This window comes from Zalophus californianus, chromosome 6 (assembly GCF_009762305.2).
Source record: "Zalophus californianus isolate mZalCal1 chromosome 6, mZalCal1.pri.v2, whole genome shotgun sequence".
In the NCBI taxonomy this organism is placed as follows: Eukaryota; Metazoa; Chordata; class Mammalia; order Carnivora; family Otariidae; genus Zalophus; species Zalophus californianus.
This window is the reverse complement of record NC_045600.1, coordinates 133,880,147-134,024,325: the sequence shown is the minus strand read 5'-3', so window position 1 is coordinate 134,024,325 and position 144,179 is coordinate 133,880,147.

Below are 144,179 nucleotides of genomic sequence, written 5' to 3'. Positions count from 1 at the left end.
CACGCAGAACGTGCCCTCTTTAATACCCATCACCGGGCTAACCCATCCCCCCACCTCCCTCCCCTCTAGAACCCTCAGTTTGTTTCTCAGAGTCCATAGTCTCTCCTGGTTCGTCTCCCCCTCCGATTTTCCCCCTTTCATTTCTCCCTTCCTACTATCTTCTCCTTTTTTTTTTTTTTTAACATATAATGTATTATTTGTTTCAGAGGTACCCACTAAATTCTAAATGATCTTGAAAATGCTGGCCATCGGCTGTGACTGTGGCAGCAACCTGGCTGAAGATTCCCTGAACCTTCTGCCCTTGGGGAAGAAATAACATTGGGTGGTTAGCAGTCGCGAAAGCAGTTGCTGGACCAGATGAAGGAATCCTCGGAGTTACTGCTCTAATTCCACACTGTGGGTTCAAACCATTGTTCTCTCCCCCACCCCCTTCCAGCTATTTGCTGAGGAATTTTCAAGTAAGAAAACAATTAATTTAGACCCCAAAGCTAATTGGAATCAATAGTTAATGTTTCTTCCCAACTATCGAAATTAATTACAAAATGATGTATGTTCACTTGGATGCCAGACTATAGATTTCTATCAGAAATATCCCTCCAGGGGCACCTTTTCAACAAGAAGTCAGCTGCGTGTAGTTCATCATGTCATCCCCCGTCCACCCACCCTCTTCAGTTTCTCCCCTTGAAATTTTGTGTCCAGAGCACTATTAGTATTGAAGCCATGGATTAGCTGTACTTGAGATAAAAAAAATGTGCCTCCAGACACATTCAAGCAAACAAAGGAGTATTGATAAAGGTGAAGACAAGGAGCTCAAAGTGGCGACCCTCTGCAAGGTCCTGCAGGTCCAAGCTGACTCCTTCACCTGCCACACTGGCTGGAGACCCACTCTCCAACCAGCACAAGGCAAACTCATCTTAAAAGGTGGACTGCAGTCCAGCCAGTGGCCTTGGTTCTGACTTCACAGGGAGGAATCTGGGTTTTAAGAGGTAGATGGCCTCTGCTTGTCATCTGGCTGCCTTAAGACATGGTGTTCAAGAACGTTCAGGTGGAGAGCACAAACTACCTTTAGATAGTATCATTAGCAAGACAAATGGTACACACTGGGCGCCTGGGTGGCTCAGTTGGTTAAACGTCTGCCTTTGGCCCAGGGCATGATCCCAGGGTCCTGGATCAAAGCCCCACATCCGGCTCCCTGCTCAGTGGGGAGCCGACTTCTCCCTCTCCTCCCAGCTCACTATCTCTGTCACTATCTCTGTCTCTCTCTCAAATAAATAAATAAAATCTTTAAAAATTAAAGAAAAGACAAGTGGTACACACAGGATGCTCAATACACATGTATTTGATATGCCTTTTACTTGGTTTTCCAATACAGAAATCCTACAATACATTTGGTTGTCTGTAAGCCTCTTCTAATTCTAGCCCACTTGTCCTGCATGTCACCGAGCAGAGAAGAGATAAGAAAAAATATGTCATGGTGGCCTTTCCTTGTGGGAGAAAAGGAATTTGAAATTGAGATAAGGTCTTGTATATTTCGATATTGCTCAGAAGTTGGGAGGAAGCTATTGAACTGTGACATGTAAGGGGTTGAAGATGGTGGGGTGCATAAGAGAAGGTGCAGAGAATGGGCTCTGTTTGCCCCATGTGAATCATTCCTCACTGCCCTCCTTCAATGTCACAGGAACATCATCTGTCAGGTGCGTATTCTTTCAGCCAATGGAAGATATTGCACAGTTACATATGCCAGACCCCAGAAAAGAAAACATGAATCGGACACCATGCCTACCCTCAAGGAGCTCCTGGTGTAGGGAGGAGCAGAAACAAAAGCCCCCTCACATTTTCAGAAGAGAGAAGAACCCTACCAGGCTTGAATGTTGGACCAGAATGTTAGAACAGAGGCATAGCAGTTAGAGAGCAATGGTGCTGGCCATGGCTGGCCCAGTGAGAACAGCCAGAACATTCCAGTAGTTGCAGAAGGATGGGACACGCAGTGGGGTGGGTGGTGTCCCGGGAAAGCCAAGAATACAAGTGACACCAGTGGCCTGGGGGCCTCTTGGTGAACAGTAGGGTTGTTGAGCATAAGTGAAGGGCAGCCTGGGCTTTGGCTTCCATGAAATCTGTGTAGGAATCCTAGTTCTGCTCCTGACCACCTTCTTGACTTCTATCCATCACTCAGCCACTCTGGGCTTGTGTTTCTACTTAATTAGTGAGAATAATATCCCTTTTAAATGATTGGGGAAAATATTGTTTTAAGATTCCTTTAGTTGTGTGTTAAAGCAACCACATTTGAACTAGATTATGTAAGGATTTGTCGGGGGGGTGGCTGTGAGGTATTGGAATTTTCCAGAAAGTGAGAAAAGGCAAGAGGCAGCTGGCTTCAGAGACTCTCTCTGCCAGTCTGTCTCTGCATCGTCTTTCAGACCCACTTTCTCCACTTGGGGGAGAGGGTGGTACAGCAGCCTCAGATCCTTCCCTCCCATACTCCAGCTTTGCCACCAGCAACAGTCTGAGATTTGCTCCTTCTGATCCCAAGTTCCAAATTTCAGAAAAATACTCTGATTCGAGCAAATGCCTCTCCTTGGCCCAAACAACAAGAACATCCCATTCAAATCACAAGGCTAGAGCAAAGGAAGAAACATTCCCCAGAAGAGTTTTTTGGGCAGACAGAACAATAGTGTTGATGGACAGTAATGGCTGATGTAAGATCATGGTCTAGGGTCTTGGATCTGAAACATCTTCCGGATTCTAGGCAAGTCACAGGTGCAATAAATTAAAAATGTTGAGTGACCGCTTTCTGCCGGAACATTTTACATATTATTTCACTTAATGCTCATATCAATCCTTAGACTAGGTAAGCAGTATTACTCACATTTTATGCATGAAGTAACTGGGAAACTCAGACGTGTTCTAATTTATAGTAATCACACATAGGGAGGGGGTTCATCTGGCACCAAATCTTAACTTCTTTCTGCCTTTCTGGGTTTCCAGAGGCCAAGGGCCCTTCCTGTGTGGTACAGCATCTTCCCCTCATTTGATTTTATTGAGGTAGTGTTTGCTTGTAAGCCCAGCACAATAGTAAAAGACACATGAGTCTAGGGCTCTACCCCTCCCTATTTTTCTGTGAAGAAGTCAGTCTTTCTTTTTTGGGGGGGGGGGTTTCATGCTAACAAGCATTGAGAAGATGTGATTTATTTTTCCGTTTTTTTCCCTTTCGTGCCCACCTTTGTCCTGCACCCAGCAGTTAGCATGGTCTGAAGCCTTGGTCCAGGTGGCTTCTTCCTTTTTTTTTTTTTTGTAAACTGTATTTTTTTTATTATGTTATGTTAATCCCCATATATTATATCATTAGTTTTTGATGTAGTGTTCCATGATTCATTGTTTGCATATAACACCCAGTGCTCCATGCAGAACGTGCCCTCTTTAATACCCATCACCAGGCTAACCCATCCCCCCACCCCCTCCCCTCTAGAACCCTCAGTTTGTTTTTCAGAGTCCATAGTCTCTCATGGTTCGTTTCCCCTTCTGATTTCCCCCCCTTCATTCTTCCCCTCCTGCTATCTTCTTCTTCTTCTTCTTCTTCTTCTTCTTCTTCTTTTCCTAACATATAATGTATTATTTGCTTCAGAGGTACAGATCTGTGATTCAACAGTCTTGCACACTTCACAGCGCTCACCATAGCACATACCCTCCCCAATGTCTATCACCCAGTCACCCCATCCCTCCCACCCCCCACCACTCCAACAACCCTCCGTTTGTTTCCTGAGATTAAGAATTCCTCATATCAGTGAGGTCATATGATACATGTCTTTCTCTGATTGACTTGTTTCGCTCAGCATAATACCCTCCAGTTCCATCCACGTTGTTGTAAATGGCAAGATTTCATTCTTTTTGATGGTTGCATAATATTCCATGGTATATATATATATATATATATATATATATATATATATATATACCACACCTTCTTTATCCATTCATCTGTCAATGGACATCTTGGCTATTTCCACAGTTTGGCTATTGTGGACATTGTTGCTATAAACATCAGGGTGCACGTACCCCTTCGGATCCCTACATTTGTATCTTTGTGGTAAATACCCAGTAGTGCAATTGCTGGATCTTATGGTAGCCCTATTTTCAACTGTTTGAGGAACCTCCATACTGTTTTCCAGAGTGGTTGCACCAGCTTGCATTCCCACCAACAGTGTAGGAGTGTTCCCCTTTCTCCTCATCCCCGCCAACATCTGTCATTTCCTGACTTGTTAATTTTAGCCATTCTGACTGGTATGAGGTGATATCTCACTGAGGTTTTGATTTGGATTTCCCGGATGCCAAGTGATGTTGAGCACTTTTTCATGTGTCTGTTGGCCGTTCGGATGTCTTCTTTGGAAAAATGTCTGTTCATGTCTTCTGCCCATTTCTCAATTGGATCATTTGTTCTTTGGGTGTTGAGTTTAAGAAGTTCTTTATAGATTTTGGATACTAGCCCTTTATCGGATATGTCATTTGCAGATATCTTCTCCCATTCTCTCGGTTGTCTTTTGGTTTTGTGGACTGTTTCTTTGGCTGTGCAAAAGCTTTTTATCTTGATGAAATCCCAATAGTTCATTTTTGCCCTCGCTTCCCTTGCCTTTGGTGATGTCTCTAGGAAGAAGTTGCTGCGGCTGAGGTCGAAGAGGTTGCTGTCTGTGTTCTCCTTTAGGATGTTGATGGACTCCTGTCTCACATTTAAGTCTTTAAACCATTTTGAGTCTATTTTTGTGTGTGGTGTAAGGAAATGGTCCAGTTTCCTTCTTCTGCATGTGGCTGTCCAATTTTCCCAACACCATTTGTTGAAGAGACTGTCTTTTTTCCATTGGACATTCTTTCCTGCTTTGTCAAAGATGAGTTGACCATAGAGTTGAGGGTCCATTTCTGAGCTCTCTATTCTGTTCCATTGGTCTATGTGTCTGTTTCTGTGCCAGTACCATACTGTCTTGATGATGACAGCTTTGTAATAGAGCTGGAAGTCCGGAATTGTGATGCCGCCAGCTTTGCTTTTCTTTGTCAACATTCCTCTGGCTATTCGGGGTCTTTTCTGGTTCCATACAAATTTGAGGATTATTTGTTCCATTTCTTTGAAAAAGGTGGATGGTATTTTGATGGGGATTGCATTGAATGTGTAGATTGCTCTAGGTAGCATTGACATCTTCACAATATTTGTTTTTCCAACCCATGAGCATGGAACGTTTTTCCATTCCTTTGTGTCTTCCTCAATTTCTTTCATGAGTATTTTATAGTTTTCTGAGTACAGATCCTTTGCCTCTTTGGTTAGATTTATTCCTAGGTATCTTGTGGTTTTGGGTGCAATTGTAAATGGGATCGACTCCTTAATTTCACTTTCTTCTGTCTTGTTGTTGGTGTATAGGAATGGCCACTGTGTTCCGTGCTTTGATTTTATATCCTGCCACTTTACTGAATTCCTGTATGAGTTCTAGCAGTTTTGGGGTGGAGTCTTTTGGGTTTTCCACATAAAGTATCATATCATCTGCAAAGAGTGAGAGTTTGACTTCTTCTTTGCCGATTTGGATGCCTTTTATTTCTTTTTGTTGTCTGATTGCTGTGGCTAGGACAAGAAGTCAGTCTTTCTTACCCCTGACAAATAAAAGAAAGCAGCCCCTCCTTCCCTCCATTCCCTCCAAGTTGTGGAATTCTTACTTTGCATATTCATGAAATGAAAAAGCGGGTCACATTCTAAGATGATAGAAACCATGTTAAACCCATGTCATGTTCTAAAATGATAGAAGCCATGTTAAACCCATGACCTTAGTGAGTAATTCTCTCATGAAGAGAGAAAATAGAAGTAGAGCCAGACAAACTGGGGATCCCTCTGCCACACGCGGTAGCTGTGGGTAATTGGTAACACCCTAAGTGTCTCCAAGCCCCAGGTTTCTAATTAACAGAATGGGAATAAACTAAATATCATAATCCTACAATTGATGTGAATTTTCATTCTGAGAGTCTTGTGAAATAATTTTTTTTGTATAAAGTATTTCTGATTGATTCTATTTACGTAGCATTAAATAGCCTGGGCAGTGTTGCATGCCCATATGAAGCTCAGGGTTGTTCATTTAAAGTGAAATCCCTCTGGAGGGAGCAATAGTGGGTGTCTGTGTGGGTTTCCAGCAGACATCCTGTACACAAAATCTCCATGCACGGGTGGCTAGAAAGTCGAGGCATAAATAGGAAGCAAGTGACATAGGATTGGGACTTCAAAGGTCATTGCTTGTGGTTAGGGCAAGAGAAGTTGAAGATTAGAAATGGTCACCCAGAGAAACTAATGCCCAATCAATGCCTAGTAATAGTGCCAGGAAGGATGAATTGAACCATTACACTAGGCTGGTGTCCCTTTGAAATGGCACCTGTGATATCCAGGTGGAATAATGAACAATGTGGCCAGGCAGATGCTTTAATTTTACCAGGATTGACTTGCTTTGGAAAGGCATGGGCATATGTTATCCAAACACACAAAATACTATTTAACTTGCCAAGACACTAGAAGAATAAGTACACACCTATCCCAACGAGACAGATGTTGCAGTGTGAAAATTATATTCTGAATACATCTTGTTTTGTTGTTGCTTCCCTTGCCAACTTGGAAATAATACAGGATTCCAAGGTTAATTTACAGGAGGTGAAGTCAGAGAGAAAGGTGGTATAGACTAGCATGAAGTCTACAGGATCTGAATTCAAACAGAATGTCTATGAATTTTGCTGAGCTCCTGGTTTAAGACATGGACGGAAGCCAAGATGCAGTGTTTTTATAGCTGAAAATAAAGATATAAGTGGCAATTTTCATTGCTGACTAGCTAGGGTAAAATAGCAATAGAGAACATTGGGTAAATATTTACTATTGCCAGGCACCGCTTTAAACACTTCGCATGTATTCTTTGACCCTGGTAACAATGCTTGCAACTCTTATGTTACAGATGAGGAAAAAACAAACAGATAGGTTAGGCTAGCCTCCTGAGGTCACACAGCTCGAGAACACTGGGGCAGCAATCAAACCTACACAGGCTTCCCCAAAGCCCCGGATCCTTCCCCAAGTACATTGGCTACAGGGATGGACAAGATGCAGAACAGCACTGAGGAAGCATTTGACCTGCCCCAACTATTACATGTCAATGACACAGGTCAGGTGCTTAGCTGAGCTGGCACATGGTAAGCACACAAAAAAAGAGATGGGAGAAATCCAGTTCCTTCCCTCCTTTCTCTCCCAGTGCAAATCAACAGCAATCCTGAAAACTTCAGAAGGTCCTTCCCAATCTTGGACATGGCCTTCCAAGGGGCGAACAAGAGGAAACCATAAAACCTCCACATTAAACAAGAAACGTTTTGCTTTATAAAGGTAAATTCAATTTAAGCTTTGAAGTATGAAAAGTCAGTGGAAACCAAGGAGCAGAAGATCTCAGACAGCAATACGCGGAGGGGAGGGGAGCCGGGCAAGTGGGGCCAGGGTGGGAGGAGGGCAGGCTGTGTAGCCTGCGGGACGAGGCTGCGAGGGAGGCCGGGGTGCCGGAGTCAGATCCGGCTGCATGGACTACTGCGTCTCCAAGAAGCAGACATGGGAATCCGCTAGTGGCTGCACATCTGGAAAACGAAGCCCCGGGATGAATTATGCACGGATTATCTTGCACTTGCACAGGAATTTCTGTTTATTCACAGTTGAGGAGCATAAAGAAGAAAACCTGTTTCACACCTGGCATTTAATTTAGAAGGGATTGCCTCTTGAGCTGAAGGGAAAGCCATCTGAACTACGCTCTGCTTTAGGGCTCCAGCAGCCAAGCAAGGCATGTCAGGAGCACCTGGAGTGTCATTTTGCAGTGCGCCCCTCTAAGGGTCTGTGTTTGGGTGCGGGTAGGGGAGGTGAGGGGACGGGGGATGTGTGTGCACAAAGCCACTCCTAGGTGTGGAGACACCAGACACAGCCCAAGGGGAGGGACCCAAAGCACATCCGGCCCAATCCCTAAGCCTCTCTCTTTTCCCAGATAGCTTCATAAATGTCACCAGGAACTCAGGCACCCCTCTGAGCTGCACATCCCAAGGAACTCCCCCAGTGCGCCTTTAATTTCGTTTGGAATTCATCTCACTCTTTGGGTTTGCTTGGTGTAAAAAGTCCAAGGAGAAACCAATCCATTGTATTAGCCCCCAATCATTGAGTACTGCTCTGGGGATTTTTAAATTAACTTCTTCCTGCTACAGAAGCTTCTTTTTCTCCAGTGGAGTCCTGGTTCTTTGTAAGCAAAATGGAAATGTCCTTTGGCATTTGTAGCATGCGGATGTTCACATTTAAAGACACTTCTTAATCAAACAGGGCGGTTGTTGGCTACACCCATGGTCTCTGGGAGGGACAGGACACAGGACACTTTTATGTCACCTGGGAAGGAGATATGCGGAGCAAGCGGTGTGGAAATTATGTTATTGATTAGGGAACTGGTTCTACCTTGCAGAAGATTTATTGAAATACTGGTTTCAAATCAGCGTTTTATCATATCTACAGGGAATGTGTGGAACAAAGTAAAATAAAACAAAAATTCTTTTTTTTGTTGTTTGTTAATGGGACATGCACAGGTTCTGGTTCATACTTGCTCTTCTTCATAATGACTCTCCCTCTAGGAGTCCAACAACAGCTAATACATTTAATAAATATTCTAGTCTATGATATTCTTACATATTCACTCACTATCTCATTGGTACTCGCTACCTTACACTTGTAGCATAATCAGGGTATGTAATAGTAGTTAAGAATTTATTACTTATAGATATAATAGACTTAAAGGGTAAGGAATGGTATCAGTTTTATTAATAAGACACTGTTCTTTTTAAAAAATCACTCTTCCATGGACAGAGACTGGGGAGGGCAGGAAAAATTAAGAGAAGATGGCATTTTCAAATCTTGGCTTCTCCTGTATGGCTCGCTGACAGGACCCAGCAGAAATACTTCTTTTGCTAAATGTTGTGAGTTTAGCGAAATTTATAATTGAGCCTCTGATAATGCAAAGTTGTCCATGAGGTGTACAGAAAAGAACTTGCCTATAACTTTTCTGGCTCTTGCTCTATATCTTGCCCACAATAAAATGTGGTTCAGAAAATTAAACCTGAAATGGTCTTGGGCACTCATTTGATTATAGTCCCCCTTCTACACATGAGGAAATGGAGAACGAACAGTACAGATCTTCCCAAAAGAAGAAAGGATATTTATATAAACTTGTTATTTTCACATTTCCTTCCTCTGAGCTTGGTCAGAAAGAATGGATTTATTAAAAGGAACTCATCACCAATGTCCAAACCAAAATGAAAGAAAATATTAAAGAAGACTTTTGTTTTGACAGAATCCTTAAATACCATCTGGTTGTGATTTGGTGCAGTGGGTCAGATAGGAGCTTCAATCCACCACTACTTGACCTTGGAATCACGGGTCATGAGCCGATCAGCTATGGCCAGAGACTAAGCTTGGCTCTTTCATAGATTCCATCCAGTAGTAATCTCTCAGCATCCTTATGAAATAGGAATTATAATCCCATTTTTTTTTCAAATGAGGAAGAGGAGGGTTAGTGGTTTTTTGGTATGTTTTTGTTTTACAAGACTCTCCCAAAGGCAAATCAGCCAGTTAGCAATAAGGATGGACCATGGGGCACCTGGGTGGCACAGTCGATTGAGTGTCTGACTCTTGGTTTCAGCTCAGGTCATGATCTCAGGGTCATGAGATTGAGCCTCACGTGGGGCTCCGTGCTCAGCAGGGAGTCTGCTTGCGGATTCTCTCTCTCCCTCTGCCCCTCCCCCACTCATTTTCTCTCTCTCTCTCTCTCTAAAATAAATAAATAAATCTTAAAAAAAAAGATGGACCGAGACTGCTGAAATGGGACTAACATCAAGTCTAAGCCCAAGAGAATAAATTACTAAACACTTTGTTCTGGGTCTGGATCTGTGCTAGTTCAGTACTTATTCTGTGCCATACTGTTTTATCAAATATCCCTAAAAGTAGCTAGTTTTGTGAAAAAGAACAGCCTTGAGATGAAATGATGATCATTGCTAGAATTTGTCAGCTCCTAAGCTCATGAGCAGGTGACCTGAAAAATGGTCACTTGTCTTGCTGCAGAATAGACTTGCTCAACCCTAAATAATGGTTCTCCATGTTCTTAGACAAATAGAAATCTCCAAATATAAATACTCATAGCATAAAAAAATGACTTGGAATATTCCATACATTGTTAGGATGTAAAAAATATTCATCATCATAATACACAGTTTGATTAAATATGGCTTTATGACAAGAGACATTTTCTTTACCAATCGTCTCCTGCCTGTTTTGCCAGAGATGTTTCCCATCATATTTTCTACATGCATTTGACCATGTGATACTTACTGCTGGTCTCTGCTTACTTATTTGAATCTGCTTATTCTTGTCTCGGCATGGAATTTCTTTCATCTCCAACTTATCCACCTATGCAAACCCTCCTTTTTTGTGAGCTTCCACTAAAATTCTTTTTTCTCCCAAAAGTTCTCCTCAATTTAATGATAAAGAACGAGGAAGGGAAAGGCAACATCAATTAATCTCCAACTCTGTACCAGGAACTGTGCTAGGAATAGGCATGTCTTAATCTCCTCGAATTCTCCCCCAGTACTAAGTGGTATATATGAGAAGGATGGAAGGAAGAGGAAGGAATGTCTTAGCAAGTTCAGAACCAAAATTATTCAAATCACAAAGGTTCTAAATTAGAAAATATTCAAATGACAAAAGTGACTATTCAGAACTAAAAGTATTCTAATTACAAAGATTCCAAGTTGATAACATAAAGATGTATTCTTTTTATGGGTGATGAGGCATCTGGTTTAAACAGATTTGTTCATTCTCCTTGTTCCATGTTGCACTGCCAATGGACAAACATCTGGCCAACTAGATGCTCAGACACAATCAAGACTCAAGCTGAGCTGTATATATCTTGGGGATGAATATATCTTCTTTTGGAATATAAAACTTTCCTAATATTATATTCATATCCTAACTCAAGGTCATTAATTCTTACACAATCCAAAGAAATAATATCATTTTGGCACGTAGGTCATTCTACAGCTAACAAGGAGATGCTTTGAAAGCATTTGGGAGCTATTAAAGATTATCATGTGATGGGGCAGGGGGAGGTGGTTTAGGAAATGCTGGATGCAGAAGGCATGGTTCTGATTTCTCTCACAGAATGGGTTTTAAAGAGTGGGCAGGGCAGAGTAGATTGGTTGGTTAACTTGTTAAGCTTAGAAATGTATGCTTCTTAATAGGGCTGTCTGTGCTGGAGAAGATTATCTAAAGAAACCAAGACCATAACATGAAAAAGGGGAAAATACTTCTGGGCTTATCACTTAGCCCTACCTCACCCTCATTGGTCTTTCTCTTGAATTCACAACAGCGTTCTCTCTTTACTCATTTTAGAGCGGAAGGGACTCAGCCACTGTCTAAATGGAGGTATGGGCCATGCTCAGTCCCATCCATCCATGCTAGACTGTTCTACAACATAACACAGTGTGTGTGAAAGTTAAGTGTATCCACCTGTTTTGCTTAGTGGCCATGGGAAATATTTTGTACATATGCTGTGAGAGGGGAAAAAAAGGAAAGACATTTATCTTAGCTTTCTGCTTCCTATGATGACCTGAGGCTCTCATTTTAATAAAGAATTCCTCTCTTGGCAGAGAAGGAAAACAGATGGTATATCTTTAAGTACATAATGTATGCTTCCTCCACATTATTTTTGGAGAGCATAAAGTATGATTAAGGGAAGTGAACTCATGCTGTGAAGAGCAGGCATTGCAGTTGGGTGCCTGGGATAGCTTCCATATGCACCAAGGTGATGGGTTTTCCTGATCCCCACTGCCATCCCCATCCTCACAGGATTTGTAAGAACAACTGTTACTCAAAGAGAGACCATATGCTTCCAGTCCGTCAGTGACGAGTTTGTATAACCTACACGGGTTTTCCAAGAACTGTGATTAAAGATAAGATGTCCCTCTGCTTACTCTGAACATACGATTATTGTTGTTAAATCGGTTGGTTTAAAAATGCCTTTCTGCAGACAGACGTGGAAGAGCATCCTTATAGCGTGTTATGTGACAAGGATGAACCTTTCCCAAAAGGTAATTGTGAATTTTCAGGAAAATGCCATATATGATTTCGACAAATATATATTCAGCAGGATATCAGGTAGGGTCCTCTGGCCCCTAGTCAGCGAAAGCCCAACTCAGAACTGCATAAACAGTAGGGACCTGGTTGGCTCACATGACTGGAGACCCAGAAGCGGGGGTCCTTGCGTGATCTTCACCTACGGGTTCTGTCCGATTTCTCTGTACTTCGTTTGGCCGTGCCCTCCTCCATGTATCCACATCACCCTCAAGCTGAGCACAAAGGTTGCAGCGTTTCCAGCTCATATTCGTGCATTTGAATGTTGAGAGCATTGGAGAAAGAGTAACTTCTGGAAAACCTCTCAGACAAGTAAAGAAAAAACATTGGCCAACAAATGTGTCCTCACTTCCCGCCTGACTGCTATTCTCTCCCTTTCAGACCATGTGGAATTCCATAAAGTTTCCTTTTGTTTCGGAGACTGAGAACCAAAGTTCATACTCAACCCCTTGTCACTGGATTAAGAAGAGATTTATAACATTTATGGGCCACTTTTCACAGAGGAAACGGTGGATCTGTCAACCATGGCAAGTCTAGCCTGATTGTTCAGGCAGGCACACGAGGCCCCTGAAGAATTTCTTCCTGCCCTTTCTGTTTGGTGTTCCCAGGTCTCACTTCTAGAAGGCTGTGGCAGAGAGGAATTAGAGCATCGAGTTCCACTGATCAAAAAACATCCAGCCTTCAGGGTTGCACTCAGTTTCATTGTGTGTGTGTGTGTGTGTGTGTGTGTGTTTTGGTGCACATCTCTGGTGAGTTCTTATGACAGGACCATCACAACACTACCTGAGGTATCATGCAGCATATGTTCGTTTAATTAATTTAGAGGATATTGTAAGTCTATCTTTTTGAAATTGAGGTACGATTTACTTTCAGTGAAGTGCGCAAATACGAAGCACATGGTTTGTTATATTTCTGTGTGTTTGTTTTAGCTGAGGCCAAACTGAGGCCAAAGTGACATGTACAGATCTTAAGTACAATTTGATAGATTTCGATAAATTAAGCATGTGTGTCAATGATTTCCCCAAACACAATATTTTAAAATTCTATCAACCCTGAAAGTGCCTCAATCCATCCCCATGGCGTAGAGGCCACCACTTTGGTGAATTCTATCAAGATAAAATTTTGTCTGTTCCTGAATTTCATAAAAACGGAGCGATATACTCCACACTCTTTTATGTTTGATTCTTTCACTCAGAATGGTGATTTTGAGGTTCTTTCATAGTGTCACATGCTTCGGTACTTCATTATTTTATTGCTGAATAATATGCCATTGTATGATTATACTACAATGTGTTTACACGTTCTCCTTCCAAAGGGCAGGTGAGTGGTTTTAGTGTTTGGCCAGGGCACATCGGACAGTTGCCCCCAGTTATGGAAACTGCCATGGATCTCTCTTGCCTGAGAAAGGCTTCTCCTTTGGGTTACTTATAATTTCCTTTGCTCCTCATCTTTGACGGTCCTGTGGGAAACTGTGGTTATTTTTCTCCTCCTAGTTTCTGTTGCTTCCATGGAAATAAAAGCCCTTTGCTTTCTTCACATCCTAACTGTAAGTGGAATTTCTCTTTAAGCACTGGTGTTTGTCCTTGGAAGGGGTATGTGTGTGTACATTGTTACGTACATGTGCATAAGTGTGTGTGTGTGTGTGTGTGTGTGTATTGTCTCCAGGAATTAGCAAGAGGAAACTCTGCATGTGTGTACATAATCGTGCATGGAGGTGTGCCTTTTTTCCAGAAGTTAAAAGGAGGAAACTGAAGGAGTTCCTAAAGACGGCACAAAGGTGATGTATGTCCCTATTACAGTAGTGGAGAAAACGTAACCCTAGACCATGAACATTTTCCTGGAAGGTGCTGCTGGACTTGGAGTGCTAATGCATTTCTCATGGCCAACCCTCTGCACATTTTATTAAAACAAGCTGAATAATTTGCAATTGGGGAAATATATTTTAGGGAATTTTAGAGCCTCAGATTCCCTGATTGGAAGGGTAAATCCCAGAAAAAGTCTCTCTGGATAGGGGCCAGATCTTTGCTAAAGAGGGTAAGAAATCTTACAGTTGGAAATTTGAAAAGCCTGGTTCTCTGCAAGAGCGTGAGTCAGGGTAGATTTGAACACAGAGATGCAACGTTCGTGTTTGAAGGGGGTGAATATAAACAGCCTTCTAATAAAATGCTTAAGTGTCACCCCCTCTTGATCTTTCTAGTTATTCAGTCTTACAATAACTTATGTAAGTTGTATACAGTTTGGTTTAGTGGCACTTGGGAGAAAAGATCCAAAGAACAAGGACCCAAGTGCTTTCCAGGGAAAGATAAGAGATGGTTTATGGGAAGATGGACACGGAAGTATAGAGAACCCCAGTGTGAAGCCAGACCAGCCAAGCAGAGTACGAAGAAGAAATGAGATTCCCCCGTCCCCAGAGGTGTGACAGGGAAAGGGCCCTTGGGGAACAAAAATGCTGATGGGTCGGTTACATATCTGGCGGGGGGCGGGGGAGATCATTTTCAAAACTAGTTAGTGGATATTTTTTCTGGATGAAAAAATGAACTCACCAGAACCACCCATGTTCTTACCTATAGTTATGGTCATATTTTTATTTAATTCCCAACAGCAATGAAATAAGTTTTGCTACATCTCTTTTAAAGTAAAAAAAAAAAAAGTTTTTGAAGTAAGAGAAGGGGTAAGAAAAGTAATATTCATTATAATATGAGAAGTAATATTTGTTGACTACAGGCCTTAGATTTAGAAAGAAAAGGAGGTCGAGAGAGCAGAGATTAGCTGTCCTGCCCGAGGATACTCTTTCTTTGCTTCGTGCCCAGGACGGCACCTGGAACAGGATATTTGTGAGTAAATGCACAAGTGCCTTGCCTGAAGTCACACAGATAATGACAGATGGAGAATTCATTCTCTGCTGCTTCTGTGAACGGTGTACTTTTCATTTCTTATAACTACTCTCACCTTCTTCATCCCTCTCTGAATCTTGGTTGAGATGGGCGTAGGATGGGGTGTGGTATTAGGAGTCAGAAGCACTAACTTGATAATGGACGTATCTTGACATCTTCAAGTTCATCTCCAGTGCCATCCAGATAACTCAGTCTCCCTTCGGATTATTACTCAGCCTTTCAGATTTTGTCCCCTTCCCACTGTTTACCAAAGATAACCTCAGGCTGTGTGGGAGGGTAGGTACACTTGACCTCATGGGAGTGATGGAAAGGATGTCCTTGTTCTATGTGGATGGGCCCATCATGGTCCTCTCATCTTCATCAGCCTGCTCCTTCATCCTTCTGTCACTGTCGCTGTGAACATGCCATATGGAGCAGGGGCAGGACTGCATTGCATTAAACTGTATGTTGGCCCCGCCCTGCATATTCTGGATTTAATGGCTACAGAGACTCATACAGGATATAGGTCTGATGAACCCTTATAATCAACAATGTGGCTTCTATTACACGAAATAACCACTCACATAAGCCAAAAAGTACATAAGCCAAGACTTTTAATAGTTACTTGGAGCTGTACCACTCTCTATCATCCACAATTCACAGGGCTAATTAGGCCCTCGACAATCGCCATGTGATTCTGAAGGGAAGTACTGTGACTTTACCCAGACCCTAACTAGTTTCCACCCCCTCCAGGATTCTGGCCAGAGCAGGCATGAAGACTGGGGACCTCTTGGTCTGTCTCACCTCTGTCTCTCTTCCTTTTCACACATTCGGTGATCAGTGGGTGCAGAGTTTCTACTTATTTCTTCCAGTCTATTAAGAAAGACTCTGAAATGCTGTTTCCTTAGGGCAAGAGACATCATGGTCTCTCTTTCCTAGGTGTATGATCTGAGTACTCCAGACTAGTTGTTCACATGAAACCAAGGGACGACCAGGAATGAGGGACATCTCAGGATTAGATGCAGCGGTTGAATGACTTCAAGATATTATCCCCATTACAAAATAGTCATAGAGGGCAACAAGCACGACTGTTGTTTTTCCACTTAAGACCCATTAGTAAAGAATATTTTAGGAAAAATATTTTTGAATATCCCTTGACTCAGACTTAATCTCACCTCAGATATATTTGTGGCTACAGGGAGCTGAGGTTGCTTCTTCTTTATTTGCTTTAGGCCATCATTAGATAATAAAAAACAAAAATGCCCATAAAAAGGTTAACTTTATGGAAGGTCCTAGAAATAGCCCCTGGGCCTATGGCCAATGGCTACTCAATGCCTTCATAGACGTTCTGAAAGCTGACATTTTTGTGTGAATCTGAACTCAGCTGCAAACCAATTCTTTATTTTATTTCTTTCATATGTTAGCAAGCAGCTCTATGCATGCTAACCATTCAGATGGATGGGTAATCCTTCTAAATGGCAACAGCATCCCTAGGGACACCTTGAGGCACCCCCAGGGCAGGTTATTGATGGGAATGATTTTAGATTACTCATGCCAAATTCGGAGAGGTCTACCAGCTGCTAACAGCAGTGAACCATTAGTTTTGAGTGTTACTGGTTGATTTTAAATCTGAGATCCTCACTGTGTGACAAACTCCCACAAACCGAGACTGCCCTGTTCCATTGGTTCTGACCTGCCAGAAAGGAATCCATGCAGACAAAAACCAGGGGCATACAGATGCTAAAAAGAAAGTATGTCTACATCTCATTTTAGTTCAATTTTAACTCTTGATTTAATGGCTCTAATTTCCAAAATATTGACAGACCCAAGTCCTCATGACCCTTATATGGAGACATATGTGTGAAACCATCAAGGTTAAAAAAAAAACAACCCTATAGTCCCTCCAAATTAGAGCCAACTCAATGTGATTACCTTACTCGAATAGTTTTTCACTGCTGTTGCTCTAAACCAGTGGTTTTCACCTTGTCTATATACTGAAATCATCTGGGACACTTTAAAAAAATATGGATGCCTGGTTCTAATCCAAGAGATTCTGATTTAATTGTTCTAGGGTGTGGCTTATGCAGCAGGAGTTTTAAAAGTTTTCCAGGTGATTATAATATGTAGTCAAGGCTGAGACTGCTGTAAGCAGTAACAGGTGCTTAAATAGTTGGGCGTAGGCTGTGAGGGGAGAGATGCTTAGCTGCCCATTAGCTGTACCTACCTGTTGAAGGTCGAAAACGTATAACCTTGGTCCTAAATAGGGTCATCAACCATTTGGGTTTGCCTGAGACTGTCCTGGTTTTAGCACTGAAAGTCCCATATCCTGTCCAAACCAGGACTAGGGTCTTCCAAGTCATAAAGCCTGCTAGGAGCTCCTGCAGACAGGGCAGAAAGGGAAAGACGTTGGTCCAGAGCAAAGGAGAGTATGAATTACTGGAAATAGAAAGATCAGACCTTTGCTGGGAGTAACCCAAAGCTAACCTGGTCTGGACTGGCCAATATCAATGTCAAAGAGGTCAAAGCCCAGGGGAATACCTTGGCAGCAGGACTTGTTGGCACTGCCAGGTCTTGCTGTTGGTATATGTCTTGACCTTGGATCCAACACAACAGCCCCAGCTCCTCTGAGAGATGCCAAGGTGGAATCAGGCCCATCTGCCTCCCAAGTTCATTGCTCGCTACAGTCTTTGGTATCAGTTCTCCAATGAGATTAATCTGCGTGGAGAATCCCTGCTAGCTCAGAAACACCATTCCCTCTCACCCCTCGAGGTCTTTGCTCATGCTGTTCTTCTGCCTCCTCCTCCCACGTTGTTGGGCCAGGTGGGGGGGGGGAGAGCTTTCTTAAAAAGATTGACCTAGTACAATGTTTTCCAACCATTTTTATTCATTATTGTTCTCCCAAGGAGACTTTTAAGAGATTTTTTCCCCTAATTGCCACCCTATAAAATTTTAATAGCACAAATGTGCTATATATCTGTTTATGTAATGCAGTCCTTTGGAAGGCCACAAGCTATTGTAATATCTAAGAATTTTCTGCTTCTCCCTCCCCAAGAACCAATTTTTGCCACCTTAGGGATTATATAACCCCCACTGAGAGTGCATGAACTATTGTTGTTCTCCCATAGAATTTTCTACTTCCCTTTATCTTGTTCCCACTGTACCCAGTACAGTCTTCTATCATAACATCTGTAATGTTTAATAACTCATTCAAATTATTGCCTCCATTTGTAAGGGCAGAGACCAGTTCTAATTCAGTGCATGGGGTATGCATTTTCCTTTAGCCACTGGCAAATGCCTGTCACATGTTAGGTCTTCAATAAACATCTGGATGAAGGAACGAATATGTGCTCAGACTTTTCCAGTCCTCACCACCCTATAATAACTGCTCTCCCCATGTACCTCCCCCTAATCTGGGTCTTCTGGACATGCTCTATGTCCTTCCCAAATGATTAGGGAAGTCCTCAGGGAATCTCTAACATTTGCTTAGAATCAAGTTTTCTTATTTCTTCAACTAGTGAGGTCCTCCTGCTCATTGTTCTCAGTTACTATGTTCTCTGTGGCACAATTTTTAATTGCAAGAGTGTCATTTAAAACTCCATAGAGGCAGAGACTTTCTCTCTCCAGCAATTCTTTTGTTTCAGAAAAGTAGCAGAATGGGTTCTCTGGTTTCTTAAATGTAAAGCAAATCATTTTGTGCTGGGGCCTGAGTTGGCCAATGGGGTCTTGCCCCTCCCCCTCTCCCCAATCTCCATACCCACTAGTGCAGATGAATTAGAGGTTGCAGAAGGAGATGGAGCAAATTTAAATAGCAACACTATGACCTTCTGATGGAATGAGTTCAAGACCCAGATCCCTTCCTTGAGGCTCAAGGTAACTGAAATGAGGCCTGTGAGGTGAAGCTCACCAAGACAGTGGACATGACTCTCCAGAAGGGATTAAGCTATCAAAATGAGGTGACTGCTTGAGGGGTACACAGTGAGACAATGCTACCATCTTGACCCAGCCCCCGGGACCTGCTTGGGGAACACGGCCCTGGAAAGACTGGACTGGGCAGAATGACCACTCAGAGCTGTTGTAATTGAGACCCAATTCAAATGAGATGCTGAGCATCTATGGCTGGTGGAGAGGGACCGCCACAATTGCCTCTGAGAAGCCAGAGTGGTAACATGGTGCCAATGAGTGGACTCCAATTTTGGACTGTCCATCCTCTTGGATGAAGGATTACATGAGCTTCTTAGAGCTGATGTAACAAATCATCGCAAATTTGGTGACTTAAAATATTTATTCTCTTCCAGTTCTGAAGACCAGGCGTCCAAACTCGAGGTCTGAGCAGGACTACATTCCCTCTGGAGGTTCCATTCTGGAAGAACCCATTCTTTGTCTCTTCCAGCTGTCAGAGGCTGTCAGGCAACTGCATCAACCTGATCACACACAGTCACACTGCCTCTCCTCTTCTCTGTATCTTCTCTTCCAACTGTCTCAAATATCTCTCTGCCTTCCTCTTATAAGAACCCTTGTCATTGGATTCAGGGACCACTGGATAATCCAGGGTCATCCCCTCATCTCAAGATCTTTCATTATGGCTGCAAATACCCTTTTTCAAAAGAAGGTCACATTCACGGGTTCCAGGGATGAGGACTTGGACAAATATTTTTTGGGCCCACCATTCAACCTACCACAGGGATCAAAGCTAAGTTCTGAAGAGCACAAGAAGCTGTATCAGGAAGGCAAACCTCTAACTGTCAGCCTAGCTTCTGCAATACAGTGAGTAATCAGGAAGATGACAAGGACACTGGAAACTATGTAGCTCCCCTGAGATTCTTCGGCTGTTCAGGAGCCTGTAGTGTGTGTGCATGTGTGTTACTGGGTGTGCATATGTGTGTGTGTCTAGGGAGGGACAGGAGAGCATGGTGCGTATACCAGCCAAGGTCTCAGCAGGAAACAAGTGGTGCACTCAAAGGATGATTGGACAGAGTCCAGTGAAGGAAGAGGATTTATATATAGGGTGTCAGCAAGGATAAGGTATCAGCACAGATTTTGCCTAGACTGACAATGAATGAACCACAATTTTAAACATCCTAGTCTCTTGTGGTTTGGGGATCAAAATCACGTCTGGAAAGAACAGAACAAGCTACATCAGTAAGTCCTAACTTGAAATATTTGGATAGCCCAGCTATCAGGGTTGATCAACAGATCAACAAGGGATAGTAAGACACGCTGGTCTAGCAAAAGAAGAAAGCTGGTGCCAAACTAGGGCAGAAGGGCCAAAGGGAGGGTGCTGTTCCCAGAGGGAGTAAGAGCTTTAGCCAGCCCTGAGGCTAAGTGACATAATTGGAGGAAGAGAGGAAGGGTAGACCACTGAGGAAGGCCTAAGGTGATCAAAACCCTTTACCTCTTTCTTCTCCCATTCTTTCAGTCTGTAGGCACCTCCTTCTGGTTGCTGGTAGCTGGAATCCACAGGGTAGGGTGCCTGCCTGGGGCCCAGAGCAGGGTAGAGGAGGGCAGAGGATGATCATGAGGGTACATGATCAATAACCCCAGAAGGCAAAGACCGCCGGTAGGAAGTCTGTTGGAGTGGATGGCTAGATTTATTTCGAACATGAAACATGGCATGATATTTTTAGCAGTCATAGTTGGTAAGATCGGGGGTTAGAAGTTGTATTCTTTTAAAGTATTCCAAGCAGGCTGTGAGGTCCAGAGGACAGGGATCATACGTGTCTTGCTCACTGCTATACCCCCTTCCCAGGACATGGTTCCAAAACATAGAAAGTACGGGAAAAAGTGGAATAAATCAAGTCCATCCTCATGTATCTCTGCTTTGGGGGAAAACGAGGCTCTTTGTGTTTGGCTCCTTTTTCCATTTAGAAGTTTGTACACCCTCTTATCTAAATTTACCTGAGCTACTCCTACGCTATTGATTACCTGACATATAGAGAGATAAGCCTGAACCCTAAGAACAGATGCAGCCCAGGCTCCAGCTGAGATACAATGGATGATTTCATGGACCGTACTGTCAGGAAGAGTCCATGATTAGGGCTATTAGCTGATTGAACTGAATGTCAGGGTTCAGGGTTACTTGAGGTGGGAGCAGGGATCTAGGTCCCTGTGTTCGAAAGGCTGTACCCCAGATGGAGATCAGAAAGGAAACAGAAGTCTTTGTTCACACAAACACCCTTATTCATTTAACATGCCTTCCCTGAGTATTAGCCTTGCACCAGAGACCATGACAGGTGTCTGGGACATATAACCAACTAATATACATTCTCTGTCCTCAATTACTTATACTTGTATTGGGGTGGCAGGGAAAGTATTAATAAACATATATATATTTCCATATATGTATATTTCTCTATCTATATAAAGACATACGTGTCTGTGTGTGTGTGTGTGTGTGTGTGTGTGTGTGTGTGTATGAGGTAAAAGGTGCCTTGGACAGGAGAGAATGCTAATCACCGCCTGGCTGTGGTACAAGAAGGCCAGGAAGTTTTGAGAGATGGAGATGGTGGTTCCTTAAATCAGTCTGGCAAGCTGAGTGCAAACTTTCTAAGACAGGGATGGGGAGGTCAGCTGGGCACATGGAGAGGCACACCGGTGAAGGAGATGATACTGCTTTCCAGAAATTATACATCTTAGTTTGTCCAGGCTGCTATGCCAGAACCCCCTAGACCGGGCGCTTATGTAACAAGTACTTATTTCTCACCATCCTGGAGGCAGAGAAATCTGCAATAAACATACCAGCATGCCAGTTCTAGAGAAGGGAATTGTTGGTTTGCAGACAGTCACGTTCTTGCTGTGCCCTGACATGGTGGGTCGCAGAGAAAGGAAGCAAGTTCTCCCCTGTCTCTTCTTATAAGGGCACCAATGCCATTATAAGGGTTTGCCCTCATGACGTAATTACCTCCAAATACTATCATATTGGAAATTAGGGTTTCAACGTGTGTATTTTGGGGGGAAACAAACATTCATTCCATAGTCCTATAAGAAGTTCCCTATGGCCCAAAGGAGCAGATTAGGGTCCTTGAATGCTAAGCGTAGAAGTGCATGCAGAGATTCACAGAAGCAAGGAGGAGATGAGGTCCCGCATGGTATTCCACAGACTCCGAAACACTCAGGATGGAAGGGTCTAGAGGGTGTAGGTAATGTTGGCCTTATCTCATGTGTGCCTCAGTAGTAGTAGCTAGAGTCCTTATACTGGGCACGTAGCCCAAGGGTCCAGTCTCATGTAGGGACACTAAATATGGACGTAGCTGATCTTTGTATGCCCCCACTTCTCAGTGAGTGGGGAAGTGAAAGTCACACATACGGTAGGCAAGGTGATGAGGGTCTCTCCCATCTTCAGCTGTTGACCCCAGTAAGTAGCAGATTCTGAGAGAGAGAGTTATAGGATAACATGGAGGAGGCTGAAGGGACCTGTGGTCAATTAGGCAGACTGAAGTGCCAGGGGAAATTCTCTTTTTCATTTCAAATGGAAGAGGCTAAATACGAGGGAACAGTAGAAGAAACAGCTCCAGGGAGGGCACAGCGGAAATGATGGCTGATGCACTTACATGTCATGGCAATCCTGCAGGTTCCACCCCCTTGCATGTAACTGGTTCTGGAATGGGTCTCTCATCCAATTCTGACCTAAGAGACTGGAATCTATCAGACCAAGGGGGAGGATAACTCCCAGGTTGCCAGAGCATAGAACCATAAAGAGCTTCATGATACAGACAAGCCCCGATCAACCACCTGCCTTCCTGTTTTGTGAAAAAAACGCCAGTCATCATTGTTTGAGCCGATTTGAGGTGCGCTCTGTTACTCCCTGCCCAGAGTGTTTTCTGTGCACGAATGCCAAAGCAAACTTCCCTTTCCTCACACTTTTGCCTAAGGATGGGTTTCCTTTGCAATGCCATCATACTTGTGCCTATTTCCTTTTGTAAAAATTGGCGTAGTGATTCCTATGTCGTGGTACTTTGTCCTCACCTGTTTTTCTATTTGTTCTTCTTCTTCAAGAAACAGTTCCACGTTCTGATTTTCTTATGTCCGTGCATTGCACATAGCAAAAGCAATGTGATTTATTGCCTTTAGCTGGAGGATTATGTGCATCAACCACATATTAGCATACTAACTTATTTTTGACCAGCTGAGTCCATTGAAACGGGAATTTTTTTTTGTTTGAAGAATCTTGTGTCAATCTTGCTGGGGGCGGGGGGGATACTGGCACGCAATCTGCAATAAGGGGACACACATGCACACGGTTAGTACTTTTTCTCTGTTTTCTTGCCAATTTAAAAATTTTGAATTATCTAATAAAATACAAAAAAAAACCCGCAGAGAAAAATATAAAAATGCCTTGTGTACCCAAATTAACAAGTATTAACATTTTGCCAAGTTCACTTAAAGTGTTGCACATTAAAAAAAAAAGTAAGAGATGAAGTAGAGAGTGAAAGTATTTTCCTCCTCAGACCCATATCTCTATTTCCCTTCCCCGAAGTAACTATAATGAAACATCTCTTACAAACATTTTATTTTATATATATGTCCCTACGAATAAATTATAGTATCACTCTGTTCTTTTTTTACTGATGCATAAAAGTTCTTTAATGTGCATACTAATCTTCAATCTGCTATTTGTGCTGTACATCTATTCTGTCCATTTATAATTATCTTTCAAGTTTTATTACTGCGCCTGACTGCCTTCCCTCTTTCCTTCCTTCTCTATTTCTCTTTCTCTCTCTCTTTCTCTGTCTCTGTTTCTCTGTCTCTCCCTCTCTGTAGGGCAATCTTTCATTTGATTCATTAAACTTGTTTATCTTTTAATTTGTAACTTGGGTTTGTTTTGTCTTGTCTAAGAATGCTTTTCCTATCTCAAAATCAAATAGGCCTTTTTTTTCACATTTTCTTACAAATTTTTAGAATTTTAAGGGGGATTTGTGTGTGTGTGTGTGTGTGTTTATTTCAGGTATCTTTTTACAAGTCTTTTAACTATGATTTTATTGTTTATTTCTAATTAACAGGATTGTGAGCAGAACATATCATGTATATGATATTGATACTTCGGTTTATCAAACTTTTCTTTATGGCCTAATATATAGTCAATTTTTTTAAAAGTTACATATGGACTTGAACAGAATGTGGTTTCTATTTGTTGGTTAGAAAGCATATTTATGTATATACATTATGTGTTTGTGTATAAATATGTATAGTTATATATTACTATGTTTATGTTAATATATAATATTAACATATAACATAACATATTAATATATGTTATATATTATCTATAAAACACAAACAAAATATTGTATAGATACACATATATATGTATGTATATATATTATAAATTGATATTTAGATCTATACACATGCACACAAACTGTTGTTAGAAGTGTTTTTCAATTTTTTTACTGCCCTAATTTTTTGTCTCTCTATCAGTTTCTGAGAGGTGTGAATTGAAATGTACTTTTGGAATTGTGGATCTGTCAATTTTGTCATTTAATTCTGTAGTTTTTTTTCACTACCTCTTTTCAGGCTATGTTTTTAGATGCAAACAATTTCATATTTTCTGTATCTCTGTAATGATCATTACTTTTATCTTACCATAAAAACTTTATCCCTATTTATAACTTTCAATACTCTTTACCTTCAATCAATTTTATTATTCTAATATTTATTAATGTAATTTATCAAATATAATCTAACATTTAATATAATCAAATTTATTAGTCTAATACCATTGCGATAACAGCTTTTTTTGATTAGTGTTTGTTTAGTATGTACTTTCCTACCATGATATTTTCAACTGTCTATGTTATTTTGCTTTAGGTACGCTTCTTGTCAGCAATAAGAGATTCGATTCTGGTCTCCCCCATTTCCCATGCTTTGTTCATTATCGTTGTAGTCTCACCTTGTTTTCCTTTCTCAAAAGTCATTATTCGTTTTTATAACCAAGCAATGCTAACCTATATTTAAGAATATTTGGTCTCCCAATGTTTATAGCAGCAATGTCCACAATAGCCAAACAGTGGAAAGAGCCAAGATGTCCATCGACAGATGAATGGATAAAGAAGAGGTGGTATATATACACAATGGAATATTATGCAGCCATCAAAAGGAATGAGATCTTGCCATTTGCAACGACGTGGATGGAACTGGAGGGTGTTATGCTGAGTGCAATAAGTCAATCAGAGAAAGACATGTATCATATGACCTCACTGATATGAGGAATTCTTAATCTCAGGAACAAACTGAGGGTTGCTGGAGTGGTCGGGGGTGGGAGGGATGGGGTGGCTGGGTGATGGACATTGGGGAAGATATGTGCTACGGTGAGTGCTGTGAATTGTGTAAGACTGTTGAATCACAGATCTGTACTTCTGAAACAAATAACGCAACATATTTTAAGAAAAAAGAAAAAGAAGAAGATAGCAGGAGAGGAAGAATGAAGGGGAGTAAGTCAGAGGGGGAGACGAACCAGGAGAGATGATGGACTCTGAAAAACAAACTGAGGGTTCTGGAGGGGAGGAGGGTGGGGGGATGGGTTAGCCTGGTGATGGGTATTGAGGAGGGCACATTCTGCATGGAGCACTGGGTGTTATGAACAAACAATGAATCATGGAACACTACACCAAAACAAATTATGTAATATATGGTGATTAACATAATAAAAAAATTTAAAAAAAAAGAATATTTGGTCTCTCTCTCTCTCTCTCTTTTTTTTTTTGTATGCCACTCTTTTATGTTGAACTTCCTTCTCTCAGAGATTGTATTTCATTGTCTAAAAAGTAATGATTTTCCTCATCCCGTTGCAGGTTCTGTGCTTCTAAGGTGATAGTTATTGATCTTCAACTTCTGCATCCTGTATTAGCCTATTAAACCTGAATCGGGTTAACATAGCTAGCAGGCCCTTTTGAATGTGTCCCAGCCAGGGGCCCTATACCTTTCATTAAAACAAGAGCTTTTGTTTTAATATTTTTAGCTTGGGTCACTGTACCATATTAGTAGCCTGAATTCAGAATTCACACTTACTTATGGTCCTGGCCAGGCTGCCTCTTGGACTGGGCCTTGGGAGGCAGGCATGTTTCTTTGCCAAGGACAGGAGTCCCCACCCTGGGCAGCAGGGAGCCCACCACCATGCTGTTCAGGCCTGTCCCATTCCCTGGGTACCACCATGAGACCACTGGTTTCCATTTCTACACATCATTGACTCCAAGTTGCCTCTCCAATTCTTGTTCTTCGGGATTGCCTTTTGTAGAGGGTGATGGAGAGAAATAGAGAAGGAAGGAAAGAGGGAAGGCAGTCAGGCGCAGTAATAAAACTTGAAAGATAATTATAAATGGACAGAATAGATGTACAGCACAAATAGCAGATTGAAGATTAGTATGCACATTAAAGAACTTTTATGCATCAGTAAAAAAAGAACAGAGTGATACTATAATTTATTCGTAGGGACATATATATAAAATAAAATGTTTGTAAGAGATGTTTCATTATAGTTACTTCGGGGAAGGGAAATAGAGACATGGGTCTGAGGAGGAAAATACTTTCACTCTCTACTTCATCTCTTACTTTTTTTTAATGTGCAACACTTTAAGTGAACTTGGCAAAATGTTAATACTTGTTAATTTGGGTACACAAGGCATTTTTATATTTTTCTCTGCGGGTTTTTTTTTGTATTTTATTAGATAATTCAAAATTTTTAAATTGGCAAGAAAACAGAGAAAAAGTACTAACCGTGTGCATGTGTGTCCCCTTATTGCAGATTGCGTGCCAGTATCCCCCCCGCCCCCAGCAAGATTGACACAAGATTCTTCAAACAAAAAAAAATTCCCGTTTCAATGGACTCAGCTGGTCAAAAATAAGTTAGTATGCTAATATGTGGTTGATGCACATAATCCTCCAGCTAAAGGCAATAAATCACATTGCTTTTGCTATGTGCAATGCACGGACATAAGAAAATCAGAACGTGGAACTGTTTCTTGAAGAAGAAGAACAAATAGAAAAACAGGTGAGGACAAAGTACCACGACATAGGAATCACTACGCCAATTTTTACAAAAGGAAATAGGCACAAGTATGATGGCATTGCAAAGGAAACCCATCCTTAGGCAAAAGTGTGAGGAAAGGGAAGTTTGCTTTGGCATTCGTGCACAGAAAACACTCTGGGCAGGGAGTAACAGAGCGCACCTCAAATCGGCTCAAACAATGATGACTGGCGTTTTTTTCACAAAACAGGAAGGCAGGTGGTTGATCGGGGCTTGTCTGTATCATGAAGCTCTTTATGGTTCTATGCTCTGGCAACCTGGGAGTTATCCTCCCCCTTGGTCTGATAGATTCCAGTCTCTTAGGTCAGAATTGGATGAGAGACCCATTCCAGAACCAGTTACACGCAAGGGGGTGGAACCTGCAGGATTGCCATGACATGTAAGTGCATCAGCCATCATTTCCGCTGTGCCCTCCCTGGAGCTGTTTCTTCTACTGTTCCCTCGTATTTAGCTTCTTCCATTTGCTGAAGGCCTCGTTTTGCTTCTTGTTATCAAAACTGAAGAGCAAATTCCTACCATTATTTGTTTGTTTATTTATTTATTTAAATTTGGTCTTGTCAACCGATAGGTCCACACTGATGGATGTTGGGCTTTAGCCACCAAGATAGAATTGAGGAGTAGTAGATAGTGAGATTTGAAGCTACCTGATTCTCCTCCCATTGCCTGCCTCCTCTTACACCCTCCTATAAATAGTATCATGGCAGAAAATTTGGCAAACACATAGGCCAAGGAGAAGGATTGCGTGGATAGAGTTGGATAGAAGGATTGCCAAGGATAGAGTTGTCCATGATCCCAGAAAACCCAGAGACAGGTGCCTTACATTTCACCGTGTTTTCTTACAATGGGGATTCCAGTCTTGGAAACACTGCATGATATTTGTTTGGAGAAATATGTTGGACTTCTGTCAATTTTCTATATATTCCTGTACAAATAGGGAAAGGCTTCGAGGTTTTTCATAAGTGCTTGATTCAGTTTTTCCTTTCCTTGCTCAAGGAACATGTTGGTGCCTATCTGTTGAGTCAGCACTAAAATCTCCATGAACAGCCATCCAAACTCTGAGGGATTAGGGTTCACTCCACGGTGTCTGGCTTCATTACAACCCTGACCCAAATTGGGAGAACCACCAGAGCTCATGGGCACAAACTTGCCTTGGTGACTAATGCAGAACTTTCTCTCCTGAAAATGAGAGACAACAAGAGGTGTGGCTGGAAAAGAGCACTTTTCTTGACAAGAGCAGTGATGGAAACTCTTGTGTCAGTGAGCTTCATTCTCTGTGCTAATAGCACCCCATTGGGCCAAAGCTTAACCTTCTTTCAAAGCAGAAGATCCGGGATCTGTGAGCTATCAATGTGACAGCCCTGTGGTGCCAGGTTGAAAAATTACCCCAGCTTTCAGCTGGTCATGGATTTTGTACGTTGCAAACTACCTCTCTGGATCATTTTGCCATTGTTCCCCAAGGAAGGAATGCTTGAAGCCAACATCATTATGCTTCACCTCACAAACATCTCTATTCACAACTATCATTCTGAATATGTGGACTGAAGTCAAAGGCAGTCAGCTCTACCTGCCAGAAACTTCTTGAAAGATTGTCCCCTTCATCGCTCATTCCTTCATTTGTCATCCGTAATATGATTAAAACTGCCTTTCTAATTGCTTTTCACTTTGGGCTATTTTACCAGAAAGCTACCATTTTAACAATGAATGGTCCTTAAATGATCTCTAGTGAGTGAATGGATGAAATATATTATCTTCATAGAATTGGCGATGCTCAGATAGATACAACTTGATTTCCCTGCCTCATTTCAGTCAGATGTCCATGGCACTAAGGTCAGCAAGAGTATCCTAGTGGGTGGAAATAGCAGTTACATAAAGTCACATAGCCCTGAGCTGGAGTCCTTGTTCACTGGCTATGTAGCGGGTGGACGTGTTAGTCTCTTTCAGCATTTATTTTCTTGTCCCTAAAATGGCAGTAAGAACATCTGCTAAATAGACTGTGTGACTTCAAAATAAAATCATGGATATCAAGTACCCACAGTTTCTAGAACCTGCCATGGATGACTTATTTAGTAAATATTAGCTTCCCCCATCATCTCTGTGTGACACCATGATCATAGCCCTTATACAATCCACAAAGAGAGCATGAAATTTTATAAGGCTAATGTGATTCACAAACTAGTGGTTCAGGAGGCCAAAGAGAAACCAAATCTCAAAATTTTCCTTCTTCAAAGACCTAAAAATCAATGCCTTAGACAGGCTTTAAAATTGCAACAACAACAAAAAAAACACCAGTAGCACTCAGAGAAAGGAAAAGTTGGTGGCTGCTGGCTCTGTGGTCATTGAAAGAGAAGCCAAGTCTTCCAGAACACAGTTCCCTGAGGTGTCACACCAGGTAGTTCCCAGCTTTACAACCCATAAAAGCACTAGAAGTGATCAGAACCACCAACAATGTCTGAAAAAATTTTCCTGCTTCTCTACATTGGAGATATGTAGATGATGCAGCCAAAGATATCCATGGTAGTAAACACTTCACTCCACTCAACCTCGGAGACCCCTGAGGTAGAGGCAATCTTCAGTATTGGACATTTTGGTTTCTCCATGTTAAGAAGAAAGCGGTGGCAGAAAGTCACAAATGCTCAGAACTAATTATATCTGACAGTAAATAAGACAATCAGAATATAAAAGTAACATAAATAAGAAGTAATCTAGGGAGGCAGCAGGAGGTAGGAGAGGAGTCTATCACCACTGGAACCACAGCCCACAAAAGCTGGCCAAGACCTATGTGCTAAACCGAAACAGGCAACTGCCAGGTAACATAAATGATTTGAAGGGGACCCCTAGTCTCTTAAAGTAATAGGCAAAATCTCCAGGATACAATAGAAAATTATACCTCTTGTACTCATCATGCAAGAGCCAAGGAAATTGAAACTTGAAAGAGAAAAAGCAATCAACAGGCACCACACAGAGATAAATCAGATGCTGGAATTATTTGACAAGGATTTAAAAACACTCATCATAAAAATGCTTCAATAATCAACTACAAATTCTCTTAAAACAAATTTTAAAAAGAAAATCTCATCAAAGAAGTAGGAGTTATAAAAAAGAACAAAATGGAAATTATGGAACCACAAAATACAATAACATAAAAACTTGCCAGATAGTTCAATAGTTGAGTGGAGATGACAGAAGATAAAAATCATTAAATTTGAGAATTTTTCACTAAAGTTCACTAAATCTGAACAACAGGGAAAGTAAACCGGAAAAAGTGGCAAACACCACTCTGATGTCTGTCTTATGGTCCTCAGGCATTTTCGATGATTTTGAGATTCATTAACTTTCTTGTAGGTGTGGCTCAAAGTTAAAGAGTAGAAACAGAATGACAATCAAGAAACCATCAGCATTTCTTTGCTAAAATACTAAATCATGTTGCCTACATCATTGGTCAGGACCTTCAAAAAGGCAGGGTCACCTGGTGGCTCCCAAGATTAACATTCAGAAAAGACTCTTGTTTCTTAATCCCCAGACACAGGAGCCACCCAGGGTTTACTGTTTTCCCCTTGTTTTGGTGTGAGTATGTGTGTGTCAGGGTGTGAGTATTCAAGCACATGATCTGGACACTAAAACACATGGATGGACTTGGCCTTAAACACTCAGCTCTGTCTGCTCCACACCCTGACATTGAAACAAATGTCTTTTGGAATAAGTTCCTATTCCCTAGATTCCTAGTTGAACAAGATTTTTTAAGCTTGTGAATTCTGCTTACTCTAAACATTGGAAAGGATTAGAAATAATCAAATCAACCAAGTATCGTTCTCAATGTCATGTTAAGCTTTAAAACCTAAACAATGAACCCTGTGGAAGTCAGGATCCTGAGCCAGCCTGCGGATGCTCTAGCTTACAATTGTGAATGGACAATGTTTGCTTGGAGCTCTGTCAAGTGTACTTCATGGAGAGGGAGAATGGGAAGACAAGCCATCAGCAACATGTCCATTTAGGTTAAATGGTGCTTTCAGCAATTTAAGTTATTAATTTTTACAAATATTTTCTCAATTTATCTTCACTATGATTCTGCATATAAGTGAAAAAGCATAGAGGTATTTGGCAGTTTTGTCTAAGGTTGGCTCGTTATTTCACTGATTCCATTTATTTATCCACTTATTCGTACATTCATCATTTACTACAGTCTTATTTTGTGCTGGTCACTATAGCACTTATTTGTGCTGGAATATACTTGTTAGAAGAGCAAGCAAGGCTCTGTCAGGAAATTCATGCACTAGTGGGGAAGATAGGTGTAAATCAAGTATATAAATAATCACACCAATAACTGAATAATAACAGACTGAGATAAATCCCATGAAGAAATGTGATATGTTCTTGGACAACATAGCACATAGAAACGTGATTTAAACTCATCAGGTCATTGAGAAGGTGATGATGGACCTGAGATGTGACAGGGGATGAGAGGCAGGTAGGGAGGGCTGTGTGGGGGAAGGGCATTCCAGATAGAAGGGCTAGCACACGAAAAGACATCATAGCTGCAGGGATTATTGCCCTTCTGAAAAATTAAAACAAGACCAGTGTGGCCAAGGTGAGAGAGCAGCTTGGAGTATAAAGCAAGAGGAGAATGGAGAAACTGGTAGATCATGCAGGACCACCTTCAGAATCTTGTCATGATTCTCAGAACAATGGGAAATTGCTATAACCATCTCTCAGCTGAGGAGCCTCCAACTCTTGATTTCACCTCAGATCATGATCTCAGGTTTGAAGGAAATGAAGGAAATGAAAATAAGAATGGCTGCTAGTTTTCTGTCCTATGAGATTGAATAGATTCAAGTGTCATTCACAGAAATAATACCAGAACATGGCTGGGTTGGGGTACAAAGACATTCAAAGTTTGGTTCTGATTTGGACATGGTAAGATTCATGTGGCAGGTCTCCAAATGGAGATTTTGAATGGCTAGTCAAATATATGGTGAGAAGTTGAGAAGAGGCTCTGGATGAACAACATCTGTGAGTCATCAGCATTTAGATGGTGCCTGAAGCTAGGGATGTGGACATGATTGTCTTGCAGAGTTGTCGTGAGGAAAGATGGGGGACCTCTGTCATAGCTTGGAGGAACTCCATTCGGATAGGCTATGTGCAGGAGGATGTACCTGCCAGGGTTACTGAGAAAGAGAAGCCAGAGGATGAAAAGAAATATGGAGAATGTTGTGCCCTGGAAGCCAGGAAAAGTGTTTCCAGAAGGAGAGTGAACAGTGTTGAAAGCTGTGGACAGGTTCGGTGAGGGCTGAGGAGGTCCCATTAGGTATGGTGGTGAGGTCCTCAGCCCCTCAGTTGGATTCTCCCAACTGCTTTTAAACATTAAGACTCTCCTTTAATTAAAATTTTAAAAAAAGGGTAATAGATGCACTGAACTGTAAACTGAAAGTGGATTCACAATTCTGCCTTGAATTTACAAATTAGTTAATGAAGATTTTAGAATTTGTTTATGGATATAGGAATGAATAGTCAAAAGCCTTTCAGTAAAATGACAATAAGTTTCTATTCCTAGAAAAGAACACTTTTAAAAGAAGACTTCCACATTCCACACCTCCCTCCAAAGACCACTCGAGTTGTACAACCTAACTTCTTGAAAAAATTTTCTGTGCTCTATTTCCCCCTTTCCCTCTGACTTCCACTCTCTCAAACACAGCTTCTTCCCCACCACCCTACCCATATGTCTCTCCGACTTTGTTATACTCTCTGCATTTTACATTATGATGGAGTTTTGCATAGAAAATTCTAATTTACATATCTAAATTCATAAATATTTTTATTTTTATCTGTACTGGATAGCCTTACCTAGATAGACCTTTCACACTTCAGGTGTATAAAAAATTCACTTATTATCTATTTTATTTTATTTTTAAATTTTTTACTAATATCTATTTTAATTATTTTATATTTTATATTATTTTATATTTTATGTTATACATCAGTAATTAAACTTGATGCAAAGTATGAGATAAGGATTTAAACTTATAAGGTTTCTGGTCACCAAGTCCACCCTGGGGGTCAGGAAGGGGTTTTCCCACACCAATAAGCAACTCTCCAATTCTAGCTGAGTGTCCTATAATTTAACTCAATTCTGACACTACCTACCTCAGTCCTGTAGGATGCCACCCCCTTCTTTAGGCACCAGTCATCTGTGCTTCTGACCTGCCAGCTATAGATTGGAATTTCCAATGACCCCCTCCTTGGGTTCTGATTGATTTGCTAGAGAGGCTCACAGAATTTAGAGAAACATTTTACTTACTAGATTACCGGTTTCTTATAAAAAGATAAAATTCAGGAGCAGCCAGAGGGAAAAGATGCATAGGACAAGGTAGAGGGAAAGGGTGAGGAGCTTCCATGTCCTTTCCAAGGGGTACCCCTTTGCCCAAATATCTAGGTGTTCACCAACCCAGAAGCTTTCTTAACCCCATCCTTTTGGGTTTGTACGGGAGCTTCATTTCCAAGGCATGATTGATTAAATCATTGGTCATTGGTGATTAATTCAACCTCCAGCCTCTATCTCCTCCCCAGAGATAAAGGGGTGAATCTGCAAGTTCCAACCCTCCAGTCACAAGGTTGTTTCCCCTGGCAACCAGTTCCCATCCTTAAGTGACCTAGGGGACACTCCAAAAGTCACTTCATTAACATAACAAAAACATCTTCCTCTCTCTCACCACTTAGGGAATTCCAAGTATTTTAGAACCTCTGTGGTAGAAGCTGGAGAAAGACCAAATATGTATTTCCTATTAAAAGTCACAATATCATACTTATTTGGCTCTAAATAGCTAGATGGTTGTCTCAGAAACGTATCCTGAATGTGCTCCTCACTAATTTAAATAGGCTCTCTATTGTACCTCTTTCTTCAGTGTTCTTTAAGTGAATCCTTTTCACCCTCAGGAGGTGACAAATCAATGAGAATTGGAAAGACAAAACTGTAGAATATTGAAAAAATCAACAATCTTGAACACAGTGTCCAGAACAAACAATGCATTACACTCTTGGTATTTAATTGTCCAGACAAAAATGATAATAAAAGAGAGAAATGGCCTAAAAATTAATTGTTTCCAGTAGCATTGACATGAATAAGGTGCTCACACACACACACACACACACACACACACACACACACACACACACACACACACCTCCTTGGAGGTAACGTTTTTTGTTTTTGTTTTTTTGCAGTAGCTTGCCTTTTATCATTTATTTTTTGACTTGTCTGCAACCTAAACATATCATATGGGAGACCCAACACCCTAAAAATGTTTATTAAATTCTTACTTTGAGCTCACCTGAAATAATTTCTAAATCACTGGCTTTAGTGTTTCTAGACCAAAATACTCCACAGTATTAGTAATTCTCTGCCTCTTCTTTATTATACTGCAAGTCACTTAAAGTCAGTGACTTGCCCATCTCCTTGCAGTGTGGCCTCTATAGCACAGAGCTCAATGCCAGGAAAAAAACTGTACTTTGATGATTCGTTCCCTTTTATTGAGTGCATAGTGATAGGCCAAATCCTATACCAGGAAAGTGAAGAAGACAGATGTGCCATTAAGTCATAGTATAGTTTGCAAAGAAAAAAAAAAAGACAAATATATATATGATTAAATAAGATAAAAGTGTGCAATGGACTGAGTGTGTTTCCCCCAAATTCATATGTTGCAACCCTAATCCCCATGTGATGCTATTAGGAGATGGGGCCTTTGGGAGGTAATTAGGTCACAACAGTGGAACCCTTGTGAATGACATTAGTGCCTTTATAATAAGAGGCCAGAGAGCTAACTAGCTATCTTTCCACCATATGAGGATAGGGCAAGAAGGCAGCTGTCTAAAACCAGGGAGAAGGCCCTCATCATGAACCCAACCATGCTGCCACCTTAATCTAGGACTTCCAACTTCCAGAACTATGAGAAATAAATGCTTGTTGCTTACGGGGTGATTTGTTATAGCAGATTTGTTAAAGCTAAGACAGAGTATTTATATATACATTTAGAAAATACTACGAATATGAAAATTACTATGTGAATAGAAGGGAAGGGAAGGAGTACCTTACTAAGCCTGGTTGACCAGTACAAGAGCTGACAGTTGAGGTGTCTCTTGCAGAGAAGTGGGAATTTTGTAGGTGGAGAGGAGAAGAGAGGTGGTGCACAAGGTACAGAAATGCCAGAAGAATGACATGGAGAGACATGGGAGCCCCACAGGCAGTGATTACTTGGGAGTGAGCCTTGGTTTCTTGGGGCTGGAAGAGCCAGGGAGGAGCAGGGCAGCCCCACATGGAGGAGCTCTAGGTCCCAGGCTGAAGTCTGACCTTCATCTCAGAGACCTCCAGAAAAGCTGAGGTAGGGTCAGAGCTGTGGTTTTTCTCTATCACCATATAGCATGGAGAAGGATATGTGGGAGGGAACTAGAGAGAGGAATAAGTTTGGGGGCATTCTGTAATAGCACAGGGGGGAAGGCTTGAATTTAAATGGAAGCCAAACACTTCTGAGCAGCTCTATGTCTGATCCCAGACACCTTGCTGCATTATTAAACCAGCCCCTGAATTTGTGTTCCTGCTTTTGTCTTTGTTTCTTACAGCTCTTAAAAACTTTTTCTAAAATAAGACTTCATATTTTTAGAACAGTTTTGGGTACAAAGCAAAATTGAGGGGAAGATACAGAGAAATACTCCATACCCCCTGTGCCCACACAAGCACAGCTCCTCCCCCATTATTAGCATCCCCACCAGAGTGGTCCATTCGTTACAGTGGATGAACCTACCCTGATACATCAACATCACCCAAAGTCCCTGGTTTATAGTTAATTGTTGTTGTATATTCCATGTATTTGGACAAATGTCTAATGATAAGTACTCATCATTTTGGTACCATACAGAGTATTTTCACTGTGCTAAAAATCCACTGTGCTCTGCTATTCCACTTTCCCCCTACTCCAACCCCCAGCATTCACTCTCTCCCGAGTTTTGCCTTTTCTAGAACATCATAGAGTTGGAATCAGACAGTCTGTAGCCTTTTCAGATATGCTTCTCTCACCAAGGAATACACATTTAAGTGTCCTCCATGTCTTTTCATGGCTTGATAGCTCATGCACACATAGTTTTGGAACTTAATTAAAAAAACAAAACAAACAAACAAATTGCCCTCTTCTCAAAAGTTTCCTTTACCTAAGTCCCCAGAATTTTGTTGTGCCTTTGGAGTAAGAGTTACCAACATTGGGAATATTTTTTAGATGTCATAATGTGGGAGAAGAATCAGTTCACAGTGTACTTGGCATGCACTGAGTTTATCTGATTTCCTCTTGGCCTGGGATGTGCCAAATCTCCAAGAGCCCAGGGAAGGCAGAGGGTGAAGTTTGAGTAGGAAAACAAAGCAAACTTATCCTCATTCATCATTTTGATCACTTTGCCTGTAGCTGAACCTGCTTGAAAGGCTCTGAATAAAAATTGAAATTAAAAATAATTAAGGATTTGGTGCAATTGTAAATGGGATCGACTCCTTAATTTCTCTCTCTTCTGTCTTGTTGTTGGTGTATAGGAATGCCATTGATTTCTGTGCATTGATTTTATATCCTGCCACTTTACTGAATTCCTGTATGAATTCTAGCAGTTTTGGGGTGGAGTCTTTTGGATATTCCACATAAAGTATCATATCATCTGCAAAGAGTGAGAGTTTGACTTCTTTGCCAACTTGGATGCCTTTGATTTCTTTTTGTTGTCTGACTGCTGTGGCTAGGACTTCTAATACTATGCTGAATAGCAGTGGTGATAGTGGACATCCCTGCCACATTCCTGACCTTAGGGGGAAAGCTCTCAGTTTTTCCCCATTGAGAATGATATTCACTGTGGGTTTTTCATAGATGGCTTTTATGATATTGAGGTATGTACCCTCTATCCCTATACTCTGAAGGGTTTTGATCAAGAAAGGATGCTGTACTTTGTCAAATGCTTTTTCTGCATCTATTGAGAGGATCATATGATTCTTGTTCTTTCTTATATTAATGTATTGTATCACGTTGATTGATTTGCAGATGTTGAACCAACCTTGCAGCCCAGGGATAAACCCCACTTGGTCGTGGTGAATAATCCTTTTAATGTACTCTTGGATCCTATTGGCTAGTATTTTGGTGAGAATTTTTGCATCCATGTTCATCAAGGATTTTGGTCTGTAATTCTCCTTTTTGATGGGGTCTTTGTCTGGTTTTGGGATCAAGGTAATGGAGGCCTCATAAAACGAGTTTGGAAGTTTTCCTTCCATTTCTATTTTTTGGAACAGTTTCAGGAGAATAGGTATTAATTGTTCTTTAAATGTCTGATAGAATTCCCCTGGGAAGCCATCTGGCCCTGGGCTTTTGCTTGTTGGGAGATTTTTGATGACTGCTTCAATTTCCTTAGTGGTTATATGTCTGTTCAGGTTTTCTATTTCTTCCTGGTTCAGTTTTGTAGTTGATACATCTCTAGGAATGCATCCATTTCTTCCAGGTTATCTAATTTGCTGGCATAGAGTTGCTCATAATATGTTCTTATAATTGTATGTATTTCTTTGATATTGGTTGTGATCTCTCCTCTTTCATTCATGATTTTGTTGATGTGGGTCATTTCTCTTTTCTTTTTGATAAGTCTGGCCAGGGGTTTATCAATCTTGTTAATTCTTTCAAAGAACCAGCTCCTAGTTTCGTTGATCTGTTCTACTGTTCTTTTGGTTTCTAGTTCATGGATTTCTGCTCTGATCTTTATTAGTTCTCTTCTCCTGCTGGGTTTAGGCTTTATTTGCTTTTTTTTCTCTAGCTCCTTTAGGTGTAGGATTAGGTTGAGTATTTGAGACCTTTCTTGTTTCTTCAGAAAAGCTTGTATTGCTATATACCTTCCTCTTAGGACTGCCTTTGCTGCATCCCAAAGATGTTGAACAGTTGTGTTTTCATTTTCATTGGTTTCCATGAATTTTTAAAAAATTCTTCTTTAATTACCTGGTTGACCCATTCATTCTTTAGTAGGATGCTCTTTAGCCTCCATGTTTTTGAGTTCTTTCTGACTTTCCTCTTGTGATTGAGTTCTAGTTTCAAAGCATTGTGGTCTGAAAATATGCAGGGAATGATCCCAATCTTTGCACCCAAAACCATAAGATACCTAGGAATAAATTTAACCAAAGAAGCAAAGGATCTGTACTCAGAAAACTATAAAATACTCATGAAAGAAATTGAGGAAGACACAAAGAAATGGAAAACGTTCCATGCTCATGGATTGGAAGAACAAATACTGTGAAGATGTCAATGCTAACTAGAGCAATCTACACATTCAATGCAATCCCCACCAAATGCCATCCACTTTTTTCAAAGAAATGGAACAAATAATCCTAAAATTTGTGTGGAACCAGAAAAGACCCCGAGTAGCCAGAGGAATGTTGACAAAGAAAAGCAAACCTGGTGGCATCACAATTCCAGAATTCTAGCTCTATTACAAAGCTGTCATCATCAAGACAGTATGGTACTGGCACAGAAACAGACACATAAACCAAAGGAACAGAATAGAGAGCCCAGAAATGGACCCTCAACTCTATGGTCAACTTATTTTTGACAAAGCAGGAAAGAATGTCCAATGGAAAAAAGACAGTCTCTTCAACAAATGGTGTTGGGAAAATTGGACAGCCACATGCAGAAGAATGAAACTGGACCATTTCCTTACACCACACACAAAAATAGACTCAAAAAGGTTGAAAGACTTAAATGTGAGACAGGAGTCCATCAACATCCTATTTTATCCCTTCATAGTAGTTACCCTTATTTTTGACATATATATATATATATATATATATATATAAGTTGTTCTCTCTCTAAAATTCTGAGATACACTTTCTTCTAACAGATCAAAATATACCCTAAATCACTAGTGTATGGCTTTGTTCTAGTCTCCTGCCTGATCACATTCTCTCCCTTTTTTTTCTTTTTTCTTTTTTTAAATCTTCTTCTTTCTTTTTAAAAACAAATTCTTATCAATCCTTTTATAAAATCTTTTATAATTTTCATCTTTACAGTCATCTTCCATCCCTTCATTGTCTCAACACTTATTTTGTACATATATAAGTCTTTCTTCCTTTAAAATTTTAGCAGGCACTTTCTTCTAACAGACCAAAATACTCCCAAAATCTAGTGTGTGGCACTGATCTATGCACTAGCCTGATCATATTTGATCATATTCTGTTTTTTTTTTGTTTTGTTCTGTTTTTGTTTGTTTTTATATTTTTATTTTTCCTTTTTTTTTTTTCTCTTTCTTCTTTCTTTCCCTATCTTGTCCCCTGGTTTCAGGTCTTTTCTGATTTGTATAGAGTATATTTGCTGGAGACTTTGTTAACCTGTTAGCATTCTGTTCTCTCATTCATCTATTCTCCTCTGGACAAAATGACAAGATGAAAAAAATCACACTCAGCAAAAAGAACAAGAGGTAGTACCGTCTGCCAGGGACCTACTCAATACTGACATTAGTACGATGTCGGACCTAGAGTTCAGAATCATAACTTTAAAGATACTAGCTGGGCTTGAAAAAACTGTGGAAGTTATTAGAGAAACGCTTTCTGGAGAAATAAAAGAACCAAAATCTAACCAAGTCGAAATCAAAAAGGCTATTAATGAGGTGCAATCAAAAATGGGGACACTAACTGCTAGGATAAATGAGGCAGAAGAGAGAATCAGCGACATAGAAGACCAAATTATGGAAAATTAAAGAGGCTAAGAAAAAGAGAGAGAAACAACTACAGGATCACAAGGGCAGAATTCGAGAGAGAAGCGATACGATAAGACGAAACAACATTAGAATAATTGGGATCCCAGAAGAAGAAGAAAGAGAGAGAGGGCCAGAAGGTATATTGGAGCAAATAATAGCAGAGAACTTCCCTAATGTGGGGAAGGAAACAGGCATCAAAACCCAGGAGGCACAGAGAACCCCTCTCAAAATCAATAAAAATAGGTCAACACCCCGACATCTAATAGTCAAACTTACGAGTCTCAGAGACAAAGAGAAAAACCTGAAAGCAGCTCGGGAGAAGAGATATGTAACCTACAAAGGTAGAAACATTAGATTGGCAACAGACCTATCCACAGAGAACTGGCAGGCCAGAAAGGACTGGCATGATATCTTCAGCGCACTAAACGAGAAAAATATGCAGCCAAGAATACTATATCCAGCTAGGCTGTCATTGAAAATAGAAGGAGAGATAAAAAACTTCCAGGACAAACCAAAACTAAAGGAATTTGCAAACACGAAACCAGCCCTAGAAGAAATATTGAAAAGGGTCTTCTAAGCAAAAAGAGAGCCTAAAAGCAGCATAGATCAGAAAGGAACACAGACAATATATAGTAACAGTCACATTACAGGCAATACAATGGCACTAAATTCATACCATTCAATAGTTACCCTGAATGTAAATGGGCTCAATGCCCCAATCAAAAGAAACAGGCTATCAGATTGGATTAGAAAACAAGACCCATCAATATGCTGTCTGCAAGAGACTCATTTTAGACCCAAGGACACCCCCAGATTGAAAGTGAGGGGGTGGAAAACCATTTACCATGCTAATGGACACCAAAAGAAAGCTGGGGTGGCAAGTCCATTTGGTCCAGTGTGTTATTTAATGTCTTTATTTCCGTGTTGATCTTTTGCTTAGATGATCTGTCCATTTCAGTCAGGGGGTGTTAAAGTCCCCCCACTTGTGTTTGTAAATTCCTTTAGTTTTTGTTTGTCCTGGAAGCTTTTTACCTCTCCTTCTATTTTCAATGACAGCCTAGCTGGATATAGTATTCTTGGCTGCATATTTTTCTTGTTTAGTGCTCCGAAGATATCATGCCAGTCCTTTCTGGCCTGCCAGGTCTCTGTGGATAGGTCTGTTGCCAATCTAATGTTTCTACCATTGTAGGTTACATATCTCTTCTCCTGAGCTGCTTTCAGGATTTTCTCTTTGTCTCTGAGACTCGTAAGTTTGACTATTAGATGTCGGGGTGTTGACCTATTTTTATTGATTTTGAGAGGGGTTCTCTGTGCCTCCTGGATTTTGATGCCTGTTTCCTTCCCCACATTAGGGAAGTTCTCTGCTATTATTTGCTCCAATATACCTTCTGGCCCTCTCTCTCTTTCTTCTTCTTCTGGGATCCCAATTATTCTAATGTTGTTTCGTCTTATCATATCGCTTCTCTCTCGAATTCTGCCCTTGTGATCCTGTAGTTGTTTCTCTCTCTTTTTCTCAGCCTCTTTATTTTCCATCATTTGGTCTTCTATGTCACTGATTCTCTCTTCTGCCTCATTTATCCTAGCAGTTAGTGTCCCCATTTTTGATTGCACCTCATTAATAGCCTTTTTGATTTCGACTTGGTTATATTTTAGTTCTTTTATTTCTTCAGAAAGGGTTTCTCTAATAACTTCCACAGTTTTTTCAAGCCCAGCTAGTATCTTTAAAGTCATGATTCTTAACTCTAGGTCCGACATTGTACTAATGTCAGTATTGAGTATGTCCCTGGCAGACGGTACTACCTCTTGTTCTTTTTGCTGAGGTGATTTTTTTTGTCTTGTCATTTTGTCCAGAGGAGAACAGATAAATGAGAGAACAAAATGCTAACAGGTTAACAACATCCCCCACAAATATACTCTATACAACTCAGAAAAGACCTGAAACCAGGGGAAAAGAAAGGGAAAGAAAGAAAAAAGAAAGAGAAAAAAAATAAAAATAAAAATATAAAAACAAACAAAAACAGAACAAAACAAAAAAAACAGAATATGACCAAATATGATCAGGCTAGTGCATAGATCAGTGCCACACACTAGATTTTGGGTGTATTTTGGTCTGTTAGAAGAAAGTGCCTCCTAAAATTTTAAAGGCAGAAAGACTTATATATGTATAAAATAAGGGTTGATACAATGAAGGGATGGAAGATGACTGTAAAGATGAAACTTATAAAAGGTTTCATAAAAGGAATTGATAAGAAGTTGTTTGAAAGAAGAAAGAAGAAGATTTAAAAAAAAGAAAAAAGAAAAGAAAAAAAATGGGAGAGACTGTGATCAGGCAGGAGACTAGAACAAAGCCATACACTAGTGATTTAGGGTATATTTTGATCTGTTAGAAGAAACTGTATCTCAGAATTTTAAAGAAGGAAGAACTTATATATATATATATGCCAAAAATAAGGGTAACTACTATCAAGGGATAAAATATGACTCTAAAAATGAGAAATAAAAAATGTTTTTTTAAAAAAGAGATTGATAAGATGTTGGTTGAAAAAGGGAAAAAGAAAAATTCAAAAAAATACCCGAAAAACAGTTAAAAAATTAACTTTGAAAAACTAATGAATCATGGTAAAAAAGCCATGAATTCTATGTGCAGTATTCCCCTGGCGCTGGAGTTCTCCCGTTCTCCTTGATCGGTAAACTTGGTCTTGGCTGGCTGGCTGTTCGCAACGATCTTCTGGGGGAGGGGCCTGTTGCCGTGGCTCCCAAATGTCTTTGCCGGAGGCGGAATTGCCCTGCCCTTTTTGGTCCGGGCTAAGCAAGCTGCTTGGTTTTGCTCTCACGAGCTTTTGTTCCCTGCAAGCTCTTGGCATAGCTTTGGAGGAACAGGGTGAAAATGGTGGCCTCCCAATCTCTGCCCGGAGGAGCTGAGAACTCGGGGCCCCACTCCTCAGTGGGCCCCCAGAGAAAAGCAGTCACTCCCGTCTCCCCGGTCTCCAGCTGCACTCCGTGCTCACCCGGCCCGTGACCGAGCATTTCTATCTCTGGCACCTGACCCCATGTGGAGTCTCCAAACCCAGCAGATCTCTGCGGTGCACTCCCATGCCGCTCCTCCTGTGGGAGGGAAGGGAGTCTCCTTGGCTCTGCCGCTTGTTGGGTCCCTGCTGGAGGAGCAGTGGCCCGACTGGGCCCCGGATCACAGTCTATGGCAACCCCAAGCTGCAAGCCGGTGCCTCAGCTCCGTCTCTGCAGCCGGCTTCCCCGCTCCAATACCTGGGAGCTCTGCTGCACTCAGGCACCCCCGGTCTTTCTGTGATTCTGAGGGTCCTGAGTCCACACTGTCCTGCGAGGGTTCCACCTCCCACTTAGCCGACGTCCCTCAGTGGAGCCGACTTCTCAAAGTTCCGATTTTGTGCTCCGCGGCTCTAGCACTTGCCAGAAGCGGCCGACGGAGGCCCCCTCCCCCGCCGTCTATCCTCCCGAATATCGCCTTGGATTCACTTCTCCGCACGTCCTACCTTCCAGTAAGTGGTCGCTTTTCTGTTCAGAGTGTTGTTACTATTCTTATCTTCGATCTCCTGTTGAGTTCGTAGGTGTTCAGAATGGTTTGATCCCTCTTCAGCTGAATTCCTGAGACCAGACGAAATCCAGGTCTCCTACTCCTCCGCCATCTTCCTCCGCCCCTTAATTGTCCACATTTTTGTAAGAGTTGGTCTTGAATGGGCAAAGAGACAAAAGGTAATGGGATCAACAGAGGGATGGATGACAGCTGAGAGATAGATGATAGGTAGGTAGATAACCTCCTAGTAGTCCAAACCCTTTGTTGCTACAAGCTGTCCTCCCTCCACATTTGTTCAATCACACTCAAGACTTTTGGCCTTGCCACCAATCTTTGGACTTTTCTGCTCTTGAATTTGAGATTTCAACTTGATCTCCTTCACATTCTCTGAGGACTTTGCTGCTGCCACCTAAGTGACTTTTTCTGTTGTTGGTAGATTGACTAGGCTGTCTTTGCCTGGCTTGGCCTCCACACCCATGTGTGGGTTCTGATCTCAGCCTTCCAAGTGGAGGAGGCTACCTCGACCTCTAGGGTGACAGTTCACATGACAAGAGCACTTGTGGAAATCAGCCATGGCTCCCATAGACAAGAGCACATTATAGATTTCCTTCACCTAAACCAGTCTTTCCAAATAAAACTCTTTGACTTGTCAGGTATAAGAGTTGTATGATATTTGTGAGCATCTCTGGCCTTTACCCACTACATGCCAGTCCCCTCCTCCTTGTGTGACAACCTAAAACATCACCAGACATTGTCCAATATTCCCTGGAGAGGTAGGCAAAATTGTCCTTGGTGGAGAGTCACTGTCTTAGACATTTATCTTTGTGTGCCAGGTTGCTATTACTGTATTTACAATCTTAACCTTGGAAACAATTAAGAAATTCCAAAATCTGACCTGGGGGCTCACATAAAAGAGGCACTTGCCTGTCCCCTTTATACTTCTATTCTGGATTCTTGGGTACATAGCAAAATAAAAACTCAGCAGTGTTGTTTTATTTTACTGCATGCTTTAGGGAAAATGCAAAGTGGTCTGGTGTGCATGAAAGAGATAGAAAGATGTATTTTCAAAACACAATTAGAATAGGGAGAAATTGCATGCAATTGTGTTGAAGAATGCCCTGCTTAACATGTACTTGGCATAACATAGCCAGCAGGTTGCAAATCATGGAATATAGATTTTTCATTATCAGGTCTGTATAACGTATTTCTTATGCTTAAAGATCTGAATTTGAGGGTTGGTGGGAAGTATGTAAATTATTTGGTGCTGTAACTAAGGCTTAACATTTTTTACCTCGAGTTTTTATTGCTGTTTCCTTAATTTAAACACATCTATTACATTTGCATTTTTTTCAGTTGCTCTTTTTTCTAGTATGTTGCTATCATGGTCTCTGCCATGGGCTATCAACAGAGTATGGAAAATGATTTCATGGTTCTTGCAAGGCTGGAGAGAGCAGAGACAAGGGGGTCTGGCAATCTCCAGCTTGGGCACACCCACTGTGATGACTGGGAAAACCATGGAATCTGTTTTCCCATTAGCTGGAAGGAAAGGGGGGGCAAACACTACACATTTTCTAGTTCCTATCTGACCCTTTGACTTTGTCAAAGTCATTCATCACATGACCATTTTAAAGTCCCTTTTAAAAAATTCAGTTCAGTATTTCTATTGCTTTGTAGAACATATTCCATCTGGCTCTTATTTTTGCCAGCAATTTCTGTCTTAGTTCATACCCTAGCTTACCACTTAGTAGCTGGAATATTTAATTTTTAACCAGGATGATCGTCAAAATATATAAAAGTGGTGAGGCACAACCAGATGGCAGCATAAACCAGGAGCAGATACTGAAGATACTTGCTGTACCAGGGCTTTGAGTCACTGGCTCATGGGGAAGCAAGGAGGAGAAAGGGCAAAGGGGAAGTCAATAGTCAAAAGGGAGGTGACCCAGAGGACCTGGAGCAGCCAGAGTGCAGGAGAGGGTCAGGTGTCATTCACCAATGGTATGGGAGTATTCCTCTACCTTAACAGGCATAGACTGTGTGTACCAAGCCTGGTTAGGCTGCACTTGCTCTAATACAAAATGAAAATCAAAACAGTGTTTATTTAATATGGTTATTGTGGCACTTAGCCAAGATTTGCAAGCAAAGCACATAGCACAGGTGTTGACATGGCATAAATGTTCAATAAATATTAGCTAATGTGATCATCATGCTATTGCCTGCTTCTCATCTCTTTGTGCATTCCTGTTGCCTTTTTCTACCTGGCGCATGTCTTGTCTGTCCTTCTGCCTCTATTTCTCCATTCTCTCATTGTTGTTTAGAATTTTCTCGTGTCCCTAATTTTGTTTCTGTACTTTTACATTTCCCTATTACATTTCTCTTTTCCTGTTAGTATGTTGTCATGCATTTCACTCAAATGTACGTGAAGAATGGACATGAGTAAATGAAATGGGGATACAAGGCACAAGGCAATTTTTAAAGTAATGAAGTTCTGCAAGTGAAAATGAGCAGAGCAGGATACTCCATTGGCACAGTAATTGGGATTCAGTCCTTCTGAGTTCTGTGTCCAGGGAAGCCCATGACGCTTATGAGTTCCATGTGGGTGGGGCTGGGGGGAGATGACCCAAAGGAGGATATTTGTGGTGTCATGTGGGGCCAAAAATTGAGCTACTGGCAAATAGCATTTGTGTCCCCAGACTCTAGTCAGATCCCAACAAAGAGAAAGGCTAAGCATGAAAGCTGAGGGAAGTCATTTTTACAAGGAACTCTATGAAACTCAGGGACAAGGAGTGAAAAATTTAATCTTGGGTGAAAATGGACAATTCCAAGCTGGAGACAGGATCCTTCAAGCAGATGCCGGCACTAACCCATGCAGTGTGGTCATGGAAGAAGGGAGTGCAGTGCCCTCTGGAGCACCTGCAGAATGCCTTTTCAGCACGGACCTTATCTTGTTTGTATCTATATGCAGGTTACCTGAAGTTGTGAAGGCAGATCCAAAAGGGAAAATGTATGCTGATTCCTATTTCTAATCTCTCCCCCACACCCCCCCAGAAATCACACTTCTGCATGTTTAAGGAGAAGCCAGGGAATCTGCACTTTAAAAACGCACCCTTCCCACTCCTAGATCCTTGGAATGCATGCACTGGCTGGCTCTATGGACCATACACTTAGAGCCATGTGAAATGTACCCAGCTGAAAAATCACCAGTCTTTTTTTCCTTCCTTTTTAAAAACATTATTTTTCCCACTTTAATGGAGAATTAATTGACATACATCAAAAAATCACTGTTCTGAGGGACCTTGGAAGTGAAAATCTTGAAAGATAGAAAAGATGTGGGGTAGAGGAAGAACTTAAAAGTTGATTGAACTCTAAATACAGGCCGGCCAGTAGTTGTTGGCAGATTTCATCTTCCAAAGTTCTCTGTTTACTTGTAAAATGTGAACTTTCCTTGACTTTGACTGAGTTTGGGGTGGATGATGACATAAACATTGGTGATATCTTTGAGTATAAGTAAAAAATTAAAAATAGATCTACCATATGATCCAGCAATTACCCTTCTGGGTATGTATCTAAAGGAAGCAAAAATGCGAACTTGAAAAGGTCTGTGCACCCCCATATTCACTGAAGCAAGACAAGTGTCCACTGATGGATGAATGGATAAAGATAATGTCACACACACACACACACACACACACACATACACACACACAAACACACAGGAATATTACTTAGTCATAAAAAAGGAAATCCTGTCATTTTTGATAAAATGGATGGACCTAGAGGGAATTATGCTAAATTAAATCAGTCAGAGAAAGACAAAAACTGTATGATCTCACTTATATGTGGAATCTACAACAAACAAACAGAAGCCCAGCTCCTAGATAACAGAGAATAGACTGGTAGATGCCAGAGGCAGTGAGTAGAGAATGGGTAACATGGGTGAAGGGGGTCAAATGGTACAAACTTTCAGTTATAAAATGAATATAGTCTTGGAGATATAATGTACAGCATGGTGACGATAGTTAACAATATTGTATTGTATATTTGAAAGGTGCTAAGAGAGTCGATCTTAAAAGTTCTCATCATACTCATACACAAAAATTGTAAGTATGTGTGGTGATGGATATTAACTACACTTACTGAGGTGATCATTTCACAAATAACAAATCATCATGTTGTTCACTTGAGGCTAATATAATGTTGTATGTCAATTATACCAAACAAATATATACAGACTGCTAAGATTTTGATGTTTTCCTCTTTCCTACAGGAAGAGAAAATGTCACTCATTGTATCTGTTTCTTTAGACACCAGACAACACATGACTATAGGAAAATGAGGCAAGTTCATGGTCCACACCCATTTCTGTGGAATAGTGCAAAAAAGTCCTTCCTTGGGCCAGAAAGTAGTAAGACCTGAATCCAAGACTCAGCTCTGTCTCTAAGCAGCATCTTGAACAAATCAGTTCTCTATACTTAAGTATCCTGCTCACAAAATAAGGGAAGAGTCTTAGATAATATTTCATGTTGTTTCAAGATCTAGCATTTTGTACTCTTAAGTCATTACTTCATTGCATTTAAGGGCTGTTGAAAAATAAACAGTGATCAGAATGCCTCGTGACAATCTTCAGTTATAAAAAGCAAACCAATACTCTACTTCTATAGCAGTGACAATCTTCAGTTATAAAAAATAAACCAATATTCTACTTGTATAGTAGGCTGGAGTGGGGGGGTGGGAAGAAATGGGGGTTGTCCTGGGGAGGGAGGGAGGCTATCCCATCTGCTCTTATGATGAGGAAATAATCACTTAATGGCTGAGCAATTTGTAATGCAGCTGCCGGGGGTGTAGGGACACAGCTGTTCTAAAAAAGAAAAAGAATCGGACTCTTTCTTTTCTATGTCCCATCGCCGATGAATTAACAATGTAGTTTTAAAATAAATGATTAACTCCTGGTGAGGAATGTTCTTTAGAGTCCCTTGATGAGTAAGGGTCTGAAGGGTTGATGAAGTTTCAAAGCCCCCATTTTAGGAATGAGTCATAAAAGTCGGAGAATCTGGCAGAAATAAAAGTCATGGGAAATGTACACCAACCCCCCCTTACTTGATATTGCTATAATTGCCAGTCATTATTTTTACTCCCTGAGGTAATAAAATCGAAGCAATAACACGTCAGAGTAACTCTCTTTTCTCTGGGCCACTGGGTTTCAAAGGAAAAAAAAGTTTCCATTCTTTGATGGCATCTGCTGGGCAAGCACATGTCTGGTATATTTTCATGTGATACTTCGAGTCATTTGAGAACATCTCATGGTCTCCCCTGTGCAAATGACAAAACCGAGTCCAACTTTCTTCCTTGCCTGAGCTCACCCAGTGTTGAAGTCTGCAGTCATGTGGAGAAGTTAGAATACTGGTTAGAGACACAGATTTTGAGCCAGCCTGTTTGAACCTGAAATTTCCACTGTGTGATGTAGGGTAAGTCACTTAACCCTTTGGAGCCTCAGCTTCCATTCAACACCGTGCCTAGCAGACTATGACTATGGCAATGACTATTATTAATTCTGTCTGACTTCGAAGCCCTTGCTCTTTTACTATATATTTCTGTGCTGAAAGTCACACAGGTTTGTGGGAGAATTTTAAATCAGCAAATAAATACATCTAGCTATGAGAAATCGAGCTTATACTGAAACACAGTATGTGTGCTAGCTTCCCTAACATTTCCCTAACATTTCTGTTGTTAAGAAGGAAACATGAATCAAAAGGGATATAATTCTGATTCCTTTCAGAGGATGTTCATCAAAGAGCCTTTACTTATTGTCTCTTTACTCTGATTATTAACTTGTGGGTTGTCAATGGTCCAAGCAGGACCTGTGCAGTATCTTGCATCCTGAGAAGTTGCCAGAGTCTGTCTTTCAATAGATTCCTGCTGGAAGGAAGTAAATTATAACCTAATCTCATCATCTCCAGATTGAGCAAGATCTGCTATATTACAAATCTGCTTAGTCAAGGATCAGCTCTCATGGCCTGCCTTCCTCCAGCTGTCTAAATATTGCTCAGCTCCAAAACCTCTTTCTCCCACTTCCTCTGCGAATCCTGGCCTGAGGCCTTGAGGCCATCTTGACCTTTTTCTCCTTTCCAGCCTTCCAAAGTCCTCTGCATCTGTGCCACACATTTGGGAACTTGTTTTTATTATCTTGTATGGTCTTTTGGTTCATTTTCAACCCACATTTGTTTCTTGGGGTTGGGGACAATAGCAGAAATCATTTGTGGCTCTGGCAGAATTTAGCATTATATAGAAAGAGTAACCGAAGAATGGCTATACACTGAATCATTCAAAGTGTCGATTTCATATGAGATTAGACACAGCCATAAGGGAATTGGTAAACTAGAAAATAAATGAGAAGAAATCACCTAGAATATTACCCAAGGACACAAAGATTCAAAATATGGAAGAGTGTGAAGACATCTGGCAGATCAAGCCTTAACAAAAATAATAATAATAAAAAAAAAATTGAGGTCTCTGAAGAGAAGAAAAGAAACAATGAAGAGATAACGACAGAGTTTTCCTTTATAAAACAAAAGCATTGATACACAGATTCAAGAAACTCAGTGGCATCCAAATAGGGTAACTAAGATGATTGGATTTGGTTATTGTATTTTAGTATTAGAAGGTTAGTTTCATTCATTCACTATAGATGTTACATCATGTTTTATTTCTTGTTTCCTGTTGACATTTTAAGGTTATCTTTTTTTCTCTAAACTTGTAAGAATAAGAATATTTTAAGGGTTATTTGACAATTTAACAACTAAATATTTTGAGCATAAGCTTCTTTTATCATTTGGTTCTTTTTCATGGTGCCTTCATAGTAAAAGAGCAAGGCCTTTGAAGTCAGACAGAATTAATAATAGTCGTTGCCATAGTCATGGTTATCTGGTTATCTTTGACACTGTGCTGGTCATCTCATAAAAATGTATTTGTAGGAATAATTTGAATAAATGTTTTACTTCAGGGAAGATTTGCATTTGCTTCTCCCAGGCTCCTAAGGCAAGTATTAGCTCAACTACATCTTCAAACAAATCCAAGGTTTGAGATTCACTGGGAGATCCATGTGATTTGAACCCTGGCTGCAGTCCCTCCCAAGAATTAGTCCTTCTCCCACTTATTTTCATTCCATGTTGCTGTTATGTTCCTACATTATTGGGTCCTATCAGACTCTCCATCCTGTGACAGTGCTGGGCTATGTCTGTCCTCTTTCCCTCATGAAATCACCAAAAGTAAAGTTGATCTCTTAACTATGCTTTTGACGTTTTTATGGGACAACAGAGATAAAAAATCATGAAAAAGTAGTGCCCATTTGTATATACTTTTCTTGGTTTCCAATTTTGTTCTCTTCTTTTTCCTTTCCTTTCCCCTTCCTCCCCTCCCCTCTCTGCTCCCTTCCTTCCTTCCCCTCCCCTTCCCTTCGCTTCCCTTCCCTTTTCCTCCTCTCCTCTCTTCTTCCTCTCTTCTTCCCCTCTTTTTCCTCTCTTTTTTCCTTCCTTCCTTCCTTCCTTCCTCCTTGCTTCTTTCTTTCTTTCTTTCTTTCTTTCTTTCTTTCTTTCTTTCTTTCTTTCTTTCTTTCTTTCTTTCTTTCTTTCTTTCTTTCTTTCTTTTTCTCTCTTCTTTCTTTCTTTCTTCTTTCTCTTTCTTTTTTTCTTTCTTTCTTTCTTTCTTTCTTTCTTTCTTTCTTTCTTTCTTTCTTTCTTTCTTTCTTCCTTCCTTCCTTCCTTCCTTCCTTCCTTCCTTCCTTCCTTCCTTCCTTCCTTCCTTCCTTCCTTTCTTTCTTTCTTTCTTTCTTTCTTTCTTTCTTTCTTTCTTTCTTTCTTTCTTTCTTTCTTTCTTTTTTTCTTTCCTTTCTCGCTCTCCTCCTCTGTGTCCTGGTAATTCCTTACTCTTTTGCAAGCTCTTTGATCTTATAATCACTATTTCTTCAGTTTTTACTGAATATGTGCTGTTGTTTGCAATGAGTTTTGATTAAGTAATCTATTATTCTTCTCAAATACTTCTTTATGTCACAGTACATAACAATTTGTAATTAACAAATGTAGTGGTTTCCCTGTATTTTATCTTCCTCCTTCTATTTTTATATATGCCCCCAGAGTTCACCATACCTCCAGCCAGCACTTAACATTGTGCCTGGCGTGTAGCAGCTTCTAAATATACTAAATAAATGTCCTTTGACATTTCCTCATCTCTAGGATAAGAAAAATACTACCTACCTTGTTGGTTTATTGTAAGAATTATAATTTATAGGCATTGATATAAGGAAGTAATTGTTGTATATTATTATGGTTAAATATCAGCAGATGTTAAGAAGTAACTAGCTTGAATGTGACTGATTACATAGCCTGCAGAATCTATCCTATTTCAAATGTCTTTGTTGCTTTCACTTTACTGAGAAGCTACACTTGCTTTGACCCTTTCCTCACACATTTGAAATCTTGAACAACCAATATTGATTTATCTCTGTAGTGATGGAGATGGCCTTTCAAGGAAACATCATAAATATCTGCTGTCAGTTTGAATTTCTTTTGTTTTCAATGGTTCTGTTTTTAAAATTTTGCAGTATTTATGGTAAGGAGTCAGTTTCCAGATGTGAATACTATGTCAAGTATTTGTTTTTCTAATATTTAATACTTGAAGTAGCCAGAATCTATTTTAAGAAAAGACTTCTCTCTGTGTCTTATTTTTCCCCCTTAGTCTTTGCAGGGTGGAGTGGAAGATACATGAACAGGGATATTGTCTCCCTATCTTGACAGCATGGTAAGGACCACCATAGTGGTGTATGCAAAAAAGTATAGGGTTGGGATGAGTGATTTATATATCTCAGCTTTCCCTTGGGCCTCACCATCCTCTGACAATCCTGCCAATTCTTTTCTTTCTCTGATAATTTACAAGGGTTAGGATGATGACACTACTTTTGGGTCCAGGAGCATTCACAATTTTATTTTGTTAAGCCCAGAAATTCATAAATGTTCTTTTATGATGAAGAAGATGATGGCTACATGAAATATTACACTCTGAAATAGGACCAACCATTTGTGATGGCAGAATTAATGTCAGCCCCTCTGACACTAGAGTTATTAATTTTCTGTTAGATGAAATGAATAGTTTGGACTCCATATTTTTCCTTCCTGAGTTAACATTTTTTACTCTATAACAGGATGTAAAACGGGCCCTACCTGTCTCAGTTTTGGCTGAAGCTACAAAGATCAAGAATAAAATGATAGCTTCCAATTACCCCACAGGAAGTTACTAAACTACAAATGCTACTTGATCTTACTGGAGCACTGAGAGCATTTCGAGGGGGGGGGGAATCTTGGTTGTATAGCACTGCCTTGCATATTGCAGGGCTTTGACATCCTAGCACCATTTCCCTAGCAAACTTGCCATAGAACTCCCTGGGTAAAATGTCAACCCAAAATGTACTTTACATATTTCCAAGTACACAGAAGAGAATAATATTAATTTCTCATTAAGAACCACTTTCCAGCTGATCATCAACCTCTAGAGTGGAAACAGTTTGAAATTAATAAGCAGAGAGAATTTCTTTGCAGAATGTGCACCATCCACACTCCCAAAGGACAAGAATACATGGTGCTCCCTTCACCTACATCAGTTGAGAGTGTTGGGGGGGTGCTTTGGAAGACATGCCATCTATCCCACAAGTGGGAAAACCATGACAATTGGTATAACATGTGTTTTGAGTCACCTGAGGAAGCACATGGGAAAAGTAGAGAGAGAGAGAGAGAGACAGAGAAGGAGACAGAGAGAGAGAGAGAGAGTGCTCAATTGAAAAACATGTTTGTCCAGGCTGGAAGACATTCTACATAAGCACTTCTCTTAAATCATTTAAAGAAACTCCGGGGAAGGAAAAGTATCCTGAATCTTCAAGGAATCATTTGGGGTGATTTGTTATACTAAATAAATAATCACTCTTTTAAAAAACTTATTGTGGTAAAACATACATAACAAAAATTTTACCATTTTAACCATTTTTAAGTGTACAATTCTGTGTTGTTAAGCACCTTTACAGGGTTTTGAAACTATGAACACCATAGATCTCCAGGACATTTTCATCTTCCAGAACTAAAACTCTGTACCCATTAAACACTAACTCCCTGTTTCCTTAATTCCCCAACCCCTGGAAACCACCATTCTATTTCCTACATTTACCTTGTGGTAAATGTAGTACATTTACCCTGTGGATATTCTCCTCGAAACATAGGAGAATGCTTTATACTAATAGGAAAGTTAGAAAATAAGGGTACTAGCAGGGATGGGGTCCTCCCACATGGAAAGTTTGCTTTCTGGGGAAAGAAACCAAATACGATTCTGTCAACGTTACCCCAAAATCTTAAAAACAGAAAGTGATAAGAAATTAGGTCAAAGAAGGAGGACCAGAGCTGTTCCCAGGGCAGGTGGGGTAGTATTTATCCCTTTAGATGATGTATTATAATCAAGCAAAGCCCAAGTTCCTCAAGGGATACTTATTAGGCACTCACTTTGATTTTGTTACTGCCACAAATGTCACAGTGGATGCTACAGAAGTTCTGGAATCAAACACAGAATTGGGTTGCTTTTTGTTGTTGTTTTTTGAGCCATAGGGTTCTTTATGTATTCCAGTTATGAATCCCTTATTAGCTATATGATTTGAAGATATTTTCTCCCATTTCCTGCGTTGCCTTTCCACTCTATAGATAGTGTTTTTGGATGCACAATTTTCTAAAATTTTGATGAAGTCTAATTGACGTATTTTTTTCTTTTGTTGCCTGCACTTTTGGTATTGTATTCAAGAAATCATTGCCAAATCCAATATTAGGAAACTTCCCTCCTATGTTTTCTTCTTCTAAGAGTTGTATAGTTTTAGCTCTTACACTTAGGTCTTTGATACATTTTGAGTTAATTTTTGTATGTGGTGTAAGGTAAGGATTTAAATTCATTCTTTTGTAGGTGGATATCTAGTTTTCCCAACACCATTTGCTAAAGATTGCCCTTTCCATATTGAGCAGTCTAGGGACCTTTGTCAAAAGTCATTGAACCATATATACAAGGATTTTTTTCTAGAATCTTTATTCTATTCCATTGTCCTATATGTCCGTTTTTATGCCAGTGCCACATTGTTTTAATTGCCATAGCTTTGTAGTAAACTTTAAAATCAGGAAATGTGAGACTTCCAACTTTGTTCTCCATTTTCAAGGTTGTTTTGGCTACTCAGGGTGCCTTGAGATTCCATATGAATTTTAGGATGGATTTTTCTCTTTCAGCAAAAAATGCTGCTGGGGTTTTGATGGAGATTTTATTGACTGTATAGAGATCACTTTGGATAGTCTTACATCTTAACAATATTAAGTTTCTAAGCCACGAACCAAAATGTCTTTTCATTTATTTGTGTTTATTTAATTTTCTGCAATGTTTTGTATTTGTCAAGGCAAAATTCTTTCATCTCTTATGTTAACTTTATTCCTAAGTATTTTATTCTTTTTAATGCTATATAAATAGAATTATTTTCTCAATTTACTTTTCATATTGTGCATTGTTGATGCATAGAAATGCAACTGATTTTTACATGTCAATTTTGTATCTGTAATTTCATTGAATTTGTTTATTGGTTCTAACACATTTTTGTAGAATATTTAGGGTTTTTCTACGTATAAGATCATGTCATATGCAGAGATAATTTTATTTCTTCCTTTCTAATTTGGATGCTTTTATTTCTTTTTCTTATCTAATTGCTCTGGCTATAGCTTCTAGTACTATGTTGAGTACAAGTAGCAAAACTAGGCAGACTTTTCTTATTCCTCATCTTAGAGAAAAAGCTTTCAGTTTTTCCTGTTTTACTATGATGTTAGCTGTGGGTTTTTCATATATTACCTTTATTATATTGAGGTAGTTTATTGTATTCTTAATTTGTTGAGTCTTTTTATCATGGAAGAGTATTGAATACTGTCAAACACTTTTTCTTTTTCAAGTGAGATGATCATGTGGCTTTGTTTCTTCATTCTATTAACAGTGATTGTTTTTTATGGTTGAATAATCTTTATATCTCAGAAACAAATTCCACTTGGTGATTGTGTATAATCCTTTTAACATGTTGCTGAATCTGATTTTCTGGTGATTTTTTAAAGAGTTTTTGCATCAATATTCATTGAAGTTTTTGGTCTGTATTTTCTTTTATTTGTGAGGTCTTTGTCTGGCATTGGTATCAGGGTAATGCTGACTTCATCGAATGAGTTAGGAAGTGTTCCTTTCTCCAATTTTTTGGAAAAGTCTGAGAAGGATTTGTGTTATCTCATCTATAAATGTTTGGTGTTATCTTCATTAATGAATCCATTTGGTCTTGGACTTTTCTTTGATGGGATGGTTTTGATTACTGATTTAGTCTCCTTACTAGTTTTAGATCTGTTCAGGTTTTCTATTTCTTTATGATTTAGAGGAATTTCTCCTTTCATCTAGTTATCCAGTTTGTTGGTTTATAATTGTTTATTGGACTCTTACAGTTTTTTCAATTTATGTAGTATAATGGTAATGTCCCATTTCATTTCCAATTTTAGTTATTTGTTTTTTTATTATATTCAGTTAGCTGCTGTATAAGTACATCATTAGTTTTTGATGTAGTGTTTAATGATTCATTAGTTATATATAACATCCAGTGCACATCACAACACGTGCCCTCCTTAATACCCATCACCCTGTTACCCCCTCCCCCCACTCTCCTCCCCTCTGAGACACTCAGTTCGTTTCCCAGGGTCCACAGTCTCTCATGGTTCATCTCCCTCTCTGATTCTTCCCTCTTCAGGTTTCCCAGATTTCCCTCCCTTCCCCTGTGGTCCTCCGTGCTATTGCTTATGTTCCACATATGAGTGAAACCATATGATAATTGTCTTTCTCTGCTTGACTTACTTCACTTAGCATAATCCCCTCCAGCTCCATTCATGTCAATGCAAATAGTGGTTATTCATCCTTTCTGATGGCTGAGTAATATTCCATTGTATATATGGGCCACATCTTCTTTATCCATTAATCTGTTGAAGGGCATCTCAGTTCCTTCCACAGTTTGGCTATTGTGGACATTCTTGCTATGAACATTGGGGTGCATGTGCCTCTTCTTTTCACTCCATCTGTATCTTTGGGGTAAATACCTAGTAGTGCAATTGCTGGGTCATAGGATAGCTCTATTTGTAACATCTTGAGGAACCTCCATTACTGTTTTCCAGAGTGGCTGTAGCAGCTTGCATTCCCACCAACAGTGTAAGAGGGTTCCCCTTTCTCCACATCCTTGCTAACATTTGTTGTTTCCTGTTTTGTTAATTTTTGCCATTCTAATTGCTGTAAGGTGGTATCTCATTGTGGTTTTTATTTGTATTTCCCTCATGGCTAATGACATTGAGCATTTTTTCATGTGTCTGTTAGCCATTTGTATGTCTTCTTTAGAGAAGTGTCTGTTCATGTCTTCTGCCCATTTTTTGACTGGGTTATTTATTGTCTGTGTGTTAAGTTTGAGAACTTCTTTATAGATCTTGGATATCAGCCCTTTATCTGTAAGGCCATTTACAAATATCTTCTCCTATTCCGTGGGTTGCCTCTTAGTTTTGTTGACTATTTCCTTTGCTGTGCAGAAGCAATGTGGCAGGATACAAAATCAATGCACGGAAATCAGTTGCTTTTCTATACGCTAACAATGTAACTATAGAAAGAGAAATTAAGGAATTGATTCCATTCATAATAGCAACAAAAACCATAAGATACTTAGGATTAAACCTACCCAAAAAGGTAAAGGACCTATACTCTAGGAACTACAGAACACTTATGAAAGAAATTGAGGAAGACACAAAAAGATGGAAAAACATTCCATGCTCATGGATTGGAGGAATAAAAATTGTTAAAATGTCTATCCTGCCCAGAGCAATTTACACTTTCAATGTTATCCCTATTAAAATACCATTGGCATTTTTAAAAGATTTTATTTATTTATTCGACAGACACATACTGAGAGAGCACAGATAAGCAGAATGGCAGGCAGAGGGAGAGGGAGAAGCAGGCTCCCCACTGAGTAGGGAGCCCGATGCAGGGCTCGATCCCAGGACCCTGAGATCATGACCTGAGCTCAAGGCAGCCACTTAATCAACTGAGCCACCCAAGTGCCCCACCATTGACATTTTTCAAAGAGTTGGAACAAACAATCCTAACATTTGTATGGAACCAGAACTAAGACCCAAATTGCCAAGGGAATGATTAAAAAGAAAAACAAAGCTGGGGGCATCACGTTGCTTGACTTTAAGCTATATTACAAAACTGAGATCACCAAGACAGCATGGTATTGGCACAAAAACAGACACATAGACCAATGGAACAGAATAGAGGCACCAGAAATGGACCCTCAACTCTATGGTCAACTAATCTCTGACAAATCAGGAAAAAATATTCAATGGAAAAAATAGTCTCTTCAATAAGTGATGCTGGGAAAACTGGACAGCTACATACAGAAGAATGAAATTGGACCATTTCCTCACACCATACATTATATGCATTTTTAAAAATTTTTTATTGTTATGTTAATCACCATACATTACATCATTAGTTTTTGATGTAGTGTTCCATGATTCATTGTTTGTGCATAACACCCAGTGCTCCATGCAGAACGTGCCCTCTTTAATACCCATCACCAGGCTAACCCATCCCCCCACCCTCCTCCCCTCTAGAACCCTCAGTTTGTTTTTCAGAGTCCATCGTCTCTCATGGTTCGTCTCCCCCTCCGACTTACTCCCCTTCATTCTTCCCCTCCTGCTATCTTCTTCTTTTTCTTTTTTTTTTAACATATGTTGCATTATTTGTTTCAGAAGTACAGATCTGTGATTCAACAGTCTTGCACTATTCACAACACTCACCATAGCACATACCTACCCAATGTCTGTCACCCAGCCACGCCATCCCTCCCACCCCCACCACTCCAGCAACACTCAGTTTGTTTCTTGAGATTAAGAATTCCTCATATCAGTGAGGTCATATGATACATGTCTTTCTCTGATTGACTTATTTCACTCAGCATAACTCCCTCCAGTTCCATCCACGTCATTGCAAATGGCAAGATCTCATTCCTTTTGATGGCTGCATAATATTCCATTGTGTATATATACCACATATACCACATCTGCTTTAGTCATTCATCTGTCGATGGACATCTTGGCTCTTTCCACAGTTTAGCTATTGTGGACATTGCTGCTATAAACATTGGGGTGCACGTACCTCTTCGGATCCCTACATTTGTATCTTTGTCCTCACACCATACATAAAGATAAACTCAAAATGGATGAAAAACCTCAATGTGAGACAGGAATCCATCAAAATCCTAGAGGAGAACATAGGCAGTAACCTCTTCAACATCAGCCACAGTAACTTCTTTCAAGACACGTCTCCAAAGGCAAGGGAAACAAGAGCAAAGATGAATTTTGGGGGCTTCATTAAGATAAAAAACTTCTGCACAGCAAAGGAAACGGTCAAGAAAACTAGTTTTAGTTATTTGAATCATCTTTTTTTCCTAGTCAATCTAGATAAATTTTGTCAATTTTATTTGTTTGTTAAACTTTTCAAAGAACCAACTCTTGGTTTCATTGATTTTCTCTATTTTTTTATCTATTTTATTTCTTTCTACTCTACTCTTTATCGTTCTCTTCTTTATGTTAGCTTTGTATATTTAGTTTAATCTTATTCTAGTTTTTTAAAGGGTAAAGTTAGGTTGTTGATTTGAAATCTCCTTTTTTAATGTGTTCACGGCTTCAAATTTCTCTCTTAGCACTGCTTTACATTTTAATATTTTGTCTTTTCATTTTCATTTGTCTCAAGAAATTACCTAATTTCTTATGATTTCTTCTTTAAACTCATCACTGCTTTAAAGTTTATTTTTTAATTTCCATATACTTGTGACTAATCCACTTCTCCTGATATTGATTTCTAGTTTTATTTCATTGTGCTTGGAAAAGATGCTTGGCATGATTTCTAGCTTGTAAAATTTATTAAGACTGTGTGTGTGTGTGTGTGTGTGTATGTGTGTGTGTGTTTTAGCATATCCTTGAGAAAATGTGCTCTTCAGAAAAATGTGTATTCTGTGTTGTTGTGCAGAGCATTCTTTATATGTCTGTCGAGGTCTAATTGGTCTGTGGTGTTGTCCAAGTCTTCCAAAGTGGGACATTTTTGAAGTCGCCTACTATTATTATACAGCTTTTTATTTCTTCCTTCAAATTCTGTCAATGTTCACTTCATATATTATGGAGCTTGTTTATGTTTATAATTATATCTTCATGGTGAACTGGCCTATTTACCATTATGTAATGTCAATCTCTATCTCTTATAGCATTATTACTTAGTCTACTTTGTCTGTTAATATTGTGTTTATCTCTGCTCTTTTTTGGTTACTATTTGCATGGAATATCTTTTCCATCATTTCACAATCAACTTATGTGTGCCCTTACATCTGAAATGAGTCTCTGCTTATAGTTGGATACTGTTATTTTAAAATCCATTCTGCCAATATATATATTTTGATTGAGGAGTTAAATCTATTTACATGTAAAGTAATTACTGACAAAGAAGCATTTAGTTTTACCATTTTGTTATTTGCAGCCTGTGTATCTTGTACAATTTCCACTCTTCATTTCTTCCCTTTTTTGCCTTTTGTGTTTAGTAGATTTTTTGGTAGTAACAAATTTTGATTGTTTTCTCATTTCCTTTTGTCAATATTCTATAAATACTTTCTTTGTGGTTATAAAGATTACATATAAAGTCTTAAAGTTATGAAAATCTATCTTAAATTGATATCAACAACTTCAGTTATATACAGAACTCTACTCCTTTACAGTTCTGCCTTGCCCACTTTAGGTTACGGTTGTCACAAATTACATCTTTATAGATTTGTATTCATTAACATAGATTTATAATTATTTTTATACATTTGTCTTTTAAATCCTGTAGAAAATAAATTGAAATTATAGCCAAAATGACAATAATATGAGTTTTTATATTTGTCTGAGTATCTGTTCATGTACTTTATATCTTTATTTGGCTTTGAGTTATTGTCTAGGATCCTTTTCTTTCAACTTGAGGAACTCTCCTTAGCATTTCTTATAGGGCATGTCTAGTGGAATGGACCACCTCAGTTTTTATTTAGAAATGTCTTAATTTTGCCCTCATTTTTGTAGAACAGTTTTGCCAGATATAGGATTCTTGGTTGACAATTCCATTTTTTTTTCAGCACTGTAATTTTATCATTCCATTGCCTTCTGGCCTGTAAGTTTTCTGCTGAGAAATTCACCAATAATCTTATTTAGGATACTTGTACATGATGCATTTTTTTTCCCGTTACTTTCAAGATTCTCTTTTTGTCCTTCAATAGTTTGATTGTAATGTGTCTCATTTAAAGTTTTTATATTTTTCCTGCTTGAAATTTGTTTAAGCTTCTTATATTTGCATATCCATGTATTCCCTCAAATTTAGGAGTCTTTGGCCAGTATTTCTTCAAATAAACTCTCTGCCCTCTCTCTCTTCCCTTTCTAGGTTCCTAAAATGCATTTATTGGTCCATTTGGTAGTATTCCATAAATTCCTTAGTCTCTGTTCACTTTTTCATTATTTTTTCTTTTTACTCTTCAGATTAAAATTTTTCAAATTATATGTCTTCACGTTTGCTATTTCTTCTGCCTAATTGAAACTGTGTTTCTCTAGCTCTTTGATCATATTTAAGACATTTGTTTTATAGTCTTTGTCTTGAAAGTCATAGGCTAGTATTTCTTATGTTCAGTTTCTGGAGATTTGTTTTGCTCTTTTGAATGGGTCACATTGCCCTGTTTCTTTATATTCCTTGTGATTGTTTATTGAAAATTGGGCATTGGAATAACAGTACTTCTCCTAATATTTGCTGCCATGAAGACAAGGTCTTTTTAGGACTTTTCTGGGGATGCATCTTCCCTGAGGCTGTTTGTCTGCTTTTTTTTTAAAATAACCAATTTCCCCATATGTACATGTACTTTTAAGTTTCCTAAGAGTCTTATCCCTGTTTCTTTTCAGGGCGTTCTGTGTTCTATTTTATTTTCTTCCAGTAATAGCATTGAGTCTACAGTGTTCTTGCAGTTTTTACATGCCACAATTCCCACCACCACCTTCTGCTGCTTCCAGCATGAGATCCAAACTATCTTCTGAGCTCTGAGTCAGGTGAGACAGAAACCAATCCCTGAAGCATCCCACAGACAGACCACAATGCTGCAGACAAATTCCACTTTGTCTTCTCAACCCAAAGGAAAAAAAGTGAGATTTGGGCCACTTCTGCCCAGACATGTCATGCCAAGCAAGAGGTGGGCAAAGATGAGTAAAAATACCACAAGATTTCTTACTATTTTGAATATAGTCTTTTCTTGTTTGGGTGTCTCATTGGTTTTGTAGATTTCTGATGGTTTCCAGAGTTCTGCAAAGCTATTTTAGTCAATTTTTAGCTGTTTATTTGATGTCAGGAAATGGGGACCTGGGGCATACTAGTTTACAATCATGTTGACGTCATAGTAATTACTCACTTTTGTACTTAATTTCATTTTTGAAATTGTATATCCTTTTTTGTAAATAGGCCCTACTCCAAGATGAATATACTTTGGGCCCCTAAAACCTAGATTTACTCCTGGCTGGAGGAAGGAAACTTTTAACTGTGAAACAGGTATGAATTTTTATTATTTCACTGGACATATTAATTATAAAAGTAATTAATTTTATGTCCTAAAAAGACTAACTTTTCTTTTTCTTTTCCCCCAATCAATTAAACTGATCCATCTCTCCAGAGTCACAGAAAAAATCCATTCTGTGTCATGGAAAGAATGGACTGGACTTTGGGGATTAAAATAAAGAATACTTATGTATCCATCATCACTCTCTTTTGCTTTCTCTTTATCTATCAATCTACTTTATTGCTTAGCATATGATCCTATAACTAACCCTGTAAAAAGGAGAATATTTTTTTTAATTTGAGAGTTTATCATTTAAGAAAATGTTTACAAACACTAGTTTTATAGTTAGACTTAAATTTTGACCTTAGGTCTGTTTTTATTGACTTGGGCAAGTTGTTTGTCCTCTAGAAGACTTGGTTTTCTTCATCTGTAAAGTGTAGGTTATATAACATATTTTAGGCTTTTAGTAAGAACAAAATGAACCAATTCAAGTAAGGGTCTTAGCATAATTCCTGACATGTAGAAAATCCTAACACTCAAAGAGGGGTTATTCTTATCATCCTTACTATTACCTGTTAAAATATTTAAAGAAGCAGGTAGTTTGGTTCACCTAGTTTATAATGGGGTATATTGAAGCCAAGAATTTAAGTATTTTGTTCACAGTTATTTAGGAGTTGGTAACTATACTATAGCTCCTAAAATGTGGAAATTATCAACAACTTCTTTTCACCTTTCCTTCAGTTCATTATGAACTACAAATTATAAATGTTTCCAGACCCTGAGCTGAGTATGCAAGATTTTCTGGATGCACCAAGCAGGTGGGGTTGGATTTGGAACTTTTCTAAGAATTTAGTCTCTTTATTGCTCATATTGCTGGAAAATCAATGATTTGTGCCAAACAAGTTGTTTTCTTCTCTTGACAAAAAGCAGATCAGCAAATTTTCATATTGCACTATTTTCAATGGCTGGAACATCAACATTTTATAACAAGAAAAAAATTAAAGTTCTTCAATATTTGGAAAAGAAATGCTCGTAAAAATGTTCACATCCATTCACCATCTGGAAGAGCAAGGTTTTACAGTTAAGCTTAATGATGCTTAGAGTCACTAAGCATCTTGAAAAATGACTTCTTATTGAAGATATTTCCTCCACAGGACACCACAGTGTTCACCTTTCTACAACTTTACACTTGCTAAGGATTTATCTTAGAAAATTATAAATATACATCAATAGTCAAGACCGTAATCTTTTTACTGAGAAATGTTTTGAGGCCAAAATGATTTTCAGGTTCAGCAGTAAAACCCAACAAATCTTGGCTCTTTATTTCTCTCTTAAATCCCACATTCAAAAGTATTTATGGACTGCTTCTCATGTGCCAAGCACTGGACTGGAAATAGGTAACTCAGGTACGGATCTGTGTATTCTTATTCTTCTCAAGTGGAGCCCTTGCTCATGCAAAGTCTTCCCAGTTCCTTTCCCACTTTCTCAGAGTTTGGCCAAATGTGACGTGCCTACTCCCCACAGTCCTTCAGGTCTGTGTGCACGCAGCAAAGGGGTCCTCAGACATATGTTGAAATAGTGATTGATTTCTCCCATAGGTGAGCAGGTTGAGGTTTGCTAGATGTAGGCAGATTTGTGTCAAGGGAGAACACCCATGCACACTTAAAATAAGCCTAACTTGATATTTTCCTAAGCCAACTAATCATGCAAGAAATTGTCCTAATTCATTTCTTTCTTTTTAATTTACACATTGGGGTTATGATCTCAATATGCAGATTCATGAAAACTAATCTGGTGAATCTCTTTTATAATCTTTCCAATTACGTGAGCTTATTGCCTGGCTATGGGAGGCTGCTCCTTTGGCCCTGGCTAACTGGTCACTTGATTAAGTAGACATAGATTTTGGATTTTTCGTGATTATTCTAAGGTTGAAGGCAGGTCTTTCTTTTTAGTGGGCATGTAGGGGAACTGGAGATATAAATTTCATTTTCATCCACAACAAGTACATTTTCTGCTGTCTTAAATTTTTTGCATTCTATACATTGAAAGTTTCTTTTAAGCTTGTGGGGCACAAGTCTTGGACAAAGACAGTTTCCTTCCCCAGGATACATATATCTAGGTCATAAGAATGCAGAGCTGTCATCTGCCAAATGCTCAATAATGGCTTTCTACTGAACATCTACCCCTCAGCAAGCAAGTCAAAGAACTTTAACTCAGTCCTATGAAGAGTAAAGCTCACATATTAAGCAGAAAGCTAGACCATATAAAATTCAACCTTTGGTGTTATTAGTGCTGCAAGGAAGGACAGGTTCTTTAAGGTATAGTAGGAGAAAAGAAACAGGAAACTAGTCTGTCTTCAGAGGTTCTCCAAGCATGGTCTCTGGACCAGCAGCATCACACCCCCTGGAAAACTTTGTGTTAGAACTGAAGTTCTCAGGCTCTGCCCAGAATTACTGAACTCTGGGGTAGGGTCTAGCAATCCTTCTTTTAATCTTCCAGGTGATTCTGATACATGCTCAACTTTGAGACCCATTCTCTAGCTAGGCCATGCTCTCTTCACTTCATCACATTACCTCCCAACACAGAGCCATAGTAGAAGAGATTAGATATTATCCGGGTTTTGTCAATTTGGCTAAAATTGTAAGTAGGCAAAAAAGTCATTAAACTATTGGTATCTATTGTACAGGACTTTAATATTATCAACTTTTGTCCTGGTAATTCTTAGCTCAGTTTCTGGAACACAATAAATGATTTATAAATAGTTGTTGAATGAACATGATCAATGAAATATATATATATATATATATATATATATAAATATAAATGCATACATACGAGAAAACACACACACACATATATATTGAAGTAGCTAATTTATTTATTTTATAATTTTTTATTGTTATGTTAATCACCATACATTACATCATTAGTTTTTGATGTAGTGTTCCACGATTCATTGTTTGTGCATAACACCCAGTGCTCCATGCAGAATGTGCCCTCCTTAATACCCATCACCAGGCCAACCCATCCCCCCAACTCCTCCCCTTTAGAACCCCCAGTCGGCTTTTCAGAGGGCATCGTCTCCAATGGCTCGTCTCCCCCTCCGACTTACTCCCCTTCATTCTTCCCCTCCTGCTATCTTCTTCTTTTTTTTTTCTTAACATATATTGCATTATTGGTTTCAGAAGTACAGATCTGTGATTCATCAGTCTTGTACAATTCACAGTGCTCACCATAGCACATACCCTCCCCAATGTCTATCACCCAGCTACCCAATCCCTCCTACCCCCCACCACTCCAGCAACCCTCAGTTTGTTTCCTGAGATTAAGAATTCTTCATATCAGTGAGGTCATATGATACATGTCTTTCTCTGATTGACTTATTGCACTCAGCATAACACCCTCCAGTTCCATCCACGTCATTGCAAATGGCAAGATCTCATTCCTTTTGATGGCTGCATAATAGTCCATTGTGTATATATACCACATCTGCTTTAGCCATTCATCTGTCGATGGACATCTTGGCTCTTTCCACAGTTTGGCTATTGTGGACATTGCTGCTATAAACATTGGGGTGCACGTACCCCTTCGGATCCCTACATTTGTATCTTTGCGGTAAATACCCGGTAGTGCAATTGCTGGATCGTATGGTAGCTCTATTTTCAACTGTTTGAGGAACCTCCATATTGTTTTCCAGAGTGGCTGCACCAGCTTACACTCCCACCAACAGTGTAGGAGGGTTCCCCTTTCTCCGCATCCCCTCCAACATATGTCGTTTCCTGACTTTTTAATTTTAGCCATTCTGACTGGTGTGAGGTGGTGTCTCATTGAGGTTTTGATTTGGATTTCCCTGATGCCAAGCAATGTTGAGCACTTTTTCATGTGTCTGTTGGCCATCTGGATGTCTTCTTTGGAAAAATGTCTGTTCATGTCTTCTGCCCATTTCTTCATTGGATTATTTGTTCTTTGGGTGTTGAGTTTGATAAGTTCTTTATAGATTTTGGATACTAGCCCTTTATCTGATATGTCATTTGCAAATATTTTCTTCCATTATGTCGGTTGTCTTTTGGTTTTGTGGACTGTTTCTTTTGCTGTACAAAAGCTTTTTATCTTGATGAAATCCCAATAGTTCACTTTTGCCCTCGCTTCCCTTGCCTTTGGCGATGTTTCTAGGAAGAAGTTGCTGCGGCTGAGGTCGAAGAGGTTGCTGTCTGTGTTCTCATTTAGGATTTTCATGGACTCCTGTCTCATGTTTAGGTCTTTCAACCATTTGGAGTCTATTTTTGGGCGTGGTGTAAGGAAATGGTCCAGTTTCATTCTTCTGCATGTGGCTGTCCAATTTTCCCAACACCATTTGTTGAAGAGACTGTCTTTTTTCCATTGGACATTCTTTCCTGCTTTGTCAAAGATGAGTTGACCATAGAGTTGAGGGTCCATTTCTGGGCTCTCTATTCTGTTCCATTGATCTATGTGTCTGTTTCTGTGCCAGTACCATACTGTCTTGATGATGACAGCTTTGTAATAGAGCTGGAAGTCTGGAATTGTGATGCCGCCAGCTTTGCTTTTCTTTTTCAACATTCCTCTGGCTATTCGGGGTCTCTTCTGGTTCCAAAATAATTTGAGGATTATTTGTTCCATTTCTTTGAAAAAGTAAATAGTATTCTGATGGGGATTGCATTGAATGTGTAGATTGCTCTACGTAGAATTGACATCTTCACAATGTTTGTTCTTCCAATCCAGGAGCATGGAACGTTTTTCCATTTCTTTGCGTCTTCTTCAATTTCTTTCATGGGTATTTTATAGTTTTCTGAGTACAGATCCTTTGCCTCTTTGGTTAAATTTATTCCTAGGTATCTAATGGTTTTGGGTGCAATTGTAAATGGGATCGACTCCTTGATTTGTCTCTCTTCTCTCTTGTTGTTGGTGTATAGGAATGCCACTGGTTTCTGTGCATTGATTTTATATCCTGTCACTTTACTGAATTCCTGTATGAGTTCTAGCAGTTTTGGGGTGGAGTCTTTTGGGTTTTCCACATACAGTATCATATCATCTGCAAAGAGTGAGAGTTTGACTTCCTCTTTGCCGATTTAGATGCCTTTGATTTCTTTTTGTTGTCTGATTGCTGTGGCTAGGACTTCTAATACTATTTGAATAGCTGTGGTGATAGTGGACATCCCTGCCGCGTTCCTGACCTTAGGGGAAAAGCTCTTAGCCTTTCCGCATTGAGAATGATATCTGCTGTAGGTTTTTCATAGATGGCTTTTATGATATTGAGGTATGTACCCTCTATCCTTATACTCTGAAGAGTTTTGATCAAGAAAGGATGCTGTACTTTGTCAAATGCTTTTTCTGCATCTATTGAGAGGATCATATGATTCTTGTTCTTTCTTTTGTTAATGTATTCTATCACGTTGATTGATTTGTGGGTGTCGAACCAACCTTGCAGCCCAGGGATAAATCCCACTTGGTCATGGTGAATAATCCTTTTAATGTACTGTTGGATCCTATTGGCTAGTATTTTGGTGAGAATTTTTGCATCCATGTTCATCAAGGATATTTGTCTGTAATTCTCCTTTTTGATGGGGTCTTTGTCTGGTTTTGGGATGAAGGTAATGGAGGCCTCATAAAACGAGTTTGGAAGTTTTCCTTCCATTTCTATTTTTTGGAACAGTTTCGGGAGAATAGGTATTAATTCTTCTTTAAATGTCTGATAGAATTCCCCTGGGAAGCTATCTGGCCCTGGGCTTTTGTTTGTTGGGAGATTTTTGATGACTGCTTCAATTTCCTTAGTGGTTATAGGTCTGTTCAGGTTTTCTATTTCTCCCTGGTTCAGTTTTGGTAGTTGATACATCTCTAGGAATGCACCCATTTCTTCCAGGTTATCTAATTTGCTGGCAAAAAGTTGCTCATAATATGTTCTTATACTTGTTTGTATTTCTTTGGTGTTGGTTGTGATCTCTCCTCTTTCATTCATGATTTGGTTGATTTGGGTCATTACTCTTTTCTTTTTGATAAGTCCGGCCAGGGGTTTATCAATCTTGTTAATTCTTTCAAAGAACCAGCTCCTAGTTTCCTTGATCTGTTCTACTGTTCTTTTGGTTTCTAGTTCATTGATTTCTGCTCTGATCTTTATTAGTTCTCTTCTCCTGCTGGGTTTAGGCTTTATTTGCTGTTTTTTTCTCTAGCTTCTTTAGGTGTAGGGTTAGGTTGTGTATTTGAGACCTTTCTTGTTTCTTGAGAAAGGCTTGTATTGCTATATACTTTCTTCTCAGGACTGCCTTTGCTGTATCCCAAAGATTTTGAACAGTTGTGTTTTCATTTTCATTGGTTCCATGAATTTTTTAAATTCTTCTTTAATTTCCTGGTTGCCCCATTCATTCTTTAGTAGGATGCTCTTTAGCCTCCATGTATTTGAGTTCTTTTCGATTTCTCTCTTGTGACTGAGTTCTAGTTTCAAAGCATTGTGGTCTGAAAATATGCACGGAATAATCCCAATCTTTTGGTACTAGTTGAGACCTCGTTTGTGACCTAGGATGTGATCAATTCTGGAGAATGTTCCATGGGCACTAGAGAAGAATGTGTATTCCATTGCTTTGGGATGGAATGTTCTGAATATATCTGTAAAGTCCATTTGGTCCAGTGTTTCATTTAAAGTCTTTATTTCCTTGTTGATCTTTTGCTTAGATGATCTGTCCATTTCAGTTAGGGGGGTGTTAAAGTCCCCCACTATTATTGTATTGTTGTCAATGTGTTTCTTTGCTTTTGTTATTAATTGCCTTGTATAACTGGCTGCCCCCATGTTAGGGGCCTAGATATTTACAATTGTTAGATCTTCTTGTTGGATAGACCCTTTAAGTAGGATATAGTGTCCTTCTTCATCTCTTATTACAGTCTTTGTTGTAAAATCTAATTTGTCTGATATAAGGGTTGTCACCCCAACTTTCTTTTGGTGTCCATTAGCATAGTAAATGGTTTTTCCACCCCCTCACTTTCAATCTGGGGGTGTGTTTGGGTCTAAAATGAGTCTCTTGCAGACAGCATATGGATGGGTCTTGTTTTTTAATCCAATCTGATAGCCTGTGTCTTTTGATTGGGGCATTTAACCCATTTACATTCAGGGTAACTATTGAAAGGTATGAATTTAGTGCCATTGTATTGCCTGTGAGGTGACTGTTACTGTATATTGTCTGTGTTCCTTTCTGATCTATGCTGCTTTTAGGCTCTCTTTTTGCTTAGAGGACCCTTTTCAATATTTCTTCTAGGGCTGGTTTCGTGTTTGCAAATTCCTTTAGTTTTGGTTTGTCCTGGAAGCTTTTTATCTCTCCCTCAGTTTTCAATGAGAGCCTAGCTGGATATAGAATTCTTGGCTTCATATTTTTCTCATTTAGTGCTCTGAAGATATCATGACAGTCCTTTCTGGCCTGCCAGGTCTCTGTGGATAGGTCTGTTGCCAATCTAATGTGTCTACCATTGTAGGTTACATATCTCTTCTCCAAGCTGCTTTCAGAATTTTCTCTTTGTCTCTGAGACTCGTAAGTTTTACTATTAGATGTCGGGGTGTTGGCCTATTTTTATTGATTTTGAGAGGGGTTCTCTGTGCCTCCTGGGTTTTGATGCCTGTTTCCTTCCCCACATTAGGGAAGTTCTCTGCTATTATTTGCTCCAATATACCTTCTGCCCCTCTCTCTCTTTCTTCTTCTTCTGGGATCCCAATTATTCTAATGTTGTTTCCTCTTATCGTATCGCTTATCTCTCGAATTCTGCCCTCGTGATCCTGTAGTTGTTTCTCTCTCTTTTTCTCAACCTCTTTATTTTCCATCATTTGGTCTTCTATGTCGCTGATTCTCTCTTCTGCCTCATTTATCCTAGCAGCTGGCGCCCCCATTTTTTATTGCACCTCATTAATAGCCTTTTTGATTTCGACTTGGTTAGATTTTAGTTCTTTTATTTCTCCAGAAAGGGTTTCTCTAATAACTTCCACACTTTTTTCAAGCCCAGCTAGTATCCTTAAAGTCTTGATTCTGAACTCTAGGTCCGACATCATACTAATGTCCATATTGAGTAGGTCCCTTGCAGACGGTACTACCTCTTGTTCTTTTTGCTGAGGTGATTTTTTTGTCTTGTCATTTTGTCCAGAGGAGAATAGATGAATGAGAGAACAGAATGCTAACAGGTTAACAATTTCTCCAGCAAATATACCTTATACAAATCAGAAAAGACCTGAAACCAGGGGACAAGGTAGGGAAAGAAAGATGAAAGAGAAAAAAAAAAAAAGGAAAAAGAAAACGATAAAAACAAACAAAAACAGAACAAAACAACAACAACAAAAAAAACAGAATATGATCAAATATGATCAGGCTAGTGTATAGATCAGTGCCACACACTAGATTTTGGGAGTATTTTGGTCTGTTAGAAGAAAGTCCCTGCTAAAATTTTAAAGGCAGAAAGACTTATATATGTACAAAATAAGGGTTGATACAATGAAGGGATGGAAGATGAGTGTAAACATGAAAATTATAAAAGATTTTATAAAAGGAACTGATAAGATAAGAATTTGTTTTTAAAAAGAAAGAAGAAGATTTAAAAAAAAAAGAAAAAAGAAAAAAAAGGGAGAGAATGTGATCAGGCAGGAGACTAGAACAAAGCCATACACTAGTGATTTAGGGTATATTTTGATCTGTTAGGAGAAATTGTATCTCAGAATTTTAAAGAGAAAAAAACTTATTTATATATGCCAAAAATAAGGGTAATGAGTATGAAGGGATAAAAATATGACTCTAAAAATGAAAAATAAAAAATGTTTTTTTTAAAAAGGGATTGATAAGATGTTGGTTGAAAAAGGGAAAAAGAAAAACTCCCCCCCAAAAAAAACAGTTAAAAAAATTAACTTTGAAAAACTAATGAATTATGGTAAAAAAGCCATGAATTCTATGTGCAGTATTCCCCTAGCGCTGGAGTTCTCCCGTTCTCCTTGATCGGTAAACTTGGTCTTGGCTTGCTGGCTGTTCGTGCTGATCTTCTGGGGGAGGGGCCTGTTGCCGTGGTTCCCAAATGTCTTTGCCGGAGGCGGAATTGCCCCACCTTTGTGAGTCCGGGCTAAGCAAGCTGCTCAGGTTTGCTCTCAGGAGCTTTTGTTCCCTGCAAGCTCTCGGTAGAGCTTTGGAGGACCAGGGTGAAAATGGTGGCCTCCCAATCTCTGCCCGGAGGAGCTGAGAACTAGGGGACCCGCTCCTCAGTGCGCCCCCAGAGAAAAGCAGTCACTCCCGTCTCCCCGGTCTCCGGCCGCACTCCGTGCTCACCCGGCCTGTGACCGAGCATTTCTATCTCTGGCACCTGACCCCGTGTGGATCTCCAAACCCAGCAGATCCCTGCGGTGCGTTCCCGCGCTGCTCCTCCCCGGGAAGGAAGGGGAGTCTCCCCGGCTCTGCCGCTTGTTGGGTCCCTGCTGGAGGAGCAGTGGCCCGACTGGGCCGCGGATCACAGTCTATGGCAACCCTGAGCTGAGAGCCCGCGCCTCGGCTCCGTCTCTGCAGCCGGTTTCCCCGCTCCGATCCCTGGGAGCTCTGCCGCACTCAGGCACCCCCGGTCTTTCTGTGACCCCGAGGGTCCTGAGTCCACACTGTCCCGCGAGGGTTCCACCCCCAGCTTAGCCACTGCAGCGACGTCCCTCAGCGGAGCCGACTTCTCAAAGTTCCGATTTTGTGCTCCGCGGCTCTAGCACTTGCCAGAAGCGGCCCACGGAGGCCCCCTCCCCCACTGTCTATCCTCCCGAATATCGCCTCGGATTCACTTCTCCGCACGTCCTACCTTCCAGTAAGTGGTCGCTTTTCTGTTCAGAGAGTTGTTGCTACTCTCCTCTTTGATCTCCTGTTGAGTTCATAGGTGTTCAGAATGGTTTGATCCCTATTCAGCTGAATTCCTGAGACCAGATGAAATCCGGGTCTCCTACTCCTCCGCCATCTTGCTCCGCCCCTGAAGTAGCTAATTTATATAAATATTAATATTATATAAATATTTTATATTATATAAATAATATAAAATTAAATATTGTACAATATTTAATATGATAATGTATAATAAAAATATTTTATAATATTTTATAATTAATATAAAATTAAACATTTTATATTATATGAACATATTATATAAATCAGCTACTTCAGTAAAAGGCTAGAACTAGAGCCATGGTCTAGGTGATTGCAGACCACTTGTGAGGGTGGGTCCTGATAGGGAATGGATAGGAAAGCAAATTTCTCCTTGAATACTCATAGAGTCAGTTTCTAATGTCAAATGTTACCCCACTGGAACCTGGATTGCCACAATAGCATTCTGGATATTTTCCTCCCTTCAGCATTGGCCTATTCCAATGTAGTACATTAGTAACATTCAGAATAATGTTCCTCCAGGGTGACTTTGCTTGCATAATTCCTTTTAGAAATCCTCCAGTTTGTGGGTTTGTAGCACTCTCTGTGCTGTGCATCCAAGGCATTGTGCGAATACTTCTATACTAATGTAAATGTCTCTACATAACCAGATCTTTATCTCTAAAGAGATTGCCATGGAAAGAAGTAATACATTAATTCCCTTGTGTAATTCTTTTTTTCATACTCATGCGATTTAGTTCTTAAAACTAGCTTATAAAAACGTGCCATGTGTGTTTGCTTAATAAGGGAATAAAATTAGTCTCTGACCATGGTTTGTGCTCCTCCCATAAATTTATCCCAACCTTCCAGCCTTGCTCATTTCCTCTTCTATCCTTCTCATCTTTGGTCCAACAAATCCCCCTGGAGCCCACTCCTTGCTCAACTGGTTGCTCAAGCTACCACTGGGCCGTACCTTCAATATCTTGGGGGTAACTCTGTATTTGGAGGTTCAGAATTGGATGCCTCAAAACTGGCAGTGTAACACTTAAGAGACTTTGTACTTCTTTTGGCTCAATCTTTGATCTAGAAATCTGAAAAGTTGGCTTCTTGAGCAGCTGCACACTTCCCTACTTACAAACTTACTCATCATGAAGCTTCAAATAGAAGTTTATTTATTCTTTCTAATGAGAACGACAACATGGTGGAATGTCAGAAAATGATGATCCAGTGACTTCTGTCACCTTTGACTCTCAGGGGGCCATCACCCAGTTGAAGCTACGAGTCTCTTCCACAAAGTCTATGTAGCGTTTGAGGCAGCTCTGGGTGCCCATCCCCCAGGTGTTCTGCTTGCAAGCATTCTATATAGGCAGGGGCAATGTCTGCCATTAGTATATTCTTCTACAAGCTTTCAGTTGTTCTCAACAGTTCTTCATATTTATAAAAGTTAACCAGATGTCCTATGCTATGAAATCACCCATGATACATCTGTCAAAGGATGTCATCTTTCAAAGTGGTTCCACATAGGTTAATTTTATTACCTCTAGTTGAAATTGCCAAAGCCCAAATCAATCAGAGAGTAGAGGTAGATTATGGCAATACTCTGTCCCCTTCAGAGTGACACACTTCTCTCCCTTTGTGGTTTGTTTCAGTCCAGGCTTGATTGTTGAGATTTCCTCCTGTAGATTTCAACCTCTGGGGTCAGATAGGAAAATACAGCTTGGCCTCACTTCATCCCTAGTCCTCCAGCTTCCATTTAGGCAGATGTGACGTCTCTTCTGGAACTGCTGGTTCTTGAGCTGCTCACCATGTTCCAAAGCAGAAAATGCAAGCGAAGCAGACCCAAACTACCACCACCTACCAGCCATAAGTCACATATGTAAATTTCGCTTATTTTTTTTGCATTTGTTTGTACTATTTTCACTTTTATATCCTAAATTAATGTCATGTGAGTTCCTTTTAAAGCATGAGATAATGTTGCACAGGACTTGCGGGCATGAGTTTTGGAGTAAGGTAGACATGCATTTGAAAGCCAGCTCTATCATTTGTGACATAAAGGATCTTATAGAAGTCTTTTCTCTAAGCCTCAGTGTTCTCATGTGGATATTGAAGATAACAATTCTTATATTAAAGGACCGATGTGAGAATTCATTAAAGATATATTCATTCTACAAATATTTTTAAACACCTACAGCAATTGAACCAAGAGAAGAGGATGTAGCTGTGAGCAAGACAAGAATGTCCTTCCACTCCTTCTGGGTCTCTAACCTTAGGGCTTCCATAAGCAAAGACAATCGTGCTAAGTGTTGTGGAAGAAACAGCGAGCATGTTTTAAGAATCCATAGCATGACATCCACATAGTGTGGGTCGTGGAAAGAAATTGGCACAATATCCTAGGTCAAGGGAAATGTCCAATGGCTAAGATAGGAAATCCTTGATTCACCTGTTCCTGGACATTTTGGCTGAGTGCTGAAAAATGCAGAGTAGATAGTTAGAGAAGGTTCTGGGGACGGGGGAGAGGGGAGAGCAGGAAGCGTGAATAAAGTTCTGAAAAACTCAAACAAACTCTAAGGAAACACGTGCAAGTCCGCCTTGGCCAGAATGTGGAGGGCTTCATGGGCTTGATAAGGAGTACGTTACTGGGGCGCCTGGGGGGCTCAGTCGTTAAGCGTCTGCCTTCAGCTCAGGTCACGATCTCAGGGTCCTGGGATGGACCCCCCCATAGGGCTCCCTGCTCCACGGGAAGCTTGCTTCTCCCTCTCCCACTCCCCCTGCTTGTGTTCCTTTTCTTGCTGTGTCTCTATAAATAAATAAATAAATAAAATCTTGAAAAATGTCAAATAAATAAATAAAATCTTGAAAAAAAAAGGAGTACATTGTAAGTGCTGGATCTGTGGTATGTTCTCAATAAGTAGTAACTATATCATTCAAAAAACATGCATTAATTGGCTTCTAAGAAGTAGGCAGGGTTCTTATTAGTAACTACTTTAGAACTGATGTTTTTAACTTTTTTTTCTATAAGACATCTAGCAGAACCTCCCCTCTGTGAATATAATCCGTAAATGTAGATTTGTGGCCTGAAATCAGATTGTTCTCAGGCAAACAACAACTTTCTTGTTTTTATTATTTTACATTTTATACAGGACAATGTCTCCACTACCCACATGGGACACTTAAGTCTAATTGTCGATATAAGCAGTTAAACCGACTTGCTCCCCAAAAGGACAGGAGAATGCCAGTCACCCCAGGCAAGAGCTTTTGGACGCTTGGCAGCTTTGAAATGCCTCATTTTGAATAAGCAGGGTACTTTTCTGGAAAGATTTGAGGCCATGTTATGTAACTTGCAATTAGTGGCTTCCCACAAATTACGTATCAGTCCAGCAAGAACAATCTCCTTCAAGTGCTTTGTTGACTGGCTCACGGGATTGCACGTCATTGTCGTTCAGGGGTCAGACATATTTCTCCTTCTCCTCTCTCTTCTCCCCGACTTAGATACACATCCCAGGTGCGTACCCCAGGCTGTCCTACCTGGGTCCTTACAAGGCCCTCAACGAGGGACACACAAAAGCAATGTCACATGTTGCCTTGAAGAGATCTTTTATTTTCTCGGCAGGAATATTTTTCCATTTTGTTTTCAGTATGTGGGTGACACCTAACCTACACCGGTTTATCACCTTCATGATAGTAAATGAAAGATGCTCAGGAACAATAAAAATATATTTGTAGCAGTTAAATATGACACAGTTGCCAGTACAGAGCCAAATCGATTTTTCCACAGACAATAAAAGTAAAGTTAGCAAGGAGATGGGAAAGGCCTATTTCTTAAGGCAGAAAACACTTTCAGTGGCACCAACGTCTAATCAGATACAGTGAATAATTTTGAACCGCGGAACAATTTTGTCAAAGTCTCTTTGCCTCTGCTAAACAGGTTTTGGGGAGACGCTGCCTTCTGGGAAAGGCAACGTGTGTTTGGTTGTTTTAGAGACATGGCTGGTTGAAGTCAGTGTTTGGACGGAAGCTGACCGGGTTGCGATGTCATGGTTAAGACCCAAAGGGAGGCTGTCAAGCTCGTGCCTGTCAGCTGGGAACCGATTCAGGCACAGTGTGGGGCCCGCTATATGTACAACAATGTTTCACTGTTAAAAAAAAAAAAAAAAAAGAACGATATGATAGATATTTAGGAGGCTTAGACTCTGCCAAGCTTGGCCCATTTCCAGCTCTCGGACACTGGCCAGATCACCTGGGTGCTCTAGGTTTCTAATTCCTGATCTGTCAAATGAAGGAATTAGGTGGATAATCTAAAAAAAAAAAAAAAAAAAAAGGTTTCTGATCGTAAAACTGCACATTTCTGGATTCACATCCAGATCATTCTTTAATTCTATATCCCAGGACAACACTATCGAATACTTGGACCTTAATCCCAGAGTAACAACAATAATGCATGTTTTCTAATGAATTTTGACATTTCGTGTACACACTACATGTGAAAATCTCCAGCGAAGGGTCAGACACATAGTGAATCTCAGTATGTGTGCAGGAGCCTTGCTAACAATGACTTGGAAAAGAAAATAATTTGTCTTGAAAATAGCTTCTGGGTGCCAGGCAGACCCTCACCTTAAGCAAATGATTTCTCAGATTTGAACAGATTATCAGAGGTGAGTGGGATCTGAATAAAGAAGAGAAGCTAAGGTTTAAAACAGCCTCTGCAGCCGCCTGGTTGCCCTCAGAAGCAGCGGGATGGCCATGAGGAGGCAAGTTTGTAAGATAACTACACTAGGATGAGAGAAATTGAGCTCAGGACCCATAGGGTGCAAGATCTGTCAACACCATCTTGACATTGTGTAGGGTTTGAACTTCTGATCTCTTTCCAGAGGCACCCAGCAAAGAGCCTAGAAAGCTCGGGGACTGAGGTCAAACATTGTGGCAGAGATAATAGCTTTCCCTCAAAAATGCATACTCCTTCCATGATGTGGAGTAAGTGCAAGAACAAGACTGCCCACCTAGGGTCCGCACTCGCACTTCCCACTTCTGTATACACATCCGGCCATGTGACCTGCCCTCACCAATGACACATGCGTAGAAGTGGTGGGTAACACTTCCGGGCTGAGTTCTTAAGCAATGAAAGTCACCTTCTGCCTTCTTCTCTTTCTGTGCATCAGGGGCCAGATGCAGATGTACCAGGGCCTTAGGAAAAAGGTGAAAGTCCGCATGAGAGGGGCCTGAGGTCACCAAGTTCCCCACATTGCAGGAAAGCTGTCTTTGAAACAGGAATACCCATGTTGCACTCTGACATGAGTAAGAAATATATTTCTATTATATTAGGTGACAGAATGTCATGGCTTATCGGTTGTGCCAGCAGGAAGGATGTCTTGCTGTGGCCACATGGGGAGACCTTGAAAACATATGCTTAGTAAAAAAAGGAAAAAAAAAAGCCTTATGTAAAGGAGTTATAGACTACATTAGTGGATTCACATGATGTTCTAGAACAGGGAGAACTAATGGCAAAATATCAGAAAGCTTGTTGCCTCTGGAGGGTGGGGTGAGGTTTGACTGGAAGGAGCATGGGAAAATTTTCTGGGACGATCTTTATGTTCTCTTTCTTGAGAGGGGTTTAGGTTCCACAAGTGTATGCATTTTCAAAAGTTAGCAAATATGCAGTTAAGATTTGTGCACTTTTTGTACATAAGTGTCACACCCCCAAACAACTATAAACAAATATTGAACTCCAGTTAATGATACGTATGCTGTAAAACTTAAAGGAAAGATTTATGAATGTCTACTTGGGAATGTGTCAAAGGTAAGATGAATCACATATAGTTCATAGATAAACCACTGAAACTGAGGGAGGTTGACAGAAATAGTCTAACCTTCACTGTAAGAATACATCAGGTGGGATTTGAACCCAGTTCTATGTCCTTCCAAATCTTTGCTCCTTCTACTCTGTACTGGAATTAATGGGTAGAAAATCTAAATGACTCGATATGACTCACTATGAGAAGAAAAATTCAGAGGGAGGGAAAGAGACTGTGAATAGTTAGAATTCTGTAGAAAAACCCAGTAAAAATCATATACAGTTTCAACAATAGACTGCTAATCAGCTCTAATGCTTATAACTAACGTGGGGTTTTCTGAGGGCTGTGACATTCATGGATGACTAATTAACCTGTGCAGCAAATCCATTCCATTTGCTGTCATGACACAGCCAATCAAGACTAGCTTACTGTTTGCTCATTTGGAAAATGATTAGGATTCCCATTTAGACTTAATTACAGTGCAAAGGTTGACAATTATCTTCTCTATAGAAGCATCAAATGCTTCAATATCCCAGTGAACATGTGCCTATAATTATGTACATAATTTGTCTGGCAGAAAATGTAACCCAGTCATTACCTGGATCTTATGCCTATAATTAGAGATCATAAAAATACCAAATGGGAAAAGTGGGTTGGTGGGATGTTCAGCCCGTTATAACATAAGAATCTGTAGGGAGCTATTAGCAGAGTCTCAGTAGCAACCAACATCTCTTGGATTGCTGCCCTCTGGAAAAGGTAATTAAGAGGTGTGAGAGAAAGGTGAAAATTATGGCAGAGTGAGAAAGCACAGCACAATTGTTTTTCCAGGTCTTGACTGCAATCATTAAAAGTCCCATAGGCACCCAGATTCAACACAACCAAAACCAAACTCATTAACCAACCCTTGCCCCACCATACCTATTCTCCCTCTTTGTTTGCTGCCTTAGATAATGACTAGTCATTCTAGAGCTATCTGTAACCACTGCTACCTAATTCCATCCTTCCAGTCAAAGAGATGGAATTCCAGTCATTGAATGTTCCTGATGGCGTCCGCTCCTCTCCGTGACATGACTCTCCCGTACTTCTGCTTTCGTCACTGTTGAAGGCTCAGTTGCAAGAGAAAGGAGATATGGTTCAGCCTTCCTCTAGCCCCTCCTCCTGGATGCTCCCCTTCTACATTTTCTTCACGATGACCATCTCTAGTCAAAAAGCAAATTATGTCACTTTGCCTTCAGAAGATTTAAGAATGTCCACCTTTTTCCTAAAGAGCAGCAACCAGGGCACACCAAGAATTTTACACTTTAGATTCTATGCCAGGTTTTCCTGCCCTACTCTTCAGTTTAGGTAGCTTCAGTAGATGCCTTATACTGAATATGGAATGCAATATGCTGATTATTTCAGTTATCACTCATAGCCTATCTGACTACTGCAAAACTGAGTATGCTATTTCCTCCTCCTGAAATGCCAATCACTCCTCTATTCAACTCCTGTTTGTCTTTTAAGGCTAACTTTCATGCCAGTTGCTCAACTTTGCTGCACATTCTCTAAACAAAACCAGTCTCTCTCTCCACAGTACCTCTATAGGGTTTGGTTCAACCCTCTTTTATCCTAAATTGGAATATCATTGTCTATGTCTTGCATATTTATCTCTCTGGCCAGAAGGTAAGTGTGAGACCATGTCTTATTTATTTTATAATCCCTTTATATAGCACAGAGCCTGGTACATGGTAGGTTCTGAATACATGTTCTATTGATCACGAAATAGATTCACTGAAGGAATAAATAAATGGTTCTATAATAGATGTATCCCTATGCTTGGTGTACCCTCTAGAACAAGTTTAATACCTGTGGTTGCCAGCCTCCAAGAGATACACCAATGATCTCCATCTTCTACTCTTCACACTCTGTGTAGTCCTTTTCTACATTCTACTGGACCTAGTCTATATGTCCATTAAAATATGACAAAAGTCATGATATTACACTTCTGAGAATGGGTTATAAAAGACCCTGCAGCTTCCATGTCTCTGTCTCTCAGTCTCTCTGCCTTTCTTTCTCTCTCTCTCTCCACTCACCTTATTAGAAACCAGTTGTTATGTTGTGAGCAGTCTTATGGAGGAACTCACAGGGGAAGGAATTGAGGCCTCCTACCAACAGTCACTGGAGTGAGCTTGCAACTCACTTCAAACAGCTGAGCCTCCAGGTGACTGCGGCCCCAAGGGTCAGCTTGACAAAAACTTCATGAGACTTAGGGATGGAGAACCAGAACCACCCAGGTCAGCTGCTCCCAGATTCCTGAACCTCATATGAAATAATAAGTGTGTGTTACAAAAGCTGTTATTTTTTGGAGTAATTTTTTTTTTTTTTACGTAGCAATAGATAACTGATGTATTCCTAATAAATTTTTGTGAATGTTATTAAAAGTAGTAAGAAGGAAGTGGTTTCTTTCCTCTTTTTCAGTTTTTAGCCAAAGGATTTTGTTGGTACTGGTGTCTACCTGGATGGTAGTTTCTATTTGAAGCTGAACACCTGGGTTTTGTCTCCACCACAAAGAACCTCTCAGATACAATGAAGAGGCAATAATGATCTCACTTCTTGGAGTGAATATTTGTGCTAATTAGCAGCATGTTAAAGTATAGTATGTCAAGCAATAAACTATTTGTACTTAATCTTCCAACACATTTTTTAATAGAAAGAATGTAATGCCAAGGAAACAAACATTAAACTACTACATATCTGGTCAGACCTTACAAAGTAGCCTTATTTTCCTAGCTTTGTATTTTTATGTCTAATTTCTAAACTAATAAAATTTCTGATTATTTTGGTTGAAAGTAAGATCCTTCATTTTGTTTCAACAATATTGGAACATGAAGAAAACATAGGCTACTATCTAGAAGAGACCTTATTTATGCACTTCTAAGAAATTCAGGAAAGGATTTTTAAAAGGCAGCATCATTCGGGATTCTACAATTTTTATATTCAAATATGCTTTCATGAAAGTGTCTATATTAATCACAATTAAGAAAATGTCATAAGTTACAGACATAACAAACATTGTCTGTACTAATTTAATAATTCTTTGGTTTACACTAACCTGTTTATCCAGATTCAGCTATTCACCAAACATATATGAAATGTCAACTATTAACTGGTCAACAGTTTTAATATTGTTAGAATCTGGGATACAAGAAACTCAAATTAGGGACTTCCAGCATGAACAAATCTCTCTAGTTAGAACTTTTCCTTCTCCTCCTCTCCTCTGAAATCATGTGAAAGACACACACACACACCCCCCCCACACCCACACCTCAAAGAAAACAAACAAGACCCTTGCACAGTGTGTTCAGTAAAATTAGGAGACAAATATAATTCCTAGACCTCAAAATATTTCTAAGGATTGTAAAAACAGCTGGCATTGAGCAGAAGCCATACCTGAAAAGCAGAATAACAAAGTATTGGGAGAGATCTCAGTGGTAAGAATCCTCAGTATTGATCTTAGAAAGTAACAACATAAACATACTTCCTAAAGGAAGCACAAAACCCTGAGGTGCAAAACCTGGATCTCTTATTTGCGATATTAGGAGGAAGAGCTGGGTGAATTGGGCGGATGAAAAATCTTGTGTGGGCCCCATTTGGTTCAAAGAAGCCTAGGCAGCAGAGTAACTTGAAAAGTAGATTGGTCATATTTGCTAGAAATTCATAATGCAAAGAAGAGAGCCTTTGAATTATGAAAACCAACTACACCAGAATAGCATCTTGGTTCCTTCCTATTAGAAACTCTTACAAAGATCTTGACCACAAAATACAATTTATTCAGTGATGAATAATCAAAGGAGCTAACACAACATCGATACAAAAATTTAAAAGGAAATAAAAAGGAGGAAAAGGGAAATACTAATGATAGATGCACACACACACACACACACACAAATTTGTCATGGAATAGATAAAAATTATAGCCAAATAAATGTGACACAAATTTTAAAATCCTAAAGAATTGCAACCTTTCTATGGAAAACCATGAAGCCAAAATGAAAGAATTCAGAGGAGAGTTGGTAAGGGTAGCAGGAGAATATGAAATGTAGGCTAGAAAATTTCAGAAATGAAATAAATGAAAAAAATAAAACCATTACAGAAATCAAGACAAAATAGAAGTGCATACAAAATAGACTAAATGCAGAGGAAGTCACAGTAAAGACATAAGAAGATAGAAATGAGAAATCAAACATAAAAAAGGAAATAAATGTTTAGAAAGAGAATAATAGACTATATGATACAAAGGATATCTAACATGCATATCATTTAAGTCCTGGAAGAAGACTATCAAACTTTGAATGAAACAAATACTAAATATATAATTCAAATATACTTCCTGATACATAAAGGCTATGAACCTACATATTTAAAGGGCTCACAATATACCAGAGAAGAGTAATACTAATAGAATATTTGATACTGTGATATACTCCAAGGACACCATTGATCTTCTCAATAAAAGGAACAATTTCTTTAGAAAACAAGGCAAAAAAGATCAAGGAAGTCATTTACGAGAGGAAACAAAAATTAAGCTGACTTCAGATTTATCCCAAGCAATATTCATTGACAGAAAACATCAGGGCAATGCCTACAAGATCCTTAAGGAAAGAAAGTGTAAGGCAAGGACTTTATACCCAACCAAGCTTTATTTATGTGTCCAGTTCACAGGCAGTTTTCAACATGGGGAATCTCAGAAAATACTTACTCATGAGCCTTTCTTGACAAAAGTAATAGAAAGAAATTTTATGAACCAAGAAAAGACTGGGGAGGTGAAAGAAAAAAAAGAAAAACAAACGGAGGTGGCCAATATGTTCAATGCATTTGAATGGAAAGGAAGATTAAAACAAGTGCATATGAGAGTACAAGAACAGAATGTACATGTCTATGTCCTGCCAACTTAGACACGATCCAACAGGCACAAACTGGAAAGGAAAGGAAAGCGAGAGGTATAAGTTCACTGAATACTTCATCAATAATAGCTGGGCTAGATATCATTTTATCTAAAGCTGCTAGAACATGTAAGAGAAATTAAGTGTATTAAAATTTATTATTGCTCGTAGCAAGTACTAATTGTTACTATCCAAGGAAACAGAAGAATATTAGTAAGATAATTGAATTTGTCTGTTCTTCCATAATAGTTAAGGTAGACAAAAATTAAGCAAAATATAAGATATCTAAATTATAAATATAAATAATATATATATATTTTTTAGAGAGAAAGTGCATGTTCACTAGCAGGGAGGAGGGACAGAAAGAGAGAGAGAATCTCAAGCAGGCTCGATGCTTAGCATGGAGCCTGATGTGGCGCTCGATCTCATGGCCTTGAGATCATGACTTGAGCCAAAAAATCAAGAGTTGGACGCTTAACCAACTAAGCCACCCAGGTGCCCCTATATGGCCTAATTTTAAAAGTAGACTCGGTCACTATATATCAGACTTTGTACAATAAAATGGAACACATTTTGTTGATAATCATATACAAAAATTGGCTATATATGAAGTTATCAAGTAAACCACAGTAAAATCTAAATAATAAATATGCAGACAGTAATATGTTATTACAATTTCAATAAAGCCATTAAGTACAATAAGGAAATAAATATTTCTGCCACCTTAGAAATTTATAAATGAAATCTTAATAAATTCTTGGTACCAAGAAAATGTACAGTGCAGAATCTCAGCCTATCCAAAATATTATAAAAATCGAAGCATTTGAGAGACAACTAGCACTCAGAAAACTTTGCTTTGCTTTGCTATTTTTATCACTAAATATGAAAGGCAACATCTGAAGTAAGAAGCTAGAAAAGACAACAAAATGAGCTTAAGCAAAGCAGAAGGGACGAATAAAGATAAATTAAGAAATTAAATTGTTAGAAATCTGTCTTAAAAATAAGTGAAACTAGGGGCACCTGGTTGGCTCAGTCAGTTAGGAGTCTGTCTCACCTTGGGTCATGGTCCCAACATCCTGGGATCAAGTCCCACATCAGGCTCCCTGCTCAGTGGGGAGCCTGCTTCTTCCTCTCCCTCTGCCCCTCTCCATCCCTCCCACCCCGCTCATACACACACTCATGTGCACGTCAGATCTCTTTCTCTCTCTCAAATAAATAAATAAAATCTTAAAAAAATAAATAAAACTAGTAATCCATAAGCTGATTTTAATCAATTATTCACTAACCAACAAAGACAGAAAGAAAACGTAAGAACGCAAAATAAAAATTTCAGGGTAAGTAACAAAAGGAGCAGGAGAAACTAAGTGAACCATAAAAATGATGCTACTCAACTTTATGCAAATAGATTTTAAAATCATCATGATATGGAAAATTTTCAGTGAAATTAGTAAAGCATAAGAAGCTCAGTTTCCAAAAGAGACACAGAAAAAGATGTTGAACAACTGCTCTGGGGAAGAAAAAATCACTGGGGAAATTATACCAACCTTTAAAGTGTAGCTAATTACAACATTATTTAAATTATTCTATAGTCATAGGCAAAGAAGGAAAATTTCCAAATACTTCCTATGAAATGAACATTTCATTTTTACCATAGCCTGAAAAAGTTTACTCACATACTAAGCAAACTATAGACCCAATCCTTCTTATGCATATCATAAATCATATCCTAAAATATCACTTCGAAAAATAAAATATGTAAAACTAGCATGCTTTGTTATTAACATAAATATTAACAGATTTGACCAATATATTTTAAATAATAATGATCAAGTAGAGATTATTGCAGCCGTATAAGGAGAACATAACATGAAATCAAGAGTCTCTATCTGGTCTACAGTTCATTGCTAAAACTTTGACTTGTGGCTATTAGCTAACTTGCATTCAGTAATAACAACGAGCCAAGCATTGTTTTAAGTGCTTTACATCTACTAACTCATTTTATCCTTAAAGACATTCATTTCCTCATTTTATAGATGTGGAAGGGAAGGCATACTTTTAAGTAACTTGCCCAAGGGCCCACAGCTAGTAATTGCTGGAGCTGGAACAAGATCCCAAGTGGTCTGGCTCCAAAGATGATAATCTTACTCATTTTACACTTCTCCAAGACCTGAATATATTTTTCTAATTTCCTAATGCTTATGTTCCATTCAACATACTGAGCCAGAAATGAGTTTGGTTGTTATATCACTTCAGAAGAGAGGCTGGTTATGTTTCTGAAGCATCTCAAAGGCCACGTATGGTCTCAGGGGTGATAATTCATGCAAAGCCCTTAACACATGGCTGGCCATAGCAAGTCCTCATCAGTTTTGGTTGCCATTAGGATTGTCAGGGAAGGATGGAGGGATGGATGTTTCCCTTTCTGTTCATGGTGCATGGTATCATGAGTGACCTCACAACCCCTGACTAGCAGCCAGTAAGATGCCTTTTACATTGGTTCCAAGGTCTTTATTTCCTTATATTGAGTCTGATCCTCTTCTTCACTCCTCAAAACACCTCCAGGTGTTTAGAAAATCAATAGTTAAGAAAATATGGTATATATATTTACAATGGAATATTATTTAGCCTTAGAAAAGAAGGAAATCCTGCCTTTTGTGACAAACACAGATGAATGGGGAGGACATGCTAAGTGAAATGAGCCAGACACAGAAAGAGAGATATTGCATGATTCTATTTTATATGAAGTTTCTAAAGTAGTTAAATGCACAGAAGCAGAGGTAGACTGGTGATTGCCACGGGTGGCAGCGGGGGGTGGGTGGGTAGAAGAATATTGGTCATGCAGTACAAAGTTTCAGTTATGCAAGATCAATGAGTTCTGGAGATCTAATGGACACCAATATGACTATAGTTAATACTGTATTGTACACATGAAATTTCTAAGAGGGTAAATCTTAAGTGCTCTCACCACAGATAAAGGAACCGAGGTGATGGGTATGTTAATTACCTTGATCATGGTAATCACATCGCACACCTGTATCAAAACATCAAGTTGTACACCTTAAATATACACAATTCTTATTTGTCAATTACACCCCTATAAGAATGGAAAAAATAGAATTATTCTGCTAAGTAGAGGACAACTCCATAATAACTGTGTTTTGTAAGTTCAGAGATGCATGTGCTTTACTTTCAGGATAAGCCTGTGCAATCTGAAAAGGCCAGAGGCTCAGAATCATCATGAACAATGACAACAAAAACAAAACCCACTCACAAATAGAGCAGGAGTGAGCAATAGCCCTGAGTGAACCCTGTGCGTCCAAGGCTTCATTGAGGGAGGGCATTTTTTCTGTACTGATCACCCTCCGGGGACTCATACAGCCTCATTCCAAATCTCCTCATTTTTCTACCGGTGAATGTTAGCATGAGGAGCGACAGAACAAGATTTCCAAATGAGAAGTGGTTAATCCTTTGTTTTCATGTGGCTACACAGGCTCTTGACGTTAATACCAGGAGGTATCAACTGCACCCTGTCATTTGTATGCGTGTCAGCTTTGTAATATTACTTAGCGCTAATAGATTAGGATTTCAGGGCATTCTGCATTGGCAGTATTCCTGGGAGGAGGGGAAGGACAGGCGAGCATCTTCACTCACAGGAAAAGAAGCTAATTCATGGTTCTGCCTCCTGCCTCTAGCGAAGAGTAAGCTCCGTCAAGTGTCTCTGATTACAAGGCACCATGTGATTTCTTAGTAAATAGCAATTAGTGGTGACAATGAATGCTAATGCCATGTGAAAATAAATTGAGAGGGCCAGACCAGGACTTTGGAGGATGGAAATTCCCTCTTGGTATGAGACAGAATGCTCAGCAGCTTAAACAATCACATGGGTTCCAAAGTTTTATTTTATTTATATATATAAGGATTTCTCACACTGTGATCAAGGACCAATTCTATTATGTTTTCCCCCAACACTTTTGTAAACCGCAATAAAATAAATTCCTAAAAATAAACTGAAATAAAAGGCAGACATTCAGGGGCACCTGGGTGGCTCAAGCGGTTGGGCATCTGCCTTTGGCTCAGGTCATGATCTCGGGGTCCTGGTATGGAGCCCCACATGGAGTTCTACGCTCAGCAGGGAGTCTGTTTGAGATTCTCTCTCTCCTTCTGCCTCGGCCCATCATTTTTAAAGATTTAAAATCTAAATCTTTTTTAAAAAGCAGACATTCAAAGTATATGTTCATTTAAATAATTTGATTCAACAAATATATGTATATGTATAATGTGTGTATATATAGTGTGTGTGTCGACACACACAGGTTCAAACTTTGATTAACTAATGATAAAAGTTAAAGATTAAAGGAGTCTCTTTACTTTTCCACCATTAACTTAATCTCCAAATAGAAACCATCCTCCTTCTTCAAACAGGTGGAGAAAGTAGCATGAAAAGGTGGTTCACAGTATGACATTAGGAGTCAGGCTGACAAGGATCCACCCCCTGCTCTGAGAGCATAGATAAATTACTTAATGGGGCTAAGCCTCAGTTGTCTATCTTGTGAAATGGGGATAATCAAGCACATTGCCCTTAGGGTTGCTGAAAAAAACATATGAAATATTGTATTGGGAGGAGGGCATCCCCATGTGTAATCTGGTCTTGTTTTTACCAATCCATGATGAGCTGAATACAAAAACTGCAAATACTCAGAAATTTGTATGACGATTTGACCAAGTAATTTTATGTTGGTTCAATCAAATAATTTTTTAAGTGAGCAATGTATTTTGAGTGTCACCCTTTTATTTCAGTTTTTTTTTAGGAGTTCATTTGTATTATAGTTTATAAGAGTATTGGGGGCAAAAAAAAAAAACCCAAAAGAAATTGGCCCTTGACCAGTTTGAGAAGGCCATGACACAGATCCTTGACCACCGTAAACTCTCAATAAGTGTTGGCTGCTGTTATTTTATTGTTATTATTATTATTCATAGCTACAAGTGAATTCTCATACAGCTCTAAGTTTACCAGGAACCACAATATCAGAGATGTCCTTTGTGCCTGTTCAACATTTTTTGGCCGCCCCATGCAGCCAAAACTTCTTCATTCATAATGGGCATGTCCGTTTAATCCCAGAGCTGATTAAAACAAATCCTGGGTACCCTTAAAACACATGACGTTTCCCCTGTGTGCTTCTGTCTGTGTCTCTTTTCTGCTCCTCATAAAGACAGTAGTCATAATGGATTACGGCCCACCCTACCTGAGCAGGACCCCATCTCAAACTGGTCATATCAGCAAAACCTCTGTACAAATTGAGGACTTTAACATATCCCAATATAAAGTTTAGAGCTTTAACATATCTTTTGGAGAAACGTAATTTAACCCCCAACAGTGTTGTGTAGTAGGCATTGAGACTATTCAGGTTTATGGTGTCTCCTTCTGGTATGGTCTAGAGCAAGGGTTAACACACGTTTTCTGTAAAGGGCAAGATCATGAATATTTTAGGCTTTTCGGGCTATGTACATATGGACTCTGTTACATATTCTCCTTTGCCTCTCCTACTTTTTCTCCTCCCCCTCCTCCTTTTTCTTCTTTTTCCAATCCATAAAAAATGTTAAAAAAAAAAAAGGGGGGAGTACCTGGGTGGCTCAGTCGGTTAAGTGTCTGCCTTCAGCTCAGGTCGTGATCTCAGGGTCCTGGGCTGGAGCCCCACCCATGTCAGGTTCCTTGTTCAGCAGGGAGTCTGCAGTCTACTTCTCCCTCTCCTCCTCCCCCCGCTCCTGCTCTCTCTCTCTCTCTGTCCCTCTTGCTGGCTCTCTCTTTCAAATAAATAAATAAAAATCTTAAAAAAATATTTAAAAAAAAATGAGCTCATCAGTGCTACCGAAACCAGCCACAGACAAGATTTGGCAGGTGAACTATAGTTTTTTGAGCCCTGATCTGCAGCAAGGATCAAATGAAATGCAATGGGAGACGGGGAGGGGATGAACAATGCCTGGCAGATATTCAGCGCTCGTGGTGTTGTTTTTCTCAGTTATATCGTTACAGTCAACATCTAATCCAAAGGTTGCCAAATAATTCTCATCTTTGTGGCTAATTGGCAAACAATATCCTGTCTAAAGTTTTCAGTGTCAGCTTCCATAACCCAAGTAAGGTAAGTTTCAGAGAAAGAAGATCAGGAATAGCATCCCACGTTACACTGGTATACTCTCCATGGGCCACACTTCGGGTGGCTGTAGGGGACAGTGATGACAGTGGTTGGGAGGTGTATAGATGACACACAGTTTGGGCTTGCTTTAGCCATAGGACCACTTCAAGTATAAAACGCTGCTGGAAGAACCAGCAGACCTTTGAATTCTTTTCTTTTTGATCAGATAGTTTGGGTTCTTGGGTTAACAAGAAGGATGTTCTTCCCCTAAGAGGGAGAACACAGACTTGTTCTACCACCTTTGGAATAGGTAGTGAATTCTTTTTTAAATAGGCCTGTTGATGAGGTGAGGGGAACCAAACCAAACACAACACAACCAACCTTGCCTCTGTTTTGGGAGGAGTGCCAGGGAAGACCCAATAACATGGCTGTCATTGCAACTAAGTACTGTGTCGTGAGTGGCCTCAACAAATTTTCTAGGGTCAAGTAATCAGGCTGTCCACGGTCCCTCAGTGGCATCAGTCCCCCTCCTCCTTTTGCCCTGAGACATCATCTCTTTGCCTTGAGAAGAAATAATGCCTATTCATGAATTACTAAACTTGGCAGAGCAGCCTCCCTGGAGAGCCTGGTAATTAGGACAGTTGCTTACTTGGTAGGATGATGCTTATATCCGCCTCTAATACCAAGCACTCTAATTACTTTATGAACTTCACCTAAGGTCATATTTCTAGGTATTTGCTCACTCTGTGGAGCTGAGAGGGTCACTGAGTGATCCTGACACATTTTAATCACCTTGATGAATTGGAATGATGGTGGGTTTTGGAGTCAGGTGAACTGTCTTTGACTCACAGTTCTTGCCACTCATTGGCAGTGAGATTTGGGGCAAGATTCTTAAGTTTTCTGACTTTCCCTTTTTTTTATTCCTTTAAATAGGAATGATCATACTTATAGCACTCTTATAAGGATTAAATAAAATTGTACTAACAAGTCCTCGGAACATGTTAGGGTCACATTTTTCATTTGGCGTTTCCACCTGTGCAGTTAATCATCAGTATTTGGGTCAGTTTGCCAGATTTAGCAAATAAAAATACAGGATGCACGGTTAAATTTGAATTTCAGAGAAAGAACACATGATTTTCTAACATAAGGATATCTCAACTTACATGGGCCATACTTACACTAAAAATTACTTGCTGTTTTTCTGAAATTTGCATTTAATGAAGCATCTTGTATTTTATCCAGCAACTCTAGTTTTGAGAGACCTTAGAATCCTCTTTTAAGAGTACCTTTTCATAGAGTGAGTGACAACTAACAAAGTTATGTTAGAACTCTGAGGCCAAGCTTTTCAGTCCTTCTCAGAGTGCCCTGGCAGATTATAATCCTTACATGCTCTGGCTTCTGATATTCGAAACAGGAAAAAATATTCTTTACAAACAGATCCCCGAAAAGTAAGGGTTGTAAAGACACTGTTATATATTTTAAAAAGCAGAAGAAAAAAGTAACCACTTAGGAATTCCCCAAATCTGAGAAGAGCTCCTTGAACCTGTTTAAACTTGTCAAAAGCAGTTTACGATCGTTCATCCTGAGCCTAGGGAAGAAAAGGCAGGTTCTTCTTACCTTAGCCAAAGCCCCTGTGACTCTGAATAGCCAAGATTGTACTGGAAGCTGGGGAGATCCAGAGCCCCCGTATCTTTCTAGAGAGGGTTTGTCTTGTCAGCATACCCAGGGAAATGACTGCAAAAGCAGATAGCGTTCTGGCTTGCACTCGAATTCATAGCCTTGTGTTTCTCTCCAAACCAATATTCAAATGATTTTCATAAGGTTCGGGGTGCAAAGGGAAGGACACAAAAGCATGCGAGTATACTAAGAACTGATTCATGGAGCTGTGAGGATTAAAATGATAATGTGTTTTATTTATTTATTTATTTATTTGAGAGAGAGAGAGAGAGAGAGATAGTGACAGAGATAGCACAGGGGGGGAGTAGAGGAAGAAGCATGTTCCCTGCTGAGCAGGGGGCCCAATGTGGGGCTCAATCCCAGGACCCTGGGATCATGACCTGAGCGGAAGGCAGACGCTTAACTGACTGAGCTACACAGATGACCCTGTATTCTTTTTTTTCAAGATTTTATTTATTTATTTGAGAGAGAGAGAGAGTGCAGGGGGAAGAGCAGAGGAAGAGGGACAAGCAGACTCTTCACTTAGAGCGGAGCCCAACACGGGGCTCGATCTCCCAACTGCGAGATCCTGACCTGAGTTGAAATCAGATGCTTAACAAAATGAGCCACCCAGATGCCCCCAAATGATAATATATTCTATAGAAAACCTTTAGCATGGCTCTGAGCACATAAATATCACTCCTGGAAGGGGTCAGGGAAAGGCAGTTGAGAACAGAAAGGACCTGGAGGCAAGGTTCAGGGAACACTAGAGCCTTCCCGGCTACCTGTGATGAAACAAGTCCTGTGAAAGACGTTGGACAAATTTTTCTTCACCTTACTCAGTTTTATAATCTAGCGGTGAGACACAGAGAAGCACTAAGTACACATGCTTGTGCAGATACTGGCAATAATGGAGAACTAGGGAAGGCAAAGAAATTTGCTCACCCTACCACTCACCACAATCCTTAACTCTACCCTCGACAGGCATACAGCTTAAATACACCCTCCATGACCACAAATAGAGGCTCAAGTAAACTATGATCTATGCAGCCATTTAAAAGTATAATTGACCCTTGAACAACTAGGCAGTTAGGGGCACTGAACCCCTCCCCCACACAGTCAAAAATTCTTGGATGACTTGTGACTTTCCCCAAAGCTTAACTAATAGCCTACTGTTGACCAGAAGCCTTACTGATAATATAAACAGTAGATTAACACATATTATGTAAGTTATATGTACTGTGTACTGTATTCTTACAATAAAGTAGCCTAGAGAAAAGAAAATGTTATTAAGAAAATAATATGAGAGGGCCTCTGGGTGGTTGAGTTGGTTAAGCACCTGACACTTGATTTCGGCTCTGGTCATGATCTTAAGAGTTATGAGATCGAGCCCCGTGTCAGGCTCTGTGCTCAGCGGGGAGTCTGCTTGAGATTCTCTCTCTCCCTCTCCCTTTGCCCCTCCCATATCCCTTCCTCTAAAAAAATATAAAATAAAAATAATATGAGAAAATACATTTACAGTACTGTACTGTATTTATCAAAAAAAGTCCACATATACGTGGACCTGTGCAGTTCAAACCTGTGTTGTTTAAGAGTCGACTGTATATTGTTGAAGAATAAATATTGTTTTGAGAAAAAGTTTACCGTGTCACCAAATTATTTTGATATGTGTGAAACTAGAGGGACAAACATCAAAATGTATGTACAATGATTTCCTCTAAATAGATGGATGATAGGTGATTATATAAAAGGATTGTCTCTTAGAATTTGGGTTACAGATTTTCTGCACTGGAGATATATCATTTAATTTTCTAATTTGAAAATATGGAAAATTCAGTAAAAATCCCCAGATAATATCCTTCATCTATCCTCTCCCCAAAATAACTTAAGATTTGGTTCAGAATTGGGGATATATTCATATAAAAACTGATGGATCAAATCTAGGTTATCTCAGGGCTGTAAATGATTGAAAGTCACACAAGTGCTCCCCATGTCAAGTGCTCCACACAGAACGGAGGGTCAGTAAAAGTTGTATGGACACAGAAGTTCCCAGTGTAGCAGAGCCTTTGGTTTACAGGTATGGAAAACTTCATGGAAGGAATGCCTAAAAGAGCAAAGTATAGAGATGAGGAGACGATTATTTTGGAAAAGGAAAATGGTAGAAAGACAAGGTGAAACGTGTTTAGAGGTTGATCAATAAAATCTTAATTTTTTAAAACTTTTAAAAAATATTTTATTTATATATTTGAGAGAGAATGGAGGGAGAGAGAGAGAGAGAGAGAGAGAGCATGAGTGAGGGGGAGGGGCAGAGAAAGAGGGTAAAACAGACACCCGCTCAGCAGGGAACCCCACTTGGGACTCCATCCCAGGACCCCGGGATTATGATTTGAGTGGAAGGCAGATGCTTAACCGACTGAGCCACACAGGTGCCCCTAGAACCTTATTTTTAATGATTTAGATTAAGATTGTAAAGATACATTGGCTGAAAATTATTTACTGATCTTGACTGCCAGGGAGTTGAGGTTGTATTTTGACAGAATCTGTTAATTTTGTAACCAAGGGGAGGATACTTGCAAACGGCTAGTTTAGGGGAACTAAATCTGGCAAGAGTATAGAGTACAACCTGGTGGTAGAAAACATGCGAAACAGGAAAATTTGTTACAGTGCAATCATACGAGTCCGGGCATGAGGTGATGAAAGCCTAAAGTAAGTCAGTGACCATGGGAATAGAAATGGTGGCATGGATATTAACAAAGTTAAATAAATTAATAATATTAAAATAAAACTCACATGGCTAATCCATCCTCACTACCATCTGGTTTGTTAATAGTGATGCCCTCTAGAAGCTCTACAGAAGCCAGATCTGATAAATTGGTTGTATGGTCTAAGGGAAGGGATATGATAAAACAGGCAGCAAACCACCTTGTCTACAATTAGCCTATTAAACCATCCCCATGTTTCCCTCTACTGACACGCCCCACCTGGTTCAGCCAAAGTCTTAATGAAAGTAACGTTCAGCCTTCAAAGAGCCATAGCTTACAAATATAATGATCTACTCAAGCCCAGGTCTAGGAGATGCTTATCAAAGAAAGAAATATTTTATTCACTCCAGTTTTTAACTGAAGATCCTTAGTTTCCAGACTGTGTGAAACCAGCTTGGAAAAACCAGTGACAATTCAGAGTAGAAAGCATGGCTTCCCCCTTCCCTGCACTGCTTCCTGCCAGAAGTGTTTCCACACATTTTGTTTCTCTTATGAAATACAATGATATCAACATGCCCAGAGGATTGTCCAGCGGATTGGTTAGGAGGCAGTGAACATTCCCAAATCCTGGGATTTAAGTTTCTGTGGCCATTGCTGCTGCTTTTAAGACCCAGATGGATACCTGTAGGAAAAGGGAAGGTACATTGTCACACTTGGGCTCTAGATGAAGAGTTGCCAAAGAAAGGCTGGCAGGAACTCTGAGCAGATATATTCCTTGTTAGATTAAATAACAATATTACAATTAAGGCATTAATAGTACTTATTTTGTACCATATATTACCACTAATTTTTTTAGAAAACATTTATTTTTATTGAGATATATTAGATAATATACATTATGTTAGTTTCATGATTTGATATTTGGGTTTATTGCAAAATGATCACCATGATTAGTCTAGTTAACATCCCTCGCCATACATAGGTATAGAATTTTTCTCCTTGTGGTGAGAACCTTTAAGATCTACTAATTTAGCAGCTTTCAAATATGCAATACAACATTATTAACCCAATCGCCATGGTGTACAGTATATCTCTCTGACTTCTTTATTTTATAACTGGTGGTTTGTGCCTTTTGATCTCCTTCACCCATTTGGCTCACCCACACCCCAGCCTCTGACGACCGCCAATCTGTTCTTTGTAACTACAACTTGGGTTTTTGTTTTTGTTTTTTGGGATTTCACATATAAGTGAAATCATATGTTAGTTGTCACTCTGTGTGATTTTTTTCACTTAGCGTAATTCCTTCAAGGTCCACTCATGTTGTTGCAAATGGCAGGATTTCCTTTTTTAATGGATCAGGTTTATATATATGTTTTATCACATTTTGTTTTATCCATTCATTTGGTGAGCGACACTTAGGTTGTTTCTGTATCTTGGCAATTGTAAATAATGCTGCAATGAACACAAGGGTGCAGAGGTCTTTTCAAATTAGTGTTTTCATTTTCTCTGGATAAATGCCCAGAAGTGGAATTGCTGGATCATATGATAGTTCTACTTCTTTAATTTTTTGAAGAACCTCCTTTACTGTTTTCCATAGTAACTGCACCAATTTACATTCCCACCAACAGGGCACAAATGTTCCCTTTTCTCCACAACCTCAGCCACGTTTATTACTTCCTGTCTTTTTGATAATAACCATTCTAACAGGTGTGATATGATATCTCATTGTGTTTTTTTATTATTGTTGTTGTTTTTTGTTTGTTTGTTTTTTGCATTTCCCTGAGGATTGGTTATGTTGGGCATCTTTTTATATACCTGTTGTCCATCTATATATGTTCTTTGGAAAACTGTCCATTCAAATTCTCTGCCCATTTTTAATTGGATTACCTGGGGAGTTTTTTTGTTATTAAGTTGTATGAGTTCTTTATATATTTTGGATATTAACTTTTTCAGATATGTGATTTTCAAATATTTTCTCTCATTCAGTTGCTTACCTTTACATTTTGTTGATGGTTTCCCTTACCGGTGGAAGCTTTTCAGTTTGGTGCAGCCCCAGTTGCTTATTTTTGCTTTTGTTTCCTTTATTTTTGGTGTCAAGGCCAAAAAATCACCACTATGACCAAAGTCAAGGAGCCTACCTCCCTGTGTTTTCTGCTAGGACTTCTTTGGTTTCAAGACATTACCTCTATTCCTTATATAAAACTTTCAGTCAGGGCTGATATTATCACATTATTTAAATGAAGAAATTCAGAATCACTGAGGTTAAATAACTTTCTGCCAACTAGAAAACAGAAAAGTCCAACCATGATTGCTTGTGTCTAAAGTCCACTATCTTTGCAACAAGGGATTCTGCTACTTCTAGCTAAAGGCCCAAGGTCCAGGTTTGGCTCACTGATTTACTGGCTAAGAAACTCGATTTTGCCAATTCATCCTGTGCTTATTAGGCTCAGAACTTGTTGATATGAATTCAATCACACAGTCATAAGTAAATCAAGAGTCTATATCAACTTACACTGGAGGATGTATCTATTAAGATTAACTGGCCTGAAACATTTGTTCAAAGAAATTCCTTCCCTGCTGGGTAACCCAGAGATGAAATTATCAGGAACTTGCTTGTTGTACCAAGAACTAGGTAAAAGGGGAAATAGAGTTCTGAAGAAATATCTCCATTGTGAAGATCCCTACATAAATATCTCACGATATGTAGTTGCAATAATTGAGAGTTATTCCCCAAATCTAAGAATCTTCTCCCTTGGCCTGGACCACTAGAATAGTGTCAATGAAAGCACTCCATTTTAAAGATTCTTTTCCCTTGGCAGTACCTTATTGTAAAATTATTATTACTTTGTTTGATTTTTTTTACTAGAGATTCCCTTCCTTAGGATTCTTGAAAACATAATGATTTCGCACTGAGAGCCACTGGGATAGAAACATTGGTCTTTCTCACTCTCCGTAAAATTGGTTTCCACTTGGAACAGAAGAGAAATATGCTTTAAAATCCAATGTAACCTAACCCCTTAGAGGTCCCTGGGGCAGATTGATTGATTGATTGGACTAAGAAAGAGAGGGTTCCTCCCCCTCTATCTAATCCCACATTCTTTTAGTAGGTGGAGAGAGGCACACACATGTATAAGCAAAACAAATGTTTGGGAAGGAGTTGCTAGTTGATAGATGAAAACAGAATAATTACTTGCTTTAAGACTATTTGCCTTCCCAACATGTTAAAACACTCATTAACGCAACTCAGAATTCAAACCACTCTAAAGAGGCATTCTGATTTAAGAGGGCAAATGTGGGGGCGCCCTCAATTTGTAATGCATTTTAAATTCCAAACAAAATTTCCATCAACAACCTGAATATCTGAAAGGAATTTCAGGTCATGCATTTGGGGAAATAGGATTATTAATATGATTCTTGCTGTGTTTGAGCTGATGGGAGACAGACCCAGGGCTTTGTAAACCTGGCAGGAAAGGAGTCCATTCTGAGACCTCTGTGGGGTGGTAGGGAAAGGGGTACTACTGGCTTTGAGGAAGTCAGAAAGAACCATTGTTTTCTACTCTTGTTCCATTTTCTTCAGATGGTTTCAATTTATAGAGCTACCTTCAGACTCATGGTTTTTGCATGGTAGTCTAAAGAACAAATTCTCCCTCCTTTACCCCCATGCTCTCTTCTGATCCCAATGTAACAAATAAAGCCTCTATGTTTGTAACTCCTCATTCAATATGAAAAACACTGGTTTTAGTCCTGGTTCTGTTCTATCATTATGAATTGTGTCCTTGTAGCCTCAGACAAAAGCACCCTTCTTAGCTTCAGCTGTATTATGATTAAAATAAGAGTAACATCTTCCATGCCTCACCTACTATATTTATTGTAAAGTTTGGTAAATTATTGTAGGAGACATTCAATTTTATTTCCATGGCACTGTATTTAGAACACAATGATCATTCCTGGTTATACATCTATCCATTCGTTAAAAAGATCTCTCTCTCTCTCTCTCTCTCTCTCTCCATGTCTATTCACCCTTTTATTGGTTAATTATTTCATGCACATGTTAATTAACAACTATGTACGTGCCAGGCACTTTTATAGGCATTGGATTATTTTCTGAGTTCTGCTCACTATGGCTACACAAACTCCCCTGGGGGGATCCATTCACTTCTATTACATGTTAATTGCTCACATTTTAGCACAATTTCTCTTCTGAATTGTGTTCCAGCTGCCATCTAGGCATCTCCTCTTGACTATCCCCAGGGACTCAACCTTACAAGGCATAAAGATGAACAAGAAATGGCACAATTTTCAATCCATTCACAGACCCTAAAAAAACAAACAAAAAATAACCTGAGATTTGTCCTGGACTTATTCCCGTCTCTAAACCAAAGTCCCAAAATAAATCCAGATAATCCCGAAGTGCTGTTACTTCTACCTCTTAACCAGTTCTTGAATCTATTCCCTTCAATTTATGTTTACTATTACCACATTGATCCTGGCCATCATAATTTGCCCCCGATTTTACTGCAAGAGGTTCTTTACTCGTTTCTCTGCTCTAGCCTTTCTCCCACTCTAAACTAGCCCCTTCCCAGTAGCCGATGGGAATTTCCTAGTATGAGTCTTGTGAGAAGAGAATGAGAATGAGAATGAGAAGAGATACTGGAATTGTATCATGTGAGACTGTGAGCAGAGCCAGCATGTTGCAGAGTACCTGACACCTGGCAGGTTCTCCATGCTTGTTTGTTGATGTGCCCAAAATACAGGAAGCCAGTTTTTGAAAACCACAGGATTCTGCAAAGTAAGCTCAGTGCAACACATTTTAGCTTAAAGGTAATGACATTTACTTCAGCAAAGTATTTCTCCTTCCTTCCTGGATTAAGCCTTAAGCCATTGCTTTGCTTATATATTCTTACCAAAGGAACATCTAAATGTCAGGGGTAAGTAAAATCCCAAGATAGGAGTGGAAATGTCAACTCACAAATTCATTGAAATTTTTATTCCCATGGAAAATTGGATGAATCTTATAAAATATAGAGTAGTGCTGAAGTGTTTGGGAGGTGGCAATCTGACCAAGAGAAATCAGATTTAAAGTTCATCCTATTGAAGTGGAAAAACTCCAGCCAAATTGTTGGCTGTGCCTTCATGATTGTACATTGACTCTTGAGCCCTTGCAAAGGTATGGACGCTGAAATATCTCATATAGCTCTCTGGATTTACTTTCCTCTATATTACAAATGTATCCCCTACTCTGAATAATGCAGTTATTTTGCTTATTTCGGGTTCATGGAAAATTTTGAGTTGTTAGATGAGACAAATAAAAAAAAAATGATCCAAATCTTGACTAGAAAGCACAGATTTGTGACATTTGTTTTTCTGCATCTAAAATAAAAACATTACCATATTTAAATAATTAGGGTGACCAAGAATACATTTTTTTTTCTAGGGAAGGAGCATGTTTGCCTTCAAAAACACAGGACTTAGAGGTCTTGGCACAAAGTCAACGCTCACTAAGTATTCGAAGTGTAAATCTACAGAAAATAGTTGTTGCTCAGGACCCAGTCCTATATCTCTTAAAAAGTGTCCAAATATGTCCATGAAGGATCATGGATTAAACAATATACACAGACATTTCTTATCCTCCCTCAGAAATCCTAAGGATCTGATAGCAAGGTACATTTGAATTTCATTTCATTAATTTGTTCAGGACACCTGGGTTGAGTTACTTAGCCTCCCTGGACCTCAATTACTTCATCTATAAAGTAGGGATAATTATCATACCTACATCATCTGGAACATTTAGCAAAATATTGAGTACACAATGATTCCTTAGTAAAGTTGGCTGATATTTTTATTGTCAGTTATTATTCTTTTCCATCACACTTCTCAGGTTTTATACTAAAGCTCAGAAACAGGAATATTAGTGCTCGGGGGAAAAAAAAGAAGAGGGAAATAAATAATTTGAAATAAGGACAACTGATACATGATGAGATTTTTAGTCATCCAGTGCTACTTCTCAATCTCCCTTCATTTTTATAAAATGTTTATAATTATTGCATTTTCCTGTTTTTTTTCCAGTGAACATATTAGTGCATATTTTAATCGAAAATTTATGAAATCCAAAAAAGGATAAAGAAAAAATAGAAAAACACTAGTGATCCTAATGCCTCCTGACAATTGTGGCTAATATAATATACACATTATTATATGCACTATATTACATACACTTATCACCATATCAAGAAAATTATGCTGCTTTATTAATGTTTGTGTTTTTTAAAAAATTTAGCTTTCCAGCCTCTATTCCTAAGAGTACCAATAATTCCTCCTGAGGAATTACCTTTTTTCCCTTCATATACAGTCTGGTGAAACCATCCATCAAGGCCTTTTACCTTTTCTTGTTGGGGGATAAGCCCCAAAACTAAATAAGACCACTGGATTCTTCTTCCACTGAGTTTTAGCAGATTGATAAAGTGGTGCATGGTGGAGCTTACCAGTGATAATATTCAGACCAGGTGTTCCCGCTAAGATACCATGCCCATAGTTCTAATGGCTAGCCCTCTATGGCTGCCTGGGTTCTCCTGCTTTCCCATTTAAGATACAAATATCTTTCCAATAAACTCTGTTTTCTGTGAATTAGCCAGTTTCTGTTACTTGCTACCATAGGCCCTGACTTACTGAGAAATTAATACCAGAAAATGGATTACTAGCAATAGATATGAAATTAAACTTCTCTTCATTCTGGAAAATATATTTAGCAACCTGAGAAACTTTATGGTAAAGCAGCTAATTAGATTATTCCTATAATCACTGTGAAGCTTTGGCTAGCCAAACTGGGAAACTGGTTGACTGCTACTATGCAAAAATTCCACCCAAAAAAAAATTTGGGTGGAATTTTGGGGTAGCATCATAGGATGGGTGCTTCTAATAGCACTGAATAACTAAAAGGCAAGAAGCTCACAACCTAAATTCTTATTTTAAAGCACAGACCAAATCTCATTCGTTTTTTGGACCATGCTACAGGACTCCTTTAACTCATGTAGCCCTGGCTTTAAGATTACCAAAAAACATTCTAAGATTGTGCCTGTGGATTGCTGAGTTACAACATTTATTGAATTAAAAGTCAAGTTTATCTCTCATGTGAAAGTTCTGGTTGATAAAGAGTGCAGTGGGATCTCAACAATTAAACTGGAAAAATCTGGGAGTATTCAGGTTTAGTGGCACCCGAAATCTTCAAACATCTCTGAAACACCCCACACATACACACAGAGTCTTCCTTGGTCAACGAAGTAATTTCTCTGAACTTGCTGTTGAGACACTTCCTTCCTCACTCCTACCTTCTTTCCCTCATTTATAGAAAAGTTATGTTTTGGGGAACCCAGGCTGATAAAGGGTCCTTATACAGGCTACCACAGAGACTGTGAAGAGAGAACAGGGTAAACTATAGGCTGACTCTTAAAGATTCTTCTCAGAGGTAACACATTTTACTTTTATTCATACTTCATTAGTCAAAGCAAATCACGTGTCTGTGCCTGCATTCAACAGGATGTGAATAAGGAGTAAGTCTTCCATAAGAAGGAGCCTCACATATCAAATATTTACCAAAGGAGAAGAAAAATTCACAACCCCCTTGCACCTGGTCTATATCTTTTGACCTAGCAAATGCTTCTCCCCCAACACTTTATAATAATAATAATAATAATAATAAGCCAAGAAATTTGCCTACATCTGACATGGACAGCAATACACTTTACCTTCTCAAGTCATGCACATGTTGACTAGAGATCTATGCTGAGTACACTCACTATCTCACAGCACATCACACTTTTACACTAAGTGGGTGAAATCATGATGATAGTATGTAGGAAATCGTAGCAGGGACACGAGGTACCCTATTGAAACCCATGTTTTCCTTTACAAGCAAGACAGGAAAAAAATGAGAAAACACTAACATCTTTGACCTCTGCAAGTATAAGGGTCCTGAAGTCTGCAGCCTATTGGAATTCATATCCCTTCTAAAGTAAAGGACCATAAGTTCACTTTGCCCTCCTTACCTTTAAGAAGGCACATCCCTTCTTACTTGCTGTCTTTGGATTTGATTAGCAACACATGAGCATTTGATGTGCTACCTGACATAATTAGCCAAGGGACTTGAAATCCTGCTAGCTTTGAGTAGAAACTAAGAAAGACAAGTCTCTCTCACTGGCCCAGGGCTTCAGTGTATATGATTACAGTAAATGACCCTTGAAGGCTGAACAAAAACAATGATAAATGGAATTGTAGTGGTTGTTTAAGATGCTCTAGAGAGCTTATAGTAAGTGCTATTGGGTGAATCACAGAAGAAACATCTAGCATTTGGGAGAAAAGACCTGTCATTATTGGGTAGGTAACTATTCTGTTTGAGCTACCTCTTGTCTTACTTCTGGGCTTTGCTGGATTCTAAATTATGGATAATAATAAGCTGATAATAATAATTAACTTAATGTTATTGGATCCAACTATTTGGGGAGTGTCTTAATTTTCATGGACAGTGGTAAAGTTACTGAAACTTCAACTCTGTGTGAGAAGAATCAGCAAGCACTAAGCTCCCTCAGGAAGTAAGCTTTGTATAACTCTACCTGGCAAAGAACTCTGGCCAGTTGAGAAACTAGATGATTATTAGGTGAACATAGAATGAATAACAGGCAGGACTGCCTGTAGAAATAAAGAATGTAGTCTATACACAGAGTTTTCTTTCCTGATTTTTTAAATTGTTATATAAGTTAATTAATGTATCTCCTCTTTCCCTTATATTTTTACTCCCATTTTATATTGATAGTGTTTTATGGTGATTAAAGTTAGCATTATTCCAAAGTTTTGCAATATTTAAATGTAATACCAACAAAACAAAAGGAAGAGAGGATATCAGCCCAAAGAGTTTAGATTTGTTGCCAGATTTAAAAATTGATGAAATATTATGCTGTCTCTACTCTTAGAAGTAGATTTTATTTTTAAGGATATTCCATCTGCAGAAAAAATATATGCATATAGAAGTTGATGAAGGTTTACAAACTGAATGAAGTTATATAACCAGCACTCAGATCAAGAAACATACTATTGGGCACCTGGGTGGCTCAGTCGGTTAAGCATCTGCCTTTGGCTCAGGTCATGATCCCAGGACCCTGAGATTGAATCCCACATCAGGTTCCCTGCTCAGCTGGGAGTCTGCTTCTCCCTCTCCCTCTGCCCTTCCCCCCTGCTTGTCTCTCTCTCTCTCTTAAATAAATAAATAAAATCTTTAAAAAAGAAGAAAAGAAAGAAACACTATTAGAGGAGTGTCTGGGCGGCTCAGTCAGTTAAGCATCGGACTCTTGATTTCAGCTCAGATCATGATCTCAGTGTCATGGGATTGAGCCCTGCATCAAGTATGGGCATGGAGCCTGCTTAAGATTCTCTCTCTCACTCTGCCCTTCCTCCCACCTCTCTCTCTCTCTCTCTCTCTCTTCCAAAAAAAGAAAGGGGAAAAAAAAGAAAGAAAAGAAAAGAAACATATTATTACCAGCAATCCAGAAGCCTCTTGTGACTCCTAGAAGGGTTGAGTTTATTCAAGGTTGTAAATGACTAGTAAGAGTATATTAGATTATGGACATTTCTGGAACACTATCTGAGCCAGAAGACTGGGATTCTCTCTCATTTAAATTTGAATCTTGATTCAAATGACAACGACAATGGAAATGTTAAGGTGCATTCATTTCCACCAATCATTCCTCCAGACTATTTCAGCTATGGGCCCACCTCCGTAGTTCCTACATCCCAGCCTTTTTACCTCACCTTTCCTTCTCCACAATTTTTGAGTTGCCAACATCCTTCCAGCAGACTCCATTTTGTTTATGATTGGAGTCAGAATTTATGATATGTGTCATTAGCTATTCTTCTACAGTAAGATTAGCATACTCCTCTTAACTTTCATTCTTTTCTTCTTTCCTTCCTTCCTTGTCTTTTATAGATAATTCTGTGGAGAACTTTGTAATACATATATCTTTTTTTCATTTTTCTGATTATTTATTTAGTAGAATCATTTTGAATGAGAAAGTTGAGTAAATGGGTATATATATTTTAAACTTTTTAAAGATTTTTATTTATTTATTTGACAGAGAGAGAGAGAGACAGCGAAAGAGGGAACGCAAGCACGGGGAGCAGGAGAGCGAGAAGCAGGCTTCCCGCTGAGCAGAGAGCCCGATGCGGGGCTCAGTCCCAGGACCCTGCGATCATGACCTGAGCTGAAGGCAGACGCTTAACCAACTGAGCCACACAGGTGCCCTTTTAAACTTTTTAAATGAACATTCCTAGATTTTCCTCTAGGAAGAGTTATCAACTTATGCTCCATCCACACTCTATGACTCTGGCCATTTTCCTTAATTTTTGCCCAAATGCGGTATTCACATTTTAAGTGGTTTTTGTTGTTATTAGTATTATATCAAGCTCTTTTTATGTTTGGGTCACCCTTTCCCATTAAAAAGAATTTAAAGTTTGATGAAAAGTGAGCACTGCTGGTAGATAAATCTATATTTTATACTATAAAAACAGTATAATTTACATTTAATAAGTTGCCTGCTACCCATTCAAGATTACTTTAGATGAATTATCTCCTATATTAGCATGCTAAGTCACCTTGTCATACTTCTTATAACAATGTTTGATCTTACCCATTTAGTTTTATTTGCTGTTCATTAAAAGAGGCAATCCTGTTTTCAAGGTAATGATAAAGGCTTTAAAGGGAAGAATTTTCCCTTTTGGGGTTGGGGTGATAAAATATTGCCATTTACAGAGCTTGCTCCACTCACTACATTTAAAAACTTCTTGCTCTTCAGATACTGTGTTAGACATGATAGGAAGATCCCTTAAGTGACCTTACTTAACCAACTCCCCAAAAGACCAAAAGACATCCCTCATGGATGCCCATAGAACACTGAATGTCCACATGCTTCTTTTCACACCAAAAGACAGCTATCAGTTTTTCTTTTTTTCCTTCCAAGGTTGTTTGTCTAGGGTATATTTATTATTTTAATTACTTGATTTAAATAAGTATTCAAAGTGATAAAATATTAGTGTGAAAAGAAATGTTTTTTTTTAAGATTTTATTTATTTATTTGACAGAGAGAAAGACAGCAAAAGAGGGAACACAAGCAGGGGGAGTGGGAGAGGGAGAAGCAGACTTCCCGCGGAGCAGGGAGCCCGATGTGAGGCTCGATCCCAGGACCCCGAGATCATGACCTGAGCCGAAGGCAGACATTTAATGACTGAGCCAACCAGGCCTCCCAGAAATTTGTTTTCATGAGATTAAGTTAAATGCTTTGGAAAAAAAAAAAAAAACTTGACAAAGACAATTTAAATTTGATTAAATGAGAATGAGAAAATTAAAAATCTAGAACAATTCTGCACTTGGTTTTGCTGCTATCTTTAAATTCCAGATGTCCTTTAAAGAAACCAGAGTTGGAGATTTTATATAATGAAACACTGATATGATTTTTACAAAAAGGATGACAGAAATATCCACTCAGCAGACACCATCTATAATAAACTCGCACAGATATGCAAATAGACTCCAATCCTATAACAAATTGTATGTGAACTAGTTTACATTAATACATGTTAATTTAAAATATATTCTGTAAGACAAGTACATGCCATTTTTTTGAACAATTTCTCACTATAATCCAATTTTTAAATTAAGCAAGTAACCAAGTATTGCTGCATTTTTTATTACAGAGGTTTTCCCCAGAATGGAGAATAGCAAGGAATGTAGAATTCAGTAATAACATACAGTTTCTCGGGATTTTTAGTTATATCTCTTATTGCATAAAAGTATGAGACTGGGGGGACTTTAACACCCCCCCTAACTGAAATGGACAGATCATCTAAGTAAAAGATCAACAAGGAAATAAAGACTTTAAATGATACACTGGACCAAATGGCCTTCACAGACATATTCAGAACATTCCATCCCAAAGCAACAGAATACACATTCTCCTCTAGTGCCCATGGAACATTCTCCAGAATTGATCACATCCTAGGTCCCAAATCGGTCTCAACCGGTACCAAAAGATTGGGATTATTCCCTGCATATTTTCAGACCACAATGCTTTGAAACTGGAACTCAATCACAAGAGGAAAGTCGGAAAGAACTCAAATACATGGAGGCTAAAGAGCATCCTACTAAAGAATGAATGGGTCAACCAGAAAATTAAAGAAGAATTAAAAACATTCATGGAAACCAAAGAAAATGAAAACACAACTGTTCAAAACCTTTGGGATACAGCAAAGGCAGTCCTGAGAGGAAAGTATATAGCAATACAAGCCTTTCTCAAGAAACAAGAAAGGTCTCAAATACACAACCTAACCCTACACCTAAAGGAGCTAGAGAAAAAACAGCAAATAAAGCCTACACCCAGTGGGAGAAGAGAAATAATAAAGATCAGAGCAGATATCCATGAACTAGAAACCAAAAGAACAGTAGAACAGATCAACAAAACGAGGAGCTGGTTCTTTGAAAGAATTAACAAGATTGATAAACCCCTGGCCAGACTTATCAAAAAGAAAAGAGAAATGACCCACATCAACAAAATCATGAATGAAAGAGGAGAGATCACAACCAACGCCAAAGAAATACAAACAAGTATAAGAACATATTATGAACAACTCTATGCCAGCAAATTAGATAACCTGGAAGAAATGGGTGCATTCCTAGAGACGTATCAACTACCAAAATTGAACCAGGAAGAAATAGAAAACCTGAACAGACCTATAGCCACTAAGGAAACTGAAGCAGTCATCAAAAATCTCCCTACAAGAAAAAGCCCAGGGCCAGATAGCTTCCCAGGGGAATTCTATCAGACATTTAAAGAAGAATTAATACCTATTCTCCCGAAACTGTTCCAAAAAATGGAAATGGAAGGAAAACTTCCAAACTCATTTTATGAGGCCACCATTACCTTGATCCCAAAACCAGACGAAGACCCCATCACAAAGGAGAATTACAGACCAATATCTCTGATGAACATGGATGCAAAAATTCTCACCAAAATACTAGCCAATAGGGTCCAACAGTACATTAAAAGGATTATTCACCACGACCAAGTGGGATTTATCCCTGGGCTGCAAGGCTGGTTCAACATCCGCAAATCAATCAACGTGATACAATACATTAACAAAAGAAAGAACAAGAATCATATGATCCTCTCAATAGATGCAGAGAAAGCATTTGACAAAGTACAGCATCGTTTCTTGATCAAAACTCTTCAGAGTATAGGGATAGAGGGTACCTACCTCAATATCATAAAAGCCATCTATGAAAAACCTACAGTGAATATCATTCTCAACGGGAAAAAGCTAAGAGCTTTTCCTCTAAGGTCAGGAACGCGGCAGGGATGTCCACTCTCATCACTGCTATTCAACATAGTATTAGAAGTCCTAGCCACAGCAATCAGACAGCAAAAAGAAATGAAAGGCATCCAAATCAGCAAAGAGGAAGTCAAACTCTCACTCTTTGCAGATAATATGATACTTTAGTTGGAAAACCCAAAAGACTCCACCCCAAAACTGCTAGAACTCATACAGGAATTCAGTCAAGTAGCAGGATATAAAAACAATGCACAGAAACCAGTGGCATTCCTATACACCAACAACAAGAGAGAAGAGAGACAAATCAAGGAGTCGATCCCATTTACAATTGCGCCCCAAACCATAAGATACCTAGGAATAAACTTAACCATAGAGGCAAAGGATCTGTACTCAGAAAACTATAAAATACTCATGAAAGAAATTGAAGAAGACACATAGAAATGGAAAAACGTTCCATGCTCCTGGATTGGAAGAACCAAAATTGTGAAGATGTCAATGCTACCTAGAGCAATCTACACATTCAATGCAATCCCCATCAAAATACCATCCACTTTTTTCAAAGAAATGGAACAAATAATCCTCAAATTTTTTTGGAACCAGAAGAGACCCCGAATAGCCAGAGGAATGTTGAAAAAGAAAAGCAAAGCTGGCGGCATCACAATTCCAGACTTCCAGCTCTATTACAAAGCTGTCATCATCAAGACAGTATGGTACTGGCACAAAACAGACACATAGATCAATGGAACAGAATAGAGAGTTCAGAAATGGACCCTCAACTCTATGGTCAACTCATCTTTGACAAAGGAGGAAAGAATGTCCAATGGCAAAAAGACAGTCTCTTCATCAAATGGTGTTGGGAAAATTGGACAGCCACATGCAGAAGAATGAAACTGGACCATTTCCTTACACCACACACAAAAATAGACTCCAAATGGTTGAAAGACCTAAATGTGAGACAGGAGTCCATCAAAATCCTAAAGGAGAACACAGGCAGCAACCTCTTTGACCTCAGCCACAGCAACTTCTTCCTAGAAACATCGCCAAAGGCAAGGGAAGCAAGGGCAAAAATGAACTATTGGGATTTCATCAAAATGAAAAGCTTTTGCACAGCCAAAGAAACAGTCCACAAAACCAAAAGACAACCGACAGAATGGGAGAAAATATTTGCAAATGACATATCAGATAAAGGGCTAGTATCCAAAATCTATAAAGAACTTATCAAACTCAACACCCAAAGAACAAATAATCCAATGAAGAAATGGGCAGAAGACATGAACAGACATTTTTCCAAAGAAGACATCCAAATGGCCAACAGACGCATGAGAAAGTGCTCAACATCACTCGGCATCAGGGAATTCCAAATCAAAACCTCAATGAGATACCACCTCACACCAGTCAGAATGGCTAAAATTAACAAGTCAGGAAACAACAGATGTTGGCGGGGATGCGGAGAAAGGGGAACCCTCCTACACTGTTGGTGGGAATGCAAGCTGTTGCAACCCCTCTGGAAAACAGTATGGAGGTTCCTCAAATAGTTGAAAATAGAGCCACCCTACGATCCAGCAATTGCACTACTGGGTATTTACCCCAAAGATACAAATGTAGGGATCGAAGGGGCACGTGCACCCCAATGTTTATAGCAGCAATGTCCACAATAGCCAAATTGTGGAAAGAGCCAAGATGTCCATCGACAGATGAATGGATAAAGAAGAAGTGGTATATATACACAATGGAATATTATGCAGCCATCAAAAGGAATGAGATCTTGCCATTTGCAACGACGTGGATAGAACTTGAGGGTGTTATGCTGAGTGAAATTAGTCAATCAGAGAAAGACACGTATCATATGACCTCACTGATATGAGGACTTCTTAATCTCAGGAAACAAACTGAGGGTTGCTGGAGTGGTGGGGGGTGGGAGGGATGGGGTGGCTGGGTGATAGACATTGGGGAGGGTATGTACTATGGTGAGCGCTGTGAATTGTACAAGACTGATGAATCACAGATCTGTACTTCTGAAACCAATAATGCAATATATGTTAAGAAAAAAAAAAAGAAGAAGATAGCAGGAGGGGAAGAATGAAGGCGAGTAAGTCGGAGGGGGAGACGAACCATTAGAGACGATGGACTCTGAAAAACAAACTGAGGGTTCTAGAGGGGAGGGAGTGGGGGGAAGGGTTAGCCTGGTGATGGGTATTAAAGAGGGAACATTCTGCGTGGAGCACTGGGTGTTATGCACAAACAATGAATCATGGAACACTACATCAAAAACTAATGATGTAATGTACGGTGATTAACATAACAACAAAAAAACTATAAAAAAAAAGTATGAGACTGTCACAGGTATTACCACATAAAACTAGCTGCTAATTTAGTTCTATTTTTTTCCAACACAGATACAAGATAACTCAAAAATCACATTTGGAGCATTATTTTTCTTTTTACTTTGTAAAAACTCATAGATATCTTCCTTTCTTTGTCCTTCACTCTCCCCATTCCCTTGTACCATTCTTCACAAAGATGAAAAATAGTTAACTGAAGTCAAAGGACACATTAATCTCCATGACAATTAACAACAGATGAGAATTCACATTGTTGAAAGGTCATAAAATCCATTTAAAAATTAATTCTGGAGAGAAAAATATGCAAGTGCAGCAAAGGCCATCTGTCTGAGGCAGATACGCTTTTCTGACTGCCTTAGAAGCTCCCTTCTTTATTTACCCCAAAGACACAAATGTAGGGATCCGAAGGGGTATGTGCACCCCAATGTTTATAGCAGCAATGTCCACAATAACCAAACTATGGAAAGAGGCAAGATGTCCATCGACAGATGAATGGATAAAGAAGGTGTGGTATGTATATATACATATATATACATACATACACACACACACACACACACACACACACACACACACACAAGGGAATATTATGCAGCCATCAAAAGGAATGAAATCTTGTCATTTGCAATGATGTGGATGGAACTGGAGGGTATTATTCTGAGCGAAATAAGTCAATCAGAGAAAGACATGTATCATAGGATCTCACTGATACAAGGAATTCTTAATCTCAGGACACAAACTGAGGGTTGCTGGAGTAGTGGGGGGTGGGAGGGATGGGGTGGTTGGGTGATAGACATTGGGGAGGGTATGTGCTATTGTGAGAGCTGTGAAATGTGTAAGACTGTTGAATCCCAGATCTGTACTTCTGAAACAAATAATACATTATATATTAAAAAAAAAAAGAAGATAGTAGGAAGGGAAAAATGAAGGATGTGAATCAGATGGGGAGACGAACCAGGAGAGACTATGGACTCTGAGAAACAAACTGAGGGTTCTAGAGGGGAGGGGGGTGGGGAGATGGGTTAGCCTGGTGACGGGTATTAAAGAGGGCACGTTCTGCGCGGAGCACTGGGTGTTATATGCAAACAATGAATCATGGAACACTACATCAAAAACTAATGATGTAATATATGGTGATTAACATAACATAATAAAAAAATGAAAAAGAAGAAGCTCCCTGCCTCACAGGATACTCTCTAGGAAGACTATATAAACACTTCTAAAGTGCGAGTGTAGGTATAAAACAGTGCTTAACATCTTGGCATTTCTCAAGATGATCCACTTGACAGCATATGTGATAAAAAGATTTATTAAAAATATTCTGAGAGTGGCCACATGTAATTAACAAGGTGATGAAGAATGCTTTGGGATCTCTTCATTGAAATGTATTGTCTCAATGTTTATCTCCTCCTTCCATGATACCACCTTCATTTTTTCCTCAACAATATTCATCGTTGAAAATGAATTTATGACTCCTGAGTCCTAAACATAGCTTCATGTATCACCCCATTAGCATTTAAAATATAGACTAAATGAGTATTTGTTCCTTGTGGTATTTTATATTTTGTACACTTTAAAAGATTTGTCAATCAATATTATATTGACCTTAAACATTCATGACAGATATTTACTCACTTCAAGGTCTGAGGAATCCTCACAAAGTATTTCAGGAATATCTCTTACCTGCTGCTGAGGCCTTAGGTCCCCATCTTAGTATCTGACCAGCTCCCTCCTCGCCAGGGGATTGGGATCTCTTTATCTCTTCTGAGTATGCTGAGAGTGGGAGAGAGCTAATAAGCTCATGAATTCCAACAAGCTGCCATTTTAACAAAAGGAGAAGTCTTCCTTTTAACCAAAGGAATCCTACATCTGTCAGCACAGATGGATCCCAGATTGTTGTGGTATCAGAAAATGCAACTTAAGGGCCCCCTTCATGCCATTTATGGTCTGGTCACTTCCATGTCCATATGTAACCTGCAGGGTGCACCCGACCAAAGGAATTTAAGGGCCAGTCTTTCATGGGAAGTTGCACATAGATTTATAATTGCTGGTCCAGACAGTTCCTAGAGTTTGTTTCTTTGGCTCAGATTTACCATTATTGTAGAACTGGAATGTGGTCACTCAAAGGGACCCCTAACCACTAACTTATCAGACAGTCCATGCATGTAATAAAACTGCATCTTCAGAAGCTAGCAAGGAAGTGTGAATAAGCAAGGATGGTCAAGTCACCCAAAACCACTCAGCAGCAGAAGCAGCATATGGAAGGTAAGGTGTTCAGATTTCCAGACTAGAGAGTTTTTAGGGAAACAAAACACCTTTGATTTTTATATTTTGACTAAGACATTTTCACCGTATCTTTTTGGGCTAAGAACAAATGGTGTTTTATTTCCACAATGACAAAGGCATTGGAAACATTGAGTTTAGCACATGCCAAGCTCTTCCCAGTGAAAGCATGTGCATTTGAAACAAATGGTCTCTTACCAGTAATTGGCACATAGCAGGTGTTCAGAAACTCTTTGTGTATCAGATTAAATGAGGAAAACTGGAGGCCTGACAGGATCAAGTATTTATTCAAATGTTTCAAGAACATTGGGATCGTAGAATCATTAACATAAAATCGTTTTATAGTTTTGTTTAAAGATTTTGGTATATTTAGAAAGTTAAGAAGTATGAAAAGAATAAGGTTTTGTCAAAATAGGGAAGATGTCTACAAATGTGGTTATACAATGTGGACAAACAGAGAGAGGTATGTGGAGAGGGAGAAGAGAGGTTGAAAGGAAACCAGTAATACATATTTTGTCTTAACTGTTGCACCACAAAGGAAAGGAAGTAGAAGTGATATCAGAATAAGCCATTTTTATATCAATGAAAAGCAAAGAAATAAAGACTTCTTTTAATAAGAAATAAATGTCTACAATGAGCCTGTGTACACAGGATTTTTATATCAGGATTCCTGGGTTAGTCTCTTTGGGCTGCTATAACAGAAGGGCATAGACCAGATGGCTTATAAAAACCAGGAATTTATTTCATACAGTTCTGAGGGCTTGGGCATCCAAGATCAAGACCCCAGGAGATTGGTGAGAACCAGATTTCTGATTCATAAATGGCTGTCTTCTTACTGTGTCCTCACATGGTGGAAGGAATAAGGGAGTTTGCAGGGGTCTCTTTTATAGGGACACTAATTCCACTCATGAGGGCCCCACCCTCATGACTAATTACCTCTCAACTACCATCCCATTGAAATTTAGGTTTCAACATAGGAATTTGGGGCTTGCAAATATTCAGTATATAATACTTCTCTAAAGAACTAAAATTTTGGAGGTCAAGTCCTGGCTTTCCCATGAGAGATTTGGAACTCCAAACCGACAGATTAAGGTTGTTTAGAAACTGTAAACCTATTACAATTCAGGAAAGAAACTTGGATTCGGTTATGCAACAATTTTGAAGGTATATAAGTGATGGATTTTCTATACTTGTTCTTAGCCAAAAGTCCTGGAAATGATTAAATGATGTGTTTACTATTAAAATAGCTAGGTTTCCTTACATTTTGATCTAAATGATTGGCCAAGCACTTGAATAAAGTAACTGCTAATACAATGAATTATATGCTTATTTATTTTATAATGTGTCATGTTTTTTATAAGCAACAAAGAATTAGAAGAAAAAATAGGTTGAAATTTTGATATTATTGAGGAAGTTCTCAATTTTCCTTTTCACTTTGCTTAGTGAGAAGCCAAAGGTCTGATTTGACCTTTCATGATGTTTAAACTCTTACATGAAATTAGTGTTAGGTTAAAAAATGTTTACATGGATTTTGTGCCTTTTGTTATTTTTTATTACATTTTATAATTACACAGACTATACTATAAAACACCAAAAATTTTTTGTGGAAAATTTCACTAATTATTATTTTATTAATAAGTATTAGTAATAAGTATACTAATAAGTATTAGTTTACTAATAAGCTACTCCAAATCTATAGAACTTATTTAAACGTATCCATCATACTGTACCAAGTGTTTTTCGCTTTTTTTTTTTTAAGATTTTATTTATTTATTTGACAGAGAGAGACACAGTGAGAGAGTGAGCACAAGCAGGGGGAGTGGGAGAGGGAGAAGCAGGCTCCCGCGGAGCAGGGACCCCAATGCGGGGCTTGATCCCAGGACCCTGGGATCATGACTTGAGCCCAAGGCAGACGCTTAACGAATGAGCCACCCAGGCACCCCCAAGTGTTTTATTCTTTTAAGGATTTTGTTTACTCATTTGAGAGAGAGAGAGAGAGCGTGCGCATAAGCATGAGTGGAGAGAGGGCAAGAGGGGGAGGGAGAGGGACAAGCAGACCCCTGCTGAGCGCGGAGCCTGATGTGGGACTCAATCTCATGACCCCGAGATCACAACCTGAGCCAAAACCAAGAGTTAGATGCTCAAGCAACTGCACCACCCTGATGTCCCTGTACCAAGTGCTTTTAAAACTTATTTTCTTAATTTGAGAAATTTAGTTTTGGTAACTACTCCATGTCTGGAGCTATGTTAATTGCTGTGGGGTGATAAAATGCCTATGACAGGTCCTGTTTATAAAGGAGATTACACTCTATTTAGGGTCAAATAATATAATATAAATATAACATGACTTGTCCAAAATATACTATGACTTTTTCACGCTTCAGAATTTGTTGTGGGCTGGAAGGTTTGGGGAAATTCTCCTAGAGAAAGGGAGATTAAATGAGGCCTTGTAGAAGGTAGAAAGGAAGTAGACCAGGTTGGGGTTGGGGAAGAAAGGAAAGGGTACACTTGCAGAGGTTATAACAGAATGTTTTTGAAAGAAGTTCAAATCTGTGCTGTGCAGATGAGAAAGGCTTTTGGAGGATGAGAAAGGCTAAAAGTCAATGTGACCTTGCGATCCCAAGGAAGGAGTTATAGAAGATTAGCAAGTGAGTTGTTTTTTTGGAGAAGCATCTCCCAGGATAGTTCTAGAAGAGCAGGGAGGCTCCTGGAAGTGGGGGAAATAGCAGCTGCCCTCCCAGGAAGGTATGTTTACTCTCTTGGTGATGTTTCTTCTCTCTGGGCAGAGTTCATTGTTGAAACAGTCCTGCGGGTTCTCAGAATACAACCTACAGCACAGAAGATCCATCATGACCATTACACCCAGAGTTAGAGGAGTGAATAAGTGTTGTAATAGACTCATTCTAAATATAATAAAATCAGAAGTATTTTCTTTGCATTTGAGGATTATTTAGCAATTGTAGTAATTATGTTGCAAAAGGGGCCTCAATTACTTTTCAACATTTTACATCTGGGTTTTTTTTCCAAAGGATGAAAAAAAAATTGGGTTTAGAATAAGGTGGACAGAGTTTGAATTCATCCTCCATTACTAACCAAATGAATTTGGTCCAGTCACTTAACCTCTTCACAGGGAATGAGAACAACTTCTTCACAGAGTCTCCTCTCATAAATTATTATTATTATTATTATTAATGCAATTGGCTAACATTTATTGAATATTGACTATATACCAGATACTGGTCCATGTAATTCCCACACAGGGTCACCTTTTGTTATGAAATAATCTTAGTAAAACAATGAGTATGAAGCCATACATAGCATTTCCAATAAATTACTTTTCAGCCCTTAAATAAACCAACCAAACTGAGAAAGAAACTGTGATTTGTAACATCTTCTGTCCATTTATATAAGGGTTTCCAGGTGCCCTATTCATCTGGAGGCCCTAACTTCTTGGATTTGCAATTCAATTCTAATCAAGATTATCTTAAATTAGCAGTAGGGTTTAATTTATATAAAAATCTTGAGATAAAAAATCTAGGACTTGATTTTTTTTTTTTTTGGTGCCTTATAGATACTTAAAGTTTTGTTGTTTTTACTGGACATGCATCTTTGATGACATTGTTGAAAACGACATAAATAAAGAACTACAAGTCTATCAACAAAATAGATTAAAAGGATGGCAAGAGAAAGGCACAAACAAAATAAAGATTGGAAATAAAAGGTTGGCAAAGATGTACCTAGCCATACAATTAAGAAAAGCAAGAGTGACCATAGTAATATTAGATTCACATTAGATGCAGGAGAATTCTCAAGGGCAGGAAGCACAAAAATGGGAAATATCTTATGAAAGAAAATGTCTCAAACAAATAGAAAATTTAAAAATATTTATGGGGGGCGCCTGGGTGACTCAGTCAGTTGAGCATCTGCCTTTGGCTCAGGTCATGATCTCGTGGTTCTGGGCTCGAGCCCTGCATCGGGATCTCTGCTCAGTAGGGAGTCCGCCTCTCTCTCCCTCTCTCTCTCTGCCCCTCCATCCCACTCGTTCTCTCTCTTTCTCAAATAAATGAACAAAGTCTTTAAAAAATTAAAAAAAAATCAAAAATATTTGTGTACTGAACATAAAGAATAATCTCCTAAAAGATAAATAAATATTTATACTATGAAGTAAATGGGAAGTTTATAGGTTATATAGTCAATATATGGTCTTTGACTAATACAATGACGTTGTATTTATAAACCAAACTATACAATGGTATTTCCAGAGTCATTGACAAAAGTTATTCCTGGAAGTCTCCCCAAAGAAAACCTTAACAGGGACACCTGTGGTTAAGTTGGTTCAGCTTCTGCCTTCTGCTAAGGTCATGATCCCAGGGCCCTGGGATCAAGTCCGACATGGGGCTCTCTGCTCAGCAGGAAGCCTGCTTCTCCCTCTCCCACTCCCCCTGCTCGTGCTCTCTCTCTCTCTGACAAATAAATAAATTTAAAAAAATTTTTTTTAAAAAAAGCTTAATTTGTAGAACTTATCTTCAATTGACCCAATTCAGTGACTCCGTGTGAAAAGCCTTACTTGCTGTTCTTTGATTGAAAACAACCATGGAACTTATCCCCTGCAGCTTCGTGAGCAGGACTACTGGTCAAAGCTATCAAGAATCTGACCGAAAACTTAAAAGGAAATGATGGGGGATGAGAGATGTCCACAGGGGACTTTGAAAAGCTCTGATATATTCCTGGAAATTTGGAACGTTATTGTATTAGGGTTCTCAGAGAAACAGAACCAACAGGAAATTTGGTCTCATGACCTGCTGTCTGTGGGCCAGAATCCCACGGAAGCCGGTGGCATGGTTGAAAGTCTTGACACTTGAAGAGCAAGCAAATGGTGTCGATTCCAGTTCGAGAGTGAAGGTCTGAGAACCAGGCTGTCTGAGGGAAGAGTGATATTCCAGCAGAGGGAATTTAAGTAATATGGATAAAGATTGGGTGAAAAAGATTTTGTTAAGGAAGACGGGAAACCAGGACTCACAAAGGATGTTGTAAATATACGCGGTTACATAAACATTAAAACATACGTAACAAACAGCAGAATAGAGATGAGTGAATCAAATGAATCTTGCTTCTTCCTTTGGGCAGGCTCCCAGCCGGTGAAGAACGACAGCACTCAAACACATTACATTCCTGTTTCTTGGTGGTCTTCAGAAATACTACACATTAATGAAGTTTAGATTATTATATAACCGTGTGGCAAATATTTCTTCTTAGTCTTCCTCTTGATTTTTGACACTGTACATTGTATCTTTTGACATATATACACTTTAAATTTGATAGAGATTACATATCAAAAAATAATGGTGGCAAATTATAGTTGTATCAGCAATACATGACAATCCCCAGTGGACTTACATTCCCAACATCATTTGATGTTCTTGGTCAGTAAAATCTTGTTCATTAAAATAATACCTATCCCGGTTTTGATTTGCATTTCTCCAAATGGGAGAAAAGTATCTTTTCTTCCCATGTCTGGCCATTTCAAGTCCCATTCGTTCATTTATTCATGCACAAATATTTACTGACTGGCATGGGAGTGGATAAAAGCAGTGGCTAAGAAACTGGAAAGTCTCCGCTTGGATCCTGCCTCCTCCATTCGGTGTGACTCTGGATGAGTTACATAATGACTCTGTGGTGAAATTTCCTCACCTGTCAAATGAAGCTAAGAATACTGATTTCATAGACTTGGTGCAGGGATTCAGTGTGGTAACACCTGCAGGCAGCTGCAAACTGCACTGCCAATGATAGATGAGCAATTGATGCTACCTGTTATCATGGACCAGATACAGTTTTAAGGACAATGTACCAGGTACTGGGTGCTGTTGATTCCCCTCCCCTGCCAACTCCAGGCCCAGCAGCCCCATCAGCTTCTCAGCAGACCTTGGGAGAATCATCTTACCTTCCTCTGGCCTGAGGGGGGGTGGAGAGTGGTAACCAGCTGTGCTGGAAACACCCGCCATCCCTTTAGCTTTGTGTTTTCTGAGGCCTGCCCAAGACCTTTGGAAGTCAGAGCTATGAGGTGTGCTTGGCTCAGAAGACGGAGTAGAGGAGATTACTATTTTTTTTAAATTTTCACACTTTTGGATTGTCTCATGTATTACAATAGACATGTGAAAATTTTTAACTTTTAAATTTCAAAATTTTAAATTCTAATGTAGAAAATTTTTAAAAGAAAATAAAAGTAAATATGATAATATAGAGATACATTATGAACGTGAAAAGATATTTAAGCTAACAAAAAAGTATGTCTATATTTATACACACACACAGATTGTCTTGAAAGGAGTATACCAAAATGTTAACAATTGTCCTCTTGGACTATGGACTCTGAGAAACAAACTGAGGGTTCTAGAGGGGAGGGGGTGGGGGATGGGTTAGCCTGGTGATGGGTATTAAAGAGGGCACGTTCTGCATGGAGCACTGGGTGTTATGCACAAACAATGAATCATGGAACACTACATCAAAAACTAATGATGTAATGTATGGTGACTAACATAACGTAATAAAATAAAATAAAATAAACAAAGATCCAAACAAACAAACAAAAATTGTCCTCTTGGTGGTGACAGCACTTTTATTACTCCTTTAGAGTTTTATGTATTTTCAGCTTTTCACAATAAGCCTTTATTTCTTTTATAATCACAAAAAAGCCAATTAAATTATTGCCGATTTGGAAACAGAGAAGTTCCACTGAGGAGATAGAAGAAGAATGAGGCAGAAGGCTCTGGAACTGTGGCTGGATCCCAAGGCAATTTAAGGGATCATTTGGAATACAAGCCAGTTGTCAGACCTCCAGGGGAGGGTTTTATTCTGGGTGAGAGAGAACGGCCATTGCAGGTTTTACCATTTCTCCTGCGCTTTGGAATTGTGCTTGTTGTGTTTTGCTTTAAAAAATATTGGGATTAAAATGTGATTTTCACTTTGCATTGATTCAATTTAGATACCATGATTACCTATAACTGCAAGATTTTCAATTTTGTTATTTTTTTTTTCAAAATGTCGACAATGGGGCACCTGGGTGGCTCAGTTAGTTAAGTGTCTGCCTTGGGCTCAGGTCATGATCCCGGGGTCCTGGGATTGAGCCCTGCATTGGGCTCCCTGCTCAGCAGAGAGTCTGCTTCTCCTTCTCCCTCTGCTGCTCTCTCTCTCTTCCTGTCAAATAAATAAATAAAATCTTTAAAAAAAATGCCAACACGAATGTTACCCTGACTGTCCTGCAGAAGACATTTCTTTGAGGGAATTCAATGGGATGCTGCCTCATGTGAGATACCACCCCAGTGAACTCTGAGCTTCAAGGAAGCCTGTCAGGGACAATGGATTTTGGAAAATGTGGAACACAATCAGAGCTGTGCTTAGCAGGAGGAAAAGAAGGAGCAAGGTGGTAATTGGTCAGGGAAAGGAGAGACCATGGGGGCAACTGCATGTTGTGAGGGGTGCAGTTTAATGAGAATTTTGCTGTATGTGTTGGGTCAGATAATTGTCCATTTCTGTTTAGGCACAGGAGAACTATAGTGCATTCTATGTATGTATGTATGTATGTATAAGATTTTATTTTAATTAATTAATTAATTTTTATTTATTTGAGAGAGAGAGCGCACACAAGCTAGGGAGGGGGCAGAGGGAGAGGGAGAGAATCTCAAGCAGACTCCATGCTGAGCACAGAACCTAAAGGGGGGCTCCACCCTGAGATCATGACCTGACCCGAAATCAAGAGTTGGAGGCTTAACCAACTGAGCCACTCAGGCACCGCAATAAGATTTTATTTGTAAATAATCTCTACACCCAATGCAGGGTCAAACACACAACCCCAAGACCAAGAGTTGCACACTCACTCCCCCGACTGAGCCAGCCAGGCACCCCTTAGTACATTCTTTTTTAAATTGTCTTCATTTCTTTCAGGTGCAACAGTATGATGAGTCTGGCCGTAAATTAAGATGGGATTTATTGGGATAATATTTCAGAGTCTTCCATCAGGAGCTATAGACATAGGGTACAGTCTCAGCAACCTTTCCAGAATAAAGCGAAGAGAGAATGCACATTCATCTTGATGGCCAGGTACTCAGGAGCATGGCGCAATAAAAGTGGAGTCGTCTGGTCCTCTCAATTTCAACTTAAAGCGAGAGGGAAACTGAGGTGGCTATCGAGAAATTAAACTTGCCATTTCAAAGACAAGTCCTCTTAGAGGCTGGATGTTTCAGACAGACTGGTGAGGAGAAGGGTCTGTGAATGTGCAGAACTGGCAGATAATCATTTTTCCTTCTCAGGGGAAGAAAACAGAAATCTTCTTTTTAATTATGTTATGTTAATCACCATACAATACATCATTAGCTTTTTAAAAATTTTTTATTGTTATGTTAATCAGCATACAAGATTAGTTTGTGATGTAGTGTTCCATGATTCATTGTTTGCGCATAACACCCAGTGCTCCACGCAGTACGTGCCCTCCTTAATACCCATCACCAGGCTAACCCATCCCCCACCCCTTCCCCTCTAGAACCCTCAGTTTGTTTCTCAGAGCCCACAGTCTCTCATGGTTCGTCTCCCCCTCCGATTTCCCCCCTTCATTTTTCCCCTCCTGCTATTTTCTTTTTTTAAAAAATATATAATGTATTATTGGAAAATAAAAATCTTTTTGACAAGAATAGCTCCTCTTGAAAAGTACATAGGCAAAGAAGATGATGCTTTCCAAGGTGGGGAAAGATCAGGATAAGATCACAGCCACTTTAACAGAGACCAGACATGAAAAAGGTGCAGGCAAGAAGCAGGTGTGAAGGAGAAGCTGTGTGACCCCAGGACATCATGAAGCAAGAGGCAGGGGGGACACTCTGAGTCACTCCTGGAGCTCCTTCAACAACGTAGGAGAAGACTTGGATTATTTTGTGTTTCTTCAGGATGGTGACCAGCAAAGCCTTCTCTTTATGAGTTCCTGATAATGAAGACTTCTGATTTATGAAGTTTCTAACTGGGATCAGTCAAAACACTTAGAGAACAAGTTGATCACAGAATTCTAGAGATGGAAGAAACTGTAGACCAGCTTCTTACTGCATGAAGCCAGTCTCTGACATTCAAGTTCATCATCATGATTCCCACTGACTTTCCGCCGTGTTTCCTCCACCATACCTGCACCCTCAGCCTTCCCCCCTGCCCCGTTTGATGGCTTGCTCTTCCCAGGCCGTATCATAAGTATGTTCTTGCCTCCATGTCCTTGCTCTCACCCTCTCTCCTATATGCATGATTTATGTATGTTTGCATCTGTATCCCTCTCTAGATTGTAACATACTACATACTGCATAATGCTCTTTTCCAGATATCTGCATACTTTGCTCCCTCACTTCTTCCAGATCTCTGTTCAAATGCCACTCATGCTCAAGCACCTCCCCTCCCCCTGCTCTGTCTCCATAGCTCTAGTCACTACCTGACATCACAGTGCACAGTAATCCCTCTTTATTTGTGGTTTCACTTACCCTGGTTTCAGTTACCCATGGTCAACTGTGGTCTTGGAAACAGATGATCCTCCTTCTAACACACTGTCAGCAGGTCACTAGTAGCCTAAGCCCACAGCCTGGTGCCCACTCACCTCCCTTCATTTCACCACATAGGCATTTTATTATCTCATGTCATCAAGAGGAGGAGACATTTTATTATCTCATGTCATTTGAGAGAGAGGGAGAGACCCCATTAACACAATTTTATTACAGCACATAGTTATCATTATTCTATTTTATTATCACTTATTGTTTTTTAATCTCTTACTGTGCCTAATTTATAAATTAAACTTTATCATAAGTACGTATGTATAGGAACACACACAGTATGTATAGGGCTCACTACTATCTGTGGTTTCGGGCATCACTGGTGGCGTCTTGGGGTGTATTCCCCGTGGATAAGGGGGGACTACTGTATATTCACTTGCTTACCTTTTATTTTGTCTGCCTGGTGAGCATGTAAAGCCCCACACAACTGGGATCTCTTCCATTTTGTTCTGTTCTATCCCTAGCATCTCAAATTGTTCCCACATTTGGCACTCAGTACATAGTTCTTTAACAAAGAAATGAATGAGTCAGAGCAGTGTCTCCTTGAACTTTGTATTTTCCCAATAACTAGCTTAAGATCTAGCAGAGTGTAGGACACTCTGTCTTCCTAGCCATGTGATATTGGGCAAGTCATCTCACCTTCTCTGTGTCTCAGTTTCTCCATATGTAAATTAATACTTGCCATATTCAGTGGGTGCACACCCATAGAACACTTTTCAGGAGCACTCACTAAGAGTTAATTATTATCATATAGGGAAATAACTTGAGGGAAAATGAAAGAAATCAGAACTTTAAAAGGTAATTTTTGATCAAAAAATTAATAACCTAATATAAAGTAGAAAATAAAAAGATGATACGAGGTCACTTATATTGTATATAAATAATATATGTATATGCATATATACATACACATACGTAATAGGGAATAAGAGTATGTTTCCTCATCTGGATTAAAATACATTAATTCTTTTATAGTAGTTATTTCTGGATGGTAAGACTCTGGATGTTTTTTTTTTCCGTGAAGTCTTTATTAAATTTTCCACTTTTCTATTATAATCATGCAGTGCCTCTGTCAGCACAAATGATAAACACTGTCAAAGATTTCACTCCACCTCCTCCTGGCTGCTTTGGTGTTGTCAACCAGGTGGAACCCCCAGGAGCATCTGCAGGGCCTGAATGTAACAAAGCCGGAGCCCATTCTGCAGACCCCACCCGGCCAAGGCAGCGGTTTTCGCCTCCAGGGGCTCTGGCATTGGGAACCAGCTTGCTGGTGGTATTCAGAAATCACGTTGCTTTTACTACACAGGAACCTCAATCTTTGTCCAAACTCAACTACTTGATCAACTCTCATTTAAATAGTAGAACTTTACTTTTGAAAAGTTGGGGTTTTCTTTATTTTTTTTTTCACAGCTGTCTTGGCAATATCTGATTCCAGCCCGGGCAGGAAGTATCTGAGTCAGAGACGGGTGAAGCAGCTTTTCTGGTGCCGTGCCCAGCCCTCCGACAAGGACTGTCTCTCCCGGAGCAGTAAGCCTGCTTCTACAAAGAATTTGCAGAGAGTAGGAGGTTGTAAGAAATGGGATACAACCAAAGAAGCCCTCGCATCCACCCTTGACCGTATTTGAAAAAAGTGTTAGTCATTGGCATTGGCCTTGTCCTCTTGAGCATCCTCAACAAATTAGCAATTCTCAGAAAACCACCCCCACAGGAATGGGAAGGAAAAAACGACCAAGAAGCCAGGGAGACTGAGGTGATGTGTACACCAGATATTTTATAAGATACGCTTAGCTAAATAGAGCACATTTCTACCCACCGGCCATGAAAAAATCTTTTTTAAAATTTAAAAAAGCAGAACTTAGGTGCTAAAGTCTGAAGGCACATTTTGAGCCATTAATCTAAATGCCTTATGGTTCTCTCTCTCCTTTTCCTTCCGCTTCTCCTTCTTTCTTCTTTTTCTTTTTCCTTTCCTGTGTTGTGGTCGTGGTGGCGGCATTTGGTGATGTAATTTGAGATGGTCGGAGATGGTCACACAATTGCTCAGCCCCTTTCTTCTCTACAAAGAAAATGGGACATTTCCTGTTTCTAAACAAAGAGGAGCCAAATGCCAAATGTCGGAAGTGGACTGACTTCAAGATGATACCAATATTTTTACTTTCAGATTCCATCTTTAAGAACTTTAGACTTGAGGTATCCGTTAGAAGTCATGGAGCATCTCAACAGGTTTGAACACTGTGACGGGGACAGTGCGTGACTCAGGGAAAGCAATACTAGCTCCTCAATTAGCTGAATTAGTATCTAAATGTCAGGTTGGGCATTTATGAGCTATATGATATGGGGCCCTTTCTTAATCTTTTGGAACCTCAATTCCCTAATTTATAGGAACCATAAGGTTGGTAGGAGGATTAGATATAATATATAAAAGTGCCTTGCACATAACAGATGCCTTACTATTTGCCTGTATCATTATGTTGAGCGTATGCAATCATCTCTTACTTATAGACATTGAAGCTGCTGTGAATAGAAACAATGTAGATTATATCAAAATTGTCATAAAGACAAGGCGATAATCATGGTTATGTATCAAATGCTCAATTTTGTTTCCTATAGGATGATAGCAGGGATTGCATTTGAGGGACTGTGTATTGCAAATATTATACCCAGACGCTAGACCAGGGCTCTCTCAAAGTGTGGATTGAGATCCATCCCCATAAGATAGAATAAGACAAGAATCACTTGCGAATCTTACAGAAATGTATATTTCTAGGTCTCTCCAAGATCTTCTTGACTCTAGGACCCTGCAATTTGCATTTTCGTGGGGTTCCCATGCACATTAAAGTTTAAACAACACCAATTTGATGATGCAGATTTTTTAAAAAATGTTTTAGATCAGTTAATTAGTGCGACATTATCTCAAACATAATCCACGTTTGTCTGATAAAGTGTTATAATGTATACCACTGACACTCTACTGTTACTGATACATATCATTATAATGATCTAATGATATAAATGATATACCTGACATAATAAGTAACTGTAATTTATTTCTAACGTAACTCATTGTAAAAGAACTCATGGAACAGGGACACCTGGGTGGCTCAGTCGTTATGCGTCTGCCTTCGGCTCGGATCATGGTCCCAGGGTCCTGGGATCGAGCCCCGCATCGGGCTCCCCGCTCGGCGGGAAGCCTGCTTCTCCCTCTCCCGCTCCCCCTGCTTGTGTTCCCTCTCTCGCTGTCTCTCTCTGTGTCAAATAAATAAACAAAATCTTTAAAAAAATAAAAAAGAACTCATGGAACAGAGGAGTTAAAGCCAGGGTTTCTGTTTGGCAGCAATGCCAAGCTCACCAGCTGTGAGACTTTGGGAAAGATCCTTAACCTCTCATTAAATCCTAGTTGTATTTTGTTTCTTTTCTTTCCTTTATTTTTTCTTTTGGAAGAAGGAAGGAACACTTTTACTGGGCATTTTTTGTTTGCTGAGGATTTTTTAGGCCAATAGTCATATGGGTCTTCTTTTCTTTTTTTATTGAAGTATAGTTGACATACAATATTATATTAGTTTCCGAAGTACAACATAGTGATTCAAAATTTACATACATTATGAAATGATCACCATAGTAAGTTCTAGTTACTGTCTGTCACCATACAAAGTTATTAAAATATTATTGACTATATTCCCATGCTACACTTTCTATGCCCATGACTTATTTACTTTATAACTAGAAGTTTATACCTCTTAATCTGCTTTACCTATTTTGCCCATCTCCCTACTCTCCTTCCCTATGGTAACCAACAGTTTGGTCTCTGTACTTATGAATCTGTTTCTTTTTTGTTTTGTTTGTTCATTTGTTTTGTTTTTCAGATTCCACATATAAGTGAAATCATACAATATTTGCTTTTCTCTGACTTATTTCACTGAGCATTATACCCTCTAAATTCATCATTCCATTGCAAATGGCAAGCTTTCATTCATTTTTTATGGCTGAATAATAGTCTAGTATATGTGTCAATAGGTCTGTCTCTCTGCATATATGTTATACATAGATACATTACATACATATATTTACATACCACATCTTCCTTATCCATTCATCTATCAGTGGACACTTAGGTTGCTTCCATATCTTGGCTATTGTAAATAATGCTGCAGTGAACATAAGGGTGCATATATCTTTTCGAATTTGTGTTTCTGTTTTCTAGTTTCCCATTTACCTGATAGTTCCTACCTTGTAGGATTATTCAAAGTATCAAATGAGGTAACACATCTATAAATCTTAGATGGTCAGTGCTTAGTGTCATCAAAAGAAACCTTCATGAAGATCATGTAATTCAGAAAGACTCTTTGGTGGAGATTTGATTGGCATCTTTGAAACTTTTTTTGACCTGTGAGGAGAAGCAAATCTGGATGGTCTTCATTTCTGCCCTTTTTTGGTATCTTGCAGAAAGCCAGCTCAGCAGGCCTGAGTTAGCTGAAAGAAAAGAAAGGCTGTTGATAGCTACTGAGCCCCAGATAGTGTCTCTTTCTAACAAGATTATTTTTCCACTGTTACATAGTCACCTATATAAATATTTCCCATACATCTGACCCTACAAATATACAGAGCACTGAGGGGTAGGGATGGCCCTCTCTACTAGAACACTGGCCAAAACACTATTTTATTTCAACTATGCCTAGCCTGAGAGTAGCTTTCTATGGGATCAGGGGAGCTTGGGGAATTGTATGTGCTTTATTGAATTTCTGCCTCTTAAGTTTTTCCGTGATAAACTTTACTATCTATATCTATTTCCCATGGCACTAATAGTGTGTGTCCACAATCCCTTTCAAAACAACTCGGTTTTTGTTTGTTTGTTTGTTTCTTCGCTGTTGTTGTTGTTGTTGTTTTTTAACCAAAGGAGTTTTTGGTGTAATCACTGGAAATACCTTTCAAGGTGTTGCCTTTTTTACTGAATTTGAAGTCACAGATGAAACTGAATTTTGCTAAAAGATGCCCCTCTGGGTAGACTAATTACCAAAGGAGGCCCTTCCATTGCACCGACACACTTTAGGTCCCCTGGGGTGGATCGCAGCCCCATTCACCTCTAGATTGGGCACCTTCACCAAGGAATAACTTTCAAGTCAAAGCAATAGCCTTCTTTGAAGCTAAATTAATTTCTTCAAAGCTAGATGAATAACATGGAGATCCATCAACACATTAGAGCTGACAATAACTTGAGAAGCAAATATCCCTTATTTTATATATAAGGCATGGAGTGAAGATTGAGCCTGTTCAAGTTTACTCTCCTCAGGATTGGAAAGCAAGAACTTGAACCTCAGATTCTTTTTTTTTTTTTTAAAGATTTTATTTATTTATTTGAGAGGGAGAGAGTGAGAGAGAGCATGAGAGGGGAGAGGGTCAGAGGGAGAAGCAGACTCCCCACTGAGCAGGGAGCCCGACGCGGGACTCGATCCCGGGACTCCAGGATCATGACCTGAGCTGAAGGCAGTCACTTAACCCACTGAGCCACCCAGGTGCCCTGAACCTCAGATTCTTGATTTCTCACCTCTGCTCCCTCTAGTACTCCATGTCATGCTGGATTTTGTTGTTTGCTTCTTGCTATAGTGTCATCAGTAAAAGTATTAGGGGATCAATGTAAGTACTTGATAAGGAATGTTTGGTTATCAATAATGTGATATAATGATTAGATGACATAAATGCGAATAGCACTGTGGAATCCCTGTTTATTATTTATTTATTTATTTATTTTAAATTCTTTATTTAAATTCAATTTAGTTAACACATAGTGCATTATTAGTTTCAGAGGTAGAATTTAGTGATTCATCAGTTGCATCTAACACCCAGTGCTCTTTACATCAAGTGCCCTCCTTAATGCCCATCACCCAGTTACCCCATCCTGCCACCGACCTCCCCTCCAGCAACCCTCAGTTTGTTTCCTAGTGTTCAGCATCTCTTATGGTTTGCCTCCCTCTCTATTTACACCTTTTATTTTCCATTCTCTTCCCCTATGTTCGTCTGTTTTGTTTCTTAAATTCCACATATAAGCATCCCTGTATTCCACATATAATACATCCCTGTATTTTTTACGTCTACCTGTCTCCGGTCAGGCTCCTTGAGATAGAGATAGTAGATTAATTTGTAGGAGGTATGTTTGGGACTGTCACCAAGATTACCACACAGGAGGGGATGAACATCAGCAAGATTACAGAGAGGGAGAAGTGGAGATGATCGTAATGAAGACCTCAGACCAGTGGGAAATTCTAGAGATGGTGTGGTCCTCAGAGTGTTCCAAGTCTGTTCCTGGGCCTAGGACTTTGTGCCCTTACAATAATCAGTCATTGGATTAGAGCCTTTCTGGAAAAAGGGAGTGGTTTTGATGAAGGCACTCCTTTTAGAGGCAGATGGCTAAGGGCTTTTTGTTATCACTTCGATAAATTGTTCTTTCACTCCAACAGGGGGATTTGACTGGGGTACGTCCAGATTCACCATGCAATCATGTCCAACCATCATACACTGTATGGGATAAGTACAATGAAAATAGTAACCCATTTTATAGATAAAGAATGGCAAAATCCATTGATTTGCCCAAATCCTCAGAACCTCTAGGTAGCAGAGCTAATACTAAAACCTCTATTTTCTGTTTTTATGTTGCTGTTACAGATCATTATTTTAAAACTGCAGAGGTAAGTAGAGGCATAGGTTATGACTGTATGTATTTCCAAATCTGAGTGTATGTCAATACCTAAGATACATTCGTTTACATTTACGAAGTCCTTCCTATATACAAAGCCCTGGGAGATGCTGAGAATATAGACAAAGGCACGGTCCCTGCTGTTCAGTAACTCCTCGACCTTTGACGAGGGAGATAACTAACTACAAGTCTGGTCAGAGCTGTGATGTGCTGGATAGTGAACCATCAAAGACAACAGCTGCTCAGCCTGAGTTTGTGCAGGAAGTGCGACACTCAATCTGGCTTGATGAATAAGTGGGGAAGGTAGAAATAGTATGTGCAAAGACATGAATTGGCAAAACTGCAGATAATTCAGTGCAGATGAAGAGTATCACAGGTATAATTAAAGTGGCAGGAGGCAAGCCTGGAGATTTGATGAGGTACTAAAGCTCCAAGAACAACGTGGTTTAGACTTTACCTTGAAGGCAGCAACTGCTAGTGCAGGAGTATTCGCTGTGGAGGGGCAGAATGATATCTGAGTTTCCGGAAAACCACCGTGGGGAATGAACCTGGGTGGGTGAGGCTGAAGGTTGATAGACCAGATAAGAAAATGAAGCAATAATCCAGGTGACGTAAATTTCAGCCTATTAACTCACATTCACATTGATGTCTCCTTCCTATTAGGAAGGAAGGATTCATTTTAATTCTGAAGCTATGAAGTAGACAAAATTCTTTACCATTGGAAAGAAGAAATGACCATGAAAAATGTTTAGTTTCAATAAGCTTCTGAAACCACAGTCATGGAAGTTTCCATGGAACATCAGATCATGGAGGTCTTAGAGGGAAAAGTGAAGATAAATGTATAGTTTTACCTGAATGAACACACGGACACGCCAACCAGTGCCTTCCCCATACTTACAAGGTGTGGAATACGGAACGTGGTAGAGATCCATCCTCTCCCTTTCTGTGAAGCTCTCCATCAACCATCAGAGATGTATCCTGCTCAGGGCCCAGCTTGCACCTAGAATATATCCGCTGAACCGTCGTGGTGTGAGTATCCCTGTGACACACGAACAAGATATGCAAGGATGCGGTAGCGTTTATCAAGCATCTCAAGCATTCCAGTGCTGGGCAGTTGAACTCACTGTACCTCAGTGAATCCTCTCTAAAGCACATGCATCATCACGAAGAGGCTGGGGCTCAGAGCTGATACCATTGGCTCAAGGAAATGCAGCCAGTCCATGGGAGATCTGGGGGCGGGGTCTCGGGCTGATGTGGTCCCAGCCCCTAGCTCCACACTGAGGTCTCCAAACTCACACCTGAGCTGATGTTGTCCCTGGGGTTATATCATTTCCTGTCATGTAAATAGACCTTCCCATCACAAGAAGAGGCTGTAAAATGCCTCAAGGTTGAAATCAGCAATGAGCAATTCACTTTCTTCCTAGATTAGCCTAGGGGATTCAAGAGTTCAGGGCCCAGAGCTAGACAAACCTGAGTTTAGATGTAAATTTCAAGATTAGCTACCCAAGCTACTTGAGGCAAATTATTTAATCTCTCTAAGCCCCAGCTTTCCCATCTGTAAACTGGAATGATCACAGTGACCACCTCAAAGGATTGTTTTGGGGGCTAATGAGTGATGGACTTAAAAACATCTGGGCACATGTCTGGTGGGAGGTACCTGCCATACATGTGAGCTGCTTATCGCGTGTTACCTGTTTAATGACTTTCCATCCTGCCGATTTTACCAGGAAAGAATCGGCTCATTTGTGATGTGACTTTATGGCAAAACTGACAGGCTTTCCCATAGTAAGCTGAAATCTTTGAGGAAAGCCCGTTGGAAGCCTCAAATTTTAACTCCAGGGTGTTTTTTTCTCTCCTTTTCTAATGCTTCTGTTTCTGTAGTGAGAAACTGCTGGGCTTTTTGCTGCTCGATTTATTTGGACTCTATAATCTTTCTTTATTGCCTAGCTTTGCTCAATAAACCCCAGGGATTTTGTTCACATTTCCTCTACAGGGTGCGTGGTTCTGTGACAAGGCATAATGTTATTCAGGCCATAACTATAGAGACATCCTTCAACCTCTCTGAGCCTCAATTTCCTCTTACGTTAAATGAGATTGATCCTACATATCTCACCAGTATTATGAGGACCCCCCAAAACCAGTCACGGTAAAGTACATTATAAAGCTGAAAGTTCTGTAAAAATATAAGCTCTTTTCAATATTTTATGGTTGTTATAGGGTCAGAAAGTAGCCGTAAATAAAAATGATCACCCACCTGTTCTAATTGCTAACTCCTACACTAGGTAATTACTGAAAGAACGTGTTTAGTCTGAAAGAGACATTCCTTTAAAAAGAGAAAGAGGATGATTTATTTAAAATCTAGGTCTATGTTTTGTTAAACTTTATAGGAAAGAGAAAGAAGCTGAGGGTTGGTTATGATGGGTCTTAGGGAAATAAATGATGAAAGCCCATATACACTTGATTTGGCGAGTTTTGTCCATATTTAGTTACAGAATCTAAAAAGAAGGAGGGTCAGTATCGAGGTTAGGGATGTGTTTTATGAGACCAACACTTCCCAAAATATGAGGAAAAAAGTCAGGAGATTGCATAGAAAATAAAGGTGAGATCTCAAAAAGAAAGGCATCAGAGAGCTGTGAAGATGAGATCAGAAGCTCCTCTGACAGGTGCTAGTCCTTATCCCCAGCCTTTGTCCCATAACACTGGCTCACCATGTGAGTTAGTCTCTCTGCTGTGTGCTGGTAAACGTTTAAAAATTTATGCATGCAGAAAAACATACAAGTATATTAAAAATTTTACTGATATAAAAGATGTGTAGCATGCATTTTGTAAAAATAGTAAACATACAATACTCCTTATTATAAATTTCCCATAGCCAATCATTTATCACAGAGTACTTTCATTGACTTTTGCCCAATTCTTATACCCCTAGCCAACCTATGCTTGCAACGGACTAAGGAGCATAGCTCCAAAATGAATGTTGATCCGTAACAAGTTTATATTTCCAAGTAAGAAATAAAGAAACTAAAACAACAAAAACATTTGCCAGAACTTCAGTGACCTTGCACTGTTGCAGAATCAGATAGTGATAGCTTTTCAAATACTGAAACAATAGTTTCTTAATTTGGGTACTATTTACAATCTGATGGCTGCGAATACAATATATTCTTTTAAATTTAATGGGAATCATTAATATTGTCTCCATAAATTTCTTAAGTCTGCACAAGTAACAAAACAGTAAGTTACACTGTTTGGGGAGCATTTTCTGATCTTTTGCAGTGTTAAATATTTCCATGGTGCTCTATTTCAAGCAACAAAATGACCCCACTGAATGTAGAGGTGGGAAGAGATGCACATTATTACACCAACCTATAATCTTTATAGCACACAATTACAATTGCTATAAATAGTCTGAAGAGAATAAATACTGCTAAAATGTAAGATAGAAATTTATAAATTTTGAATATTGATTTTTATTATAGTTTATTTAATAGTAATCTTATATTTTCTCTTTAAAAAAATTATCTCTGTGTTTAACAACTGGCATGCAACCTCCCTGAAAATTAAAAATCAAGGATATGAGCTAGCAAAAGTTGACCTCAACATGACACTGATGCTTAGCAGTAAAAGATCTAGTAAAGAGGATAGACTGTATGTTATAGGACTTTGAGAATTCATGCAAAGTACTTGGTACACCTTATCTAGTTTTTTAAATGTCATTTTTTATTAAATCAGGGCTCTTTACTCTGCTCCATGTTGCATCTTGCCTAGGAAGCATTAACAGACCCCTTGTGAATTTCTCTCTCTACAGAGTAACACCTTGTTGCATCTAAAAGCCACATACTGAAACCTTTCCTGCTATGATAGAATATGAATGCTCAGCCATCACATTCCTGTTTGATGTTGATAGAAAATGATAACTTATTACACAATTAATAAATAAATCCACCTCTCTGGTCTCTGGAATATGCACTTCTACAGCCATTAGAAGTCTCTCTCTTTACAGATCAATCTAAAAAACATGCTCTTTATCCCCACTGTCATTAGCAGCAGTTTAAAAATTCTTCTAGAGTGCACCTCTCCTTTGCTTTTTTTCTTTTTCTCCAGACTAGGTCTTTATTCTCCCTACTTTAAAGCTTTAATATTTGAAATCAGTCTCATAAATTTAATAAGGACACCCACATGGATGATTATTTTAAACCTCAATCAAATAGGTTTATGTTATTTTTTACCCTTTTTTTGAGGACAGTGGAGGATTAATGGATAAATGTATAATCAACCCACATAAAACTTGACAAGCAGATATTTTATAAAATTGCCTTGTGGGAATCCAAATAGCAGATGTTCTTTATCATGACAATCCAGCCGAATACCCCGACCGAGGGAGAGGAACACAGCGCATTTGAGCACCAGCTGCAGGGACATGACTCTGTCTGGCTGCCAACAGCACAACTGAAATGCAGAATACCGTCCTGAAACAGAGACAAGGGGCTTTGTGAGTTCATAAAGACAGATTTTAATGACAGAGGCTATTAGGGCATCTTCTGTCTGTTTCCCATACGCTTTGTTGAAGAAATGGAGAATAAGGCTGTCCAAATTTAATGTGCCAAGAGGCTAAAATCACTGGGCCACCTGTGTGCTTTGGCGGTCACTGCTCTAAGGCAGTTTCTGGCCAAAAGGGCTTGGAAAAGTCAGAGCTGTTTGCTTGCAGTTTGTTCAATGGGACATTTGCCAATAGGGGTCAAAAGAAGAGGACAGAGGGAACTTCAGTTAGATTTTAGTAGTTTCCAAATTGGAACAAACCAGGTTTAGCACAGCTGCACCCAACCTCAGGAATGAGAACTCAGTCCTTTATGCACCAGTGTTGGCCTGATGCTGGCTTTGACAAGTAGAGGCAAGGTTCTGCAGATCTGTGTAGCAAAAGGCATGAATCTGGAAGCAACGTACTAAATCCAGAGGACACATGAGCAGAATCATGATGAGTGTGCCACTTGTAACGTGGACGGCAAGAAACCAATGCAGTGAGGAGACAGAGAAGAACAGAACCCTATCAATTTCAGTAGAATTCATCCCACTTCAAACCGATGGGATTTTTCAATTTGAACTTTGAAACCTAGAGCCACCCTTGAAACAATAGTTGAAGGCGGCATACCAGGACATTCCCATTTCCACTTCCCAATTACAGCTTAAGGTTCAGAGTTCCCAGAGTTACTTCCTGCGCCCAGCTGGCTCCTTGGACGGGATCACAGCCCTGAAGAGGGACGGAGGGTGGACCCATGTCTATTTCACAGGACAAGTTCAAGGCGCACAATGCAGATGTCCGTGAGGTGGAGCCTTGAGCTTTTCCAAGAGGGGCTGCAGCAGCCAAAAGGATGTTTGAGAAAATCTTCCAAGTCTCTGCTCTGTTTGTCAAGGAGGGCCTGTTCTGCCCATTTTCCTGTTGTCTCTCATCTTGGGCTATACCTCATCCCTGATTTCCTATGCAGGCTTCTGGGCATCCTTGGTCCTGCGTACTGCACCTGCTATAGGATTTGGTGAAGCACCTAAGCCCTTAAGGCACCTAAATCCAAGTTACATTTCTTTTCAGTCCATCTTGCTTCTGTGCTAACTCCTGCAGCTTGAAAGCATTCTCCTGCCCCAAACTCTTAGCTGCATTTCTTACAAAAGTCATTTTCAGAGAAGGAAATTGATGCTTGGACCAGTGTTAACCAGGCTGGTGGCTGGCAAGTCACGCAGAACTGGGAAAAGAGCAGCCAAAGGGTCAGTTCTCAATGAGCAAATTATCCAATCTTACAGGGCTTCGGGTTCCCCGTGTAAGAAGTGTCAATGGTGCAATAGGTTTCATTTTTTTTTTCTCCCTTCAGACACCCTTACTAAGGTGGAGTCTTATCCAGGATTGAATTCCTTTTTCATAGATCACAGTGAAGCAGATTGGTTCAAAGCCCTGGCAGCCCACAGGGTCCTCCTCCAGGCCTCCACAGTATCTCTGCAGAGCTCTCCGGGGGCTTCTCAAAAGGCTATATGAAAGCCGCAGAGCTAGATGGTCTCTAACTTTGCTTACATTGTGAATATTCATGATTCCTTATAAATGGCATTCCCAGGAGCTGAGACTCCAGCTGAGTTTTGGGTTGCTCCCCCAACACCTCTCCTTTCTCCCAGACTGCCTCTAGCCCTGTGCCCTGAGCACTGTGCTCCCAGCCATGGGGTTAATTAATCCAAGGTTACATTCTTAGGAAACATATGACAGAAGCGTAAAATTTCACCTTGGTTTGGAGACAAGGACCATGGGTTTGGGCTTCTGGTCCAGATCTACAGGTGGAAGCTCAGAGTTGGCTATTTGGAGGGACTTTGCAAAGCCCCCTGGTTTGGGCATCATTCTTGAGCCAGTCACATGAAAAGCCCTGCTACTGCTCTGTTTCATCTCCTCACGTTCAGCTCGTTCCCTTCACTTCCGAAAGCTATAAGGCTTTGGCATATGCTCTTCCCTCTGTCTGCCATGCTCTTCCCTCAGCTGCCTCTTCATCAGACTAACTTCCACTCCATCGTTCCAATGTCAGCTCAGTTGTCCCTCTCCCAGAAAAGGCTTCACAGCCCTTTTTTTCCCCCCATCAGACTGGCTTATCGTTCGTGCTGATAGTCAAAGGGACTTCTCATCCGTGGCCCTTAACCCAAGAGAAGTTTTACAATTTACCAACTTAGCATTGCAAATAATCTGTCCGATTATTTGATAAATATTTATCTTCCCCTCTAGATCAGGGGTTGGGAAACCACAGCTCAAGGGCCAACTCCAGCCCACTGGCTGTTTTCGTAAACAAAGTTGTACTGGGACACAGAGGTGCTTATTCATTTCAGTGTCATGCTTGTTCTTTCACATAATAGCAACAGAGGTGAAGTAGCTGTAACAGTGAGGGGACAGCCCGTAAAGCTGAAAATACTTGCCCTTTATGGAAAAAGTTTGCCAATTCCTACTCCCCGAAGCCATAAACTCTATTTAAAAAAGGAGTGTATCCTTTTGCTCATCATTTTGTCCCCTGTAGCTAATATAATTCCTGGCATATATTTCTGGCTTACTACATATATGTTTCACGCATGAAGCAACGAGTGAATCCACAAACATCATTAGTTGTATGTGTGTTATGCAGTCAAAATTACACAGTAAATGAATTTTATCAATGGCTTAAGCAGTCTTGTTTTGGAAAAGCATTTTTTATTTATTCAATTCTTTATCATCATCACAATAGACAAAACATGGAAAATATATATCAGTGAGTGATGATGGTTTCCAGTGCTAATGGAATTGGACTGATCTGAGTGAAAACCTAACTTGGTATATGGCTGAAACGTAAAACCCTGACCAACCACTGAAAGCAAAGATTTCCACCCAAGAGAGACTGTCCTTAATTTGCCCGCTAATAAGGAAGCCTTTTAATTTTTGTTTAATTTGTTATTTTTTTCAAATGTCAGCTCTGCCATTTATTGGCTATAACCTATGCCCACAGGATTAAGGTTTTCTTATACATAATATCTGTAACCCAGCATCAGGCACATGGTAACTATTTAATAAGTATTAGTAGTTGTTATCAGAGCAAGGAAGGACATATTCCCCTATAGTCTTGGCATACTGAATATTTAAATTCATTTCAATTTACATTTTTCTTTCAGTCTCTCTGGGTGTGGGTGATATTGTTGTAATTAGAGTATAGTAAAAGAAGTTTTATACTATTCTGTATTATTGTATTGTAAGCATATTCTACATTGCTCTAAAATCTTATTTCATTTATTTAATTTTTTAAGGTTTATTTATTTATTTGAGAGAGAGAGCATGGGGTGGGGGGAGGGAGAGACAGTCTTAAGCAGACTCCATGCTGAGCTCGGAGCCCAACGTGGGACTTGATCTCACAACCCTGAGATCGCCACCTGAGCGGAAATCAAGAGTCCAACACTTAACCAACTGCATCACCCAGGTGCCCCTGAAATCTTATTTTATATCTTCTGTTTGACCAGGCCAACAGTTGCAATTTTCATGGCTCTAACCTTTTGAAATGAGGCACGTAACTCACAGATGCTGGTTTTTAAAACTCTTACAAAACATGAATTGCTCCTGCTTAGTTTTAAAATATTTTATTTATTTGTTACACAAATGGCCTAAATTACATATGAAACCAGCACATTGCGGATGCTGCTCTTCTGTTGGCAGGGATGAATATGTATCAGTTTTTCCTCCGGGGACAAATTACTGTATGATTGAAGACATAGTCTCTGGCTTCCGACTATAAATTAATACATTAAACACACATTCACATACATCTATTTAGTGATTAGCATTGTGCTTTTCTTTTAGATTTTATTTAAACCCTTACTTTTTACTGGTTTTGTAGAAATAAGGCACAGATTGGGACGGGGGTGGGGGGAGGAGACTTTTGACTGTACTGACAGGTTGCTGCCTGGCAGCATCTCAACCTTTCACTGCACGCCACAAGTAATTTATGACGGCAATAAATAGCTGAGTATTTTCTGTATTCAAGGTAGCTGCCTGGATCCAGAAGAAACATAGCCCTACTTTCAGATTTGATCCACGTAATAGATGTAGAAGCCAGCCCTTAGAAAAGGGGGGCCATTAGATCAGGAAGCAGCTGTCTGACTGTCCCTATTTCTATTCAGCAGCCATTCCTGAGACGTGACTGTCACCGCTAAGTAATTTCCCAAGGCCTTGTTCATTTGGCATTTTAAGAAGAGCCAGTCCCGCATGGTATGTCTCAAAAGGTAGGTCTGTACCATGGCAGATTAGAGCAAAACCTGCTTATCTCAATGAAAAACCTGTTTCTGCCACGGAGTAACGGCCTGGGGCAAATGATGGGCTGCTCTGTGCTTTGGACTCTCTGTCCGCGAAGATAGAGGGAATAATGACACCTGCAAATAAAGTGGTTAGAATAATATCAAGCATACAGTAAGTGCTCAATAAACCTGAGCTATCATTATCAGTGTTTAAGTAGAAGTTCTGAGACAAGCTTCTTTCCTAACTGGGGAACCTTATGAGGACATGTATCTCTTCCCATGAAGTTGGGCTTTCGATTTGCATCTCATTCATGTTCTCAGTCATATATGTTCAATCTAGTTGTCCAAAACAATTGAATAGTTCCCAAGCTTTGGCTACTCGAAGGAACTAGTTACTGGACTACACTCTGATAGAGTCTTTGTTTCTAAACCTTTTTTATGGTTCATCTTTTATGCTAAAATGCTTCTCCCCCACCTTGTATGGTAAAAAAAAAGAAAGCTCTAGTGTTTATTGACTACCTAGCAATATCCAAGGCATCGGACGATGGGATTGCACCTTGCTGGTTTGATTCATTTAGTCTTTATGATAACCCTACAAAGCAGCTACTGTAATTTCTCGTTCACAGATGGATAAACTGAGGCTTGGAAAGGTAAGATTTTTTTACTTTTTTATTTTTTAAAATTTTTAAAAAAGATTTTATCTATTTATTTGAGAGAGAGAGAGTGAAAGAGCACAAGCAGGGAGAGTGGCAGAGGGAGAGGGAGAAGCAGGCTCTCCACCGAGCAGGGAGGCCAACGTGGGGGGCTCCAACCCAGGACCCTGGGATCATGACCTGAGCTAAAGGCAGACACTTAACCAACCGACTGAGGCACCCAGCCACCTAAGATTTTTTTTTAAAGATTTATTTCTTCATTTTAGAGAGAGAGAGAGACAGCACAAGTGTGAGGGGCATAGGGAGAATGAGAGAGAATCTCAAGCAGACTGTGCACTAAGCGCAGAGCCCAATGTGGGGCTCGACCCCATGACCCTGAGATCATTACCAGAGCCAAAACCAACAGTCGAATGCCTAATCACCTGCACCACCCAGGCGTCCCAAGACATTTTTCTAAGGACTGTAATAGGGGCAGAATGCAAACTCCAGTCTATCCTCCCAAGACTTGTTTATTCATGTGTCATGGAGAACAAGTGCTTTCTTGGGGATGCTACCTGCTTTACAATGTAAATGTCTTACAAGCAGGGGCAGGACAAGCTTAGTTTGTGTAGAAACAGTTACTGTCTCCCACTGCCTCGGCACGTACTGAGGCTTGCTCTATTCTTAGGTAAGAGGCAGGTATGCTGGTCACTTCAAACAGCAGATACGGTTTCTATTCAGAAATTGTACTATCAAAACTTGATTTAACAAAATAGTACAGCCACTTTAGAAGACAGTCTGGTGGTTTCTTATAAAACAAAACATATTCTTATCATGCAACCCAGCAATTATGTTCTTTGGTATTTGTCCAAAGGAGTTGAAAACTTATGTTCACACAAAAACCCGTACGCAGATGTTTTTAGCAGTTTTATTCATAATTGCCAAAACTTGGAAGCAACCAACGTGTCCTTCAGTAGGTGAATGGATAAATGAGGTCTGGTACAGCCAGACAATGGAATAGTGTTCAACACTAAAAAGAAATGAGCTGTCAAGCCATAAAAAGACATGGAGGAAACTGAAATGCATATTATTAAGTGAAAGAAGCCAATCTGAAAGGCTACATACTATATACGATTCCAACTATATGGAGTTCTGGAAAAGGCAAAACCATGGAAACAATAAAAGTCAGTGGTTGCCAGGCGGTGGGGGTCGAGAGGAGGAGATGAATAGGTAGAAGACAAAGGAATTTTAGGGCAGTGAAAACCCTCTATACGATGCTGTAATGAGGGAGGCATGTCATTACACATTTGTCCAAACCCATAGAATGGACAATACCAAGAGTGAATCCTAATATAAACTATGGGCTTGGGATGGTTAAGACATGTTAATTGTAATACATGTAGCATTTTGGGGTGATATCGATAGTGGGGGTATGCACGTGTGGAGGGGCAGGGATAGACGGGAAATCTCTATACCTGCCCCTCAATTTTGCTATGAACCTAAAACTGCTTTAATACATAGTCTCAAAAATGATTTAAATGAAATCTCTCTTCCTGCCCCTACTTCTCTTTCTTCTTCAACTCCCCAACCACCCACAGCCAGAGCACACATCCCTCTCCAAATGCCCTGTTGACTTTTTTGCTACTAGGATTTAGGTAAGGAGATGGTACCCATCAACCCATCTGTGATTTGTCCCAGGAGGGGGGCAGGAAGAGACCCTGACAGGATTTCACAGTTTTCTCCAAAAATCCATTCTCAAAAGTCTCTCATTTTTTTGTTTCTTCAGTGCCTGTTAAGCCTCAGACAGGACAAGGGGACTTTCTAATAAGAGGCCCAAGAGTTAGGGAACTGGTTCTGGCTCCCTTCTTTTGAACATTTGCCTTTTATCCTGCAACCTGAAACAGGTCTATTCTATCTTGATGCCTGGTTAAAACATGAATTTTAACATCCCATAAAGAAGTACTACACAAGGGGAGAATTTTGAGAATTTTGTGTGATGCTTATACTTGGAGACCCAGAATCTGCTCTAAGTCTTGCTCCTGCTGAAAATTTCAGGTTTTCTTGATGATACATGGGGTGAAGACAGGGCAGCCCAGCAGGTGTCTTCATGCTTGGGGTGGGGGTGGGAGGGTCAAGCATAGAGTTGTTCCAAAGACCATGCGTTCAAATACCAAGGTAGAGGTTTCAAATACGAAAGTAGAGGTACTTTGGACCTGGAGGAAACAATGTGAGTCTTAGATTGTATTCCAGTCTGGGCCCCTAACATTTAAGTACCTGGCTGGTGGACAGGAAGGTCTGTGACAACGGAATATGTGACAAATACATGAAATAGGAGTGTGGCTACCATCTGTGTAAAGGACCAAATGTGCCCCCTCCTCTGTTTGTGCTTCTGTTAGATGATGTGCTACGTTTGCTGAACTTCAGGAAATCTTCAACCACAGAGTCAGGATTTCTCATATGTCGGAAGTGTGGAACAGCAGTGGAAATAGACCGTGGCTCCTGAACCCATGAGCAGATACGTCTGCCTTTGTACTATAAGCTAGGGTCCCTCTCTCCTCCCCAAGAAGCTGGTGACCAAATCAGGAAAGGGTCCTGATTGCCAGGAACTTGGCTTCCATAGAGCTTGTGAAAGAGCTAGGGACTCCTTGAACGAACTGGGAGGAATTAGAGGGGGTTCGGGGCTCACCCAATCGAGGACACTGCCCAGGACATGACTATACCAGGACCGGCAGGACCTGGGTGCTCAGGTAAGCAAGGGACAGACCTAACCCGCTCCCCACACTTCTCTCACTTTCTCAAACCTAGTTCACCCCTGCCCCTGGGGCAGATCAGCTTCATGGCAGATAGAGCAGGAATACCCAGAGCCCCTGCTTTTTCCGCCCTTGCACCCCAAGGAACCTGGCAGATGGCACCTGGCCACTTATAGAAGAACATTCCTGAGGCTCAGGATGGCCCTTCTCACCTCTAAAAGACTTCAGGAGGATCTCAGGGGCCACACTTTGAGCCACCCATTTGAAGGAGAAGATGACAGATAATTGCATTACTTCAGGTTGGTTTGGTTCAGGATAGGTTCGGGCCTACAAGAGCCCCCGCACTGAGACGGACTCGCCTAGATCTGAGATCATGACAGTTCCTACTTCAGTGGGGCCCTGGATCACCTTCCACTTTGTCCTTCAGGTTTTGTGCTAGAGCTGGTTTGGCTTACATCTGCCGATTGAATGAATGCTCTCTGAGGAGCAGAAGGTGGTCAGGGACTGGGATCCCTGCCCGATGTGGAGGCTGACATTGCCATCAGGTCCTCCCCAGAACATCGATATTTCTAATGGCTTAGCACTTGAATCAGGGGGCTTCCTACGGGAAGGGTCTATTGTTACTCTCCAGTGGCTTTGAGCCTGCCTGGTTCACAGCTTCATCTGACCCATGAGGAAAAAATCTCAAGGGAGAAGGGGATGGATCCACCCTAACACAGAAGGTTGAGGACGGAGCCATGGCTCCAAACAGGAAACACAGGATCCTCTGCCCCACACGGACTCTGGGGATGGTACCCAAAAGCCTCAGCTGGGGGCGGTTCCTAAACGGGGCTCTACCAGCACCACAGGTTTCCTGAAGGAGTTTCTGGCGGTTCATTTCAAGTAAGAAAGAAAAACACAGCAAAAACAACTGAAAAACAAAGGGCACTCATTCCAAGCCTCCGAGCCCCAATGCTGAGGCAGTGTTTGAGGTTTTAAGGAATCAAAGCAAAACAAAAATATTCCATAGCCTCCAAATTCAAGGGTTGCTTTTTATTCGGCAGGCGGTGCTGCCTCTCATCTCCAGGGTCGAAACCTGTGGGGTTTTCAATTAGGAACGTGGGCGGCTTGCAGCCCTTCTCCTTGGCAGGCTGTATCCCACAACTTAATACAGTTCGGCTCAAGGGGACGCTTCCATGTTTAGCTGACATTTTCCTTTCCCCAATTTTTTTTATTACTCCCAGGCTCATTTGTCGATACCCGATACCCTGTCCACTTCTGCACTTTCTGTCATTAGCCAGCGCCCTGGGAACTTTCATCACTTTCCCCAGGGTGACGGAGAGTTCATGTCCCTCCTTTCAATTACCACTGTGATTGAGGCGGGGAAGGAGGGATGTTAGCTTTGCCCTTTCCAGAAGCAGATCTTTCTGCAGAGGACAAGACCCATGTTAACAGGCTGCCTGACGCAGAAAACTCTTCGTGAGGGGCCAGAGCGAAGCGGCCACATGAGGATGGGCGTAAAGATAATGGAGTGGCAGGACCTTCATTCCCCGCCCGGGTGCAGGCTGGCTGGCTGGCTGGATGTGATCTCTGCGGACCGGCCAGGCGACCCTTTGGGGGCAGTCTGCACAACTCTTATGTTTTGCCTTAGCCTCAAAGTCATTTTACTACAACAAATCATCTCTAAGTAACCTCTGGCTAATCTGTTTCTTCTCTGATTAAAACAAGAAACATGCCATTTCACATCACCTTATTTTCTCGTGTATTCAAATTGTTTTCTTTTTTGCCTTGTAACAATAGGCAGAGCTCAGCCCGTTCCTGTCCCCAGGGGGCCCTTGAAGCAACTGGGAAACTGTAATGTAACAATCATCCTATTCCAACTGGCTTCATTTCACTCAACTTAAATAAGGATCTTTCCATCATTGCATGTTATAATTATGTCACCACATGCTATATAATTCAAATTAAATGATGATTACATTCCATATATTAACATTAATTGTGTAACTAGACATAACCATATGTTTATATGTGGATTTAATTACCATCTTTAAAAACCCTGTGGAGGAAGATGTAAGTAACAAATTTTTAAAAGACATAAAGTGGTGAGGAAAAACATGTTCAAAATAAATATATAAAATAAAGCATATGGAGGAAATGCAAATAATTGGAATAGGCTTTTAAATTAGCATTCATTACGTACCTGATTTTTGTGCTTTTGTTTGTAAAAATCACATGATAAGATTATGAAAGTTCAAAATAATCAAGTAGATCAGCCATCATCCCACCACCACAACATGATGCCTTCCCAGACCCTATTCATATCCACCTGTATTTGTATCTGTGATTTTAACTCCTCACAAAATTTTGGTTCTGCATTTTCAGATGACCTCTCGTAAGTGACTTTCTCTCCTTTATAGCTTAGTGTTCATTAGGTACACTAACATATTAGCAGCATACTAACACATAACAGCAATATGGCCTATTGATTAAAAGTGCTGCCTCTGAAATAAGACGGCCTGGACTTGATGGGGCAGCTCTGTAACTCGTAGCTTTGTGACCTTGATCAAGTTGCTGAACTTGTTCATGCCTCAATATCCCCATCTGAAAAATGGCAATAAGTATCCACCTTGTAGGTTCCTGGGAAAACTGAATGTGTTATTACATGCAAAGCGCTTGGAAAAAATGGTACAATAAAGATTAAGTAGTGTTGTTGATGATGCGTCTAGCAGGCTGGGAACTATTAATTTACCTGATCTTTTTCCTATTTGGTGGCTGAATATCTCCAATTTCTGATATTATCAGTTAACACCTGAATAAAATTGCTGTGCATATAACTTTACTTTGTCTCTGAGATTTTCATGCAAATTATCCGTCAAATATCTGACATACATCCATGTAAAGTTTTTTTTATGACCTCATCTTAGTACAGTGCCTGGTTATAAAAAAAATCAGCCCAACATAGAAAAATAGCAAGGTATAAATGTGTACTATAGTATTTCAAAAATATTCCTGATTAGCAACAAAATTTAGCACCTTCTTTTCACCAATCTATGTCCCCCTTATTATACACCCACCTACCTGCCCCCCAAGAGTCTCTCTCTTCAAACTACTCCAATCTTCCTCCTATTTCCCATCTAATTCCTTCCACAGAAGCTTTTATCATCATCTAACTTTCTGCAATGACTCTTTGATCTTTCTAAATCCTGCTTTTATCTTGTCTGAAACTAATAGGAGCCCAGGAGCCAGCCTGCTGAAGACTCTGGAAAGAGTCAGAGTAGGGGAGATTGACTGGGTCAAAGGGTATTCCTAATGCAGGGAAAAGAGGATTGATGATCTATTTATCAATCAGTTTATTTCTCTATCTACATACACACATGCATACATAGGTACATACATACATATATGGTTACAGTCACATCTTTGCTGCTAGGTTTTGGTATTTCTAAATTGTTTTCTTAAGGTCTTAAGTGTCTAAATTATTAAAAATGTGAGTAAGATAGTATAGTACAATCCATTTCAGCTAAACCCAACATTATTTAGTGGTCTTTAAGCACAAGGGGCTATTTCGTAGTGAATGTCTCTTAGCATCCTATTGATTTCAATTCTCTGCCTTCTCCTTTGGGCTCCTCAGAGCAGAGACACTTCATTTATGTCTGAACAGATGAACAGAGTTTAGAATGAAAGGTTCAGCTTAGGTGCTTCCATGATGAGAACTACCAGTGGGTTCTCCCTGTGCCACTGGGAAGCACAGTGGTGGGCATGCAGGACTCTCATAACTCAGATAAGCTCCAGGATGAGGCATTCAGGTACTTGGGCAAAACTGACTGGCAGGAAACAGAAAGGAGATGGGGGAGTGAGAGGTGACCACGAACTAAGGAAAGTACCGATGACTTTCATGGGGAGCCAAGCTAATCCAATGAACAAACCAAAGTAGTAAGCTCGGATATAATTGGGCAGTTATTAGTATAGCAAAAACGGGCGGGCCACAGTGGTGAAGATTTTGGCAACAAAGTAGCACTACTCCATCAAACTATATGCAGGACCTACAACTGTATGCAGAATTGATCAACAGAATAATTTTCCATTTTATTTCTTTTCTTTTTTTTTTTTTTTAGAGAAGGAAAGGGTAGGGGCTGAGGGATGGAGAGAGAGACAATCTTAAGCAGGCTTCACGCCTGTGGAGCCTGATGCAGGGGTCAATCTCACAACCCTGGGATCATGACCTGAGCCAAAATCAAGGGTCAGACACTTAACCAACTGAGCCACTCAGGTGCCCTCCATTTTATTTCATTTTAATTAATGTAAATAACCATAGTTTATTAGTGGTTACTACATTGGACAATGCAGCTCTATAGCATGCTTTATAGGAAACATTTGGCATCGGAGGGATAGGGTCAGGCTCTAGCGAAGCCATCCTGGGTTTAGAGTAAACCTCTGGAAACCCAAAAGAATTAAAATTCCAGGCATGGGAACTGTATGGTCCAGTCCCATATTGCACAGACTGGACCACAGAGCAGAAATAAAGAAAGACCGCAACTCTTTCTCTCGAGAGGAAGACCACTTCCCACAAGATCCTACACGATCAAGTCCAACCAGCTTGCTAGCTCATTCCACACCA